At 33.1% G+C, this 134,659-nt stretch overlaps 11 protein-coding genes, 1 non-coding gene and 2 pseudogenes across 14 annotated transcripts in view; 6 read left to right on the forward strand and 8 right to left on the reverse strand.

Annotated features, from left to right (window-relative positions):
* Nucleotides 1–5,858, reverse strand: part of LOC118033877 (acyl-CoA--sterol O-acyltransferase 1) — a 12,826-nt gene extending 6,968 nt beyond the window's left edge. The window contains exons 1-2 of the mRNA XM_035039014.2: nucleotides 5,852–5,858; nucleotides 4,851–5,782 (exon numbers count right to left, since the gene is read on the reverse strand). Coding sequence (XP_034894905.2) covers nucleotides 4,851–5,782; nucleotides 5,852–5,858 — 939 coding nt within the window. The remainder of the gene's footprint in view (nucleotides 1–4,850; nucleotides 5,783–5,851) is intronic.
* Nucleotides 5,859–26,175: 20,317 nt separating this feature from the next.
* Nucleotides 26,176–26,259, reverse strand: TRNAL-CAA (transfer RNA leucine (anticodon CAA)). The gene has a single exon. It is a non-coding gene; the product is annotated as a tRNA-Leu (tRNA).
* A 6,815-nt stretch (nucleotides 26,260–33,074) lies between these two features.
* On the forward strand, nucleotides 33,075–35,078 carry LOC118033669 (remorin). The gene is made up of 5 exons (XM_035038742.2): nucleotides 33,075–33,324; nucleotides 33,530–33,583; nucleotides 33,662–33,749; nucleotides 34,423–34,504; nucleotides 34,662–35,078. Exons 1-5 carry the CDS (start codon nucleotides 33,138–33,140, stop codon nucleotides 34,863–34,865), a joined length of 615 nt encoding a protein of 204 aa, XP_034894633.1. The 5' UTR covers nucleotides 33,075–33,137; the 3' UTR covers nucleotides 34,866–35,078.
* Nucleotides 35,079–36,185: 1,107 nt separating this feature from the next.
* Nucleotides 36,186–37,708, forward strand: LOC118033876 (LIM domain-containing protein WLIM2b). 2 transcript variants are annotated; one of them, XM_073408418.1, is made up of 4 exons: nucleotides 36,186–36,320; nucleotides 36,458–36,574; nucleotides 36,838–37,008; nucleotides 37,212–37,708. In XM_073408418.1, the coding sequence occupies exons 1-4, from the start codon at nucleotides 36,186–36,188 to the stop codon at nucleotides 37,512–37,514; spliced, it is 726 nt and encodes a 241-aa protein (XP_073264519.1). In that variant the 3' UTR covers nucleotides 37,515–37,708. The 2 variants fall into 2 exon arrangements, with proteins under 2 accessions (XP_073264519.1, XP_073264520.1); XM_073408419.1 differs by having other exon boundaries at nucleotides 36,838–36,927.
* A 2,534-nt stretch (nucleotides 37,709–40,242) lies between these two features.
* LOC118033668 (tetraspanin-10) lies at nucleotides 40,243–44,198 on the forward strand. The gene is made up of 11 exons (XM_035038741.2): nucleotides 40,243–40,414; nucleotides 40,954–41,066; nucleotides 41,157–41,211; nucleotides 41,323–41,378; nucleotides 42,574–42,621; nucleotides 42,933–42,981; nucleotides 43,097–43,180; nucleotides 43,291–43,358; nucleotides 43,577–43,702; nucleotides 43,804–43,879; nucleotides 43,959–44,198. Exons 1-11 carry the CDS (start codon nucleotides 40,361–40,363, stop codon nucleotides 44,022–44,024), a joined length of 795 nt encoding a protein of 264 aa, XP_034894632.1. The 5' UTR covers nucleotides 40,243–40,360; the 3' UTR covers nucleotides 44,025–44,198.
* A 2,507-nt stretch (nucleotides 44,199–46,705) lies between these two features.
* On the forward strand, nucleotides 46,706–51,515 carry LOC118033667 (probable DEAD-box ATP-dependent RNA helicase 48). Its single transcript, XM_035038740.2, has 10 exons — nucleotides 46,706–47,801; nucleotides 48,049–48,155; nucleotides 48,524–48,579; nucleotides 48,667–48,891; nucleotides 49,053–49,259; nucleotides 49,353–49,433; nucleotides 49,748–49,843; nucleotides 49,927–50,142; nucleotides 50,307–50,489; nucleotides 50,941–51,515. Exons 1-10 carry the CDS (start codon nucleotides 46,777–46,779, stop codon nucleotides 51,169–51,171), a joined length of 2,427 nt encoding a protein of 808 aa, XP_034894631.1. The 5' UTR covers nucleotides 46,706–46,776; the 3' UTR covers nucleotides 51,172–51,515.
* An 11,344-nt stretch (nucleotides 51,516–62,859) lies between these two features.
* LOC118033666 (uncharacterized) lies at nucleotides 62,860–66,269 on the reverse strand. Its single transcript, XM_035038739.2, has 5 exons — nucleotides 66,115–66,269; nucleotides 65,564–65,830; nucleotides 64,287–64,418; nucleotides 64,026–64,142; nucleotides 62,860–63,469 (listed from the first exon to the last, which is right to left on the reverse strand). Exons 2-5 carry the CDS (start codon nucleotides 65,828–65,830, stop codon nucleotides 63,131–63,133), a joined length of 855 nt encoding a protein of 284 aa, XP_034894630.1. The 5' UTR covers nucleotides 66,115–66,269; the 3' UTR covers nucleotides 62,860–63,130.
* Nucleotides 66,270–68,458: 2,189 nt separating this feature from the next.
* Nucleotides 68,459–69,459, reverse strand: LOC118033665 (osmotin-like protein OSM34). Its single transcript, XM_035038738.2, has one exon. It carries the CDS (start codon nucleotides 69,411–69,413, stop codon nucleotides 68,670–68,672), a length of 744 nt encoding a protein of 247 aa, XP_034894629.1. The 5' UTR covers nucleotides 69,414–69,459; the 3' UTR covers nucleotides 68,459–68,669.
* Nucleotides 69,460–77,822: 8,363 nt separating this feature from the next.
* On the reverse strand, nucleotides 77,823–78,862 carry LOC118033664 (protein P21). The gene has a single exon (XM_035038737.2). The coding sequence runs from the start codon at nucleotides 78,794–78,796 to the stop codon at nucleotides 78,119–78,121; it is 678 nt and encodes a 225-aa protein (XP_034894628.1). The 5' UTR covers nucleotides 78,797–78,862; the 3' UTR covers nucleotides 77,823–78,118.
* A 6,475-nt stretch (nucleotides 78,863–85,337) lies between these two features.
* LOC118033874 (thaumatin-like protein) lies at nucleotides 85,338–86,479 on the reverse strand (annotated as a pseudogene).
* An 8,420-nt stretch (nucleotides 86,480–94,899) lies between these two features.
* LOC118033663 (thaumatin-like protein) lies at nucleotides 94,900–95,870 on the reverse strand. Its single transcript, XM_035038736.2, has one exon. It carries the CDS (start codon nucleotides 95,789–95,791, stop codon nucleotides 95,114–95,116), a length of 678 nt encoding a protein of 225 aa, XP_034894627.1. The 5' UTR covers nucleotides 95,792–95,870; the 3' UTR covers nucleotides 94,900–95,113.
* Nucleotides 95,871–105,168: 9,298 nt separating this feature from the next.
* Nucleotides 105,169–109,803, reverse strand: LOC140956012 (DEAD-box ATP-dependent RNA helicase 47, mitochondrial-like; annotated as a pseudogene).
* A 2,636-nt stretch (nucleotides 109,804–112,439) lies between these two features.
* On the forward strand, nucleotides 112,440–114,982 carry LOC118033661 (heat stress transcription factor B-2b). Of its 2 annotated transcripts, none has more exons than XM_035038735.2 (3): nucleotides 112,440–112,751; nucleotides 113,176–113,513; nucleotides 113,617–114,982. In XM_035038735.2, exons 2-3 carry the CDS (start codon nucleotides 113,214–113,216, stop codon nucleotides 114,352–114,354), a joined length of 1,038 nt encoding a protein of 345 aa, XP_034894626.1. In that variant the 5' UTR covers nucleotides 112,440–112,751; nucleotides 113,176–113,213; the 3' UTR covers nucleotides 114,355–114,982. The 2 variants fall into 2 exon arrangements, with proteins under 2 accessions (XP_034894626.1, XP_034894623.1); XM_035038732.2 differs by having other exon boundaries at nucleotides 112,442–112,821.
* An 8,978-nt stretch (nucleotides 114,983–123,960) lies between these two features.
* Nucleotides 123,961–124,938, forward strand: LOC118033660 (pectinesterase 3). The gene has a single exon (XM_035038731.2). It carries the CDS (start codon nucleotides 124,084–124,086, stop codon nucleotides 124,804–124,806), a length of 723 nt encoding a protein of 240 aa, XP_034894622.1. The 5' UTR covers nucleotides 123,961–124,083; the 3' UTR covers nucleotides 124,807–124,938.
* Nucleotides 124,939–134,659: the final 9,721 nt, after the last annotated feature.

Consider the following 134,659-nt stretch of genomic DNA (forward strand, 5'->3'; position numbering starts at 1 on the left):
TTTGGTAATTTTAGAGAACCTGATCTCAATACCACTTAGCCATGGAAATGGAACATTTAAGATTTGTAGTTGAATTGACATTCATTATTAAATATAACATTTAAGATTTGTAGTTGAATTGGCATTCATTAGTAAATAGATTTGTACGTAGTTGAATTGGCATTCATTATTAAATATAACATTTAAGATTTGTAGTTGAATTGGCGTTCATTATTAAATATAAAGGATATTTATTCAATTCACCGACAATGATATCAAAGTCACTGCATTTGTCTCTTTTGTTTTATTTATTAACATGAGTGTCCGAGTTATTTTGCGTGTACCTCGACTAATCCACATGCTCTAAACTAAATGATCATGTAAGTCTCTAATGACCCTGAAGTTTGTGAGACTTGAACTAGTGATCTCTAAAAAATAAACCTAAAACCTGACCAATAAAACTACACTCTTCGATGTTACTTTATTTATCACTTTTGTTTTTCTTTAACATGATAGAATCACACATAAAGTTGGTTTCTATAATCTAAAAAGAAAATGAAAAGTATTAATTACACTCGAGATTTCTATAGTTTTCTTTTTTTTTAATTTGCAAATCAAATGAAATATCCAAACTATTCTCGTATATATTACAAATGACATTAAACTAAATAACATATCTATCTCACAACATATAATAAACTCACAAATCCAAAGCTCAAACACAACAGCCACAACTTAAAACGCAGTAAGAACTAACAGAACAAAGTGTTAACAATTGTTGATTTATATTTGTTGGGTAACCAAGGAATCAAAATGATAAATATATTTACAAGGCATCTCTCGTGCTTTCAGTGATGGAGTTTTTGGTAGGTTCTGATTCTGATTTCGAATTAGAATCCAGGATGATTTCCAATCGAAGCATTAATTTCCAGGTGGATGCTGATTTCGATTGGTTAAGCAGGAGGATTTTGGTGGCTTTTGGTTTTGCACCTCTGTGCTTAATTTTCAAGTTTCAAGGCATGTCCAGAAGATGGAAACTTTTCCGCTATAAGCATTCGTGCCATCTATTCATAAACATCCAATTCACTTGAAAAGGAGAACTATCGGATAGTGCACGTTCATACGGGCAACACTTTCAGAAGGATTTGCTTTATGTTTGGTCGATTCAAGAAATTATTATACCTTCAATTATTTCCTATGAGCTCGCTAGAGATTGAAATGAAAAAAGAAGAAGAAGTTGGCCATGATAACGAAGGTTTTTTTAGTTATAATATTAATATTGTAAGGATTATTTAGTCATTAAATAAGATATAATAATAGTACTATAAATAATCTGATATTTTTTATCAATTTTTTTATGACGTGTCAATATATGATGATGTAAAATATTATAAAATTTTACTATGTAAAGTATAATTAAAAAACAAAAAACAGAGGTATTAATTAAAGCAAAAAATAAATAAACTATGCGAAGACAAATATAATTAACCCGTAATTTTCTAGATATGAAGATCACGACTGAAAAATCAAAACTAAGATGTATATTTAAAACCAGAAGAGATATGGAGATCACAAAAATTAAAAGTTAAAACTAAGATGTATATCTAAAACAAGAAGAGAAAGGGAGAAATAAATAATGAGAGAGCATTTGCGCAAACGTGAGAGGCAAGGGAAGGTGCTCACGTGAAGGCGGTCGACCCCATTAGAGAGACCTCACTAAATACAATCCAGGGTTCCTGAAGAGGTCACACCTCATGATGTTTTTTTGCCCCCTTTTAATTTCTCCCCTGGAGGCAGGTTTGAAAAGGGCAGGGCAAGAATAGATGCAAAGATATGTTGTGTACGTGTGCAAGCTAGCGCCATGAAAGAAAACATCGCGTGCAAAGACAACCTCGAAGCAGATCTCCCGTGATGAAAGAAATCGTTTGAAGAGAGTTTTTAATTAAACTCATGCAGAACTATTGTATGTATTAATTAATTAAATGTTTTTAAAACTATAATTGAAATAAAACATAGATTTTAACCATGCCGCAACACTTTACCAGACAAATTTTTAAAAAATATGTTTGGTTTGGAGATATAGTGGTTTTTTTTAAAAAATACAACACTATTTAAGTACAAACCAATACCTTCAAAAACTATAAAAAATATTGTTTTTACTAAAAAAAAAAATATAATCTACTCCTATTCAACCACACACACTAAATGAGGTGGAATATGAGTGTGAGGTGTTGATTAAGAGCAAAGTATTTTGCATCTAAATCGCCTATATCATTTTTTTCTACGAACTTGGTTCTGCATGCTTCCGGTGTAGATCGATCAAATAAATCCCAAATAAATCTACAGTTAGTTGTCGGCTCAATACAATTAATGCGGTCGGAATCACAATAAAGACAGCAGCAAGTACAAAAAAAACAAAAAAAACATAGTAAAGAACGAGATAGAGTTATCACAACAAAACCCTAAAATGTAATTTTATTTATGAAAACAAAGTCTAATAACGAAAACAAATATAAAATCAGTAAAAATCATAGAAAAAAACTCAAAATAAAATCTTTAAGGCCTGAAGATTTCTTATATTTCGATTAGTTATTTGTGTTGAGTATCCTATAAAAATGAACTTGTAGATTTAATTCAGATTAAAAATTAATTATGATTTTTATTGTTATTATGATGGTTTGACAACGTCAAATCATCTCTTAAACTTGTTTTTATTTTATTATTTCATAAAAATAAATGTATTCTATTTGTGATGGATCTCCTTCTAGCGGTGACAATTTTCTATCATTATTTAAAACCTCAATTTCTGCTTGACTAGCTACATCAATAACACTATTGATTGAAACGGGATTCATTGGTCTTGTTCGCTGCCCATAAAAATAGGTGAAGAGGATTCTTACATAACTGTGTTGGAGTTAAACTATAATTTGGGCCATAAGGCAAAAGATGTTTGGAAAAGCCTTGGGCTCAAGCCGGTGAAGTGATAGGCCCAAGATGCGTTACGGAGATAAATCTAGAGACGACCCATCTCTCTTCTCTTGCTGCTCAGGCCCATATAGCTCTCCACAGATCATCTTTTATATATAGAAAAATTACCTTACCTTAGCATCCTATAGTTTAATTTATGTTGTGGTTATTTGTTAAATCTTAAATTTTATATGTACACCAACACTTAACATTCTTGTAAAAAAAATCAGTAAAAAATATTTAATTATTTACAAGAGTTTTGCGATCCCACTTTAAAATATATCTAAGAGAATCTAATGCACTTGTTAAAATTATTGGATTTGGTATGATTAGTTGAGGTAGACGTGTGATTAGGGATCAAGGAAAGTGAAGATGGCGGTTAGGTTTGATGTCTAGGGGAAGAAAATGGGTGGAATAGCTAGAATTATTTTTTAATTCAATGAAAAAACCTATAATATTTAATGTAAAGGATTTTTAGTTATTAAAATCAATAAAAAATATTTAATTATTTACAAGAGTTTTACTTTGGCAATCCAAAATATATTTAAGAGAATCTAATGCACCTGTCATGTAAAGTACCCCAGCTAAGAAAAATTAAATAGAAGACCCTGAAAAAAATTAAATTAAAAAAATAATGAAGACTACCAATTCATTTTAAAACCTCAAATTAATGATTGACCGAATGATAATAGGGGGGGAATCAAAATTTTAGTTCTTCTCGTGAAAGTCGTCGCCGGTTAGGACAGAGAAGACAGAGGAGGAGAAAATAAAAAATAAAAAGATAGGTGGACCATCCTACACTATTCAACAAAGAAAATTGCATGTATCACATCGATCCCATCAGACTTTTAGGATTTTTTCGAAAATAGAATAAGTTATTTTTTTTACGATGAAATCTATGTATCTGATCAAATCTAACGTAACTATCCCTACATCTCTGAAAGTTGACCAAGGTAATAAAAAATTGGAAGAACAAAATGACCATTTTACACCCATATCTAAAATAAAGGTGATTTATTTCAGACATACTATAGTATTTTTTGTTGATTTTCCTTCAGACTCTCTAAAATAAAGTCTGGTATTTTTCAGACAAGTACTTGTGCAAAATATCTTATTTTTAGGCTTTTTTTATACTAGAATTTGAAACCAAAGCTGATGTAGAATTAATTTTACTAATTAATATAATTATCCCCACTATTTATTAGCTCTATTTACTTACAATAAAAAAATGATCCAACAATTTTTTTTTTTATCTTTATGGGCCTAAAAATTATTTTACAGTAAGTTTAAACACACTTAACATAGAATCTCTTTTATTTAAAAACTTTGATGCTCTAAAAGTTTAATTTTAACCTTTTGACTTTCTACTATATAACCTTTGTAATATTTTAATGCATGATATAGGATTTTTAGGTTTTTAAAACATGTTAACCACGGATCTTCAAGATAAATTAATATTTTATATTAAAGTATTTTTGGTAGAAAATAATTTCTAACAAAGTCTTAAATGAATGTACTTCAGTTTTAGTTTGATATCAAATATGTCTATTAATAGTGTTTTTAAAACAAATTTATAACATGACAATCACACCTAAAGATGTGTTTTGCCATATCTTTTCTCTCCTCGAGTCAGCTGATATCATCTCTATTAACATGATCGGAAAACATCATCGTGATTAAGAACAAAAAAAAATTCAATTTTAGTTAGAGTTCAAATTCTTCAAGGAGAGGATTAACTATCCACAAGAAGATTGCATTGCATCTGCTAATTTACTTATTTGCTTCAATCTGAAATAAAACATAAGTTTATAACTAAATCAAAAATACATATCCTAACCTTCTGTTACGGTGATGAACGATTTAAACCTCGAATCAGTGGTGATAATATCTTTTACAAAATTTACGAAAGCAATACATTCTCTACGTGTCATAACATCAAATTCAGCATATAAAACCGGCGGCATGAACAGCCACATGGCAGTAACCACCACAAATGCCAACGTCAACAGCCTTGACACCACCGTAGCCGGTTGCCATTTACCATTAAAGGCTTTCTTTATGACAATCTCAATAGCCAAAGAGATCCCGTGTAGGAAAAAGAAGCAGGTGAGCTCCCATGTGGGCTTCTTTCTTCCGATATTGTAGAAAATGATTTCATGCATTATTCCAGATACCAAGAATGATGCCAGAACTCCTGGGAGCGCAGCCCACTTTCTTCCAATCAAGCGGCTAGAAATGGACATCACTGGATTGTATACGGTTGGGTGTAGGATACTAGTGACCATAAGATTCCACCTTCTACCCCAGAAGTCCTGCAATGAGGTGGCTAGGTATGGCTCATGGAACTGTGGCTCAAGCTCTAAACGGAGACCGGCTCGAGCAAAGGCTGCAACCACTGCTAAGACAAGTTCTAGACCAATGTAAAGGTATACGCAATAGAGAAGCATTACCATTTTTGGATGAACATGGTCCTTTTGAAGATATATGGGTGCGGTTATGGCCAATACTACAATTTTCAGGCCATGATTTAGAGGGGATTTGTGGCCGCTTCCTTTGCTTACTTCTTTATCGACTGATTTTTGGGGGACTTGTTGAAATTTGATGGGAAGACAAGCCAAGGAGATGAAATATGGGAAAGAGAGGGGTACAGGGGAGGTTGATAGAGGGCCTTGACCAAAGGCAAACAGAAGGAGCTTGAAGTTTGCAAGCCAAGAGAGGAAGAAAGATGTTGGACCTCCAAGCCAGATGGTGAAGAGATTGAGAGGGAGGAAGAAAAGGAAGAGTATGACAGGGAGGATTGCAAAGAATCTGATTACTCCTTTGGAGATAATCTTACCTACAATATGACAGTACCAGAGCAACAACAAAGCTGATGCCCATACCATGATGAAGTTTTTTATCTCACCTTCCATTTTTTTCACTTTCCTAATTTCCCTATAATCCACCGGAAGGATTGATATTTAGACGCAGAGATGCTATTTCGAATTAGCGCCTATGAACATATAGGGCTCTGAAAGAAAAGTAAAACAATGAGAAATCAGGAAAAGATGTTTAGGGGCATAGCTTTGACTTGCTCCTCTCTCTCTCTCTATCATATTTGACCTTTTTTAATTTAGAAGTATTCATAAAGTACCAGTGGAAACGTTCGTTCAGAGAATCAGATCTGCGTGCTAATTCCAGTCAAATATTCAAGCGGCTCAGTCCTCACGCCACATGAATAATTATTGTCCAAATTGAAAATATATATTATAAAAAAAAGCTATATTTTTTGCGGGCCAGCTTGTGTGTACCACGACTAATCCCACGGCTCACTGAATATCCTACAAACCCAATTAGCATGTAAGGCATGGCGGGAGTAATAGATATGCATGGTGAGATTTGAATCTAGAATACAGAAGAAAGAAATAAATCCTTTCAATCACTAGGTCAAAACCTAAAATGCATAAAAAAAACTATATTAATAGCGAAAGTACTGGTTCACATGGCTGCCAGAAAGTTTTTACATCATTAACAGATCCAATTAAGTTAGCTTATTTTTTATATATATATTTTTTAATATTTTAAAAAAGTATAATATTAACCTTGGACGTTTCATGTACTACTATATATATAATTCTTGATTTAAATACTAGCCCTCCTTCAGCCGCCGCCGCCTAGTTTGTCATTTCCTACCACTTGTCAATTTTAGAAATAAATATTGTTTGTGCATGAAGAGGGGCTAATATACATATAGCGAGGGCAGAGAAAAAATAAAGCTGAAGCATAGTTTCCACGAGAGAAATTGCTTCAGTTTATACTTGACCAGGGAAAATTCTTTCAACTTTTATCATTCAAAGGACCACACATCTCATATGATAAAAAAAATTCCACATGTTTCTGTTATTAAATGAGATGGAAACTTCATGACATTCAAGAGCAAAGGATTTTTTAAATCTATTTCGTTTGCATGACATGATGACATTTAGTAATAACTAGAAATATGGCCCGCGCTATGTGTCACACCCCCTCAAAAAATTTATAAAGGCACGACATCGGTTGGCGATTTTCGTTGTGTTCTAAGGATTTGGTTCTTTGGAGTCGCCACCTAGTATTTGGTCACTAGGAACCCTAACTGGTCTTTCAGAGATTCTAAGGCAAGGGACTGGTTGCGCAAAGGGAAGGTACTAGCACCCCTAATACGCCCTACCTAAGGTAAGCTGCTTGGTGTTTGGTTTGCTCCATAGTCTATGGTGTTGGTGTCTTCTAAACCCGTCAATTTATTTTAGATAGAAATCTAAGGAAATTCCATGTGCTATGAAAGTTCGTTTTTTCCTTTAGTATTTCAAAAGTCGGTGACTCGTAAACCGTGGAGAAAAAAAAATTAAAATTTTGAAATGTTCTCGATCGCAACCAAAGCTTCTTTCAAACATGTGCGTTGATTTATTACTCCCGATAATATTTTGGATGTTCGTCCTTTTAAGGATTTCTTCATCCAAACATTAGCAGTGAACAATAACCACAACTTCTCCTCCCAAAATAAGATTTTTATAGTTTTTGGAATATTGGCCAATACCCTTTGGAGTTTTACAAACAGGTTGTAAAATCCACAAATGCAAGAAAATGATTTGTGTTTAAGAAATCCATGTGAAAACACATTTTCAAAACTTCCAATATTTTTTTTTTATATATAAAAAGAACATTCAAAACATGTTAGTGTATTGGCCGTATGCATGAAAACAAAACATTTTTTTTTAGTAAACATTTTTTTTGACGAAAACCGGGTATTTTAATACCGAATTTGTATCTTGACAATATAAAAATACAAACCAGTATTGACCCAAAATACAATAATAAAATTACAGAAAAATCACAAATTCTTTGAAATAATTTTTTTGAAGATTTTTTTTTTTTTTTTTTTTTTTTTTTTAGGGCTGACCCATCGGGGCCCACATGGCTGGGCTGAACCCAGCAGGCCTCATGTGAACAGTGAAATAAATATGATGTGAACAGTGAAATAGCATTGCACTGTTCACGTGAATTATATGTGATGTGAACAGTGAATTAACATTTCACTGTTCAAGTGAATTATATTTTCACTTCAACAGTGAAATGCAAGGAAATGGTGCATGCACAGCGACGAAGGGGGTGCAAACCTGGTGGCAGAAATGATGTTGAAGACGATGGCGAACACTCCCAGTGATGCTGGTGGCGGTGGACAGGAAGCCAATGGGGGCTCACGATGGTTCTGACGGTGGCAGTGGTTGGGAAGCGCAACTGTTTTCTGCAGTATTTCTTCTTCTTTATGTAGACGCACGTACCTCTGTCTTCCTCCTTTTTGCTTATGTCTGGTTCTTCTCCTCTTGATCCCGGGTGTTTCCTTCTGTCAGCTGTTCATCCTTCTCTGTGTACAATGGTCTCCCCTCTCGGTCGTCCCCTCACTGTCTCATTGCTTTTTTTTGTTTTGTTTCCTCCTCCCTCTCTTCTCTGTCCGTTCCTTCTCCGATTTCTTCTCTCTCTCTCTTCGGGTTCTCTCCTCCTCTCTCTCTTCGGTTTTCTTTGTTTTTTCTTTGGGTTCTTTTTTTTTCTTTTCTCTCTTCCTCCCTCTTCTTCTCTCTTTCGGTTCTCCATTTATAGAACCAGCGGGCGTGGCTTCACCGTGGAGCCAAGGAGCGGGTCGAGGAGCGGCTGTCGGGGAGCGGCTGTCCAGGCGGGCCTCCCTCGGCTTCGGCAGCGCGGCGGGTGGTCGGCCAGTGTCTTCTGTCGGTGGCCCACCGGCGTGGGGCCTCGGTCGGTGACAAGAGGGACCTGCAGAAAAATAAATAATGCAAACTTTTCCTTCTTCCCCGCTGTAATGTTCGGGGGAAGAAGAAAGTGAACAGTGCCGTTCAAAACGGCACCGTTCGGTCTCCTTTTTTTTTTTTGCATGAAACGGCGTCGTTTTGGATAAAACGCGCCGTTCCATTTTAAAATAAAGGCGCCAGAACATTTCTTGAATCAGTCCTTAATCATCTGTGTTCAATTCAATTTCGTCCCTTCCAATTTCGGTCCGTCCCCATAGTTGGCCGCGTTTTCCACTTTGATCCTTGGCCTCTGATTTATGCAATTTAGCCCTCAATTGATCAATAAACTTCTAATTTCTTCAATTAAGCCCCTGGATCAAATTCAAACAGCCCCCTCTATCTTTGCGCCTTCTCCAAATTGGTCCCTGGTTTCGGATTTTTACAATTAAGTCCCTAATTGGCCATTAAACTTCAATATTTATGCAATTAAGCCCCTGATTTGACTTAATAAATTCCTAAAAATCATAATTTGGCCCCAGAACTTTAATTTCTTCTAATTAAAGCCCAAATTGACTTAAAAATCAATTTTTTCTTGCAATCAAATCCTTTATAAATTCAATTAAAATCCAATTAAGTCCATAAACATCCAAATTTGGGCTTCTCCTCAAAATTTAAATTTTCCTTCTCAAAAGGGCTCTCATCCTTCAAGAAAATACTGTCAAAAATCCAATCTTTGTATCTTTATACTCCTTGACCAATTTTCTAACCATTTTCTGAGTGCTTCTGCCTTCCATTATTTTTCTAGCCTCTTTTGGCTATTTATATTATTTATTTTTTTGTGGGGACCCAAAAATGGGTTACAACAGATGCCCCCTCTTTATAAAGCTTACGGAGCATAGGTTTTGCGCAGTAAGATTTATAAAGATAAACCAAAACTGAACTCCTGAAACTGATCTGGTTGGAGCTTGATCGCTCTGAAACTTTGTCTTTACAACAATCCTCCTCAACCCAAAAACTATGATCAAAATTTAGTCATCTCGAGACCCCTTCTAGCGATCTCCTTTAACCCCAAAAAACTTGGAATCCCATCTGGCGATTCTTCTTAACCAAGGCTAAAATATGAAGTCCCTTCTGGCGACCTCCTTTGACCAATATCGAAATGCGAGATCCCTTCTGGCGATCTCAATCAATTTGGAATCTCATCTGGCGATTCCTTTACTCACAACCAAATACAAAAATGCGTAATGGTCTCATTGTATGGGTGACCTACCCAAGAAAAATGATGGTCTCATTGTATGGGTGACCTACCCAGAAAAAAAAATGAAGAATGGTCTCATTGTATGGGTGACCTACCCAGAAAAAATGCTGGTCTCATTGTATGGGTGACAAACCCAAGAAAAATGCTGGTCTCATTGTATGGGTGACCGACCCAAGAAAAATGCTGGTCTCATTGTACGGGTGACGAACCCTAGTGCTGGTCTCATTGTACGGGTGACGAACCCTAGAAAAATGATGGTCTCATTGTATGGGTGACCGACCCAAAAAAATAATGGTCTCATTGTATGGGTGACCTACCCAGGGGGAAGAATTCTTAGTAAACTCCAATGCTTTTCTAAGAAATGGTTCAATATGAGGTCCCTTCTAGGCGGACCTTCCTTGATGAATGTCGAAGTATGAGATCCCATCTGGCGATCTCCTTTAACTTGGAATCCCATCTGGCGATTCCTTTTATTCAAAGCTGAAATATGAGGTCCCTTCTGGCGACCTCCTTGAATGAATATCGAAATATGAGATCCCTTCTGGCGATCTCCTTTAAACCAACTTGGAATCCCATCTGGCGATTCCTTTTTTAAACCAACATGAAATACGAGGCCCCCATCTGGCGACCTCCAAATAGTGAAACACGAGATCCCTTCTGGCGATCTCCTTTAATCATCTTGGAATCCCATCTGGCGATTCCTTTTAACAAACACTGGAATATGAGGTCCCATCTGGCGACCCCCAAAATAGTGAAATACGAGATCCCTTCTGGCGATCTCCATCAACTTGGAATCCCCCTCTGGCGATTCCTTTTATTCAAAGCTGAAATATGAGGTCCCATCTGGCGACCTTCAAATAGTGAAATGCGAGATCCCTTCTGGCGATCTCCATCAACTTGGAAATCCCATCTGGCAATTCCTTTATTCAAACATGAAATATGAGGTCCCTTCTGGCAACCCTTCATCGAAATACGAGATCCTTCTGGCGATCTCAACCAACTTGGAATCCCATCTGGCGATTCCTTTTAACAAAAGCTGAAATTTGAGGTCCCTTCTGGCGACCTCCGTTGATGAATATCAAAATACGAGATCCCTTCTGGCGATTCTTAAACAACTTGGAATCCCATCTGGCGATTCCTTTTTACCGAATGCTATCGATGTCGTTTTTCCTGCTAGCAGGGTTTGAGAATCCTTATCTTCTCTTCTTGTTGTTCTAGAATCAACTCAATTGATTCTTTTCTTCGTCCATAATCTTGTTGGAATGCACTAAGATCTCCTCCTGTAACGATCCAAAAAAAACATACATGCAATGATTTATGATTAGATGCAATGCATGCATTCGTACCTGGTTTTGAAAACATTAGGCCCCACTCATCTTCTTGTTCGTGAGACTGCCTCTCAACATGAGCTTGCTTTTGAAATCGTATGCTGGATTCATCTCTCGTGTTGCCTCCTATCATTATCTTGGGGAAGAAGTCTTCGACTTTTTACAAGTAGCCCCTTTTTTCTCCAAATTTACGACTTGTCCTTGCCTCTTTGTCATGCTTTTGTTAAATGCTTTATCTTTTTCAAATCTACGGGCCCTCATCTCGTTTTGAAAACATGTAAAACCTTTTCAGGAAATAATCTTTTATTGCCCCCTAGTGTTGGAGTGCAACTATATGTCAAGAAGATCTGATTTGGTGCTCTCCAATTGATGGAGTCATCTCTTTAGTCAATGTGTAAAAAGTTCTTTTAAGTAAAAATTTCAAATGCTATGAGATCATATGTTTTATATATATATAAAAAAAAAGCTCTTTACAAAGAGGATTCATGGTCAGAACTTTAATTTTTGTTGATTGGGAAATTACGAAATACATCAAGCGTAAATATTTTCCTTACAGAGTCAGAATCGGGGCCTAAATAGATCTTCTCCATCCATTCTAGATAACAATTTAAAGCTTCTCCCAAAAACGCTTTCTTTACCACTAAAGGGCCCTCATGTTGGCGTCCATTTACTCTGACCTTCTCCTGGTAAAGACAAATTTTTCTTCAATATAAGATCTCCTTCGGTGAACCCTCAAGGTCGAATCCTCTTGTTGTATGATTTGGCCATCTTCTTTGATTAAAGTTGATGATGATAGATTGCGGGCTATCCTCTTTTTCACTTATCAGATTCAACCGTTCACATTTAACCTTCTCCCATTTCTAACTCTTCTAGCTCAAAGTCTATCAATACTCTCAATGATGGAGTTCACTTCTAAAGGCATCAACGCCTCCATTCCATATACCAACATGTACGGGGTGGCTCCTATTAAGGTTCTAACTGTAGTGTGATATACATAAGGGTAAATGACAACATCTCATGCCAATTCCTTATAGGTGAATACCATTTTCTAAATAATCTTCTTGATATCTTTGTTAGAAGCTTCTACCGCACTATTCATCTTTGGCTTGTATGGCGAGGAATTGGCATACTTGATTTTTTCATTTAGCGCAGAGTTATTATCATCTTGCTATTGAAGTTCTGGCATTATTTAATTTTTCTAGTGGACCATATCGATGGATCAAATATCTTTCCATAAATTTCTTCACCACTTTTTTCACGAGATCAAAACATCTCAACAAAGTTTCGTAAGATGATTTATACAAAGTTTCCCCATCAAGATAGAAATCCATTGCTAACCTCCTCAACGTCTTCTTGTTGATTTTTGGATGCCCCATGGGATATGTCTAGTTTTGGATGAAATTCTTGATATCATAGTGCCAAGGGTTTCCATCAATTTCTCTTTCAAACTGAGCAACAGTGAGCTAGTTATTTCTTATATCAATGTGTATTGGTTGTACCTTGTGCCAAAGTCTTATTCTAGCCATAGAAGTGGCCGTGAACAAAACATCAAAAGGGTTTCATTCCCTTTCTAGATGGTGTGAACTTTATTTCCTCAAATTCTCCTAGCCCATCTAGACAAGTATTCTTGGCAAGGTCTCAACTTCTCGTCCTTGGTTTGCCCTTTTTCCCTTCACTTGACAAATAATCAAAAATCGAGTCTCCAATACACATCTATCTTTTCTGATGTTTAGCTCTAATGCAAACCTTTAAAATCGAGAATGCAAGCTTCAAACTCAGTTGTGTTGTTAGCGTACCCAAATTGCGATTTAACTAAACCGGATACTGTTTCTTATTAGGAAAGATTAGCACTGCCCCCACTTTATTACCACAACAACCCTCAAGTACATAATCCAACAATCTTGATTTCCCTTACTCGACTGAAAGCATATTTTTATCCAAAAAATCAAATCTTAACAGCCCATAAACTTTCACAACATGGTCAGCTAGGTGATTGGCGATGACATTCATGGCTTTTTCTTGTCATATATACTATGTTGTACTCAGCTAGTAAGAACTTGCCATTTTTCAATTCAACTCGATAGATAGGGGTGGATTCAGTAGGTATTGCTTGATTTTCGTGAAAGCTTCTTCACATTCTTATTCCAATTTCCAAGATTCTTCCTCCTTAACAATTTGAAGATGAGGTCATAAGTCGTGGTTAATTGGGATATAAATTGAGCAATGTAATTCAAACTTCCCAAGAACCTCCTTACATCCTTCTTAGTCTTGGGAGTTGGCATAGGTTGAATAGCCTTTTACTTAATCAGGGTCCACTTTCTATCCCTTTGTCACTCATCATAAATTCCAACAACTTCCTAGATTTCACCCGAATGAACACCTTGCATGGTTAAGCCCTCAACTTGTACTTTCTTAGTCTTTCAACTAATCCTTCAATATTTGGTCATGATTCTCTCTCTCTAGGTCATGTCATCCACGTATACTTTAATCTCTTTTGCATATGTTGTGAAATAAAGTTACCCTGGCACTTTGGTAGGTGCCCCAACGTTCTTTAACCCAAACGGCATGACCTTGTAGCGGGTTTCCAAGCTTGTTCATGTTGTTCGTTTTTGTGAATCCCCTAATGTTATTTTCCTACCATTCTTCCTCTTCTACCCTAAGTCTGGCCATTCATTCTCAGTGTAAAGTGTAGGTGTAGTTATGGAAGATTCATTTGAAAAGAAAAATGATGTGTAAAAACACCAAGATGAACTTTTGAAAAGGCATTTGGAACCTCGATTTAAAAGTTGAAAAAGGAAACAACACAATATCATGATCAAACAAGCATTGTTGATTAAATCACCAAATGGAGCTTCTTGGGTCTCCCAATTCTAGAACATCTCTCCCTTTATGGATGCAAAAAGATATTATGGAGCATACATCCTAAGGATAGGCTCTAGTTTCCTTTATGTGAGACATTGGGTAGGTTTACTACTGGGTCTCTAAAAAGGGTCTCTTGCTGTTCCAGTGATCACCCTCGTAAAGGCGATATGGAGGTCCAGCAGATAGTGGGATGGCACGTGTACCAATCAACAATCAGTCTAAACACTCAGCAAAGAGTTGGGGTTTACACAAACTTAAACCTTGACTCAAGTCATAAGGCAAAGCTGCTAGTCCCCACTTAACCTTAAAGTTACAGGTGTTGTGCCCTCATAATATAATAACAATAATAAAGTGATGCATGACCATGCATGTACGATAGAATGTAAAGATGTATGCTAAAGCTTTTAAACAAAGCATCGTAAGAAAACAAAAACCAATAACACATAGCCTAAACAAACAAAAAATCAAGCTTAGTCCAAGGGTCCCAGTGGAGTCGCCATTCTGTCACACCCCCTCAAAAAATTTATAAAGGCACGACATCGGTTGGCGATTTTCGTTGTGTTCTAAGGATTTGGTTCTTTGGAGTCGCCACCTAGTATTTGGTCACTAGGAACCCTAACTGGTCTTTCAGAGATTCTAAGGCAAGGGACTGGTTGCGCAAAGGGAAGGTACTAGCACCCCTAATACGCCTACCTAAGGTAAGCTGCTTGGTGTTTGGTTTGCTCCATAGTCTATGGTGTTGGTGTCTTCTAAACCCGTCAATTTATTTTAGATAGAAATCTAAGGAAATTCCATGTGCTATGAAAGTTCGTTTTTTCCTTTAGTATTTCAAAAGTCGGTGACTCGTAAACCGTGGAGAAAAAAAAATTAAAATTTTTGAAATGTTCTCGATCGCAACCAAAGCTTCTTTCAAACATGTGCGTTGATTTATTACTCCCCGATAATATTTTGGATGTTCGTCTTTTAAGGATTTCTTCATCCAAAACATTAGCAGTGAACAATAACCACAACTTCTCCTCCAAAATAAGATTTTTATAGTTTTTGGAATATTGGCCAATACCCTTTTGGAGTTTTACAAACAGGTTTGTAAAATCCACAAATGCAAGAAAATGATTTGTGTTTAAAGAAATCCATGTGAAAACACATTTTCAAAACTTCCAATATTTTTTTTTATATATAAAAAGAACATTCAAAACATGTTAGTGTATTGGCCGTATGCATGAAAACAAAACATTTTTTTTTAGTAAACATTTTTTTTGACGAAAACCGGGTATTTTAATACCGAATTTGTATCTTGACAATATAAAAATACAAACCAGTATTGACCCAAAATACAATAATAAAATTACAGAAAAATCACAAATTCTTTGAAATAATTTTTTTGAAGATTTTTTATTTTTTATTTTTTTTTTTTAGGGCTGACCCATCGGGGCCCACATGGCTGGGCTGAACCCAGCAGGCCTCATGCGAACAGTGAAATAAATATGATGTGAACAGTGAAATAGCATTTCACTGTTCACGTGAATTATATGTGATGTGAACAGTGAATTAACATTTCACTGTTCAAGTGAATTATATTTCACTTCAACAGTGAAATGCAAGGAAATGGTGCATGCACAGCGACGAAGGGGGTGCAAACCAGGTGGCAGAAATGATGTTGAAGACGATGGCGAACACTCCCAGTGATGCTGGTGGCGGTGGACAGGAAGCCAATGGGGGCTCACGATGGTTCTGACGGTGGCAGTGGTTGGGAAGCGCAACTGTTTTCTGCAGTATTTCTTCTTCTTTATGTAGACGCACGTACCTCTGTCTTCCTCCTTTTTGCTTATGTCTGGTTCTTCTCCTCTTGATCCCGGGTGTTTCCTTCTGTCAGCTGTTCATCCTTCTCTGTGTACAATGGTCTCCCTCTCGGTCGTCCCCTCACTGTCTCATTGCTTTTTTTTTTGTTTTGTTTCCTCTCCCTCTCTTCTCTGTCCGTTCCTTCTCCGATTTCTTCTCTCTCTCTCTTCGGGTTCTCTCCTCCTCTCTCTCTTCGGTTTTCTTTGTTTTTTCTTTGGGTTCTTTTTTTTTCTTTTCTCTCTTCCTCCCTCTTCTTCTCTCTTTCGGTTCTCCATTTATAGAACCAGCGGGCGTGGCTTCACCGTGGAGCCAAGGAGCGGGTCGAGGAGCGGCTGTCGGGGAGCGGCTGTCCAGGCGGCCCTCCCTCGCTTCGGCAGCGCGGCGGGTGGTCGGCCAGTGTCTTCTGTCGGTGGCCCACCGGCGTGGGGCCTCGGTCGGTGACAAGAGGGACCTGCAAGAAAAATAAATAATGCAAACTTTTCCTTCTTCCCCGCTGTAATGTTCGGGGGAAGAAGAAAGTGAACAGTGCCGTTCAAAACGGCACCGTTCGGTCTCCTTTTTTTTTTTTTTGCATGAAAAACGGCGTCGTTTTGGATAAAACGCGCCGTTCCATTTTAAAATAAAGGCGCCAGAACATTTCTTGAATCAGTCCTTAATCATCTGTGTTCAATTCAATTTCGTCCTTCCAATTTCGGTCCGTCCCCATAGTTGGCCGCGTTTTCCACTTTGATCCTTGGCCTCTGATTTATGCAATTTAGCCTCAATTGATCAATAAACTTTAATTTCTTCAATTAAGCCCCTGGATCAAATTCAAACAGCCCCCTCTATCTTTGCGCCTTCTCCAAATTGGTCCCTGGTTTCGGATTTTTTACAATTAAGTCCCTAATTGGCCATTAAACTTCAATATTTATGCAATTAAGCCCCTGATTTGACTTAATAAATTCCTAAAAATCATAATTTGGCCCCAGAACTTTAATTTCTTCTAATTAAAGCCCAAATTGACTTAAAAATCAATTTTTTTTCTTGCAATCAAATCCTTTATAAATTCAATTAAAATCCAATTAAGTCCATAAACATCCAAATTTGGGCTTCTCCTCAAAATTTAAATTTTCCTTCTCAAAAGGGCTCTCATCCTTCAAGAAAATACTGTCAAAAATCCAATCTTTGTATCTTTATACTCCTTGACCAATTTTCTAACCATTTTCTGAGTGCTTCTGCCTTCCATTATTTTTCTAGCCTCTTTTGGCTATTTATATTATTTATTTTTTTGTGGGGACCAAAAATGGGTTACAACACTATGTCACATGTCATTTTTTTTTACATAAAAAATATATAAAAAAAATTAAAATTTAAGAGTGTTAGATCTTTCTATAAAATTATATCTAAGAGTATTGATATGTCTGTCACGCCTGATCTAAAAGTTATATTTATAATATTAACAATAATATTAAACTTGTATGATTCAGTTTAAGTGAGTTTGGTTGCAACATCAAAACCCGAAGTCTTGGAAATTGGTGGTGACTTCAAGATCGTGTTATAAAAGTGTGATAATTAAAACGGAAAAAAAATTAATATTATAGAATAAAATTAAAAAAAAATTAATTGAAAAAAAAAACAATAAAACAAAGTATTATTCTGATTAATAGTGCTTTGTAAATGAGGGGTACATTAAAATCCCCTTATGAGATCACAATAATCCAATAAACAATAAACAAAACAAAATCATAAAGTTTAATTCTTACTCAAATCGATATTAAAAGATGAAATTGAAAGAAAAAACTACTTAAGAAAAAAAATTCTAAATCAACTTGTTAAACCAAGTTAACCCGTCAAACTCGGGGTTCGTGTCATGAAATGAAAAGAAAAAGGTTGATGCCCTTTAGTTATAGTTAATTACAATATTTAAAGAAAAAAAAATCTAAATCAACTGGTTGTGTCGCACCCTCGTGGCGGAGCGCGGCGTCGTGGCGACTTTCGATTGATTTCAGGGTCTTTTGTTTTTTTGTGAAGGAGTCGCCACCTAGTATTTTGGTCACTAGGAACCCTAACTGGTCTTTCAGAGATTCTAAAGCAAGGGACTGGTTGCGTAAAGGGAAGGTATTAGCACCCCTAGTACGCCCTACCTAAGGTAAGCTGCTTGATGTTTGGTTTGCTCTATAATTGCTATGGTGTTGGTGTTTTCTAATCCCATCAATTTTCCTAGGTTTGATTCAAATAAAATTTATTTGGATAGAAATCCAAGGAGATTCCATGTGCTTTGAAAGCTCATTTTTCCCTTTAGTATTTCAAGAGTTTGCGACTCGTAAATCGCAAGGAAATGGGAAAAAAAATTTAGAAATCTAGGGCGCTACAAAAAAAAAACCTATATTTTTTTATATTTTATACTCTCACGGCTCGTAAACCGTGGAGTAAGAAAATTTTTGAAATGTTTTCGATTATAATCAAGGCTTCTTTCACGAATGTGTGCAGATTTATTACTCCCAATAATATTTTGGAAATTCATCCTTTAAGGATTTCTTTATCCAAACATTAGCGGTGAATAATAGATTAATTCCCCCCCAAAATAGGATTTTTATATTTTTTTTTGAAATATTGCCCAATACCTTTGGAGTTTTACAAACATGTTGTAAAATCCAGAAATGCAAGAAAATAATGTTTTTTTTGTTGTGTTTACGAAATCCATGCGAAAACACCTTTGTTGAAACTTTAAATATTTTTTTTATACATACATAAAAAAAGAATTCAAAACATGTTAGGGTATTGACCGTATGCAACACACAAGAAAAACATTTTTTTATATTTTTGTCGAAACGCAAACATCACAATTAGACGTAAACATCAAAATGGAAAAATAGCAAGCCATCATACATATTATAAGCATTACAAGAAGCTTGAAACAATTCGTAACAAAAACACAATCAAAGCCAAATCAACTTAAAATTTTTGTAACTGGAAAGGAATAAACCCGTATGTATGAGGGAGCCACAGTTTTAGAACTAAAATTTTGAAATCTAACCCCTATGTCCGTGCCTCACAAACCCCATTATTTCCTCACCTTAAAAACGAACTGCCTTATTCATTTCACCACGCCAACAGAGAGAAACAAAACAGAAACTGGGAAAGGCATGCTTTATTCGTATATAGGAAAAAAAACAAAACATGACCGGCTAATCTCTTAAGAAGCAGGAAAAAAAAAAACCGAACAGAGAAAGGAGCTGATGATGAAGAAACAACAGCCCCCTTCCCCGGTTCCTTAAATCTGAAACAGCTAAAGAAAGAAAAAAAACGAAACACCAAAAGCCAGCCCTCTTAACATAGTCACTCATCAAAAACTCAAAGCCACGGCAGGAACAAAACAAGGCAAGTGTTCATTGTGTACATAGTAAAAAAAAAAAACCGAATGTGCAAAGCAAAGCAAAGAGAAAAGAAAAAGGTGCAAACAAATTTAAAGGCAGCAAAGGAGAAGAAAGTTAAGACTTACCTGCAGGTCTCACTGTTTTCTTTTCTGCAGAGGATGAAATAAAACCAAGCAAAACGTTGTTGTCCAGCTTTAGCAGCAAAGCTCCCTCTCCGTCTTGTCTTTTCTTCTTTTCTTCCCTCACGGTGCTACCAGAACGCAAAACAAGAAACTCCCTTTATTCTGCGTTTTTTTTACTCTGCCTCTCTTGCGTTTTTTTTCTTTTATGTTTCTGCTCTCTTTCGGCTATGTTTTTGCTCTCTCTTTTCTTGCCCCCGTTAGGTCATTAGAGGGGCTTATATATAGTCTAAAATGTCTCCATTTAAGAAGGATTCAATGCATTAATCCTAGGACGTAAATCCCTACTGATTTGCAGTAAAAAAAAACGCAAAAGGAAGCTGCAATATTCTGACTTTATGTTGGTTCTTTACGTCTGATTTCTTTCTAGTTTTAGAGGAGGGTGTGGCTGTTTTCTTTCCTTCCATAGGACTAGCTGCTCCATTTGAAATGAGGCAAGAAAAAAACGTGGTTGCAGCTTCGAAATTCAGGCATGATGACAACGAAAAAAGGAAAGAAATCAGATGGAGGGTGCAGCTGCAAAGTCTCATTTTCCTTATTTTGGTGTGGAAAAAATCATGTCATTTATGATGATCCAGCCCCCTCTCCAGCTTTCAATATCCTTCTTCAATTAAATCCCTCATTTTAAAAATTTTTGATTCAGTCCTTGGTCCAAAAAAATCCTTCGAATCAGCCCCGCGAACTTGGGCTCTATCCTTCCCGCGGTAGAATTTTCTGCCTTCACGTTAGATATTCAAATGGAAATATCTTGAGCTTCTGATATCGGAATCAAGTGATTCAAAACCCAAAATTATTCTATGCATCTAGGACTACAACTTTGATGAAGGAGTCGAAGTCAGATAAAATCTTTTTACAGAACATAATCTAGCAGTAATGTGGTTGGTCAAAAGGGATCTCCGGGTCTAACTCAAAAACTGACGAATGCCGAGAATCCTGATATGACTGAGAGTTTGAACTAAGAACAAAAATCACAAAAACTAGGCCAAAAATAGAGTTTTGTTAGTGCAGACTCGGGTCAATATCCTTCACGCGGCAGAATTCTCTGCCTTCACGTTAGATATTCAAACGGGAACATCTTGAGCCTCTGATATCGAAATCAAGTGATTCAAAACCCAAAATTATTCTATGCATCTAGGACTACAACTTTGATGAAGGAGTCGAAGACAGATAAAATCTTTTTACAGAACAGGAACTGACAGTAATGTGGTTGGTCAAAAGGGATCTCCAGGTCTAACTCAAAAACTGACGAATGCCGAGAATCCTGATATGACTGAGAGTTTGAACTAAGAACAAAAATCACAAAAACTAGGCCAAAAATAGAGTTTTGTTAGTGCAGACTCGGGTCAATATCCTTCTCGCGGCAGAATTCTCTGCCTTCACGTTAGATATTCAAATGGGAACATATTGAGCCTTTGATATCGGAATCAAGTGATTCAAAACCCAAAATTATTCTATGCATCTAGGACTACAACTTTGATGAAGGAGTCGAAGTCAGATAAAATCTTTTTACAGAACAGGAACTGACAGTAATGTGGTTGGTCAAAAGGGATCTCCAGGTCTAACTCAAAAACTGACGAATGCCGAGAATCCTGATATGACTGAGAGTTTGAACTAAGAACAAAAATCACAAAAACTAGGCCAAAAATAGAGTTTTGTTAGTGCAGACTCGGGTCAATATCCTTCTCGCAGCAGAATTCTCTACCTTCACGTTAGATATTCAAACAGGAATATTTTGAGCTTCTGATATTGAAATCAAGCGATTCAAAAGCTCAAATTTATATACGCGTCCAGGACTACATCTTTGATGAAGGAGTCGAAGTGAGATAAAATCGTTTTAGAGAACAGAATCTGGCAGTAATCTAGTTGGTCAAAAGGGTTCTTGATCCGAAAATGTTGAGCATCCAAATCTGACTGAGAATCTGCTCTAAGAACAATGATCCCTAGGACCTATTAAAGGTGTACGTCAAAATTTTTTTAGCGAACATGAGCTAAACTCCTATACTCTGTTCAAGAGAGGTATATACCCTCTCCAACACGTGGGGGTCCGAAATTGGGTAACAACAGGGTGAATCCACCAAATCGGGTCCTGGGATTCGTGTCATGATAGTGTGATAACTAAATAGAAAAAAAATAAACATTAATGAACTAAATTAAACAAAAAAAAAGGATTAATTAAAAAGAAAAAAAACAAAGGAAAAAAAAACCTACAGGAAGAAAAAAAATATAATGAAGAAAAAGAAAAAGAAAAAGAAAATCTGAATTAACTGGGTTAACCCGTCAAACTTGAGATCCGTGTCATGAAAGTTTGATAACTAAATAGAAAAAAACTTAATATTAACAAACTAAATTAAAAAAAAATTAATTAAAAATAAAAAAGGAAAAAAAAATACTAAACAAAAAAAGATTAATTTAAAAGAAAAAAACAAAGAAAAAAAAAAGCCTAAATGAAGAGAAAAACTAATGAAGAAATAGAAAAAAAAATCTAAATTAATTGGGTTAACCTATCAAACCTGATATTCGTGTTATGAAAGTTTGATAACTGATTATAAAAAAAAATATTATGGGTTAACTCAAAATTAGCTAGGTTAACCCATCAAACCCAGAATTCATGTCGTGAAAGTTTGATAACTAAATAGAAAAAAATTTAATATTAATAAATTAAATTAAAAGAAAAATTAATTAAAAATAAAAACAAAAAAAAAAATATGATGAGTTAACCCGTCAAACCCGGAATCTGTGTTATGAAAGTTTGATAAATAAATAAAAAATTTAACATTAAACAAAAATAAATAAATAAAAAATATTCATTAAAAAAAACAAAGAAAAAAAAACAACTTAAAAAAAAACAAAGCAAAAGGAAAAAAAAAAAACAAAAAGAAAGAAAGAAAGAAAGACAACTCACCTTTTACTATAGACTGCACATTATTGTGGACTACACTGTGCAGTCCATAGTAAAAAACTGAGCAGTTTTAGTTTATTAGATAATAATGAATTTTAGCTATTAGTAGCTTTGTTACCATGTTTTGAATTGAATATTTTTTTATTTTTTTTATTACACACGCACGCTTTTATAATTTGGTTTTGTACATAAAAATCCCAATTAAAATTTAAAAATTTAATAGATACATCTAATTAAATAAATTAAAAATTATTTATGCAATAAAAAACTCATTAAACTTGATCCCTACCCAATCAAAGTTAATTAGCCAAACTCGTGACCCAGGTAATGAACTTAATTGGGTTAAACAATTTTTTTTTTATCTAAAATAAACACCTATAAAATTAAAAATCAATCAAATATCAAGATGATGGAAAAAAAATTCAATTTGGCCATCAATTTATAATAAATATAGGTGTTTTTAATAAATATGCTTTAATTGGACATCAATTTGGGCAGGTATTTAGAAAAGAGAGAGAGAAAGAGACTAAAAAAAAACTATATTATTTCAATCAAATATCAAGATGATGGAAAAAAAATTCAATTTGGCCATCAATTTATAATAAATATAGGTGTTTTAATAAATATGCTTTAATTGGACATCAATTTGGGCAGGTATTTAGAAAAAGAGAGAGAGAAAGAGACTAAAAAAAAACTATATTATTTCAATCAAATATCAAGATGATGGAAAAAAAATTCAATTTGGCCATCAATTTATAATAAATATAGGTGTTTTAATAAATATGCTTTAATTGGACATCAATTTGGGCAGGTATTTAGAAAAGAGAGAGAGAAAGAGACTAAAAAAAAACTATATTATTTCAATCAAATATCAAGATGATGGAAAAAAAAATTCAATTTGGCCATCAATTTATAATAAATATAGGTGTTTTAATAAATATGCTTTAATTGGACATCAATTTGGGCAGGTATTTAGAAAAGAGAGAGAGAAAGAGACTAAAAAAAAAACTATATTATTATAGCAATCTACAGTGATCTGTCTCTAACTAAATAGTGGTGAGAAAATAATATTTTCTCATGTCTTTTACAGTATTTATAATGTTTTCTTTTTATTTTGAGACTGTGAAACAGATTTTTTTTTTTTTTTTTAGAATGGAGATATAGTGTTGTGTTAAATCCAATCTTTAAAAAAAAAAAAAAAATCCAAAACATAGTAGGATTGCTTCGTCCTATAATCCAACGTTCAAGAAGCCTTGTGATGAAACAAAAGGAGTTTAGGCCAGGATCGCCAGGTGCCCAAGAAAGAAAAAGAAATCGGAAATACTATAACCCCGAATTGCACAATAAAAAATGAGAAACCTCTATTGTAAAGAAACAAGGAAAAAGGGCTAAAGATATTTGTACAAGGCCTGAGTTCAAGCAGAGTCTTACGAGGCAATGACCGGGCGAGGGAATTTATGAAAGTTTTTGACGAGTAAATAGGCTTGGAGGCTATTATTCTTCTTACATGAGACCCGAGGGCCTATTAAAACCAACACATTCATGCAAATTGAGTTATCAGCCCACGAATTGCATAGAAAACCAGGGGTGTGAATTTTTATCCAAATGGTTTGGTTTGGACTAAAAATTTAAAATTTAAGCATTAACTAAATTAAAATTTTTAGTATTAATGATAAATATATTCTTCATGTCATTTATTATAAGAAAGTTACACGTCTTTCTTGCAAACAATAGATGAAATCAAAGGAGTTTTTTCTACTAATTTGTTTTAATTAGAAAATTAAAACATTATTTTGACATTTTATTTTAAAATTAAAGTTAGCTTAAACTATATGATGAAAATATTAATAATCAAAATATAAATATGATATGTTAGGATTTCTTATATATAATAAGTATAATTACATATTTAAATATAAATATGATAATAAATAACTTAATACAACTCTTAAAGTCTGAGTTGTTTGCTTATTTTTAGTAAATATCTATTGTAGAAAAACCTTGTTATTTTAGAATTTCACATTTCAATTTCAAACTTTAATTTTTTTTACATTTTAGTCCTTAGATGTTAAGAGAATAGAGAGAAAACCATCAAAAATTAAAAAGAAGGAACAAATTTAACAAAAATAAGACCTAGTTTAGATTTTTGTCACATATAACTTATATTTGATCCATAAAGTTTCAATTTATCTATCAATTGGTCCCTGTTATTTTAGAACTTCACATTTCAATTTTAAACTTTATTTTTTTGACATTTTAGTCCTTAATTGAGAGAATAAAGAGAAAACCATAAAAAAATATTAAGGAGAGAAAAAACCCTTGAATGATAATATTCTATCACATCAAGTTTACTATTGGTTTCCGATAGATTTGACCTTTTTTTAGGGGAGTTCAATGAAAATGGTGTTTGTCCTTTAATGATGCTAAGGGGCGGAAGTAGGAGAGGCAAACAAGGCTCGGGCCCCTATAAAACATTTTAAATTTGTTATTATTTAGTATTTAAATATGAAATATATAATATTTTTTATTTTAAATAAATAGGTTTTTTAATAATATAACTTATTATATTAATTTTGGCCTCCCTTACCAATTATTGGCAGCTTCGCCCCTCTATGCTAAAAAAAAAATCAGGGTATTAAAGTTTTATTATTGGTTGTTTGGGTTTTTTTTACCTTTTTTTTTTTTTTGCTATAAAAAAATAATAAAAAAAATAAAGCTATGGTGAAACTGCAATAATCTACAACAAATAATAAATAAAGCTATGGTGATTCGTGAAACTCTCGCACCTTTTAACTTTTTTTTTAATGTCTTTATAAGGCTCAATACATAGGTACATAGCGAAATTAATTTGGAGTGGAGTAAAATAAAATACTACGTACGTACCCATTTAGCACTACTAAAGTACTACTTGTAATCTTTATATTGATATTTTGTGATTGTTTTATTAGTTATTGGGGGGTAACAAGTCCACGAGCAATAAGTCTAGAATGCAAGAAAATGGAAGAAAAATCTAAATATAACAATTAAATTATATTTGGATTGACTGTAGCCGGCCTAAGCAAGCTGGCCGGCCGGCCTGGACACCCATTTTTACTCATCCTTCTCTTGCAAGTTAGATTTAAATATTCTCTTCATGCAATCACACCAATCTTTAACTTCCTCTTCTCGGAAAATATATATATTCCCTGTAACTTCATACGCCTCTCTCACATTATTATCATTACCTCAACATAATCTAGAGTCGAAGCGCCCTAAGAACAATATGATCGCAAGCTGGGACATACTCAGGAATACTTTCTGGTGGTTTATCGGGAAAAACTGGGCCTCACTCATTGCCTTTGGCAAGAATCAAGAAGATCATGAAGAAATCCAGTGACGATGTGAAGATGATATCCGGCGAGGCACCGATTGTGTTCTCAAAAGCATGTGATCTCTTCATTGAGGATCTAACACAAAGGTCTTGGATCGATGATGACCATGCAAGGCAAGAGGAGGACGCTTCACAAGGAGTTATAGTAGATTAATATAAGTTAAAACATGTTAACCAAGATAAAAAATAAATTTCAGGTTAAAATTATTATTTTCAACCAAAATCCATCACACCGTATCAATAATAGTCAAACCATATTGATGGGGGATAAAAATTAAGTTTTAGGTGAACAGAAAATTATTAATAATAATGTTTAATTAACCTAATGGAGAATGGGTTAGGAGTCAAATCAGCTAGGATAAAAACTAGGTGCAAAACCTGTCAGAAGTGGGATTTGAACCCACGCCCTCTCACGAGGACCAGAACTTGAGTCTGGCGCCTTAGACCACTCGGCCATCCTGACACTGCTTGTTAGCTGTAACAATTTATTTATAATATTTATTTAAATATGATTAAAATAACCATGGGTCCTTCAAGAGATCACATATGGTCGAATCAGCCTCTTTTATTCTTCCATGTTTCAATTTACCAATGATGAAGTCCCAACATTCACCGATATGCTTGGATGTAGCAATGATTTTTCGGAAAACGGGTTGGATGAGGTGACTCAGCCCATTATAAAATGAAAGCAGCAGGCTCAATTTAGAAAAAAAAGATTATGATAAACGAGTTGATTTGACCAAATGCTAGAACTTCAAGGGTAACTTGTAATTTTCATGTCTATTCTGTTTTCACATCTTTTCTATTCTGGCTTGGAAATCGACAACAAAAATGTTAATGGCTATTTCTCAAGGAAATCCAAAATAATTTTAAAAAAAACTATAATTATTCCTTTTCATTATATATCAAGACACATGTTATTACTTTGGAATAATAAAATAATTACTTTATTATTCCAAAAAACATTAAACTTGTACTTCAGGGTGATATGGTTTTTTTTAATGACATATAAGTTATTTTCATATTAAATGAGAGCAAAAAAATCTTTTTACATTCTTCAACACAATCAAATGACAGAACTATTTTTAAAAACAAAAACTTTTAACTTGGCAACCAGAGCTCTTCTTCTTTTTTTTTTTTTTTAGTTTTTAAAGCACGGAAAAATAACTCATTTACTCTTGAAATTAAAATTTTTTTGAACTAGAACCATGGTTTTTTGGTGTTTTCATCATGGTATTTTAGTTTACAATCAAGTTGATTAAGATAAAATTTGATATTTTAATAAGTATGAAATATTATTTAAAAATAGAAGTTGTGCACGCTTGCGTCTTTTGAGCAGCCCCTCCATCCCTACGTTACAAGAGCGGAGACATGTGGTGACCGAACAATCACTTATTATTTAAAAATTTGAATTGTCATGGGAGCTTCTCCATTCCTATGCAATTTATGTGGCAAATGAACTTTTAATTTGGTGTCAACGGTCTTTTCTTCTATTTTTTTTCTTACTTAACTTTTTACTCCTTAATTTCCATGCTTGGACCTCTAATTTTTCAAATTAACCTTTTGATTTATTTTTCTTTCATATTTAATCTATTTTTTTAATTACTATTTATTTTATTTAAATAATTTATAAATTTGATTTTTTTTTAATTTCATTATTTTTTTAAAAAAAATTATTTGTCAGTTTGGCTCTCATGTTTTTTATTGCTATTTATTTTATTTGTTGTAGTTTTTAAAATTTATTTTTTGTGATTTCATCTTGCTTTTAGTTTTTTTTTTTATTTTCTTTGGATTGTTTTTTTTTTTTGATAAATATTTTAAATTGATATTTTTATTTCATCTTTCAACATTAAATATATTAGGAATGGAACTTATTGATTGAACATGCTAATAAATTTTTCATTAAAAAGATATTTAGGAGCTGGATTTGATTCACAGAAAAGTATCATTATTGTCATTAAACTAATAATGCTTGTTTAAAAGGAAAATTATGTACAGCAGAAACATCTATTCATGGATGATAGCAGCTGTGATGGTGTTATTCTGGACATCCCTACTATCAAAAAGTGCTTCAGAGAAACTGATCACCGATGAGTGCACCCACAAGCTACAGAGATTGATAGGAGCACACTTTCGTGATTCCAAGCACACCTTTATAATGACAGCCTCTGTCAAGCCAAGGAACATAAATGACCAATTGGGCATATATTATATATATATATATATATATAAAATGCACATGATTAATTTTAATATCTGACTTGATCAGGATATTTGCGAGCTGGAACCCATGCTCTAGCTTGCTGCTAGTTATTACTGCTTCTTTCACGCATTAAGAAACATAAAATTCATCCAAGTCTGGTTAATGATGATTTTTATTTTCTCATAAATAGAGTGGTAACAGGCTGAAGTTAGGTTATATCTAACCTATTACAGAGATTTGGTTACATAATTTACTCTGCAGTTACGTACACACGCTTCCATATGTGTTCTTCATCAAGACAGGGCATAATACTTCTAGGTGAAACCAACACCATAGAGACTGCTTAATTAAAACTACGTTACATAGCATGACAATGCCTATGCTGAGAACCAGCTGAAGATTACACTTTCACTTAGGCCATTAGCGACTAAAGACTCGTTCTCAAATCGAAACGATGATGGATTAGTTTTTTTCTCTTCAGCACTTCTTCTTCTTGATTCCTCTTGCCTTTTTCCAGCAATCGCAGCTCCCTTTTTCTCTTTTCTTCTCCGCATAACATACTCTTCAGGAATAAATACGTCCATTAAATGTACCAGAAGATGATAAAAAACTTAATGAGGTAGGTGATGCGAAGTGTTACACTTGAGCCTGAATGGGAAGAAAAGTCATGTATTTATAGGGAAAATGAAGAGGGGATACCATGGGCGTCGATGCCCATGTTTTTTCTTCAAACAAGCGAACACTTGTTAATTTTATGAAGTACAGTTACCTAGGTGAAAAGATACATGTTGGTTTCCGGGAAGTTTTTGACCTTATTGCATACCGTGTAAGGCATCGAGGGAGAAAGGGGAAAAGAGCACGTGAAAGGGTTAAAGTAGAGACAGGTGTAAGTGAAACTGAAGGTAATGCATCCTTTTGTTCTTGTTTCCAGTTCTGTTTTTATATTCAGTTCATGAGTTCTTTCGGTTAATTTGTCTTCCACGAGAACATTTGTTGCTCAAGTAAATTATTTGTTGGTCCCTAGGTTTTGGATGCAATTATATTTTAGTCTTTCATGTTCTAAAATCTATAAATTAGTGTCACGACAGTTGACTCTTATTGACTGTTTTCTTATTACTGTTTCTCTAAGCGTTCACTCTATTAATTTTTCTTTAATGTTAGGGTAGTGTTTGGTGCTGTATTTATATTGTGTTTGAAAGTGCCTTTCAAAGTATATTTGTGCCGTAAAAACGTAAATTCGATTTTTTAATAATTTTAATATACTATATTAAAAAAGTATTCAAATATATATTTTTTAAAAAACACCACCTCCAACACGTTACCAATTAAATTATCAAACAATACATAAAACAACAAATGTCTTGAATCTCACATTATCCTGCCAATGATCCTAGTTGGTGCACAATTTATCAAGATTAAGATTTGTAAAGTTGATCAATGAAATTTCATCTTGTTTGAACCGGCCAGGGGTGAAAAAAATAAGATTAAATTACTCTCTCCAGTCCCTAGTTTTTAAACTCAATTGCAATTTAGTATCTTATGTTTGAGAATATATATATTAAACATGAATATAATAAAATTTATGTGAATTGCACCTGAAGGCGATATATATATATATATATATATATATATATATATATATATATATATCGCCTTCAGGTGCAATTCACATAAATTTTAGGAGCATCGTTTATTATATTCATGTTTTCTCATAGACTCCAAAGAGGAAACGTAGTTCGGTATATATCGGTATATATGCCTTTGAAAATCAGTCTGGGAATACTGAGTTTGTTCATCCTCAAAATATTCATCACAGCAGAGCCTCTAAAATGGCGCCATATGTCAGAAGAGATCGAGTCATAAGAGTATTAACAGAAAAAAGGTGGTATTGTAGTGAAAATTCAATCAGCAACAGCAACCCACGTGTATGACAATTATTCTCTGTCTGATACCATTAATTCATCAATCATGCGTTAAGACAGTGATAAACATGTTCCCTGCAGCACACCGATTCATCAACTCACAACTCTACACATGAGTGCAAGAAAGACGTGAAAAAGAAGAAGAAGAAAGAAGATTATAAAAGGTGTCTTATAAGTCAAAAGCATTCGATGGTCGGTTGTATAAGATAATGTATTTAATTATCTTGAAACATCATAGAAGGTGGCTTGAAGAAAATATTTTCGGAGCAGTTTATAAAGGCATAAAAAGTGAAGGATTATATATACTTTTTGGGATATATTTGATATTTCAGAAGATTTGTTTCCTTCTTTAACTTTTTAAATTGGAGCTTTAAAATCAACATCCACTAAAATCTTACTGAATATACAAAATTGATTAACTACGAAAAATATATTTCCTCAATTAATACATAAATTGACATGATAATACACTTGACCATAAAAAAAAAACATGATTAATTAATTAATTTTATATATAATATAAATATAAATGAATCCATATTGTTTCTAATCCATCCTCATATCCTTAATTGAATCAATTTTATCCTTATAACATGAGTGAATTTTCAATATATCCTTCTACTAACTTTTTTCATCCATCTAAATTAACTAAATCAATAATCAAAATATTTAATATTATATTGAAAATGGCCTTTGAGTTCGATCTATGAACTTTCCAGACATGTTTTTTGGTCCGATAAATAAAGGTTGTTTTTCTTTTTTTATAAAAAAAATTCACACAAGACAATACCTTTGTTCCCCTTTGAAACCTCGTTCTCCCTTCTGTCTCTTCAGTGACCCCCTCATGCACTTGAGGTGTCATTTTTTATATAATATTAAGTCATGTGCATGACTAATTATATAAATTTAGGGGAAGAAGTTAAAAGAATGATAGATTGGAAATTTGGTTATTTTATAAGGATGAAAATAGGCTCAATTAAAATTATAATAATATAAAAATATATAGTAGATCTAGTGACTCTTAAAATATTTTATAACTCTCATTTTCTGCTACGCATTATAATTTTATATAACACAAGAAAAAAATAAAGTGACCTTAAGTTAAAAGAATGATAGACTAAAATTTTGGTTATTTTATAACGATAAAACAGGCTCAATTAAAATTATAATAATATAAAAATATATAGTAGATCTAGTGACTCTTAAAATATTCATAACTCTCATTTTCTGCTACGCATTATATTTTTATATAACACAAAGAAAAAAATAAAGTGACCTTAAAAATTTAACCATATGATTATGGGATCCATTGTTGGTTTTGACTAATCTAGTGGCTTGCATTTTTTTAATCCACTCTCATGGATGCACATTTATTTTTTTTTTCAAAGGAAAAAAAAAGCTTTGTCCACCAAAGAAGCTAACTCCCCTGCAACAAAAACAGGAACCTCATACCAAGTTTGTTAAATAATCAAAAGAAATAAACTTTGAATCCAACAAATATGAAATAATAAATATTGGGTCCATACTCAATCCAAAATAGGAGTTGTCCCTTGTAACCTTGAAATCCAAAGCAATAACATCGCCTTCAAGCCATTGAATAAGCTTAGGATAAGCCTAAATATAGCCTTATATAGGTTAAATATCGATATTGTTCTCCTTTTTAGTATTTTTAGTATGGCATAAGAAAAGAAAATTCAAGAAAGAAATAAAAAATAATAGTATCAGAAGAAGTGTAAGCTAATAGAAGCAGAGTTCATTATAGAAGTAATGTATCCTGAATGGCTAGAGAACACTATCATGGTTAACATATCCAATAAAAAAAATAAAGGATGTGTGTTGATTTCACATGCCTCAAGAAGGCATGTCCCAATGACAACTTCATCTTTTCTAAATTGACCTACTAGAGGATTAGACAACTAGCTATTCATTTCTAAACTATTTGAATGCTAATTCAGAATATTAATAGATCCTTATGCACCCAAACAATGAAGAAAATACTCATTTCATCATTAACAAAAGGATGTACTACTATAAGGCCATAATTTTCTAATGAAGGACACCATATCCAAATATTAAATAATGGTTGCCAAGATCTTAAGAACCAATTAAGAAGGAACATGGAAACGTATACAGTTGATATATTGGTAAAGAGCCCCACTTATTGATACAATATCCACTTATGTTTTTAAAAAGATTAAAATATTTTTACAAAGATATTATCAATTAGTTTATGAAAAATTATGTATTGATACAATATGCATAATTTTGATACGAACTTATTTATCAATATTGAACGATAATTATATATCTATATTTATTCTAATTCCTTTCAATTTTTTTTTATCAAATTACGAACCCATGATAAAAAAGATAAATTTTTTATTGGAAAAAATATATTAATAAGAAAAGGACAAAAAATATACTAGAAATGTTTTTTCAATTGAGTTTAAATTATTTTTCTCTAAAAAAAATAATTTTATTATTATATAATTAAATAAAAAAATTAAAAAGCTCCCCATGAAAAAAAAAAAATCTTAATATGTATCTTTATTTCAGCTTCTCGACTTAATCTATAATTTGAGTGAATAAATTTGTTATTATTTATTAAAAAAATATAATTCTTAATTTATTTATTTTAAAAAATAAATATTAACTTTTTAATTTACCATTAAATTTTTATGATAAAAAAAGTTAATAACATCTATATATGTTTTAATTGAAAAAAGTTTCGTTCAATTCATCATAAAAAATATAATTCTTAATTTATTTATTTTTTAAAAAATAAATATTAACTTTTTAATTTACAATTAAATTTTTATGATAAAAAAAGTTAATAACATCTATATATGTTTTAGCTGAAAAAAGTTTCGTTCAATTCATCATCGTAGGTGCACCGTCACTAGCATCCCCTAAATGACTTGCATTTAAATGAAGAACTCGATAGCCATGATGAGCGTCTAATTGACCGCTACATCTCTTATTCTTGAAGACTTTAATTCATAATAATAATAAGGATGCGAGAATATTATCTCTTTTATAACAATGTGTGTGTGTGTGTGTGTGTGTTTGTTTTTTTGTCCATACCCAACTTCCATATGTACCCACCACCATCTAGGACTCTGACTCTCCAGCTATATTTATAGCAGTCCTTTCTCTTTTAGATGGTGATCTTGATAGAATTTTACCTGAAGTATTTGGTGACAATTGTCTTCGTACATGGATTTCCGGGTGTTGGTGGCTAAAGTGAAAGACTTCGTTATGGGGGAGAAGGAGCCCAAGAAAGCTGAATCTGAGGGAGCCTCTCTGACTACACAAGCTCAAGAACATGGACCTGTTAAGGAAGAGAAAGAAGTCCCTTTAAATGATTCTGCTAATGAGAAGAGCTCGGTCCTAGTTACTGAAAGTATGTCCTCTCCTTATTCTTCTCCTTCTTTGCTTTCTGGTTCCTCCTGACATAGAGAGGATAAGGAAAGTTCGTAATTTGGTTTTTCATGAAAGTTGATGGCTTGCAATTTTGAATATCTCAAGCCCGACTTAACAATTGAATGTTTCTCTAAACATGTTATAACAAGGCCCTTAATTGTATGATTAAATCTTCGATGTGTCAGAGGTTGCAGATCCACCTGCTACAGCAAAAAACTCCAGGGGGTCAAATGACAGAGGTATGCGCAGGCTACTATCTTAATCAAAATTAATATCTTTCTTATCAACGGATAACAAGGACTTGAATCATTCATCAGATGCTGTGCTTGCGAGGGTTGAAGCGGAGAAAAGATGTGCTCTAGTTAAAGCATGGGAAGAAAATGAGAAAGCTAAAGCGGAGAACAAGTAGGAGACCATCTCTGATGCTCTGAATTGTCCATCTTTTAGTATTGGCATAATGGATTCCAAATCTAGCATAAAAGCATGCTTGAAATGATTCTGCTTCAATCTGTTTATCGAACAAGCTACTAGCTCTTAGTTTAACAAGATTGCAGTATTTACAACTTTGCTTGTTTCTGAAGTTCTCCTGAATTAGAATTTTACTGCATGGAAAGTAAATTCGAGCCAGGAATTGACCAGCTCTTTGGTCATCCAACATAAAATAATGTATTTGGAAGTCTCTGAGATTGAGTCTAGGCGTCCAAGCATTTTAGACTATAAAAATGTATACATTCAGAAGAAATTTTCTGAACCAAACCATACACTGTTAAGCTATTAAATTACCGAGGAAAGAAACTCCATTACAATTGCCATAGAAGTTAAGTTTATTGTCGGCTCATGCTGTGATACTAGATAGTTTTGGTTAGGTTTCCGTTTCCAAACGTTCGTATACAATCCTAAGTCCTAAGGTCCATCTTTGAAGACTTGCGCAATGTCCTCTTTAAACAAGGATTTGTGCATTGAATCAGTCTTACAAGTTAAAATGTTAAACTTGGTTTTATAAAGCTTTCAGTTCCTACTCGATGATGACCTTCAGAGCTTGTTTCTGAGCAAGTTATACACGTTGAATTTTAAATAGGGCTCACAAGAAACTCTCTGCCATTGGATCATGGGAGACAATCAAGAGAGAGTCTGTGGAGGCAAAAATAAAGAAGTACGAGGTAATGAACTTAATGAATTGAAGTATCAACTGCTTGTTATAGCATGACTAATCTTCCTTTCCACTTACAAAACCTGTACAGTTCAAAGTAATTATGTAGTATATATTCTTGCAAAAAACTATTTCAATAGTGTCTTGATTAACTTGTAATATGTTAGGAAAAAGTGGAAAAGAAGAAGGCTGAATATGCAGAGAAAATGAAGAACAAAGTAGCCGAACTCCACAAGGCAACCGAGGAGAAGAAAGCAATGATTGAAGCAAAAAAAGGTGAGGACCGTCTCAAGGTAGAGGAAACTGCAGCGAAATTCCGAGCAACTGGGTATACACCAAGGAAGTGTCTAAGATGTTTTGGCAAATTCTAATGAACAATAGTGGGGTAATCTGAAGAGAAAAGGCTGCTAGAATTGGATTTGCTTGATTTTTTGGCTTGTTATTTTATGCTGTGCTCAAATATTGTTGGTTCAGCTGTAAATGTCTTTTGATATTTGTAAAAAACAATAAATTGGAGTGCATGTGTTCCATTACCCAAGTTCTGACAAGACCCGAGTTTGAATTTGATATTGTCTTTTGTGTGAGCTGAATCTCAGTGCATGTGTTAAATCATTTGTGCATCTGTAGTTCTGAAGAATTTGGTGACACAACAATTCAAGGTCTTTATTTTTGTGTAGTGCCTGCATTTTTCACACAATATTTGTATATGAATGAGATGTCAAAGACTGAAACCTTTTCGAATTTCAAATTTTCAGATAAACTTTTCATGATCAATATTCGCTACATTTGTGAGCTGATAATAGATAATTCCATTCTACTTGTATTTTGTCAAGCATAATCAATTAAATGTGAGGCTAATATCATGTCAACAGGAGATATGAGGCTAATATTACGCCAATAATTTTCTTTATTCCATTTCCAAGTTAAATAAGAATAAGTTATGAAAAAAATTCCAAGAAGCAATACATGATGTCCCTAATGCCTTGAATCTTTTATATGATGCCCACGGGTGCAGAAGAAAATCTGTGCAATTACAACTTATCCGTTTATTTTGATAACTTTCAGCACTCAATATAATCCTAGTACAGACCACGTCTGTGCACATTGCTTGCAGCATTATATATATATAGAATGTAAGCAGAGACTCTTGAATTGTTGGCCTACAAATTTTGGAATCAAATTGCTGCTAACATAGTATTATGTTGTCATGTACACACACGATTTTTGACAGATAGGCTGCTAGATATAGTAAAAAATCTATTTGGAGACAGCTGAGTTGTCTACCACATAACAAGAGGATTGCAGTTGTATTTGTTACCTCCTGTCTGGACTATCTTTGAAAGACTTGGTCAGGAAATGTTTCAGATCTATCTGTAATAGCTCACTATTCTTAGAACGGTACCCTGCAAGTTCCAAGAGATATAGACTCTGGATCACATTAGCTTAAATAAGCGGTTCAAGTATTTTTGTCCATCCATTGAACATTCATTTTATTGACCTTTAATCTGCTAGTTATAATACAGGAAAAGTGAAAGGTAAGAACAGATTTTCTAAGTTCTGTTTATCTTAACTTCTGAGATTAAGAGCCGAACTTTCAGAATTTGTTCTTAAAACTTTCCCATTAAAGCTTTTCTAAGCAACCCTTCTGAAATCAGATTCTATACTGCTGATTTTAGATTCATCAGGAAAAAATGGGCTTCACTGGGACCTTAGAGAAATGCAAGGCCTGTGACAAGACTGTTTATTTCATCGAATTGGTGTCTGCTGATGGAGTTCCTTACCATAAGAAGTGCTTCAAATGCAGCCACTGCAATGGACTTCTTGTAGTATGAGTTCTATTCATTTATCCTCTTTTCTTTTTCATGTCTTTTCTTTTGTGGTTATTGCCTAAGTAAGAATTAATGAAAATACGGTCCTTTACCAGGATTATTGAAACTGACCCCCCATGAAATTTGTCTTATAGATGAGTAGCTATTCCTCGATTGATGGAGTTTTATACTGCAAACCTCATTACGACCAGCTCTTCAAGGAGACCGGTACTTTTACCAAGAAATTCCAACCCCGTGAGATCCGCTTCTCCGTTTTCCTTTCGTTTAAGTTTCTTTTACATATTTTTGGAATTAGAGTTCCATGGAGAAGGATGTAGTCCTCCCTATTTTACCTTTTTTTTTTTTTTTGCTAACAATGTGTTTCTGCAATTCTGACTGTTTAGATGAAGAGAAGAAAAACTGCCTGGTACCAAGATTCTTTACAATCGGTTCTTTTTCATTACCTTAATTTGTTTCTAATGGAAATTTCTAGTTTGTTTGCTGGAGTTTGATGCATGCTTTCACAATCATGCAGACAAAGGCCCCAAGCAAACTTTCCTCCATGTTCTGTGGCACCCAAGACAAATGTGCTTTCTGTAAAAAAACTGCATACCCATTAGAGAAGGTTTCTAATCCATCTCTCTCTCTCTCTCACACACACACACACACACACACAATTCTTATTTCCCCATTCATTAACATTCACTCCTCGTCCATCATATATATATTTGCGCAACTCGAATGGAAATGCAAAAGACAGAGTAACTCTCATTGATATCTATATTGTACCTTATTCTGGCACCAATATAATCTCATGCACCAAGATCAACTCCGGAAATAGATTGAGATCGATATTATATGATGGAGTGAGGATAAAGAAGCTTATTGCCGCAACCAAAATTTTGACAGGTGACTGTGGAGGGAGAATTCTATCACAAGTCATGCTTCAGGTGCTCTCATGGGGGTTGCTATATCACACCTTCATCTTATGCAGCTCTTGATGGTATCCTATACTGCAAGGCCCACTTTGCTCAATTGTTTAAGCAGAAGGGTAGCTACAGTTATCTCACCAAAACTGCCACAATGAAGAAAAACGCAGTAAATTTGCCAGCAGAAAAATCCGAAGCAGAAGAAAACAATGAAACAGTACCAGAAGCAAACGCAGATGCCAACTCTGATTTAGCCATTGACAAGAGACATCATAATTCATGAGAATGTGCAGAGCTACTTCTCAATGCTGTGTTGTTCCTTTCACATGCCTCTCTAGGGGACATTGAGGATACAAGAGTGGTTGCTCTCCTTGTTCCTACTCAGGCATGTGTCAACAGAGAATGGGAACCTGGAATTTTGTTTCGCCTTGGAATTCGGAAACTAAATGGAGACTTCTGTAGTATTTCTGTATTTGCAGGTGCAGTTGATGAACGAAAATAAAATTTCTCTTCTTTCTCTTTTGTCTTTAAATTTCTTCATCAATAAAAAAAATGGCCCTTGAAGAAAAACAAAACCATATTAGCACGGGAGAAATCTAGACATTGATAAAGAACGGTCGAAGACATGAGTTTCCTTTAGCTCTTCCACTTGCTACAAGAGTGACTTTAATTTTTCCATGTTCATTTGTCATTGGAATTACAAAAGTTGAAACTGCATTATTGCCAACCTTTTTTTTCAAGTAATGATACATGAAATATTGGGTGAATTGTAACCCCCTCTAAAAACCGCAGTCTAAAAGTCATTCCTCCAACTCTTCGTATGACCTTGCGAGCTAGGGCCATAAAATCTCAGATTAAGCTTGATATTTTTCCTAAGTGCTACACTCAATTGATTGTAAGCATGTGATTTCAAGCACACCAAATCTCCCACCTAAAACTCTCTTTCTATATATCCTGCCACTTGTTAATTTCATCATGTCCCTAGCCTTTTCCAGTTAAAATTGCAACCATTGATCCAATCTAGCCCTTAATTTATTGAATCGCCTTCTTAAATGTTGCTACTGGAGAATTAACCTCTACATTGGGTGAAGGATAACCATGCAATGATTGAAAATGGCTCATTTTAATGGATAAATGATAGCTAGAATTATACCATCATTGAGCTAAAGACAACCATTCATGTCATCTGCTTGGATTATGCATGATCATACACCTTAGATAGGTTTTAAAACATTGATTAACCTTTTCTGTTTATCTGTCATTTTAAGGATAGAAAGATGAGTTCACCCCTAATAACTTAAACAATTCTTTCCAAAATATACTAATGAAGATTTTATCCCTATCTATCACAATAGCCATAGATAAACCATGGAACTCATGGAACTTGTAGATGTAATCTAAAAACAGCTAAGCAATTTTCTAAGCTGTAAAAGGATGAGCTACAGCTAAGAAATATCTATATTTAGTGAATCTATCCACAATAACCGATATTGTGTTCTTTCCCTGATTTTGGCAAGCCTTCAACTAGATCCGTGGTTATATTTTTTCAAATACCTTTTGATAAAGGTAGTGGTTGAAGCAATCTAGGATGTAACACCCTTTTTTTTTTTGCTTGCTTACGCGCATCATATATTCTTCCATGAATTTTCTCACCAAGGCTTTCAAACAAGGCCAATAAAACATAGCCTTGAGACTCTTATAAGAAATATGCACCCCTGTATGTCATTTAACATGCGAGTCATATACAAGACTTATAATTCTATAAAGATTTTTTAATCCTTTGTAATTTTCACTTATAGCTTTAAACCTTAAAATTGCTTCAAATCCATCTCTCATGTTCTCGAATTAGATTATAATTCTATAAAAAAAAATTTAATTCTTTGTAATCTTCACTTACTCTTGTGATATTTATAATTATTATGAAAGTATAAGTGATTATTAATCACTTGAATAATCTTTTGTCATATGAGTCATTAAGTGAAATGTTTGATCTTGAACTTCAAAAAAAAATTGTGAAAATTTTGATTCTGACCCTTCAAAAAAATACCGTGTAAATTAAGTTTTATAATCTTAATCTAAAAAAATATTAGTATAATCAATAAAGTCTCATGTATTAAAATAATTATGAGTTAATAATGAATATTTGAATGAAAATTTAAAATAAATAAATCAAATACTTGTGGAGTTATTATAAAAATGATATACTTGTAGAATGAGGATTCAATAAGTTCTCGCATATCGTTAACACAATCCACCTTTAGTTAGATCACTTGAAAGAGGATTGGGATATTCTTAAAAAAGAAAAGAAAAGAAGGATCGTCTTGTTCATGAAAAAAAATGCTTATGTATTACTTGCTAATGATATTGTATAATTGACTCCATCAAAATTCATAAAGAAAAAAGGTGAGATAAATAAATTTTTTTTCTCGTAATTCTTAGATTGACTATGCTTATCAATTCATTTATAGAATGGGTTAATTAATAGATATAAGATTCATGGACAAAATAATGTATGAATTTCAAATAATTTTTGTACCTATTAATATAATTAATGAATTAAGTGGTACGCTGAATTCATTTAATAATTTTTCACATGATGCTTTTTAAAATAACCTATATAATTATCTGTAAAAAGGAAATCAAACATCAACATGCATAAATATAGATATTTTTAGAGTAAAATAGTAATTTCGTTTGAATTCTTACGTATTCTTAAAAATAGACGAAGCACATTAAGACTATATATATATATATATAAAGGATACAATGGTCAACGTGGTACATTGACCAGTAATCCTAGGGAGGATAGATAGATTGTCATGCCTTCTGTTTTAAGGGTGTCGTGTAGTGTCGTGTCGTGTCGTGTCCGGTCACAGACCATTTGAATGATGAATCATGTTCATCTCTCCCTTCATGGACCAAAATACCCCCACTCTCTTCACGATATTCCCTGACAACCCTCGACTTGTCCCTCTCTTTTTCACTTGCTTCTACTTCAAGTGCCACTAGCTCACAAGTCACAACTGCTACTCCTTTTTTTCAATCGAACCCCTCCCTTTCTTTTTTCTGCTGCTTTCTTCTTACATACTGAAAACTAAAAGAGAGAGGGAGGGAGGGAGGGAGGGAGAAATGGGTGTAGGCACCAGCAACTTTGTGATTAGATGGATCAACTTTCTCACCATGGTAAGCTTTGTTTCTTTTCCCCTTTCCCTTTTTGTTCATCTTTATTTTGATTTAAGCTTTCGAGTCAGATTCGATGCTACACTGTTAGCTGGCCCTTCTGTTTTTTATATCTTATTATTCTTCTGGCGTTGTTGATTATTTTGCAAAGGGTGGTTTTGTTTCTGGGAGATAATAAGTTGTTCATTTTTACGAGGGTTATAATTTTTTGAAGTTTGCTTCTTTTGGGGGGTCATTGTAATTGTTTGATTTTTGCAGTCATGTCTGCTACTTTGTTTAAGATCAGGGTGCTATTCTATCTGCTTTCTTTTTTACACTGATGATTATTGTTGCTCTTGGTTATGCTGGTAACTGGTTGTCCATGGTAATTGGTTTATAACAAGTGTACATGGTATCGTGTTAAAGTTTGTTCCAGAATAACGAGTTTGCTCTAGTTCAGTTTTTTCTATTTGGCTTAATTTACTTTCAATCGAAGTGAATACTTTTTTTTTTGTTTTGTTTATACTGTGAGTTTATGTGTGTTTCATCCTCTCATTTCGTAGCTTTTAGCTATAGCTGTCATAATTTTTGGGGTATGGATGAGCACACATCATGACAGTTGTCGAAGGTCTCTCACTCTCCCAGTGTTGGGCCTTGGTGCTGTCATCTTTGTAATGTAAGTTCAATTTTTCTATTGTCAGCCTTCTTATACCTCTTATGCATTTACCTTTAACAGCTACTGATACAACATTTTGTTGATGTTTAGATCAATAATTGGGTTCTTGGGCGCCTTGAAGAGCAACTCCATACTGTTGTGGATTGTATCCTTACTAAATGACCAATATTTTATATTTGTTTGTTGAATATTGGTCTGCGCTCTTCATTTTTTTCTTTTATTTGTTGGACATCCCTTAACTACTATTCACTTTCAGTATCTGGTTATGTTGTGTATCATTTTGGTGGCAATTCTGGTTTTCACAGTATTAGCGTAAGTGTGTTGTTTTTCTGGCTTAATTTTGATTATAGCGCACAAGCTCATGTATTTTCCCTTTTTTTGAGGTAGATAACAAACTATGCAGCAACATTTCAGGTTTGAACTTGACAATGTCTGTCAATAGTTTGTTGTCTTTTCTAGTTTTCCCATTGATTTGCTTATTAAACATGATTCTTGCTCATTTATCCTAGTACTTCTGTTGCTATTGTCTTCAAAGTTTTGTCTTCGAAATAAGGTCATTTTTTCTATGCATTATGCCATGAGGTTTAGGTATACATCAATTTCAAACAGATACCATAGATTGATTGATTGGGCCAAATTGACTAGAACTTATGCGCTCCCACCATGTTTAAGCTGCTTTTGTATTCTGCTAAGAACCAATATTAAGTGTGGTGAGCCACATTTGTTAGAAAAATGAGATTTTTTTTTTGGCTCTAGTGGATACTTAATTTTTAGGTTGAGGTCCAAGATCCTTGATTTAATTACATGCTATCTCAGCTCCAATGGTCTAACTTATTGAAATGGCCAGATTTTGAGTTGAGCTTGGAGATAATGTTCGGGTAAATGTGCTGGTATTTGGTGGAGTTAAATTTGCAGTTATCACATGGGATTAAGTCTAGCATACAATGCATCAGTAGGAAAGTGAAAAACTTAGGAATATTTAGCTAGAGAAGTGTTGGCCATACTAGTTAAAGATGCAAACAAGGATGGATTGAAAGAGAATGAGATAAAGGAAATCTCTTGTATTTGAACCTTTTCAAATAATCTCTGATTTTGGTGCAACCAGGCTGCTGTTTTATGTTAATTTAAAAGAAAAATATCTCTCTCTTAATTGGCATTTTGTCTCTCATTAAAAGTAAGTCTAATCCATCTCAGCTTGTCCTCTTCAATTAATTACCATGATCTCTACAATGCTAATAGATACACCTTCAACAAAAAATTAAAAAACAGAAGAAGAAGCGATGTGAAGGGTAACCGGTGGCCATATTGTAAACTCGTGACATAGCAAGAATGATGCTTCCAATTCTATCAACTAAGTAAATAGGAGTTTTCATCAATCTTTTCCACTTTTATGTTACCATATTGTTTCAAAACCTTCCAACTTTTTCTCTCAACATGTTTAGCATTTTTCTTTTGAGTTTGGAAATCATACTTATAATGCTCCTTGATTTTGTGATTTTTCCTGTAGGTTTATTATAACTAATAATGGATCTGGTCATAGTGTCCCTGGTTTGAGGTAAGAAACTTGTCATCTAGGAATCAAGTAACTATGCTTATATATTTTGTTCTGCTTTTGGGTATCTGTTCTTCAAATCCGTTGTTCTTCATCTTGACCCACCACTCCCTCAACCTCTCTCTCTCTTGCAGTTGGGTCAGATGTTAGTCTTTCAACAAAATGCTTCAGATGATTATTTTTGTGAAAAAAAGGCTTCACTCAATTTTTAGATGATAATTGAGCTATAATAGCCACTTTCTTTATTGATTCTCATATGCTTTGTTAGCTGGGGTTGTTATGGTGCAGCTACTAATACTTTCTTGTCTGGCTAGATACAAGGAGTATCAACTTCAGGATTACAGCTCATGGTTTCTTAAACAGGTAAAGACTTTGCCTTCTATGCTATTTGTTAAAAAAAGATGCTACTTTAAGATTCAGATTCTATACTAACTTGAAAGTTTCATGCAATTATGCCTAATCTTGGTCTTTGCTTCAGTTGAACAACACCAAGAACTGGAACCGATTGAAGAGTTGTCTTGTGAAAACTGATGACTGCAATAACCTAACAAAAAAATATAAGGTCCTGTTTTTTTACCTCAAAATCTTATTACTCATCCATTTTTTTTCATAACTCTGAATGTTTATTGATTTCTAGATTGATTTTGATGTTTTTAAACCTGTTGATTTTAGACTATTAAGCAGTTCAAGTCAGCCAAACTAACAGCCATTGAAGCTGGTTGCTGCCGACCACCATCCGTGTAGGTGTCTTTTTCTGACCTCACTCTCTGATCAAACATTCAAGTGAAGTTTTTCTATTCACTACAAGGAAATGTGAAGTCTATTATTACCTTACTACAAAGATATACATTCTGGCTCGGTGAAATGTTTGAGTAATGCATTTTCAGTCTACACATGACAGTTATGCATAATATTTGAACAATGTCACCAAGGTTACCCTTTTTAACATACTCTGTAGGTGCGGTTATCCTGCTGTCAATGCTTCATACTACGACTTGAGCTTTCATCCGATTAGCTCCAATAAGGACTGCAAACTTTACAAAAATTCCCGGGCTACCAAATGCTACAATTGTGATTCCTGCAAGTAAGCATCATTACTTTTTCAACGCTCCTTTTCTAGTTCTGTTAATACTTTCCTTTTTCTTCTGGTGTACTATTCTTGTGCAATCGGTTCTTACTTTTCAGGGCAGGAGTTGCACAATATATGAAAACTGAGTGGAGATTGGTTGCCATCTTTAATGTCATTCTGTTTGTTGTTCTGGTAAGCTTGTTGCTATTTCACTTGAATATTGTCATTCCTGGATGTTCTAACTGCTCTTCTTCTCTGTTGTGAATGCCAGTCAATGATCTATTTCGTCGGGTGTTGTGCCAGACGAAGTGCTTCCAGGAGTCACTCTAAAGCTTGAAAAAAAAAGATGAGAAAAAAACAGAACCGGTTTCTTTGGAATTTCCATTATATATCTCTCTATCATTTGTTTACCGCATGTGTATATCTCCGTTTGTCAGTTGATCTTTGAACATTTGTCGAATTAGCGATCATTTTTCTCAGTTTGAATGAGACTGATGGTTTTATTTCTCAAGTGAATGGATTCTTTCAATGAAAAAAGCAAGCCTAGGCCACGACCAAGAAGCTACTGGTCCCAGATATGAAATCAAATCAATCCCATGAAAGTGTAAATTAATGGATCCCTTTTTCAAAAACCTTAAGCCTATCGAAGCCTGATAAGTGAAACTGAATGTCTGAAGGGCAAAATCCTATAATAAGAATGGTCATGTTCAATCCAGCATTGCCCGAGGAATCCCTTAGAAGCACTGTTCACTCGATCCAATTCCAAATGCTTCCGGGAAGATTGATCACCCCGTTCTTTCAGTTAACTTATTATTCTATTCTACCCTTAGCCTATTTCCTTTCTCCTATGCGAAATGGAATTCATGAATTCTTTATATGATAATGATAGTTTTCCAATAATTACAACCACTTCAAAATATTCATTTTATTATTATATATTTAGTATAAATATGTTGAAACTTTTGAACTTCACTCAAGATAATCTTTGAGGTAACCATCTTAATTCTAAAACTTATTGATTTTGAACTTTTTCATATCTGTAACTTCAACTCTGAATATTTTGTCCAAAGCTTTTTAAGGTGTTTTTTTCGTACTTTTGATTAAATTATTAATATCATATTATGTATTGTCCAATATATTTAAGATGTAAGTATTGCTTGCAAAATCATTATGATTCTAGATGTTTAAAGCTACTATAATAATGGAATTGAATTCATTATTTGAAAATTTTAGCGTTTTTTCCAACTAGAATTTTCTCAAGTTCAAAGTGGTCAAATAATTTTTTTTTTTTTTTGTAATATATTAAGATCATCATAAATTTGTAATCATAACAAAAGACTAACATGCTTACTGCACAATTATATATAAAATTGCATAAAAAATTGAAATACAATCCAAACATGCATACTAATCATACATAGAATTATACATAAGAAAATAGAACTAACTCCTAACATAAATTCTTAGCATTTATGGAAAGTATACTTAAAACAAAATCAACAAAAGATATTAACTTAATGAAGAACTTACTATATAACCAATTTGAAATTTGTTGTCATTGTTAAGGATCAATCCCTTATACTAAAGACCTTATTGCTTTTCATTTGATGCAAAAAGACTACAATAAGCCTGTGGAATTTCAACAATATCACCTTATTTATGTGCATTCTTAAACAAGGTCCAATTAACACAAAGAAATATATACTCAAATATAAAATAAATAAATAAAATCAAAGTATAAAATAGAGTGAAACTAGAAATTCAAGTGAAGAAGAGTCACAAATTCTGTAAATTTTATGATGAAAAAATTAACCTAAAAAAACTCTTCTTCAACCTGTTATATAGATGATTTTGGAATCAAAACTAATATATGATTAATTATGGTAATTATCAAAATAAATTCCCTCCATTTATCAATTTCAATGTTTTTTGATCTAAAAAGACTGTTTAGGTCTAGATAAAACTCTTTAAGGAAAAAAAAAAAACTAATCAGATTCTATTATTAATAGGCTAGACTAGATAAAATAGTGGGCTGCTAAATTATTAATTTTTTATGAAATAAACAAATATAAATCTAAATCCAAGCTCAAAATAATTTGGTAAAAAAATATTTTTTTGTAGTCTGAAAAATTAATTTACAAAGAATTTAAATCTAACTTAGCAAAAACCGTGCAACGCCTGTGTTAATTTTCACTGGATTGTTAGGCTTAGCAAACTCCATCGATTGGGGAGGACATGTCTATAAACCTCCAAATAAACGAAGTCCGCCAATGGGCTCCGGCGAAAAAAACAAGTTTTAAAGACATGAATCTCGTTGCATTATGTGCAGATGTTATGGTTATGGCCATGCATTTCAACCTTATTATTGTATATTCTTTTTTGGAGGTCCAGGTGAGAATACAGGAAATTGATGTTTGTAGCATCTTGGATGAATATTCTACTTGAAAATATTTAGAAATGTAATTGTACCTGTATTTTTAAAAAAATTAATTTTTTTATTATAATTTATATTTTTTAGTATATTTTAGATCGTTTTTGATGTGTTGATTTTAAAAATAATTTTTTAAAAAATAAAAAAATTTATTTTGATATATTTCGATATAAAAAACACTTTGAAAAACAATCACAACCATACTCCTAAATAAACCTTTCAACTTCATATAATTAAATTTGATGAATAATAACTTTTTTCATTTGGGGTCACCTATTTCAAAACATTTGATGAATATTAACTCTCTCTCTCTCTCTCTCTCTCTCTCATTTTTATTAGAAGATTCTCCGTTCATCTTTACAAAAGAAAAGGTTCCGTTAATCAAAATTAGCAATCGAATCCACAATGAATTTTAAATTTATCTATAAAAAAATTGTTTCGAGTGGTCAACGTTGGTCAATAGAAAAAAAAAGGTTTTTGAAACAAGGGGACTAATTAATTGATTTTTGGAAACTATAGAGACCAATTTATAATTTACATTTGTCTTTGTGGGGGAAAAATCATGACTGTAAAAGCCAAAACCCATCTTCTCTTAAACCCTACAAATAAGTGTTCACCAAACCCTTTCAGTTGGCATTTCGACTTCCCTTTCGCCATCATGTACCAATCACTCATCCACCGCTCCAAACCCTTATCGGAACAGCTCCGGACCCGAATCTTCATTCGACTAATGGGTGGTGGACCACGAACCTTCCCTGGAGGTCTAAACAAATGGCAATGGAAACGCCTCCACGAGAAAAAAGCCAAAGAAAAAGAGAAACGTCTCCTTGACCAAGAAAAACAACTCTACCAAGCCCGGATGCGTTCCCACATCCGCTCCAAACTCGCCGGCCAACCCGACCCGGACCTGAACCCGGACCCAAGGGGGTTCAATCCCATGAGCCCCAAAGAGCACATCAAAGCCCTCGCTGATCGGTTCATGAAAGAAGGAGCTGAAGATTTGTGGAACGAAATGGATGGGCCATTGAAAGCCCCATCAGATGAACGGCCAGGATTTGTTGGGACTAATCAACGGCCAGGATCGATTAATTCGCCATTAGATTTGAGAAAATTAATGTCAGAAGGGCGCAATGTATCGCGGCATCGCGAAGAAAACGGGTTTCATTATGTGAAAAATAGAGATTATTCCACGCGTAGAGATTTAGATTTTGGGTCCAGTGGTGTTTCTGTTAAGCCTTTTGTGCGGAAAGAGAGGAAGTTTAGGAGAAATGAGAGTTCTTCGAGTGATGATGATGAAGATTATGGGTTTGTTAATGACAAAGTGATGAATTTTGGGAGAGATTCAGGGAATGAGCGAGGGGCCGTGAGTAATTCAAGGAATGTGAGTGAATTTATGAAGAATAAGGGTTTTGAAACACAAAAACAGAGGAGGTTTGGGAGAAATGAGAGTGATGATTTGGAGGGTGGGGGAGAGAGGAGAGGGAGGAGTGCGAAGGAGATTGGGAGTAGAGATGCTTTAGGGAAGTATGATGTGAAGAAGACAAGAAGGGTTCCATTAAAGAAGCTTGAGAATGATTTTGCGAGTGAAGTGGAGTTGATTAGGTATGAGCTAGCGAGGAAGAAGAAGTTGGCCGGAAATGACGGGGAGAACGAGGACGAGGATTCAATTCTTAGCGATAAACGGTAAGGTTTCTCTTGGTTTTAAATGGTGTCATATGGCAGTAACTACCAAGGTAATCTCAGCATTCATTGGAAAATGTGCATAATTTTTGTCTCGCTTGAAAAGAATGGGAAAAGTAAAGGGAAGAACTTTGCATGTTCTGGAGAGTCTAGGGTAGAGTAAAGGCTGAGGTTTTGGAGTAATGTGTAATGTAATGATCTTGTGTTTTATTTGTTAATTGGTGATTTTGTGCTGTATATATTTTTGCAGATTTGATGAATGTGGTCTGTCTCCATCGACTGTCAGAGCACTTACAGCAGCTGGTTATGTTCAAATGACCAGGGTACAGGAGGCTACTCTTTCTGTTTGCCTTGAGGGTATACCAACTGTGTTTTATGTTTCATCTTCAGTTATGAGTGCTTTTGGCAATTATTCAGTCTGCTAGCTCAAAATTCAGGATAGTTCACTACTGTTAGTGTGCGCATGCTTGTCAACTTTTTCATTTTTGGCGTGTGCGAGGCCACGAGTGTGTTTGGCTGCTTGTAGCATATCTCATGTTGTTATCCTGAAGAAATGCTCTCTTTGCTCCATTTTGATTATCCATAATTTTTTCTCAAACAAGTCAAGCCATGCTTCATTTATTACTATACCTTTAATATACATATTGAGAATAATTTCTGTTGAAAATGATCATACTTACACATTGTGAAGTTTGAATAATGGTTTTCACTTCAATTCGGAGCAGGTAAGGATGCTATGGTCAAAGCCAAAACTGGCAAAGGAAAAAGTGCAGCTTTTTTGGTAAACTACAAGTCTCTTGTCATTCCTGTAAATTAATTTATGCTATTTTAGCTTCTTTCCTTCAGTGCCATTGTAAAACACAAACAGCTACCTGCAATTGAAGCAGTTTTGAAGGCAAGAAGTAGCAATGCCAAGCTACGAGTTTCCCCGATATATGTTCTTATTCTCTGCCCCACAAGAGAGCTAGCAAGTCAGATAGCAGCAGAAGCAAATGCTATACTGAAGTACCATGATGGAATAGTTATGCAAACACTAGTTGGAGGAACACGTTTCAAAGATGATCAGAGATGCCTTGAATCTGATCCTTGTCAGGTTTGATCGTGTGCTATTGTGTTTTTTGCAAGTTTAACTTCGACTAATTTCATGGCATGTGCATGGAAAAGGAGAAAGGCAAAGAAATAAATATGTAGTTGCTATTCCTGTGTTTCAGGATTAAAACATGTAGATCACTTTCTGGTGCTAACCTTTTCCAGATACTTGTTGCCACTCCTGGTCGGCTGCTGGATCACATTGAGAATAAAAGTGGTTTATCCATGCATTTGAAGGGATTGAAGATGCTTATACTTGATGAGGCTGATCACCTTCTTGATCTTGGGTTCCGGAAGGATGTGGAGAAAATTGTAGACTGCTTGCCCCGTCAGAGACAGTCCTTGCTTTTCTCTGCAACAATTCCAAAAGAGGTTAGATTTTTCCTCATCTCTTTGTTGATGGGTCAAACAAGCAGCACTATTGTGTCACATGACTTCATTCTGATTTTAATCATGCTTATGCAGGTTCATCGAATTTCTCAGCTTGTATTGAAAAGGGAACATGATTTTGTTAATACTGTGGGTTGCATGGAAACTCCTGCTAAGGTATACCTTAAATCAAGAAACTGTTATGGTAAAATTACAAATCAGGGAATGACAGATGATGATTACCTGATGTTGTTACAAATTATCATGTTACCTATAAAACAATGCCCACAGTTACAAATTATCATATTACCTATAAAACAATGCCCACAGTTTGTCTTAGGCTGAACATTCTATCACTGGCTTAACGACTATGGATGTTTTAGATGTCTAATCACTATAAGTAAAATCATGCTGACTATTTGGCATTTGATTTCGTGATTGTTTCTAAATTGAGAAGCAAAAAGCATCAATCCTTGTTTCTGCTCCTACAGATCAAGCAGTCTTTTCTTGTCTCTCCACACGAATTGCATTTTCAGGTAGTGCATTATCTTCTGAAGGAGCATATCCAGAAGGCACCTGATTACAAGGTAAGATTCTGTAGTTTTTGGATTTTGTTTATTTGCAAAGTGGAATGTGTGTGGTTGAGTCCTGGACATTTAACTTGCTCCAGGTTATTGTTTTCTGTACAACTGGGATGGTAACATCACTCATGTATCTACTTCTCCGGGAAATGAAAATGAATGTAAGGGAGATGCATTCTAGAAAGCCTCAACTCTATCAAACTCGTGTCTCTGATGAATTCCAGGAATCAAATCGTTTGATTCTTGTTACATCTGATGTTTCTGCTCGTGGAATGAATTATCCTGATGTTACTTTGGTCATTCAGGTACCAAGAACTCTTGAGAAAGTTATATATTCATATTCTGCTTGTATAAATTGCTGATCATCAAATCATCTATGCCCCAAGAGACAGTATCTCTCCAACACCCAGTATTATGTATATGTTTTCCCAGTACTGTAAAATAATGCATCAATTTTAACAATAATCAGGTGGGGATTCCTTGTGATCGCGAACAATATATAGATCGGCTTGGAAGAATAGGACATGAAGGGAAAGATGGAGGAGGGATCTTATTGCTCGCACCATGGGAAGAATATTTCCTGGATGAGTTAAAAGACCTGCCACTTGATAAGTTTCCTTTACCAAAAATGGATTCAGAAACTAAGCTTAAGGCACTTCCCTAACTTATTACCTGCTCTAATTGCTTCTTTTGTGCTTGTTTTTATTCAGCATTCTAAGAGATTGTAGTTATGGTTTGATATTAAAAGAAATGAAACTGAACCTAGAGAATAAGTATGCAAAGGGCATGTGTGGAATTCACAATTAACATTCTGAAGCTCTAGGATTCTTTATGTTAAACAAGATTTTTAGTGATGAATTCTTTATGTTGCAGAACTGTGGAATTAGCATCATTTGATGATCCTTGATTGTATCAGAAAAGGCACAGCCGTGGTCCTGATATAGACAGTAACTAAAATGTAGTCAGCCTCAATTTGAAGTGCAAATATAATGCTTTCCACCCTGAAACATCAAAATGCATGCATTCTAGAGTTGTAGTCCCTCTTATCTATTTGTTATCAGGGCATGCAATTTTGCAGGTTTTATATGTGTAACTTTTTGCAGATGGAGGAGTCCATGTCAAAGATTGATAGTAGTGTCAAAGAAGGAGCATATCATGCTTGGCTAGACTATTATAACCCCGTCAGAGAAATTGGAAGGGACAAAACCTCGCTTGTTGATCTAGCCAACCGATTTTCCGAGTCAATAGGCTTACAAAAACCACCTTCCCTCTGCAGAAAAACAGCTTTAAAGATGGGTTTGAAAGACATCCCTGGTATCCGGATCCGAAGGTAGCACTCACTGGGAGCATTAATACGTGCAAGCTGCTGGTTAGTATTGCAGAGGTTAAAAAAGGATCATGAACTTGTGCTGAAAGACCAGGTTCAACTTTTATTCCACCTGAAAACTGGTATATGTGCTAGGTCTAGCTCCTGCCTTCAATCATCATGCTATCGCGTCTTCTAAGCTTTGTAATTGCGCTTTCGATGGGTTATTCTATTGCATCATCCAGTGCAGTGTACTCATGATCTGGATTTTGTTTGATAGTGGGCTGCGAACGACAATGCACTCAGATACACGCACCCCTGTTACTCTTTATATTGTTTTTTAGTAATATCATTATTGCTGTTATTAGTATTTGTCGAGGATCTTTAAGTTGCGTTTTTCTCAAGTACTTTTTTCTCTTTTTATTTTTTGGGGTTTCGGGGGGGATAAGCAATGGGCATGGGCCTCCCCCATCCTTTAATCCCTACCCTATCTATCTGTAAGCGTATAGGATTCCAAGTGAGAACTCGAAACCATAACAGTGGGGTGTCCTTGGAAACCCTTGGTTTCATTTTTAAACATGGATGCACATTGAGGGAGATGAGAATTACCACTGAACTTGTGATTTGATCTCAGGAAGATACGTTGGAGCTTCAAATGCAAATTGATCGCCTAAGAATGTATTCTAAGCAGAAATAGATATGTTTTAAAGAGTTGCAAAACGTGTTGGATCATTAAACGACTAAACCCGTATGTCTTGCGTCGTTGCTGTCGCCCCCCCTAAATACACGTGATGGTAAAGAAGGAAGGACAGTAGCAGCAGCAACTGCTAGACAGATTAAAGAGCAAAGTAGTTAAACACTGTTAGTAGTCAGTTGAGAATTAGTTAGAAGGCGGAAGAGTTAGTTCGTTAACTTGAAGTGTATAAATGATATAAAAGGGATTTCATGGTTCTCTAGTAATAAGAATACAATCATTTCTTCTCTGCTCTCCTCTTTCGTTCTTCATCTGAATTCTTTCCTTGTTAAGCTATGAGCTATTAGCTTAACAATTAGTACTAGAGCCCATCTTATAAAGTGAAAGACGATGAAAAACATTGCAGAAGGTTGAATGAAAGATTGCAAGGCCTTCACCAAGAATTTCAAGAATCAATGGTGAAGAGAAATTGGAGCCAACTCTAAAGGAATTAAAATCTCTTATGCATGCTTTGAACTCTTCGCTTCCTAAATCTTATTACATTTTTCATTTTTGTTTGTGGATTAAAGAAAGATAATATTAAACTTATGTTGAAGATACTTAAACTAATAGCACTAATGACAGCCTTTAAGCATGCCAAATGACAGGAATAATCAAATAATGTTGTAGCAAGGAAAAACAAGTTCATGCCAATAATTAATTTTAAAATTCACGCGGGGAGGCCAATATGTAATCTTATAGTTAAACCTCTAAATCAATACAAGAATGAAAGTCAATAAAAATAAAAAAATGTTTATGAGACCTTGTATGAACAAAGGCATAGAGTAGGGCCGTGTTTCAAATATAGAGATAAATGTGTACCTGGACATCGATATAGTGATAAAAGATTGCACATGATTAAAGGTAATGAGGATGAAGGTAAAGAATTTTGGGATGCTAAGATAGGGAATAACAATGAAAGTATAACAAAGAATAATAAGATTAAGGAGTTTGGTTTGTCATTGAATGTATTTGTTGACAATTATGCTCATAACACTATCAGAATTAGAGGAAACTGCCAAAGAAAGGAGTTGATTATTCTAATTGATAGTGAAATCATATATAGCTTTATTAATAAACTTTATTAATAAACAGGTTATTAAAAAGGTAAAAGCTTCAATTATTAAGTCTTTTATTAGTAGTGACAATAGCAAATGGTAGTATCATTTTGTATGACTCTTATACTCTTGGTTTTAAATGGCTTATGCAAAACTACAAAATTGTAACAAACCTGAGGATTCTAAAACTAGGAAGATGTGATATTGTGCTGAGGGTAGATTGATTGAGAGTGTATTCCCTAATTTTATTTGAATTTACTAAGATTAAGACATCTTTTAAAAAGGAAGGACAAATGATAGAGCTAAAAGAAATTATAGATAGAGGTGCAGTTAAGTATATTACAACAACAACAACAACAAAAAGTTAAGAAAAGTGAAAAATAATAATAATAGGGTTTATGAGATAGTTTTTCTTAGTAAAAGTAATGGAAGAACCAAAGAGTGTCATGGTCAGTTCTGAAATTGGAAGGCTTCTCAAAGATTACACAAGTATGTTCAAGGTAAGGGTGAGCAAAAAAATAAAAAAACCAATTAAACCAAGAAAACTGGAAAAAAATAACCGAAAAAACCGAACCGTGAAAAAAAACTGATTAAAATTTTGAAAAAACCGACTGGTTCGGTTTCGATTTTATAAGCCTAAAACCAAACCGAACCGAACCCAAACTAAAAAAACCCGAAAAAAACCAAGCTAAACCCAAAAAAACCGAGCTAAACCAGTTTGAACCAGTTTTTGTCCTAAAAAATCAAACCGAACTGAAACCGACTGGTTCGAACTGGTTTCGATTTTTTTTTAAAAAAAATTTCGGTTTGGTTACTTTTTTTGATAAAAACCAAACCGAACCGAAAATGATCACCCCTAGTTCAAGGAACCTAAATGTCTTTCACCAACTAGGAAGTTCGATTACAGAGTTCCCTTAAAACTAGAGTTTCAACTTGTCAATTATAGGCCTACAAAAGCTCTTTTGTTCAAAAAAGAGAAATTAAGAAACTAGTCAAAGAGATGTTGGAAAGTGGCATAATTCAGCAAAATATTAGTTCTTTGGCTTCACATATATTGTTGGTAAAGAAAAATGATATTACATGGTGTTTTTGTGTTATATAGACAGTTGAAAGAAGTAAAAATAAAAAAATAAGTTTCTAATTGCCTTGATAGATGATTTGTTGGATGAGTAGTAAGGTTAGATTTTTATAAGGATTAAGTACATGTGTATTTATTTTCTCATTTGAACTCATAATTTAAGACAAAACCCAACATCATAGTATATATACATCATTTATGCAAACATTAGACATGTAAAATTAAGCTGAAAGAATATGTATTAAAATCTAGATAGAAGCATGTAGTTGATTTATTCGGTTGGATATTATGAAATTTTTAGACCAACCAAGTGAGTTGAATTTTTTGAATTATAAAAAGAATCAACTAAATTAAATTAATATTTACATTAAAAAAATATATGGTTTAACCAATTTATAATTGTTAAGTTTAGACAATTATTTTGGATGTTGATTTAGATTAAAAAAAAACAAGTGTTTATAAGGTGTTAAAAGCTCATTAGACCTCTTAGAAAGTTAAAGCAAAATGAAAAATATATATGAAGTAATTTATGAACTATTTAGTTTTGTTTATATATATATATATATATATATATAATAATAATAATAATAATAATAATAATAATAATAATAATAATTTTCATTTGTAAATGTAATAGAATCTCCTTACAAAATAACCAAATCAAATTAATACTTACATTTTTTAATACAAAAACTTTGTTTTCTTCTAATATGTACACTTTTACTTCTTGGGAGAGCTAAAAAATTATCTTGTGGATCGCATTGCAACATGATTATTATCCTTGTTGATGATTATAGGTGATGAGGTTGTTGAAAACTTATCAAATATTATGATTTTCATAAGATTGTAATGGGTTGAAAGGCATAAGGAGGTTGAAATTGAGTAAATAGACACTTGCAAAACAAGTACTTTAGAAAGGATGAGGATATTTTATGTCTAAGTTAGTTTAGGTTCGAGTTGGGAGTCTTGTTAGATAATGTAAGTAAGAGTCTAATTACAAAGGATACTCATGTTAAAGATGATATTTTTCTTCTCTCATAAGATAACTTGTTTTGGAGTTTAAGGTGATTTATATAACTTTAAATCCATGTGAGTGTGTTTATGCAAGGTTAAGATAATCAATATGCTTGTCACCTATAGTTTTGAACTACTTTAAGACAAGGGTCTAGCTAGAGTGATAATGAATCACTGTAAAAGTTTTTCTAATTTTGGATTTTATGGCTTATGTATTATTAATGATAATAACAAGACCAATTGTTACAAAATAAGTGATCAAGAGACTTACATTTATTTATTGCATATATGTTTTGTCGGTTGGTGGTAAGTAAATTAAGTTTGACTAAGAATAGTGTATTTGGATATGACAATCAACTTTAAGTGCGTCAGTTCTATTATGGGTTTGGTTTTCATAAAATCTTAGTAAATTCCATATCATTGTCTTGTTGAGTTATGTGGATACCATAGATCTAATTTGCTTTAGATTTGTTAGGCTATTAAAGTTTCTAAGAGCCAAAATGATAACCCTTGTTTTAGGAGAGCATTTGGCCATATAATATGCCCGAACCCGAATAATGCAAACTTTATTTGAGATGGACTTCGTAGCCTATCATGACTTTATGCTCATGCCTCTCGTGGGTTTTATTTCAAACATTGGTGCATAATTCATGTGTGAGTATAAACTCAAGGCCATCACTTATTATATTGCTTGCTTTCTCGCTTGCAATATTCCCTTCTTGGCTGTTGTCTTTCAAAACCAAGAAGCTAAGACCATGTGTGAGCCTTTCTATTAAGTCAAAGATGACGGTTCAATTCTACGGTAATTATATTTCCATAGAAATAAGAAAGTCAAAAGAATGCGATATTTAAATAATAATATGATGGTAACTTGTGAACATCACCTGCAAAGTAATGTGATCGACACCATAAAACAAATACGATACAACAGTGGTCAAAGTCAACTTATTATTTGGGTTGAACTATATTCTAGCACTTGCAAATTCAACAATGTTCCACTTTGATCCCTATGTATTATATTTTTTTTAAATTAAACCTACAATTTCTGAGAAATTTTAACGTAGCATCTTACATACAGTAAGGCCAGTGACACAAAATGATCATTTTTTTTCCCAACTGTTTCTTTATAATTTTATTTTATTATCTTTTCCTCCCAAAACCTTATTATATGATAGTAATCCACAGAAAAACACTTACAATTCCAAATAAATAAATAAATAAAGGATCCCATTGTTTTTTTTTATTAATTATTTATATGGACTAAAGTATATATTATTTACACATTAATTTACTATAATAATTATGTTTCCAAATTCCAACCGCTTTATATAATCAAACAAACAAACAACTTGCATATATTCTGGGATGGCGACATTGAAAAGCCCTTTCACAAATTTGACACCATCAATTATTTGACTCTGGCTCCAGGGAAGTCTTCACTCTCCTTTCAGAATTCAAAGTATATAATGCATTGAAATAATGGCTAATTAACTCCAATTAAAAATAAATAAATAAAACAAACCTTATCTATCTCTGTGGCATCTTTTACATTAATCAAAGACAAGAAGAATGTGACTGTGTGGACCACTAGACTCTGAAAACACGAAGTTAGCATCTTCTTTCAAGAAATTCTGATATTAGCACTATAGTAAAGAGGCTTGCTTTTAATAAAGATGGTTAGCTGAATAAGCTTGGCCGAAGTCTATCTTTTTGCCCCTTTCTTCTTGTTCTACCAGGTATGGTTAAAAAAGCTACTGCATGCATGCATCACAAATCAAGCACGAAAATATTACACCACCGGAATATTGCATAACACGATTAAATATTTTATCGTATTTACAAAACTGATTTCTATTAAAAAAAAATATTGATGAAATCACAAATTAAAAGTTTTTTATCAAAACAATATATTTGTCATTGTTTTTATATGTTGTTGGTCATTTTTCAAGTAATATAATCACTGATGGAATTTACAAATAAAAAACACACGCCAAACAAAAAACTTACTAACATTCATTCATTTGATAAATTCATCAGTGGTTATTATACATATTACTGACAAAAAAAACTATTGATAATTTCATCGGTAATCATATGCATATTACTGATGGAATTAAGTCTTTAAAGAATTATATCTAACTTAATTTTTTTTTTTAACTCTCTAGAACATTTTGATGGATTTAGTTTGTTCGGCTATTCGATCTATAATAGTCGGTGGCAAAGTCCTGTAGTTTTTTTTTTCAACTCTCTAGAACTCTTTGAGGGACTTAGCCAGTCATTCAGTTGGTGATGTAAATTTCATCAATAATTCTCTGCAGTATATTCTTTTAATATTAAAAAAAGCTGGAGGAGGAGGAGGTGAATCTTCATTGAAACCAAGAGGACAATGAGGTTGACCATATGTACTAACAACGATTGACAACAATTGTTCAAGGACACTCACTTTATCTCTTAGTTCGTTCGCCTTGGATCTAAGTTTGGGTCCTCTCAATACTAATTAGTCAGGTCTTTTGAACTTCAACCTTTTCTTATACAATCGCCTAGATAACTAGAGATTGTTGGCTCGAACTCGATTGTGAGGAACCAATGAAATTACATTAGTTCATTGAAATTAATTATTCAAATATTATCCAATGTTTTTTATTTTTTTTATGGTGTAGAAAAAGAAAACAAACTTACATGTTGTGGTCGGGCTTTCACCAAGCAATATACTTTTTAGTGTATACATTCTACTTAGAACGGATATCCCCTTTGCAAGTTGGTCTCGCACTCGATGAACCTGCATTAGAGATCCTGTACCTAAAGTGTCTAGTCATGGCACCTAATGACTTATGGTCATTAGAAGCGCTCTCCTATATGTATTATTCTCTAATGACCTTCTATTCATCAAATGAACAATATATGAATGGTTATAACATTGTTATTATATCTTATTTTTAAAAAAAAAAATTAAGTAGCACCTCCTTATATGTGAGACTATTAAAATTTTATTACCATGTAAATACACATCAATAAATGAAGTCATAAATAAATAAATTTTAGTTATGACTATTATTTAATCTTAAAAAACATTTTAAAAATTCAATTAATATCTTAACTTCCTAATATATTTTACAATTATTCCACGTTATTGCTATCCATTAAGACAAAAAAAAAAAAAAAAAAGAAGACACATGTGTGATAGCATCCACGGAGAATAGATAAGGATGCAAGCTCATAATAAAAATAGCACATTTAAAGCATCCAAACATAATCAAACTTTGCATAAACAACTAATCTCCAACAATATTTCTCTCTAATTATTACAAAGCAAACTTTCTCCGTCCGAATCATAGAGTTCCCAACCATGGTATTTCATCTCAAGTAATAAACAAACACGTACACACTTCTCTTTCTTTTTTTTTTATGGTCATTGACTTTTTTGTCCCTGTCCCATATTATATGAGTGGAAAAAACAGTAATTGAAACTCTATAACATAATTTCATTAAATAGCAGACTGAGTGAGTGAAAAGGGGTTTTTCTTCTGAAACTAGGAATTTTGATTTTTTAATTGAGTTTCTTACTAACAAAATTACCAAAAAAAAAATTAAATATTTATTAATTTTTAAAATTCATTGTTAATTTCACGGGTAGCTGAAACGGGGATTTTTTTAATAAATCTCGAAACTTCCTAAAACCCCCTAAAATTCTCGAATGAAATTTTATTTCGTCAGTTTTGTGAATGTATTTTGATGTTGAACATTATTGACAGCAGCAAAGGAACTACCCTCGCCGCCCCGGTGCTACGAATTCCAGGGAAATGACATCCTTTTTTACACCATCGCACGTCATCCTCACCAATTTCAAACCCCCTTTTTTTCAGTCACATTTTTAATTATTTCATAAAGCCTTTTTAAATCATGTAAAAGGAAAATCCGTCTCTCCTTCGTGACTCATAAACAACTGAAATTATAACGAGGAAATCCTGTCAGCTGATGTGGCCTTTGACTTTTAGGCACAAAATATTTGGACTCCCCGAGCAAAAAAAGCTCTCTCTCTCTCTCTCTTTCTCTCAAGTGATGATCCCTTGATTTTATACATTTGGTCAAATCAAACCCCTTTCTCTGAATCAAACTAATTAACCCCTCAATTTCCAATTAAAGACAAATTGAGATCGTTTTACCTCTTTTTTTTAATGGAAATCATGTTTCCCATGAATCAACGCCGAAAATGTCATGCTCCTCTTGGCACTGTTGACTAGCTGGCTATATATCATCATTTTCTGCCTCCAGACATAACCAAAAGCTCCGCTCATCTCATCATTGTTTCTTGTCTACACGAGCTTGTCATTTGCTTCTCGTCACTGAAGCAGTCTTTGTTATATATTTCAAAATAAATCACTGGGTAGGAAGAGCTAGTTAGATTCATTATATCAATAGTTGATATAATTTTAAAAAAACTCAATGTTTGAAATTAATAGTAAGAGATGGGATAGCAGTGCTAAAGCAACAACAACATAATTAACATTGAGGTTTCTCTAAGAGGAAACAAAAGGTTCCCTTAAGGCAAAATCAATCGGTGTTGTCGCCAGAGAAGTGCATTAAACTCTTTGGTAAAATCCAGCCATATTGGCACTGCCCAACAAATGCCTCGGCGGAGGGAGAAAGGAAAAGGAAAAGAAAAAACCACAGGATCCCAGTGTTTGAGTGTGCCTACCAGATATTTAACAGGTTGCAATAAACCTGCCGGAAAATCCTAATTATGTAGCAGGCATCTTTTAATGTCGAATTATCAATAACTCAGAAGCAAGAACATGTGATGAAGCTAGGCACCGGAGTACAGAGAACGTGTGAGCCACTTGTCACGGTAGTCATGTGGCACGCGCACGTGTCTCTCAACCTACCTCAAGTCTTCACCAATAATGAATTGCAGGCACGGCTAAAGCTTCGCTTAATTATCAGAACATGAGAATAATAAGAGAGATCCCAACTCATGTAAAGTCAACGTTCTTCACCAGAACAGTGTTTCAAAGTAGCACTCAAAAGGGTTTCGAAGGACCAAACTAGCCTCTATAATTTCCTACTTCATGTAACCTGAGGCTGTAATGACAAAAGAAAAACGTTGCTATATATGTACAATTTGAATGACTTCAAAGGGTAAACAGCTTACCATTCTTGAGGTATTCGCAATGACTATGAACAAAAAGGGTTTAATTTAAAAGAGTGCATAGTTTATATGTTGTAATTAGTGCTTGTAAGTGGTCAGTGTTCCAAAAAAAACAAGAAATAAATATAGAAAGGATGAAGATGTTTTGGTTAAGATGGAAAATAAATTTGTTAATTTTTAAAATAGTTTTAGAATGAATTTGAATAATTTTAAAATAGAAAGTATAAAAATATTTTATCTGTCTTTACTCTTTTTATATTTATCTTGAGAAAATAAAGAACGTTATCGATAATATATATAGATATTTTGATTTTGATAAATAAAATTAATTTAAGATTATATGATTTTAAAAAAAAAAAAAAAACTATACTCACCAATAAACCGAGCAATGAGACAAGTTGTGGAATAGATATGTGCATGTAGATTAGATCCTAATATAAAGATAAAAATATTTCTATTGAATTTAATTAGTAGTAGTTGTTCTTCCAGTGATGTGACATTTAAAGCATTACCTAGTAAAGGGCATTCATGCCATTCGCAAGAAGATTAGTAGAGAGTTTTGGCTGCATCTTCACCACAGGTGCTTGATCCCATAAGACTTCACACCTCTCCCTCCCTCTCTGGCTATTTAGTACATAAGCTCTAATATTTCAACTGGCTGCTGCTAATTTTCTGCTATATATCACCTCTTCTGCTGTATTCTCTTCATCAAAACCATGAGGATTCCAAATCCAAGACTCTCATTTCTTTTCTTGATGATCATCCTTGCTATTAGCCAGCTCTCAAGTTGCCGCTACCTCCACATAAATATAGGAGATCAAACAAACCAAACAGTTGAAACAGATGTCTCTACTCAGTTTTCATGGCATTTCACTGCAAAAGCTCCTGAAGGATCCGACAAAGATGAGATCGATGACCCAGTTTTTGGAGCTTCGTATAGAACAGTTCCAGGTGGGCCAAACCCACTTCACAACTGATTAGAGTCTTGTGGTTAGTTAATTAGTCTTATTTTTGTATTCAGTCGTATAGATATCTTTTTTGCAGTTTATATTGCTCATCTTTGCTTCTTTTTTTCTCTCTTTGCTTCAAATATGTATAATTGAATACAGATGAAAAGGATTGAAAATCTGACACCAAGTGTTTTTCTATGCAGTTGTGATTTTACTTGATTGAATTGTAGAAATTATGATGAAGTATTTCGTACATGAAGAAATCTTCGGATAGTTTCATGTTAATTTCTCTGCTTTCTTTCGTGTTCTTCTACATCTACCAGTATCAAGCTACAGCAAAGTTTTAGGAGATGAGAAAGGTAAAAAAATAATAATTGTGAAATGGGGAGTGAATGCCTATAAACTATAGATAAAGTACAAGGAACGGCCTAGTAAGTTGGCTGTAGTCACCGACTATATGTGTGAAAACCTGCAAGATCCTGCGCTGGTTTACAGAAGAAGTCAAACCATAAGTAGCAGCTAATATAAAACAAAAATTGGCCAACTGATTTTGGATTCTATAACTATTACTTTATTGCTATTACAGCCTCGAGAGTGGGGAACTCTTTCCATACATGAATAAAAGAGAGCAAAGAATAACAAAGCAATATTTAGGGTTCATATGAGTGCGCATGCCAAGTGTTTTACGCTCAAGAAGTCAACCTTCCATTATATTTTGCAAGGATTCCGAGTTGTATCTTCCGTTACAAAAAATGAAGGATTTTAACGCATATGCAAACTGCCATCTGTGGAATTTATTTCTCTACTTTATATAAGAATAGATAAGAGGTAGCATAAGGCCAAAAGTTCGCGTTGGCAAGTAGTCGAGCAAAGCATGCAGAAGCGAAACCACTATGGAGACAGATCAGAATGATCGAACCACTTGCATGGGTCCCTGAAAATAAGAGAAGGATATATCCTAACGTATGGTACACCACTTTAATTTCCCGGTCATTAATATATCTTCGAGAATAGATTTATGAGATCGCGTTAATCATCAAGAAAAGTTGCTTCTGCTTTCTTACGAAAGGATTTTGCAGAAGAGATGCCAAATACAATATGACTCATTTTTTTGCTTAAGCAAGAAAGAGCTTTTTTTTTTTTTTTTGTGGGTGTTTAAGCAAAACATATAATGTGTTTGTGCTTGTAAACGTGAGAAACGGCAAGGACGAATCAGACAAGGCTTGATTACAATTTAAGTCATTTCCGATTAAATGCAATAATCTATAACTCACATATAGAATTCAAGCTTGTTTTAAATAGCCAAATAGCACGCCTGGGAACATCTGCATAGTGCTTGGTTGGTGTTCTTGTTTTTCAGCTTAAACACGGTTTATACGGTCCAACTTTAAAGACAGAAATTTCTTTGGCACACAGACCCACCATAGGTCCATAGTGGGTTACCAACGAAGGGCCTGGCACCAAGGCAAGTAGGCGACTTTGGACTATAAAGCACCAAGAGGTTGCCAATCACAAGCCTTTTTTTAGGCCCTGGCACAAGAAGGGCCAGGAGCTAAAGCACATCACCTAAATTCAGCTCGTCAATGGTCCATTTAGGCCCAATTTCTTATTCTAATCATAATATCCATGTCGACCTCTTTACGAATATTTCACCAAAAAAAAAAAAAAAATTTCTTGAGCATTTAGATTTTAGAGCACTTGTCCAAACAAGAAAGGAAAGATACCAGAATAACGAACTTTGCAAATTATCCTCCACTATATAATGGGTGTTGTGTCCAACGTGAACAACGCAACACTGTTTTATGGGCAAAATCACAATGGAATCAAAATATCAGACCATACAACTGGTATTTAGATGATGAACGTACATAAAATTCTGACGGGCACGACACACTGATATGAACTCCAGAGTACAAAGGCATCCGGCAACTTTGCATAAGATTATATTGCACCTCAGCTATAAATGATCTCAGAGACTCAACAACAGAACATTCTAGCCCCCAAAGTATCAAGAACCAAGGTTTTTAAAAAGTTCTGGAAGATGTGCATTGGTGAGCTTAGTTCTCTTGCTGATCTCATGCTTCTTCTTCTTGGCCTTTTGCTTAGTGGAAATGCCCTGCACCTGAGCTGCAGCCCTCCTCTTTGCAGTATTGGTCGCAGGTTTCATCCCATTCTTCTGGAGATCCTTCTCAATGTCAAGCATATCGCGAGGCAACTCAATCCCTCGAAAAAGCTGTTTAAGGTCATCATCCACCTTAATGACCATCCTAGGGTCATTTGGGTAGGCAATATCCTCCTGTGAATCGAAGTTCGATAGCAGCCAAATCTGGCCTACAGTTTTCAAAGCCTAGAATACAAGTACAATTTTGTTCAAAATTCTGCTTAGCACACCGAGTTACCATCAATATTCATCATACAGACAGACAAGAGAGGATGCGGTGCTCAAAGAACTAATCCAGGCTCTACTAATTTTCAAGAGGAAAAATTAAGCCAATCTGAGCCACTCCTTTAAGCTTGTTTGGGATCAGCTCAAAATCCTTATGGTCAGATCAAGTTCTTCTCTACTGGGCTTATTTATCAAACAAGCCCAACTAAATAACCATGTGAACTTTTTGAAGATTTTGCTACCAGCAAATTGAGGAAAAGAGCTCTCAATTGTTCCCTACTAGCCTCAGCAACAAGCAAGGACCACAAAAGGCAATACTGTATAACCCACCAATATTTCCAGTACAAGGTTACAGATTTCATTGAGTTTTCATTTATGCAGACAACCTTCAAAAGTTATGGAAAAGGCATTGCATATGTGCCTTCTCTACAACGGTCATGTAAATATAAGGATCATGTAAATATATGCATAAACCCACCAAAATAAAAAAAACAAATTGTTCAGCAAATAGAGATACCTGCAAGTCATCCATCACATTTGGGTATGCATCCTTGAGGTCAATGACAGCAATGCCCTCTGGAAATTTCCGTATCAAGACAAGGAGTTGACTCTTGTCCTTCAAATCATGCTTGGACTATAGACAATCAAAACCCAGAATGTCATCCTCCATTAGAGAGGAAAAGGAAGGCAGTTATTAAATCAGTGACAATGATTTAATTACTGATCCAAAAGTGTGCCAATCTATCAGGGTTTGCAGGTGCATAATACTGAGAGTCACCTTGTATGAGAAGCGTTTCCCATCATAGTGCACTTTCGGGTTGTTCCTCAAACTGTCAAACACGGCTTTGTTGGAATTCATATCAACATAACAGTGGTCATTTATTTGTTCTGGAGTAAAGGCTTGCCTTGTCTGCAAGCAAGCAAAAATAGAGAAGTCATAAGGAAGGCGATGCTTCACAACTCCTCTCAAAACAGGACTAAAATACCTTATCATGAGATTTGAGATTTAACAAGGAAGATCAGAAGGGAAAGAAAAATGAAAGCAGAGAAGTGAGAAACATAATTCCTGCCACTATGATGCGTGACGGGCAATTTTCCTTTCCTGGAGTATAATGCATGAAAATGAGCCAAAACAAAGGGGGTGGAACAACCTAACTCGTGGTGCAGGATAAGCTAAGAAGACATGATCCTCTAAAATCTAAAATACCAGTAATTTCAAAAGATTAATCAAAACTTAAAGCAGGGGAACTTCTCAAACAGTCCAAAAAGCTTCACATGCCTTTTCATGACATCTAAAATCCCACAAGAGAGCTGGAAAGAGAAAGTGCAAAATACAGCATGTCACGTGTTAATAAAATGGTGTTCTAAAAGTGCCTGAAAAATAGAGCAGCACAATCCTAGGACATGGTTAAAAAAAAAAGCACCAACATGAATAGGAAAATAAAACATTCACCCCCTCTCATCAAGTAATGCAACTTTTAACACCTATTCTTTATCTTAGCTTTCTTTCTTAGGCAGCCAACATCAGCCCAGGAGCTTAACCTTTCACTCCCAGACATAATCCACTCAGCAGTGAAGACCATCAACTATATCCCCCCCAACAACCAAACATTGTAGAAGTAAATGACCAATTAAATCCCCATGTCTCATTTAAATCATCTATCATCCAGGTCATGAAAGTAAATACCAGAAAACATTATTTTAAAGTTTTGCAAAGTTATTCCAATACTCTGCACTATTTTTTTAACCAATTTCTTCCACAAAAGCACCATAGTTCACATTAACAGAATTCATTCGCAACTAATATTTGCATACATTCCATTTTTGCAATGATCATAGGCAATCACATACTCAAAAATTCGAAAATACCAAACACCCCCAGCTTTTTTTTTTAATACAAGGCAGATGATTCATTATCTTGATTGACCCAATAACTTACATTCACCTAATCCTTATCTTAAATTTTGCTATGCAAACAATGTTCAATAAGACCACACGAACGTCATGCAGGAAGCTGAAAGGAAATCAAAACAACAGTTAAGAATTCAAGATTACCTCTAGAAGCAGGTCTATGACACGCTTGATTTGAGCCCCGGCAGGGGCTTTTCGAATGCTATTAATATGCTGAAGCCTCTCCGTGTCATTAGAAAATTTGACAGCAGGAGCAGGAGTCCTCGCACTGGTAGATGGCGATGGAGCTACGGCAACCGTTTTTTGAGTCAGACTGGATTTAGACGGCCTTGATTTCGCAATACTTGTAAGCGTAGACTGACACTTCTCTTGCTGCTTCTTGAATCGATCTAATTGTTCTTGCAGCGCCATCTAAACATAAAAAAAATTTTAAAAAAAAAAATGCTTCGATATCAGAATTTCTATGAATTAGTCTTATAATAAAATCTCTTTTATGCAGTTTTCTTAATATACGAATCTGATTAAACACAGTCGATTGGAGAAAAAAGCCAAACGCAAACCCTAACTCCTTTTATTTTGAATCAATTGGGATGGATTCATCTTTAGATTTACAGGAAATCGAAGATGGTTTTGGAATTTAGAAGTAAGCGCGTGTTTGGATTGCAATACAAGGGAGAGGGAGGTAGATAGAGAACCTTTGCGTTTTGCAGTGCTAAACTCGGCGTTTCGAGATGATTTTCTCTCTCCCTCTACCTGCTGCAGCTTCTTGGAAAAAAGAATCAAATTGGAAAACGAGTGCTGCTAAAAGTCGGAGAGAGAAACTTCATGTATATATATACCCAATTGCTACTCTGAATTCCCAAAATGCCCCTCTCTCGTGTAAAAATTACAACTACTACTTGACCATGGAAGGGTGGCCCAGTAAACTATATGTTTCTCTTGACTGGATGGGTGCATTTTATGGAACCCAGAAGAAATATGATATATTTATTGGGCTGCTCTCCGGCCACTTGGGAGTGGGCTTCTGTCTATAGTTTTAGCATGGATTCAATGTGCTTTCAACCGTATTAACACTAGTTTTTATTATTATTATTATTTACAACCAAATTATAAATTCACGGTTCTCTTTTTCATCTTTCCCTAAACTAGTGTTGAGATTATGTGATTCTTAAGCAATAACAGAAGAATTCATTCCCAACTTCTCCTCTTTTCTTCTTCTGCTACTTCTTCTCCTCTTCTTCTTCTATCTCCCTAGGCACTTGCTAAGCTACACCTTCACAATTGGTATCAGATCCAGATTCAAGGCCATTAACTAGCAGCAATCACTCAAAATCTTACAATAATGGTAGAAAATAACAAGTTAAAGGCTGTTGAGGAACCCTACAGGAAGCTGGATGAAAAGCTACAGTACAACCACTAAGAATGGCAAGAATTTGTGGTTAAAAACAAAGAACAATGGTTAGAGAAAGATAGAAATAGTGATCAGATGAATCTGCAAATTGAAGCTTTGACCACTCAATTTCAAACATTATTGGCTGGTCACATGGTAGGAATAGAAGTAGGTGCTAACTCAAAAGGTATTTTGGCGACTCCAAACATAAGAAAGGATGCAGTAACTACTAATACATCTCACGAAGAAATTGTATCTAGATTTGGATCTCAGAATCATGGTGATAGTTTGATAGGTCAGGAGTAAAGTAAGATGTGGAACATTCCAACACTGTCAATGGTTGATCTACCAAAGTTACGGGGAGATAATCCTTGGAGCTAGTTAACAAAATACATGAAATATTTCAAGTTCAATCTAGTTCATGCACAACAATGGATATAATTAGCTTTATATTATCTCGATGGCAAGTCAAAAGTGTGGTATAAAGGGTTTGTGCATGGAAATAAGCACTTGGTTAATTGGGATAAACTCTCCCAAGTCATTTATAAAAGATTTGGTAGTAAAGATAACATAGTATAAGAGTTCAATTAGCTTGGGCAACAAAGAAGCGTGAAAGAATATGTGGAAAAGTTTGAGAAACTAAAGTATTTTATGAATGTTTTGATCCTTTCATTGCTTGATATATATTATATTTCAAGTTTCATAAGTAGATTGAATGATGATACGAAGTTTATGTAAAAATCCCAAAACTTATTAATTTGTTGGCTTCTATCAATGTTGGTCACAGCATAGCTAGATAAAGTAAAATTATGTATAAATTATTAGTTTGAATTTTATTAATTTTAAAGTTATTAAAAATTTATATAATTATTAATTTTAAAGTTTATAAAATTAATAAAAATATATACTGGTTCGAATACTCATATTAATAATAATAAATAAATAAAGCATCCATGGATTTAATCCTTCCTTCAATAGTGAAAGACCCGCAGGTAATTATGTTAAAAAAATAATAAAATTACATCACCCACAGCATGGCACAACATAAATGAATTATATATCCAGTGCTTTATTCTAAATTAAGTTGGGGGGGTACTGTTCTTGGAGTGACCCATTCTTGTAAGATATTTATTTAGCTTTTCTAGATGCAGAAAGTCGTGAAGATAATCTGTGCTTTATATATGTTTTAGCTTGGACCCTTAGACTGATAAATATTAAAGAAATTAACCAATGCTGATGTTTGATGATACCTCTGATACGATAGCATATTCAAGAAGATATTTTAGCGATTGAAATTGAGGACTTCTGCGTGGAATAGTATTTACCCATAGACATATGTTTTTTTAATATATTTTTTATTTGAAAATATATTAAAATAATATTTTTTTTTATTTTTTAAAAATTATTTTTATATTAACACGTTAATATAATATCACTAAAAAAATATTAATTTAAAATTAAAAAATAAAAAGATTAGACCATCCATGGTTAAACAATTAATATGGTGATCTTACTGGAGCTGGTGAGGAAATTGGAAAAAAAAAAAACTGGAATAAGAAAATTTTGTTTTACTTGTCAATAGTAACGAATTCAGTCACTGAAAAATATGCGGCAAAACGGTCATCAAATTAAAGTTAACTCATAAGCCATGTTACTAAACATCTCTTTATTCCACTCTTATTTTTATTACAGTAACAGGCAGGAACGAAACACACAGACTCGTGTGTTTTGTCCTTTTAGGAGGAAAACCAAAAAAAACACACTCCGCATTGCGTAATACACGGACCTCATTTCACCAGATTTTAGAGGCACCACATAGTATTATACATCAAGTCGACAACTATGTTCTTAGCTTCTTACTTACTCTGCGCTCTTTTCTTCAACCATCTCCAAGGGGAAATGAGGAGACCCCCGAGGGCAAAAGATAACCCTATAGTTGGTCCCGCCAGGGCATGTAAATGTGCTTGAAGGGTCATCCTGGGGATAGCTGTAAGAAGTAGGGCACCTATCCTTAAAAAACCTTGAGAAATTGGTAGGGCCACAGCTCCCCTGCCCATTAGTGCAGCAATATTCGTTAGTTTTGAACACGGAACATGGGTTATTACACCCACCAGGAGCCCTCAATTCATTAGGACATTGCCCATTAATATCTGCTGTGCAAAGAAGCGCCTGACACTTCCCTGAGCCACCGCCTGATGTTGGACTAAATTCTATAGGGATATTAAATCCATCAACAAGCGATATATCATAAAAATCCAAGTTACCAAACTGATTTAATGCATATTCAGCTAGAGTGTTGGGAGGGACACCCCAGCCTTTGCACTGTAGGCCACCGGTACAATCCCCAGTTTGGCAACGACCCTGACCACCACCATCAAAGTTACAATTTGTCCGGCCCCAAATACGAGCCATGGACGTGCCAGCAGGAACATTAAGATTCCAAGTTTGGCCACGTTCTAGACGGCGTCCACCACCAGGTGAGGCTGCGGCCCACACAGTGTAAGGACAACTATTTCGGATTTCAAAGGTGGCTGCATTAGTAGAGATGAAGACAAGGCTAAAGATCAGGAGGGAGGAGGTGAGAAATTTGGTTAGGTGGCTCATGGTTGATTACAGTATACTAGCTTATGTGAATCTGTGCTTGATTCATGGTGTCATTTATGGTCTTTATATAGGGGAGGGGCGGCTTTTGGATTCCTATACATTATGTCAAGTGCACAGTATTAAATTTAGAAATAGAGGCGGCTGTGAGCCTGCCTTCCTAGCTATATATTTTATTGATAAAAAAAATAACATATTTAAAAGAATACGTTTGTTTCTCTGATTTCTTGTATTTAAATTATAAAACTAATATTAAAATAAATTTATTCGAATATAGTTAACTGACATGCAGGTATATCTTTAAAATCATTTTAAAAACGATTTAATATCGGTTGATATGAAAATTGAATAGAGAATATTAATTATAATAGAATAAACAAAGAAAAAAAATCTAATTATAAAGATTAAAAATAAAGAGATGAAGATGGGGTGAACTCGACTGAGACTCACTCTTAATTTCCTTTGCCAAAGATAAATCACTTGATTGACTTCACTGTTGGTTTTGAGTGCTTGAGTTTATTGGATGTAAATTCAGGATATCATCAAATTTTCATGCATCCTAATGACGAGAAGAAGACATCATTCATCAATGACTAAGAAACATCTTGCGACAAAGCCATGCCACTTAGTCTTAAGAATGATGAAGCTACATATCAACATATAATAAACAAAGTTTTCAAGAATTAAATAAGCAAGAACATGGAAGCCTGTGTTGATGATATGTTGGTTAAAAGTATGACTTTTGAACAACATCTCTAAGATCTACAATAAATCTTCTTTGTATCCTTCAAAGTATGTCTTTGCCATAAAAAAAGGAAAGCTTTTAGGATTCTTGGTTAGAAGTAGGGGTATTGAGCTTAATCCTTAGAAAATCTAGACAACACTAAATATAACTCCTCCTCGGACAATGAACGATGTACAAAGACTAATTGGAAGAGTTGCCGCTCTCAACAGGTTCATCTCTCGCTTAGGTGAACATTTCATGAGAAAGCTAGGATATATGGGTTGGGAACTACATCTTTTCTTACTCCTCATATGTAAAGCATATATATTCCCAGCTATTTTAATGTCAATATTAGTGTTCGTTTCACCACTCTCTTGTTAAGTTCCACTTATTACCTCTACTTTAGATAATTCTTAAGCAATCTCTTCCTCCTAAGCTTTCTCCTTTTGAGATTCTTCCTTCTTCTCCTATGTAGAGGACGATGAGGGTTTTAAACCTTATTTCTTCTTGATCTTTAACTGTTTTAAAGAGTAGGGCTTGCTTATAAACAACATGGATAAATATCAGTATAACAACTATACATGTTGTACAAAATGAAAAGAAAATGACAAATTATCTCTCATGCCATATATATTTTCATCTATAGAATACCATTAAACTAACTAAAAGAGGTAGTATTTGATAATTATTAGCAAGATTTCTAAACACACTAGTCAAAAAAACAATATTATTTGCAATAGACAAACTACTTCTAAATTAGAGAACATTCATATTTTTTTTTTATTAGAGGATATATAAAACCATAATAATACACTGTGATCCAATCACTCCTTTAAATTTTTATTGCTAATGACCTGCCTTGAAAGATATCTTTCAAAGAATTTTATGTTCTTCTCTTGTAAAAGTCTAAAAGCATGCCATGCTTTTCTTTTCTTTTTTAGCTTTAAGAGGAACTAGACGGACTATAATAATATTTCATAGCGTATCTATATACACTAGGAAATCATTAATGTAGATGAAGTTAAAATCTTATCTTCTAAAGAGTGGTTTGTGCATTAAAGAACCAATCATGTTCCATATGGAGATTTCGGATAAATTGCAACTTTTAACCCAAATACATAGCACCAATAGAATGTGTGCTGCTTTTACTCTTTTTGAACGTGGTTAGTTCCATCACGTAGACTTTTCTCAGCGTATCCCACGTTAGTTCTTATCTTCTTATAAAATCAAGTGGCCAAAGGAATATATCAATAAAATATAAATTTCCACTTGCGAACTGCTCCCTTTGACTGCGTATTTTCCACTATCAAAATTCAAAATATTCAAATTTAAGATAAAATGATATAATTGTGATTATTTTTTGAAGTATTTTTTATTCAAAAATATATTAAAATAATAATTTTTATTTTTAAAAAATTATTTTTAATATTAGTTTATCAAAATGATCTGAAAACACAAAAAAAATATTAATTTAAAATAAATAAAAAAATAAAATAAAATATATATTTTTAAAACATAAAAATATACATATCTTTTCTTTTTGAACGCCTGATCATGGGTAACGAGTTTAATTTTTTCTTTTTTAATTATTACTATGATATAATGTTCTCCTCTCTAATTTTGAAATTTTCATTTCGTTGAAATTATTCTTATACACATACATGATCCTCATCCAGCTTTACATTTCACGGACCCATGAAATAAAAAAGCTGGATGGTGATCATGATCCTACAAGATGGATATAAATGGCATATGCTAAATGCTAAAGCTGTGTTTGTATTTGCTTTTTCATATCGTGTTATAAAAATATATTTATTTTTTTATTTTTTATTTTTTTATATTTTTAAATTATTTGAATGTATTGATTTTAAAATAATTTTTAAAAAATAAAAAAAAATACTATTTTAATATATTTTTAAATAAAAAATATTTTAAAAAACAATCCTTATTAAACTCTAACAACCCGTAATATTAGAAATATACGGCGAGCAATTCTAAAAGTGTAGCTTAATTAGTTAGGCTTTAAATTATTAATTCAAATAATATAAAATTATTAAAAATTTATATAATTATTAATTTTAAAAATTTAAAAAATAAATCGCGATGTATATAAACTCACCCGCACATAGTTAAAAAAAAAAAAAAAAAAAAAAAAAAAAACACATAGGACGAGCAAGTGGAATGATTTGACTGCAAATCGAAAATAGCTACTCCGTCAATTCTGGCTTTTTGAAATTTTCAACTTGACTATTTACAACTACAATAGTGACTCGGTGAGCTACATTAATAAAGAACCTCCCCACCCTACCCCCACCCCATATGGTGGCTGGTAAGGTTGGGGGTTCTGCACTTCCCCCACAAAAATATGATTTATTTTAATTAATAATTGATGGCGTACTTGATAACATGACAAAAGTTTTTTTTTAAGTGTTTTTTAGAAATATATTAAAATAATTATTATTTTTTTAATTTTATTTTAAATATTATTATATTAAAATAATTTAAAAATAAAAATAAAAAAACTAAAACTTTTTAAAGAACGGTTTGACCGCACTCCATAACACATTTTTAGTTTCATCTGTCCTCCATCTTTGTCCCTCTTCATTATTTCCCTACCTTGTGCTATGCGGCATAACAAAATTTATTAAGGATCTCAGTTCTTGAAATACCTCCCTTAATTGCATGGTTTTGAAACCTGGTTTTGCCTGGCATGTTGAATTGAAACCTGGCTAATTTAGTATTGAAACCGAACTGAGTTTTAAAAAGATAAAAAAGGCAAAATCCAGGGTGACTTAGCGAGTTGACCCGGTAAGATCTGGTAAAAAACTGGTTGCAACCCGTTGACTTTTGTTTTTTTACTAAAGCAACGTCGTTTTGATTTTTTTTTAAAAAAAAACCATACGAGCGACCTGGTCAAACCCAGAACCCGGGCTTTAGACCAGGCTGGCCACCAAGGTAGGTTTAAAAACTATACTGAATTGAGTTTGGGGATTTTTTATCAATTAAAATCATCAACAATGATATATCCTGCCTTTCTTTTCCTACACCAAGTAAAGCTGGGTGTCATAACCCAAATTTTGAATAAATAATGAAAAATGAATTGATAAAAATATATTTGAGAATGAGGTTAAAACAACATAAATTCAAAATTCAGAGATGAAATTATCAAATTTGAGAGTAAATTAATAAAAATTGAAGAATTAATAAATTTGAAAATTTAATTAAAATTGAGACTAATTTAATTAATGAAATCAGAAGAATTAATAAGTTTGCGGACTTAATTAAACTTTGATTTAATTAATTAAATAAATTCAGGGATTTAATTGAAATTAACCCAAGGGCACAATTAGAAATCAATTATTACTGATTAGGATCCCAATTGTTAAGTTTAAATTGTTTAGGGACCAAAGTGAAAAACAGATGCCCAGGGACACAACGACGCCGTTTTGGAAGCATTGTTCATTGTCTCCTTCATTTCGCACGGAGGAAGCTGGTTTAACAGGGAAATTCAGCAGATCATAGCCAGGGGAAGATTCAGCAGATCATAGACACTTATGCTCACGATGCCATTCCTGAAGCCACGATCTCTCGCCTCCACGATGCCCGCCATTTCTGGAGGCCGGGACACAAGAACTTCTCTGGCTTTATAAAAGCCAGAGAAAGGCCTCAGCAGGGGGGAGAAAAAAAAATAGAGACGAAAAGGGGGGAAAACAAAGGAAAGGAACGGACCAAGAGAGAGGGGACAGACACAGACGAACGAGCAGGAGGACATACAGAGAGAGAGAGAGACCGATAAAGACAGGGGACTGGACCGAGAGAGGAGGAACGAGAGGAGAAAAAGAACGGACGGTGAGAGAGTCAAGAGAACAAAGAAAAAAAATAGACAGAGAGACTATACAGAGAAGATAATAAAAAAGCAAGAACAGAGAGACTATACAGAAGGCCACAGGAGAACGAAACACACACAGAACAGGGGACAGACAGGAAGAAACCAAGCATGGAAAAGCAAGAACAAAGGAGAAGGGAAGAGAAAGGAGCTTAGCCGACGAATCTTCCATCACGTTTTCATCTTCAGAGCTACCAGGTAAGTAAGCTTCTATTGCCCTCCTTTTCATTTTAATTCAGCGGTTGCTGTTTACTTTGAATTTTAATTGACTTCCTACTATACATTCACTTAATTTCTTTATCTGCTAATGCACGCGTGAACTATTGCCCAGCCCGGTCACTACTTGGACCAGTAACCGGGCTGGTTGGGTCGGGACTGAGTTGGGCCCAACAAAAAAAATATAAAATATATGTACATAATAAATAAAAATATATAAAAATATATTGATTTATTCACTGACGTCAGAGTCGTAAACAAAAATATCAATTTAAAATTATTTTATTTTATTGTATTTCATTTAAATAAAAGATAAAAAAACACATGTGTATACACAGAAAATAATTTTTTTTATTTGTTTATTCACCAACGTTAGAGTTAGGACTAAAATAAATTATTTAAACTTATTTTGTTATTATAGCTATGTAATATTTACCAATGCCAGAGTTGGAAATATTTGTAGTTGAATACTTACTAGCGTCAGAGTTAGAAATATTACAAGTAAACCATCATAGCACAAACCAAATAAATGCTAGCAATTTATGACAAAACCAGCAATGCAGCCTGTCTCAGGCAGGATGTTTAAGGGGTGTTAATATCTTTCCTTTTGTTTAACCAGTCTCGTACTATAGAATCTCTGCTGACCAGTTGGGATTCCTAGTGACCATAATACTAAGTGGTAACTCCTTAAACAATATCATTCCCCATTAAAGAACAATATGCTAAAAATCTATTCTTTCCAAAGATTTAATTTTAAGAGCGCTGCGATGTTGGGTGCGACATTAGGTTTGTCTAATGATAACTGCTGTGGTTGTGGTTTGAAAAAAAATGTTTTTATAAAAAAAATACTTTTAGTTGAGGTTGGTTTAAAAAAATATTTGTTTAGTTAAAACTGTGGGTTAAATTGAGGTTGAACAAAAAGTAGTTTAATGTGTTTGATTAAAAAAATGCTTTTCAAATTGAGTTATATATATATATATATTGATGATTTTTAATTAAAATATTATAAATTTAACTAGTGTTATTATATCATGAAATAAATAATATTGATATCAAATATTTTTTATTATTCCATTAAAATATGTGCAATTTTATAAGGTATGAAATCTATCAAACAAGGACAATATTTTCCATGGTTTCTTAAGCGCGCAACAACATCAGGTAAAAATATTATCAAGAACAAATACAAAAATACAATTAAAAATAAAAATAAAAACTAATTTTTTTTAACTAGGTCAGACCCGGCAAGAACAAAATTGGGATTGCGATCAAATTCTGCAAATGCTACATCATCAAATGATCTCCTTTTAATTTTTCAAATAAAACACGATTAAAAATAAAAATAAAAACTGATTTTTTTTTAAACTAGGTCAAACCCGGTAGGAACAAAATTGGGATTGTGATCAAATTCTGCAAATGCTATATCATCAAACAATCTCCTTCTAATTTTTTGAATAAAACACAATTAAAAATAAAAATAAAATAAAAATAGATTTTTTTTTTATTTGGATCGGACCCAACAAGAACAAAATTGGGATTGTGATCAAATTCTGTAAATGCTACATCATCAACCGATCTCCTTTTAATATTTTGATTAAAACACAATTAAAAAAATAAAAACTGAATTTTTTTTAACCAGATCAAACACAATTCAATGCATTTAGCTTTGGACCGAACCCGGTTCAGCTAGAATAGTTGTTGTAATAGTGGAGAGGGACTCCACTGTTCACGTGAACAGTGGAGTTCACTCTCCACTGCGTCTGCAGGTTTGCGGAAAGCAGCAGAGAACTGCTTTCCGCAAACCTGCGGTTTTAACTAATTTTAATGTCACACATGAATAGTATATTGTGGTTCTTTCGTTAGTGGTTACGGTTTGCTTTAAAAGCAACCACAACCGCGTAAACCAACAACCACATGTCTTTTCTCTGCTAGTGCATAAGCTTTAATATCCAACACAAACCATTATAAATTTTGTCAAATTGAGGTGCCTTGTTATTTAGACCCGAACATGATTGCAATAATTTTTTTTAAATACTTTTTTAAAAATATATTTATTTTTAAAAAATATTAAATTAATTTTTTTAATATTTATGGATGATTTTAATTTATTTATGTTAAAAATAAAATATAAATTTTTAAAAAATTATTTTGAATTATTTTCAAATAATTTTTTTTATTGAAGGGTGAAATTTAAAAGAAAAATCAATTTAAAAAAAAAAAAAAAGAATGAGGATCGAATTAAAGAAAAAAAAATACTACACATTGGGATTGAAGGGTGAAACTGAATACAAATAAAACTTTCATAAAAAGTCAAGAATAAAAATTAAAAATAAAAATAATAAGAACTTAAGTTGAAATAACAGTAACAAACAGGACCGAACTGTAATTTTAAAGGAAAAAGAGAAAAAAAAGAAGCTCAATCGGTGACAAACCACCTCATCACTATCTACATGCACCACATCAACAAAAAAATGACACAACTACGTTTCTAATGATATAATTGAAGGGGAGTTTTGGTAATTGGGAGGCCCCAACAATGTTTTTGTTTTTGTTTTTGTTTTTTTATATATTCAAATACTAAATTGCTCTTTAACTAACCTAATAATAGGAAAAGACAAAAAAGCTCCCTTGAAGTCAATTTTAATTTATTAGGTTTCAATGATATTTTTGTTAGTTTTATCATGCATTTTAATTTTTATTTATTTTTAATATTTAATCAAATACTAAATTATCATTTAGCCAATAAAATAATAACAATAAAACCATTATGAAAATACCAAAAAGCAAAAAGAATGTATAAGAAGCTAATTTATTCTGTCCAACAGGCTGCGGCACACATTTATTTTTCTAGTGTTTACCTTTGGAATGTAACCATATCCATATGGATTGCTGGACCAAGAACTAACGCAGTTGCAGAAAATCTTTTGTGGTATATAGACTTCTGGTCTCTTCTGCAAATCCTGGTCTTCCTGCATTTGTACTTCCAAGTTAACTAAACCCCTTTGATAATCAAATCATGGCCTTTTGATGAAGCCATGCCGGGCCAAGTGGATATATGGCCCTAACAGGATTATAGCTGAAATAAGGACAAATTCAGACATAATAACACCACTCGTACGTAAGGCTACTGTTTGTAGTATGAGCACAAAGTTGGAGCTCAAAGCTTGGGAAATTCTTTTGGTATCAAATAAAACCCTTTTTCATAGCATCTTATGAACTGTCTTGTGTGAACTCCTCTCTTAATTAAATTGGAATAATCGTTGGTACGAATTTCATGTCACTAATATAGTAAATACTGCAAATTTGTGGTAATTGTGAAGCTGTTTCAAATTTCATTGGAGACCACGAGAGTCAAGGGAGGGTAGGGGTGGTGCAAGGTGGAGTTGGCAATCAAATGAGAAGTTATAGATGCTTCACCTTGTTACGTTTACTGAGATTTGTTTCTTTGGAAACCTGGGTTTTCTGTGCTTGCATTTTCTTGCTACGCTAAAAAAAATATATAATTTCCAGATTGATTGTAACAAATATTTTCTGGGTTCTGTATTGTTCGATCTGAAAAGGTTCTCTCTGTGTTCAGCGAAGTGAATGGACAAATGAGAAAAATATTTATGAGAGATGGAATCATGGGCGAAAAGAAACGGGATTTTAAAATTTTCTGCATCCATGAATAGAGCATTTATTGAAATTCATGTGATAGATTAGAACATATATATTGAGCACATCCCTACATGTGCTCATGTGCTCAGAGGCCTTTAATATTAGCTCTCTTATTCCACACCGCTATATATATATATATATATATATATATATATATTGGTGTGCAATACCTTAGTTTGTGACACTTAATATTATCACCGACTAGCTAGTAGCTACTAGCTAGGTTCATGGGCAGAATATGACCTTATAGTTGGTTCCAGTGGGGCAAGTAAACAAACTTGTAGGATCATCCTTGGGATAACTATAAGCATCTGGGCACCTCTCCTTGAAATACCTTGAGAAAGGAGTAGGACCACAGGTGCCTGAATTGCAACAATACTGGTCAGTTTTGAACACAGGGCATGGTCCATTGCACCCTCCTTGGACCTTCAAGTCCTTGGGGCACTGTCCAACGATATCTGCTGTGCATTTGATCACGCGGGTGCAACCTGCAGAGGCCGAGCTGAATTCCATAGGAACATTAAATCCATCAATGTTAGAGATATCAATGTAATCTTGGTTTGCATATTGGCCGATTGCGTATTCGGCTAGGGTGTTAGGGGGTGAACCATAGCCTTGGCATGCTAGGAGCCCATTGCAGTCACCAGTCTGGCAGCTGCCCCTTCCAGCACCATCAAATTTGCAATTGGTTCGAGCCCAAATGCGTGCATGTGTGGTGCCAGGGGCAGCACTAATGGTCCATTTCTGACCATTGTTGAGTTGCCTGCCACCCCCAGGCACAGCTGCAGCCCAAACCGTGTAGGGACATTTGTTTGTTATATCAAATGTGGCTGCATGGACAGAGGGGAAATGAAGGGCAGCAAAAAGGAAGGAAAAGATTGAGAGGGCTTTAAGGGAGCTCATTCTGGACTTCGACTGAAGGCAAGTTCTATAGGTTTTTTTGTTTTTGTGGCAGTGTGGGTGAGGAGATGCAGATGCAGATGCAGGGGGGAGTTTATATAGCAATTGGGTTGGCTATGGCTGCTTTCCACACTTCAATGTGATTGGGTGATTAATTTTAGTTTGCTGGAAAAATGAAGGGATGGTATTGATGGGCCTGCTTTGGCTTGAATTTATTACAATACAAGCAACGAGGTTGCATATACATGCCATGTGTCTCAACCCATCAACCAAGATATTTGAGGGTGATGAATTTTTAAAATTTTGAAAGCAAAATTAATACAAAATTCTATTTAATAATAATATTGATACTACTTGCTTATATAATTCGGTGATATTTTTAGATGTTGTCCTGCATTTTACAATATTAAGGACTAGCTAGAATTATACTATAACATGTCGAGTTCAAAACTACACCAAATATTGATAATTTCTTTACCTATATTGTCATGAATAAATCAATACATGCTTGTTTGCAAACTATTGTGGTATTTATAATATCGATGTTAAGTCTAATCATATTGTTGAACTACTTTGATTTAATAAAATTCATCTCAAACTCCACTAATAACAATAATCCTAGCTAGTTAATTTTGAAGTATTGATCTCTTGGCTAAGGAGGTATGTTTTCTTTTTATATTTTCTAGGTTAAAATCTTAAGATTAACATATTAAATAATTTATCAGGAAGGAGTTTAGTCTTCGTTAAATGCACAATCTAACCCGAATATACCTTTAATAATGAATAAGAAAACAACAATCCCAATTTGAGGATGGGTTGTGAATCGGATTCTTTGGAAAAGTGTCAATTTCAATTCTTAAAAAAAAAAAGATTTATTGCATTGGTATGCATCAATAGTCCAAAATTGGGTGAGTAAACTATCACCTAAAAGATTTTGTAAGGATAAAATGAATTAAAAGAAATGATTAATTAGCTTCTTATTTATTATATATATATATATATATATAACGTGGTTTGGTGCTTGTACTCTTTCTCTTTTTTATTGGAGCATACTACTCTTTTTTTCTTCGTATTAATTGAATCCATTGACTTCGCCAATAGTTCACACACGTGCCCCTACACATAGGCGGAGGCATGATAAAGGTAGGGTGGGGCTTTAGCCTAGGTTAAAATATTATAATATCTTTTAACTAGTTTTATGTAAAAAAAATTATTTTAATTGAAAGTGTTTTCTGTTAACTAAAAAGTGTTTTTTATTGACCAACTTTTTTAATGACAAACAAATACAAAAAAATTTAAAAAATAGTTTCATAAAAACTACTTTCCAGAAAATAAACGCAACTCTCATTTGGTTCTTGTACTTTTTCTCCTTTTTTTTATTGGGGCATACTATTTTTTTTTTTTTTTTTTCATATTAATTGAATTCAATATTTGCTCTTGGCATCTTTTATTAGAGAATGACTTTTTTTATTTTTAAAATAAAAACAATTAAAGAAATAAGATAATAAAATATAAACACATGAAAACCAATTTATTTTAACTTAAATAAGATCATTGATTTATTTCTCTTAATTAATTAAAATTTTTTAATCTGAAACAGAAAAGTTTTAAAAATAGAAGAGTTACTGTGGATTGAAAAAAAAGGGCGGTCGAGCCGTCTCGGCTTCTTATGCGTAGAAAATTCTTCAAAGGCTGCGACGATAATACGTGGGTACCAATAAAGGTGAAGGGTGCCTAATCAATGAGTGTTGAAGGAAAGCAATTTTCTGTCAGTGCTGCCAAATCTCGACGACTTGAGACTGGGAAGAAAAGTCTACAGAAATATCAGCAAGGGTAATTCTGGCATCAACAATTACTTATTGCCATCTACAATTAATTTAAGCATCCATATAACTAGTTTAATATCCTCCACTGCGTTTTGCGTGAAAGGCATGCACCTTTTAGACCAAAATAACTTCGACGTGAATTTCATATCGGTCGTGCGGTCTCCCCATTTCTTAAATTTTGATAATCTCTTTTAGAATTTTGTTTTTCTTTTATGAATTTCACCTATTAGTCATTAAATGGAAAACAAAAGTACCCAATCGAAAAAGGTAAGGACACAAATGAAAAAGAAAAAGAAAAAGAGTTAAGGTGGCTCATTATTCATTCGAACAAAATTTACATCTCGTTTTAGTTATATACTAGATAGATAGCTCGTGTTATGCCCGTCAATATAAATTTTTACTAGCACATAAATTTTTTTTTAGGTTATGGTAGTATTCTCAAAGAAGCAATACAAACTTAAGACATAGTTCATTTACTTAATTGAATTTAATAAGCCCAATTAATTTAATAATATAATTAAAAAAATATTTATAATAAATAGAGTGCACAAAAAAACAACAACAATTAATTAGAGAAAATAACCTTTCAATATCATACTAAAAAGAGAAGAAAGAAAAGTTCATTAAAAACTCACTATTGCTTTATGGGGAACACTGCTCCACTGCTAAAAAAACGCTTATTGAGATGGTTTTAACGCCATGCAGACCAAATGAGATCACCAGTGTTATTACATCAACAACTCGGAAAGCAAACTAAACAAAATATCTTGAAATGAACATCTCTTTTTATATTTAATAAATTAATTTAATTTAATTCAAAAATAAAATAAAGTTTTTTTTTTAAAAAAACTAAATTTAACAAAGAATGATAAATTAAAAGATCTGAAATAACCTGGTTCATTTCAAAAATTAGTAAAAAAATCTTATAGAAATCAAATAAAAAAAATAACAAAGCTCAATCTACAATTAAATAATTATTGAAAAGATGAAAATGAAAATTTTTGTAAACTTGTATACTACACCTAGTGCCAAACCCAGAAAGCCTCTGCTGAAATGTATTTGTATTGATGCATGTAAACTCAATTTACTTGAGAATTCAAATAAATTATACTTATATATTTTTTTCATCCAATATTTCTTAATAAAAATATACTAATAAAATCCTATTTCACATATCTGAATCCTGAATTTGTGTGGGCGTGTAGAAGGGAAGTTTTAGTGCTTAAAAAAATTTCCAATAATCGAGGGAAGAAGAAAAAATGCACTGAGAATTGTCTTGGAGACATCAAATTAATGTAGCTCAAGGAAAATTCTTCCGAGCAAGAACAAAACGGAAACCCACAGACTTTTTTAATAGACAGGACGGCCTTGAATATGCAAATTAATGTAGAAAGTCGCTCTTCACCTCCATCGTAGTTTTTGCCTAGCAAATGCAAATACGAATGCCAAACTGGGCATTTTCGTTTTGGAGCTTGACGGGGCAAATATTCCAGGAAGGGATTGTTTGTTATTGTGGCATAACTATATTTTTAATTAATTTTTTTAATGTTTTTTTTTATCATTTTATGTTAAAAATAAATATAAAAAATATTGTTTTGATATATTTTTAAATAAAAAATACTCTAAAAAAACAATATTTACTATATTATTAAATAGACTCTAAGTATCATATAGCGCATGACACACTTGATTCCACACCTTATTATTCAACCAATAAAAGAAATAGAGTAATTTTTTGGGATAAATTTATAGCTCGGCTAACAGTCATATACTTCTCGCCCAGGTATTTATCAAATTCAAACCTCTTATTTATAACAAAAAAATATATAAATATATTTTCACTATATATATATATATATAACGGTGTTGCTGATGATTTGTTATTCTTACTCATATTAGATAGGATAAGACCTTTTGTTGTTTTTGATTTTTTTTTGAAACGTTGGTTATCCGTGTTTCTAAATGGTTTCAAATGTGTCTGATATTACGTATGATTGTATTTGATTTAAAAATAATATTAAATTGATGGTTTTTAGTATTTTTATTAACAAAAATAAATAAAAATTGATTTTAATATATTTTCAAAAAAATATATTTTTTAAAAAGACCTGCACTATAATACTAAATTTCAATTTAAAAATTATAAATCCTCATAAGTAATGAACATTTGATCACTTTGGATGGGTTTTGCTTCTTTCTCCTTTTAAAGCAGACATGCTCTATCTATTCTTCTAACTTCAATTTTGGATTTGAGATTGTAGATCCTCAAAATTTCATCCTAGCTAAAAAAATCTATATTTACCCTCAATTCTTATATTCACAAATTTGTATTTCAAAAAGAAAAGTTTCCACAAATCTGTTGAATCTTTTATATTAAAATAGTGTCCCTATCTGTTTTTTTATATATAGTAATTGCAAAAATCAAAAGCTGTGATACATCCATTTCCATGTGTTCTATGCATTTCTGCATTCATTAGTAAAGAAGAAAAATAAATAAATCTCAAATTAAAAGGGAGATCTTTGGCCCTTGAGTTTGCAGAGTGTGTCATAGAAGAGTAAAACTTGCAAATGTTTTCCCTTTTGTTTTGAGAATCACCAACGAAATCTGGAAGTGAATGCTGGGGGATGCAGAGTAATGAAAGGGAAACTTTGTATCCTGTGTTAATAGATGTTTTTTGTTTTCACGTTTAACAAGCTGTGTACCTGTGCTAACATGTGCGCCGTTTTTTTTTTTTTCATGAAAAAAATATTTAGATGTTGTAAACACGTTTTTTTTTTTTAAAAAATATGTGATTTAAGTTATATACATGATTAAATTAAATAAATTGATTTTTATTTTAATTAAACATTAAAAAATAAATAATGACAACAAATGAATCAAATTAAAAAAAATGATTAAGATAATCTGGATAAAAAAAAATTATTTCAAAAGGGAACAACAATATATCTTATTTACAGCTCATTAAATATAAAAAGAGTAAAATTGAGTAAAATAGAAACTAAAAAAATCAATCCAAGGCAATACTAGTTAACATGACAAACTTGCAACCCCAATAATGAAAATTGAGCTAACCCGAGTTATCCTGTCAAATGTGAGGCTTAGATAATGAGATTGGAATAACCTAATAGAAAAACAAAAACAAAAAAAACCACTAAGCTCACTTAAAAAAAAGCAAATATCAACCCGCATTAACTTTTTAAACTCGTGACTTGGTTCATCAAACCAGAAGCATCCTATTTAGAAAAACTATGAAATTCAATTCTCAATTAATCAAATATTGAATGATGATATTGAAAAAATAATTTTGATAATACAATTTTTTTTTAAATAGCAACTAAAAGAATGAGGATCAAAATTCAAATACAAATAAATTTTATCTATCCAAGACCAAGGACCATATTGAAAAAGTTTAATGATCAATTAAAGGTTAAATTGCATAAATCCAAGACTAAAAAGCAAATTAAAAAAGAAGTTAAAATTAGGGGCTGATTTTGAAATTCAATAGGGGCAAAATTGAATTAAATCAAAAGTTTGAAATCAATTAGGAGTAAATTAAAGTAAATCAAAAGTTAAAGAATCAAATTAAATTTTGGTCAAAATCCCTAATTCAAGGTCGAAACCACAATGTTTTGTAATAGTAAAAAAATGGAACTACACGACATGTTGTTTGGTTATTATTTATTTTTCTTTTCTTTTGATTTGAAAAAAATTATTTGAGTGGCTATTTTTTATGAACATTTAATGCTAAATACTAAGACAGTGTTAGGAATTACGTTTTAAATAATATATCATGATATGTCAACTTGACTATATACAACTACAATAGTGACTTTGGTGAACTCCATTAATAAAGAACCTCCCCACCCCGATGAGGGTGGGGGTTCTGCACCCCCCCCCCCCTACATAAATATGATTTATTTTAATTAATAACCTTCGATTTTAATATTTTAATTTGTTTTCATGAAGAACATAGTAAAAAGTTTTTTTTAATTTTTTTGAAAATATATTAAAATAACATATATTTTTTATTTTTTAAAAAAAATATTTTTAAAATTAACATATCAATTCAAAAATATATAAAAATTAATTTAAAATAAAAAAATTAAAACGCCTTTAATTTCATCTCTCCTCCATCTTTTTCCCACTTCATTATTTCCCTATGTTGTGCTATGCGGCATAATAAAATTTATTAAGGATCTCAGTTCTTGCAATACCTCCCTTAATTTGGGGATTTCATCGATTGAAACCGTCGGCAATGATATATCCTGCCTTTCTATTCCCCCACCAGGTAAAATTGGGTTTGTCTGATGCTTATTTAGATTCGGTCTTTTCTCTACCAGTGCATAAGCTTTAATATCCAACGCAAACCATTACGAATTTTGCCAAATTGAGGTGCCTTGTTATTTAGACGTCTTAGAGGGCAATAATTTCTGTTTTTACATATTTTTAAAAATATTTTTAATTAATTTTTTTAATATTTATAGATGATTTTGATGTATTTATATTAAAAATAAAAAAAAATTATTTAAAATTATTTTCAAATGAATTGTTTTTTAAAAAAACCACCATGCATTGCAATAACAAAATATACACTAATTATAACAGGAAAGAAGCAAAAAATCAGTAATAATCGGTCTATTCTGTGTAGATATCAGATTACAACCAAGAACAATAGCATGATGTGAAGAGTATATTATGCTATGAGTTCTATATTTGCTTATTCATCGATGGAACTTAACATGGGAATAACCATACAAGATGCGGTACCACCAGGGCAAGTGAAAGTGCTGGTTTGGTCATCTTGCGGATAGCTATAAGCATCAGGACACCTATCTTTGAAGAACCTGGAGAAATTATTTGAGCCACAACTACCAGGCCCATTAGTGCAGCAATATTCATTGGTCTTATAAGCCATACATGGGTTGTTGCACTTGCACCCTCACGTAGCCCGCAACTCATTAGGGCACTCACTATTAACATTGGCGGCACACCGGATTCCTCGGCAGGCACCGGAGGTTAGGCTAAAGTCCATTGGGATGTTACAAGTGAGATATCAAGAAAGTTCAAGTTGTTGGGCTGGTTTAGTGCAAATCCGGCCTAGGTATTCGGTGGAGAGCCGTAGCCTTGGCATCCTAGCGTTCTATTGCGAGCCATGGTGGTGCCAGGTGCGACATCAAGGTTCCATGTCGGCCGCCACCGGGTGAAGCGGCAGCCCAGTTAAGGTAGGTGCATTGGTTTACAATATCAAAGGTGGCTGCATGAGCTAAGGCGAATAACAGGCCAAGGAAGAGAATTGGAAGGGAATTGATGTGGGCTCATTCTGGGTTTAAGTAGCCTTACGAGCACTTTGTATTGGCTTGAATTTCTATGTTCCTAGTGCATATTGTGTGCAGTATTTATTTATGGAGCCTGATGAAATGCCCATTTGGCATTGAGGTTGAACCTGCTTTTCAAAAAAATTTCATTTTTTTTTTTTTGCTAAAATTGAGTGCAGTTTATATTTTTTGGATCGTTTTGATGTGCTGATATCAAAAATAATTTTTAAAAAATAAAAAAACATTATTGGCATGCTTTTCGGCACGAAAAGCTATTTGAAAAGCAACCACTACCACACTCCCAAACACCCTAGAAGTCCCAAACAAGTAGCCTACCAACAAGGTTTTTAGTAGTTGTTTCATAATAGGAATCCAATTACATATAGGAAACAAATCAATCTTGTATATTAATATAGGAAAGAATATATTCCGTCTCTTAGGAGGAGATTGTTGCCTATTTGAATTGTAACAGTGCCTATATATATATTTCCTCCTTGGCAGAAAAGAATAATACGAATGAAAGATTACATTCTGCAGAGACCATTGTCTTTCTACATGGTATCAGAGCGAAAGTTGTAGAATTGCAGAATTGCTCAAAACACGAATCTCATACTCTGTTAGTTTTTTTTTTCTCTTTGTTATTCGTTAAAAGCCAAATACTCATAAAATAATACATGGCTAATCCCACCAGTATTATTCCAGTTCCACCAAATAACACACCAATTATCATCCACCAAGACAACTCTGCATTCCCTACAGGTATCATCTTGAATGAAACTAATTATCCATTATGGTCTCAACTTATGGAGATGCGCATTGGCACTCGTAACAAAACCGGATATCTTACTGGCGAAACGAAGAAACCCAACCACGAAGATCCCACGTTTACAACATGGATCACTGAAAATCAGAAAGTGAAAAGCTGGCTTATTGATTCAATGAGTCCTTTACTCATGCAACGGTTTATTCGTCTCCCTACAGCCAAGGAAATATGGGAGGCTGTATCGAAAACCTTTTATGATGGATCAGACGAGACCTGCCTCTTTGAATTAAATCAAAAGTCCTTCTCTATTAAGCAAGATGGTAGATCATTGTCAGCATACTACAATGACCTTATTGCTCTCTTTCAAGAAATTGATCACAGAACTGCTTCTCAAGAAGAAACAGTTGAAGGAGTAGTCCAACTACATTCAACAATAACTCGACTACGAGTTCATATATTTCTAAGTGGACTTGATTCTGATTTTGACCAAGTTCGTGGAGAAATATTGCGAAAATACCCAAAGTTGGACTTGGAAAGTTCATACGCATATATGAGGAGAGAACTTCAACAAAGACAGACTATGGGGAGTTCTCGCTCAATTCCTGAGCACTTTGCCATGATAGCAAATCAAACTCGACAAGGGCTGTCATTTGGAAAGAATCGCAATAATCAAACCGCTGGAAGGCGTACAAATTTTATATATGGACATTGTGGTGAATCAGGCCACTCAAAACAAAGATGTTACGAGATCATTGGCTATCCGGAGTGGTGGGATTTTTCAAAAAAACCAAGAAAGAAGTTTGCAGGGAAAGCTATGGTGACAACAGCTACCAATGAAGTTCAACCTACGGTTGAAGACAAATCACAACCTACAGCTAATGTAGCTCACCCAGGTATAGGTGGTAAGGCAAATGTATTCTCTGCTACTTCTAAGGATAATACTTGGATTATTGATACAGGTGCATCGGATCATATGATTAGAGACACCAGTCAGTTACAATCCCTTAATTCGTCTACACACTCCTTTATCTCTACAGCTAATGGCAGTACCTCTCCTACTGCTGGAGAAGGATATGTCATCCTGTCCAAAACTCTTACATTAAAATCAGTCCTCGTTGTCCCCTCTCTTGAATATAACCTTTTGTCAGTCGGCCAAATTACTTCTGCACTTAATTGTACTGTAACTTTTTGGCCTTCATTTTGTGTTTTTCAGGACATTCTGACCCGGAAGATTCTTGGTTATGGTGTTAAAAGAGGCAAACTCTATTACTTGGAACTTACAGAGACTAGAGGACATAAATTTAGTCATGCATATCAGGCTAGGAGTTTGGATACAGATCGCGAAACTATATGGTTATGGCATCGCCGATTGGGACATTTGTCTTTTGGATATCTTAGAAAATTACAGCCACATCTTTTCAAAGTAGTCAATGATTCAGAATTTGATTGCAATGTTTGTGAAATGGCCAAAAGCCACCGTATTTCATATTTACCAAGTTTGAATAAAAGTTCAGAACCTTTTGTTGTTGTACATTCTGATGTATGGGGCTCTGCAAAAATCCTTTCCATTTTTAAAGCCAGTTACTTTGTCACGTTTATAGACGAATGTACGAGAATGACTTGGATATCATTACTGCAGAGAAAGAGTGATGTTTTTACAGCTTTTCAGGAATTTCATAGCATGGTGGGAACTCAGTATCAGAAACAGGTTCGTAGTTGGCAAACTGATAATGCCATGGAATTTCTAGATACTTCTGTTCAAAAGTATCTACACCACTATGGCATTCGCCATCAAACTTCTTGCACTTATACTCCACAGCAGAATGGATTGGCGGAAAGAAAGAATAGACAAATACTAGAGGTGGTTCGGGCTTCTCTCTTTGGCATGCACATGCCCCGGTTCTATTGGGGAGAAGCTGTGAAATCAGCAATTTATCTACTCAATAGGACACCCTCCAGAGTGATAGATTTTCAGACACCTCTACAACGACTGCAGTCCATACTGTCCATTCCACATCTCCCGAATCTTGAACCCAGAATTTTTGGTTGCACAACTTATGTCCACATTCCAAAAGTTTTGCGAACTAAACTTGATCCATGTGCCAAACGGTGTGTGTTTGTTGGCTATTCAGATTTACAGAAAGGCTACAGATGTTATGATCCGAAAAATAAAAAGCTACACGTAACCATGGATGTATCCTTCCGTGAATCTAAACCATATTACTCTACAGGACTTCCAACCACTACTCTTCAGGGGGAGAAGTTTAGTCAGGAAAATGTGTTACCAGAGGGTGGCAATGATGCAGGCAATAATGAGTTCTTAGAACTAGAAGAAATCACTGAGAGGCTTAGCAACAGTAGTACACATGAGGAGTTACCAGAGGGGACAGATGATGTTTCAGAACTAGAAGCAGTAACTGAAACGCTTGGAAGAAGCTACACTCGTGAGGAGTCATAGATAAATATTGAGTTGCCTTTGTTAACACTATTACCTGATGAATCCACTCAGAATGTTGAACCTCAAGTACTCTTAAATCCCATATCTAATGAGTCCAATGTTATTTCTGATAAAACTCTTGTCCCTCTTGAAAGTTTAGTTCCAAGATATTCACAAAGAGCAAATAAAGGTATCCCAAAGAAACAATATGAACCTGATCCTAGCGTCACTGTTAAATATCCAATCAATAATTATGTCTCTACCCATAGGCTATCTGAATCATATGCACTTACCCTGAATCAATTATCCAATGTCTCCATTCCTAGTAGCATGCAGGAAGCTTTGACAGAACCTAATTGGGCCACGACTATAAATGAAAGCTTTGTAAAGGAATTCTACGTGGGAACTTGTCTCACTACCTGAAGGAAAGAGAACAATTGGTTGTCGATGGGTATTCACTGTGAAACTCAAAGCAGATGGCAGCATTGACAGATATAAAGCACGGTTGGTTGCGAAGGGGTATACACATAAATATGAGGTGGATTACCAAGAGACTTTTGCACCCGTGGCTAAGCTTGACACAATACGCATTCTTCTATCCTTAGCAGTAAATCGGGAGTGGCCATTGAAACAGTTTGACGTGAAGAATGCGTTCCTCAACGGAGACTTAGATGAAGAAGTGTACATGGATTTACCACCAGGTGTAAAGTGCAGTGTTTTAAATCAAGACAAAGTGTGTAAATTAAAGAAATCGTTATACGGCCTGAAACAATCTCCTAGAGCCTGGTTTGGGAGGTTCTTCTATGCAATGCAGACATTCAGTTATAAGCAAAGTGATGTTGATCATACTTTGTTTATAAAACACAAATGAGGGAAGGTGACAGTTTTAATTGTGTATGTTGATGATATAGTATTGACAGGTGACGATCTTGGTGAAATGCAGCTGTTACAGGAATATTTAGCTACTAAATTCGAAATGAAGAGCCTTGGACAACTTAAGTATTTTTTAGGAATTGAAGTAGCAAGATCAGCTCAAGGAATTTCGTTGTCATAATGAAAATATGTGATAGATCTATTGACAGAAACTGGAATGCTTGCTTGCAAACCCGCATCAACACCTATGGAAATTAATCACAAGCTCGGAATTTTTCCCTAACAAGTTCCAACAGATATTGGCCGCTATCAACGATTAGCTGACAGGTTAATTTATTTAACACATACAAGACCAGATATCGCTTATGCTGTCAGCGTTGTAAGTCAATTTATGCACGCTCCCAGTAAAGAACATATGGATGCGGTGAACCGCATCTTGCGATATTTGAAGGGTGCTCCAGGAAAAAGATTATTATTCTAAAAAACCGGTGTTTCTAGCATTATGGGATATACAGATGTTGATTGGGCAGGAGATCAAACAACTCAAAAATCTACGTCTGGGTATTTCACCTTCGTGGAGGGTAACCTCGTTACCTGGCGAAGTAAGAAGCAAAAAGTTGTTGCAAGATCAAGTGCAGAAGCTGAATTTCGAGGCATAGCTCATGGTGTATGCAAATTATTATGGATCAAACGTGTCCTAACAGATTTGGGGGCACAATACACATATCCTATGAGTCTACATTGTGATAATAAGGCAGCTATCGCAATTGCACAAAATCCTGTCCAACATGATCGCACAAAACATGTTGAAATTGATCGTCACTTCATCAAGGAAAAGTTAGATCAGAACCTCATCAAATTTCCATTTGTTCGATCAGAACATCAGTTAGCCGATATACTTACAAAAGCAGTTTCAGAAAAGGCATTTCATGGAATAATTGACAAGTTGGGCATGATCGATATTTATGCCCCAACTTGAGGGGGAGTGTTGGCATGAGAAGTCTATTACGAATATAGTAGTTGTTTCATAATAGGAATCCAATTACATATAGGAAACAAATCAATCTTGTATATTAATATATGAAAGAATATATTCCGTCTCTTAGGAGGAGATTGTTGCCTATTTGAATTGTAACAGTGCCTATATATATATTTCCTCCTTGGCAGAGAAGAATAATACGAATGAAAGATTGCATTCTGCAGAGACCATTGTCTTTCTACAAAAAGCAACCACTACCACACTCCCAAACACCCTAGAAGTCCCAAACAAGTAGCCTACCAACAAGGTTTTTAATTAATTAGTTGAAGCAATTTTATTTATTTTTTCTAGCCTAGATAGTTTATACTTAGTACTTGCTAAATTAATATGGTTTGTGATTAGTACTTGTAAAAGATCTTTTTTGATAGAAATAGAAAATCCCCAATACTTAAATAATTATTAGAACCTGCAAAAGATTTTTTTTTTGATAGAAATAGAGAATCTCCAATACTTAAATAATTATCTTTTTAGAGAAATAAAATACAATAATATTCTAGAAAGAGATGCTCTGAAAAATATATATATATATATATATATATAAAATAAAGAATGAAAATTATGAATTTTTTGTTCTAAATGTCTCATAGTATATTTATAACTCATGTGTCTTATCTTTTTATGGAGGTGAGTGACTGAAGTGTAATTTTACTATTGTGATATTTTGAGTTGTATTGTGAGCTATATTCCACTCATTTTATTCAGTTAAAAGATAAAGACATGACAGATCATGAAGGGCTTTAATACATCTAATGGTGTTTGCAAAATATAGACTTGTTTAATTAAATCTATTTGTTAAGACATAAATCATCTAAGATTTTATGTAAAAATCTATAAAATTGATAGCGTTATAGTTGGGTATCATGTTTGAATCTATAGGTGTAACACATCTAGTCATGTTTGGGTTGTGATGACAAAAATCTTTAGACTCGAGACTTTCAAGAAACACATGTGAGACCCACCATGTTAGCTTGACAGTACATCAGGCTAAGCTATTGGGTTTGACAACACCTGCCAGACCCAGATGATGCCACGGTTTGGATGGCGCCACACCCAGGTGAACCTGGGTTTGGAGTACTGCAGGCCCAAGCGTTGTGTCTAGCACCATTTGCTAAATCCAAACATATGGTGTGGCAGCATCAGTCCACAACATTGGGTCTGGTAGTGCCAAACCCAAGTGTTGTCTTAGTCTGGTGGTGGCCAGACTCATCATGCTTGGGCATGATGCATTATCCAGTCTAATTGTGGCCAGGTCTGGCTAATGCCTGGACTTCGTGTGCTGTCATGCCCAATCATGATTGGTAGCGCTTAACTCAGCGCCCCTCTATTAAGGTGTGTTTGTGTTGATGCATGTCAGCTCAACATAATTGAAAATTCAAAAGGATTATACCTTTATATTTTTTTTAATCCAATATTTTTAAATAAAAATATACTAATAAAATCCTATTTCACATTTCTGAATCCTAAATCTACGTGGGTGTGTAGAAGGGAAGTTTTATTGGAACGACTTAAACAAATGTCCAAAGTTTTATGGACGAAAGTAAACGAGGGAAGAAGAAAAAATGCACTGAGAAATGACTATGAGACATCAAATTAATATGGCCCAAGGAAAATTCTTCTGAACAAGAACAAAACGGAAACCCACACAGATTTTTTTAATAGACAGGACGTCGTTGAATATCCAAATTAATGTAGACAATGAATATGAGATAACTACATACAATAGAAAGTCACTCTTCACCTCTATCGTAGTTTTTGCGCAGCAAATGCAAATACGAATACAAAACTAGGCATTGATCATTTTCGTTTTGGAGATTGATGGGGGCAAATATTTAAGGAGGAAGGGACTGTTTGGAATTAATTTTTTTTTTTAGTTTTTTTTTTTATTTTGACGTGTTAATATAAAAAAATAAATAAAAATATATTATTTTAATATATTTTCAAATGAAAAAAACTAAAAACCAATCTTTACTGTACTCCTAATCAGGCTAGAAGTATCACACTAGCATGTGCACACACTTGTTTACACATCATAATATTCAACCAATAAAAGGAATGTGGTATTTATTTTGGATAAATTTATAGCTAAGCTAACATTATGTACTTCCTTCTCCGCGCCCAAGTATATATCAAATTCCAACCTCTTATTTATTAAAAAAAATTAAATTATAAAACTAAAATTAGTAACTCAAGTAAAAAGCACTCAAAAAAATAATCTCCATAACACTCTTAAAAAGGCTTGAAATATCATACATGAGAGGACACACACTTATTTACATTCCATAATATTAAACCAATAAAAGGAATATGATAAAGAAAAATGAGGATAAATAATGAAATAAGAAATACAGATAAATTAATTTTTTTATTAAAGAATGAAATTTAAAAATAATTTGGATGTTTCACTGTTTATAAAATGTAAACAGACCTTTTTTGCCCTCAAAAAATTTTTTGGTAATGATTAATAAGTTTTATAAAAACATCTAATGCTCCAGTAACAAGTATTTTTCATTACAATTATGATTCTGCTATCAACCTTTTACTATATATCGGGAATTCTAGGTTTAAGTTTTTAAATATTAGCCACGATTCATCTTAATAGGGAGAAGGTAAAAAGGAGAAGATAATACAGAAGATAGCAAACAGCATATTTATTTCGAGTTGATTTGGAGATTGATATAGTTAAACTTAAGATTTTTTTTTTTTTTAAGTTCTTATCCATTCATAAAAAAATAAGATTTTTTTTCCCTCCTCTCGTAAAATGACCATCTCAGGTCTTTAACTTGCGTATAGAATGTATAAGATGCTATTTTATTCTGTCGAACAGGCTGCGGCACACATTTATTTTTCTAGCGTTTACCTTTGAAATGTAACCATATCCATATGGATTGCTGGGTCAAGAACTAACGCAGTTGCAGAAAGTCTTTTGTATAGACTCCCGGTCTCTTCTGCAAATCCTGGTCTTCCTACATTTGTACTTACAAGTTAACTAAACCCCTTTGATAATCAAATCATGGCCTTTTGATGAAGCTATGCCGGGCCAAGTGGATATATGGCCCTAACAGGATTATAGATGAAACAAGGACTAATTCAGACTTAATAACACTGCTGTGCGCAAGGCTACTATTTTATTTTTATGTTTTAAAAATATTTTTAAAAAATATATATATTTTTATTTTTTATTAGTTTTAAATTAATATATTTTTAGTGTTTTCAAATAATTTTAATATGCTAATATCAAAAATAATTTTTTAAAAATAAAAAAACATTATTAATATCTATTTAAACACAAAAATTCATTTAAAAAGCAATTACAAACATATTACCAAACAAATATGTAGTCTGTCTTAAAATGAGCACAAAGTTGGAGCTCAAAGCTTGGGAAATTCTTATGGTATCAAATAAAACCCTTTTTCAAAGCATCTTATGAACTGTCTTGTGTGAAGTCCTCTCTTAATTAAATTGGAATAATCGGTGGTACGAATTTCATGTCACTAATATATTAAATACTGCAAATTAGTGGTAATTGTGAAGCTGTTTCAAATTTCATTGGAGACCATGAGAGTCAAGGGAGAGTATGGGTGGTGCAATGTGGAGTTGGCAATCAAATGAGAAGTTATAGATGCTTCACGTCGTTCCGTTTACTGAGATTTGTTTCTTTGGAAACTTGGGTTTCTCTGCTTGCATTTTCATGCTACGCTAAAAAAAAATAAATATAATTTCCAGATTGATTGTAACAAATATTTTCTGGGTTCCTGTATTGTTCGATCTGAAAAGCTTCTCTCTGTGTTCAGTGAATGGACAAATGAGAAAAAAATTTATGAGAGATGGAATCATGGGCGAAAAGAAACGATATTTTAAAACTTTCTGCTTCCATGAATAGAGCATTTATTGAAATTCATGTGATAGAACATATATATTGAGCACATCACTACATGTGCTTATGTGCTCAGAGGCCTTTAATATTAGCTCTCTTATTCCACACCGCTATATATATATATATATAGGTGTGCAATACCTTAGTTTGTGACACTTTATATTATCACTGACTAGCTAGTAGCTACTAGGTTCATGGGCAGAATATGACCTTATAGTTGGTCCCTGTGGGGCAAGTAAACAAACTTGTAGGATCATCCTTAGGATAACTATAAGCATCTGGGCACCTCTCCTTGAAATACCTTGAGAAAGGAGTAGGACCACAGGTGCCTGAATTGCAGCAATACTCGTCTGTTTTGAACACAGGACATGGTCCATTGCACCCTCCAGGGACCTTCAACTCATTGGGGCACTGTCCAACGATATCTGCTGTGCATTTGATCACGCGGGTGCAACCTGCAGAGGCCGAGCTGAATTCCATAGGAACATTAAATCCATCAATGTTAGAGATATCAATGAAATCTTGGTTTGCAAATTGGCCGATTGCGTATTCGGCTAGGGTGTTAGGGGGTGAACCATAGCCTTGGCATGCTAGGAGCCCATTGCAGTCACCAGTCTGGCAGCTGCCCCTTCCAGCACCATCAAACTGGCAATTGGTTCGAGCCCAAATGCGTGCTTGTGTGGTGCCAGGGGCAGCACTAATGGTCCATGTCTCACCATTGTTGAGTTGCCTGCCACCCCCAGGCACAGCTGCAGCCCAAACCGTGTAGGGACATTTGTTTGTTATATCAAACGTGGCTGCATGGACAGAGGGGAAATGAAGGGCGGCAAAAAGGAAGGAAAAGATTGAGAGGGCTTTAAGGGAGCTCATTCTGGACTTCGAGTGAAGGCAAGTTCTATAGGTTTTTTTTTGTTTTTGTGGTAGTGTGGGTGAGGAGATGCAGATGCAGGGGGGAGTTTATATAGCAATTGGGTTGGCTATGGCTGCTTTCCACGCTTCAATGTGATTGGGTGATTAATTTTAGTTTGCTGGAAAAATGAAGGGATGGTATTGATGGGTCTGCTTTGGCTTGACTTTAATACAAGACAAGCAATGAGGTTGCATATACATGCCATGTGTCTCAACCCATCAACCAAGATACTTGAGGGCGATGAATTTTTAAAATTTTGAAAGCAAAATCAATACAAAATTCTATTTAATAATAATATTGATACTACTTGCTTATATAATTCGGTGATATTTTTAAATGTTGTCCTGCATTTTACAATATTAAGGACTAGCTAGAATTATACCATAACATGTCGAGTTCAAAACTACACAAAATGTTGATAATTTCTTTACGTATGTATTGTCATGAATAAATTAATACATGCTTGTTTGCAAACTATTGTGGTATTTATAATATTGATGTTAAGTCTAATCATATTGTTGAACTACTTTGATTTAATAAAATTCATCTCAAACTCCACTAATAACAATAATCCTAGCTAGTTAATTTTGAAGTATTGATCTCTTGGCTAAGGAGGTATGTTTTCTTTTTATATTTTCTAGGTTAAAATCTTAAGATTAACATATTAAACAATTTATCAGGAAGGAGTTTAGTCTTCGTTAATGCATAATCTAACCCGAATATACCTTTAATATTGAATAAAAAAACAGCAATCCCAATTTGAGGATGGGTTGTGAATCGGATTCTTTGAAAAGGTGTCAATTTCAATTCTTTAAAAAAGAAAAAGAAAAAAAGGAGTTATTGCATTGGTATGCATCAATAGTCTAAAATTGGGTGAGTAAACTATCACCTAAAAGATTTTGTAAGGACAAAATGAATTAAAAGAAATGATTAATTAGCTTCTTCTTTTTAATATATATATATATAATATATATATATATATATATATATATATATATATATGACGTCGTTTGGTGCTTGTACTCTTTCTCCTTTTTACTGGAGCATACTACTCTTTTTTCTTTTTTCTTCATATTAATTGAATCCATTGACTTCGTCAATAGTTCACACACGTGCCCCTACATAACATCTTGTATTAGAGAATAACTTCTTTTTTTTTAAAAAAATTATACAATTAAAGAAATAAGATAATAAAATATAAATTCGTGAAAAACAATTTATTTTAACTAAATAAGATCATTCATCTATTTCTATTAATTAATTAAATTTTTTTAATCATTTATTTTTCATCTCAAACAGAAAAGTTTTAAAAATAGAAGAGTTGTTTTGGATTAAAAAAAAAACAGGCGGCAAACATGCTTTCAACTTCATGTAGGTTATCAACTAATGGCGTTATGATGAAGAGACAAAGGGACTCAAATAATATATATAAAAAATAAGAGGATCTAATAAAAAAATAGAAGAATACAGGGACCAAATCCCAATTAAAACCTGAGATTTTTCTATCGACACACAGCTACGTGGAAAATCTTGTAAATGTGGTCGAGCCGTCCCGGCTTCTTAATGCGTAGAAAATTCTTATGCGTATAAAAATAGAAGTTCTTATGCGTAGAAAATTCTTCAAAGGCTGCGACGATAATACGCGGCAGTCGGCACCGATAAAATAGAGTCCCTCATCAATGAGTGTTAGGAAAGCAATTTTCTGTCAGTGCTGCCAAATCTCAACGACTAGAGACTGGGAAGAAAAGTCTACAGAAATATCAGCAAGGGTAATTCTGGCATCAACAATTACTAGTAATTCCCCTTCATCACTTTCTGGCGTTTCATTGATCCTGAATGCTAATGCAACTTTTGCATCAAAGTTTGAGGAGACGTGATTTGTATCGGGTTTTAAAATACATCTAATTAAATAATAATAAAAAAAAAAACAGATTAAGGTGGCTCATTATTAACAAAGTTTCCATCTCATTTTAGTTATATACTAGATAGATATCTAGCGCTATGATGTTCAATCTAAATTTTTTCTAGCATAAAAAATATATTTTGGTTATAATAACATTTTCAAAAAAACAAGAAAAACTTAAGAAACGGGCCATTAACTTGATTAAATTTAATAAACTTAGTTAATTTAATAACATGATTTTTAAAGAAAAAGACATTGATAGTAAATGAACAAAAAAATAGCATAAGTGAATTAGAGAAAATGAGCTTTTAATATCATACTCGGGAGGAAAAGAAGAAGAAATCCGTAGAAGACTCATTATTGCTCTATCATAGATACTATCCCACCACTAAAAAGAGTTTATTGAAATGATTTTAATGTCATTATGAAACGTTGCATGACACACCAAAAGAGTCTACACGTGCCATTAGATCAACAACTCATAAAGCAAACTAAATAAGATATCTTGAAGTGAGTATCTCATGCTTATATTTAATAATTTAATAAAGAAAGATAAATAAAAAGATTTGAGATAACTTGGTTTGTTTTAAAAATTAATGAAAAATCTTATAGAAAGTAAATAAAAAAATAACGTATCCAAATCTTCAATTAAATAATTATTAAAGGATTAAAATAAAAAACTTTAATACACATAATGATATTGACGGAGTGTAAACTTGTTTAATACACTTAATACTAGATCTAATAAGTTTCTACTGGGATGTGTTTGTGCTGGTGTATGTCAACCTAATTTACTATAGAATTCAAAAAAATATATGTTTGTATATTTTTCTTTATCCAATATTTTTTAATAAAAATATACTAATCAAACCCTATTTCACATATCTGAATCCGTGTGTAGAAGGGAAGTTTTAGGGCAACGACTTCAACAAATTTCCATAGTTTATTAATAGACAGGACGTCCTTGAATATGCCAATTAATGAAGACGATGAACATGAGATTATCACATACAATAGTGGAACGACTTGAACAAATTCCCTAAGTTTTTATGGACGAAAGTAATCGAGGGAAGAAGAAAAAATGCACTGACAAATGACTCGGAGACATCAAATTAATGTGGCCCAAGGAAAATTCTTCTGAACAAGAACAAAACGGAAACCCACACAGATTTTTTTAATAGACAGGACGTCCTCGAATATGCAAATTAATATTCGAATATTTTTTTAAAATTTAAATTAATATTTTTTTATCATTTTAATATATTAATATAATAAATAAATAAAAATATACTTTCAGCATTTCACATTTTACGCCAGGATAGGACTGCCTCATGTCCTTAACTTGCGTAATATACAAGAACGCGACTTTCTATCCATGAGGCTGCGTCGTCTTTTATTTTCCCAGTGTTTGCCTTTGACATGTAACTATTTTTGAACGCTACACCAGCAATAATGAACTTCCAGAAGATTTTTTTTTTTTTTTGGGTTTCAAGAGAAATATGATTTTATTAAGAATGATTATTTTCAATTTGATGTAGTTTTTATTAAAAAATATAATTAAATCAGTTTTTTTTTTTAACTAAAACCGGTTTAAATAGACTGATTCTAGTTTAACTTGGTTTTTTTTTCTGGTTTGACTCAGTTTTTTTTTCGGTTTGACTTGTTTTTCGGTTCGGGTTCGGTTCGATTTTTTCAGTTTCAGGTTTATAAAACAGAAACTGAATCGAACCGGTTGATTTTTTAAAAATTCTAATTAATTTAATTTTTTTTCTACGGTTCAAGTTTTTTAATTTTCTCATTTTAATTAATTTTTTAATTTTTTTCTCACCTCTAATTTCCATAGACTTTAACTCAAACTCGACAAATTGGTTTTTCTCCCGCAAATCATGGTCTTACAACATTCCTAGTCTTTAAAAAAAAAATAAAAAAATCTGGCTACATCATTACCTATCCGATTATTTAGATGGTAAGGAAAGGACAAAAATGAGAGCAAATGCATTCAGATGGAAAGTATTAAAAATTATAAAAATAAAAATAAAAGAGTAGAAGTAAATCAATTCAAATAGAAAAGATTCAAAATTGTAAATAAGGAAGAATTTGAGAGACTCCTCGAGTTCCTTTTCAAATCCTTATCTTTATCTTCAAATCAAAGATATAGTCAATCTCTCCTCCTCTTATTCATCTACCCCTCGTGATTATCATAGAATATTAAGGACTTGTACTCTCAAGTTTGGCTTTAAGAGGATGGTGACTTCCACTTGGTCAATGCTTCAATCTCCACGCACTCCCCCTAGGTAATAATAATAATAATAATAATCAACCTATGGTGTATATATATATATATATATATATATATATATATATATATATATATATATATAACTAAGTCATATCAAGTTTTATTTAATATGCACAAGTTTTAGCATTTTGTTAAAAAAATTAAGAAAATGAAGATCAAAACTGATATTATTTCATTCATGTTTTTTATGCTATTGGTCTTAAACTTTAATTTTTTCACATTTTAATCTTTTAACGTTGAGAGAGGAGAGAGAAATTTATTGAAAATTTTAAGGAGAGAAAAAGTTCTCATATAGTTGGATTCTAGTCACCAAAACTTTGATTTTAATATTTATGAATTCGACTTTAAAAAAGAAACTCAATGAAGGTGGTTTTTACTTTCAATTATATTAGAAAAGTAGATTGGGCCTGAAAAAGAGACTTGATATCATTCTAAGTTTTTAGAGCGATTAAAATATGTTTTGTTATTGTAAATGGGTTAGTAGAGACCATAAGATTTTTTTTTCACCTTTTTAGGTGAAAAATGGTTAAAATATTGGTTTTTTGGAAATTCAAAAACTTGGACCTTAATTTTTCGGTCACTAGATCAACCTTCGATGATCGAAAAAAGTTGTAGAAGAACAATGCAACATCCATTAAATTAAAAATAAGAAAAAAAAAATTAAGTGTGGGGGCCTAGGTTTGTATTTGTAGGCCAAGTGTGTAGAAAAATTATTTTAGCCTAGGCACGCAAACCTATCATTATCATAAAATTATCAAATACAAACAAAATACCGATGAAAAAATATTGTCATAAAATTTCGGTGCCATTTACCAATGGAATATAATGTCATCGTTTTCGCTGGTATTCACATAGGGAATTACCAATAGAGTTCAAGGAATGCAAAAAATGGGCAAGTATTCCTTTAATATTTTCATCGACAAATCTGACGTGTCAATATTGCTGATGAATCTATTAATGAAAAATAAACATCACTATTTTCTATCGAGGAATCTATCGATAATATTTAAGTTATAATCTGCTGCCCGACCTCCTTCTCTCCCTCTCTCATATCTTCTTCTTCTTCTTTCTATGGATAATAACACCCCTTTTACCTTTTTATTTTGTCATAAGAGTCTATGTTTTCCTAATGGATATGCTTTGAACATATCTAAATTGGTGAATTTGAAGGATGAAAGATTGTATGGAATAAAGAGTATGAATGCCATATATTTATGCAAGTACTCATTCCACTTGCTTATCAAACTTTATTGCCAATAAGGATATGAGATGCACTTACAAAGATCAATAACTTTTTTAGAGATATATCCTCAAACAAGTTGTATAGCCAATAGATAAAGAAGCTTGAAATGAATATCGTTTAGACAATCTGCAAACTTGAGATAATATTCCCTTCATCCTTCTTTGACTTTATAGAGCGCCTACATATATATTTATTGTTTGAGGCAAAATTAGTGGTCTTGTCCAGTATCAATGGATGTATTCATTCAAGAGGTTAGAGATTACATATGCTTCCTAAATAAATTTTTATTGTCTTTAAAAAAAAAATTAAAACATCCATTCATTTGAGATGTTGAGGCTTCGATATGAAAGACTTATATTGTTGAAGAGATCTTAACACTTATCTTATATTATTTTGAACCTCGTTTGAGAACAAAAATTAATTGCGTTCCAAGACATGATGATGATAAAGAAATGTCTTCGAGTGAGAATTTATCAATGTTTTATCATCTTGGATAACCTTTAATTAAAAATACAGTAAAGGGAAGATATTTGAAAAAAATTGAATTCAAACATGCACATAATAATGTGTTATTTAATTGCGATGAATTAAGACCTTTTATTTATTAAGTACAATATTAACATATTGCTATTTTAAACAATTTCTTTCTTATATTCTCATATAAATTGATAGATTAAATAATTTCTTATAGATAATATCATCAATTTTGACTATCTTAAAATTTACATTTGATTGAATCTTAAATTTTTCAATTACAAGATAAATAATTTATCACGTAATTTAGAACACATGTAAGTAGTACTTAATAATTCTTAACTCTCGTAATACTTAATTTTATTACACCTTTTCTTTAACTATTAATGGTTGTAATCATATACCAGGTTTATCAAATGAGAGGCAATGCTATGATAGTTTGGATTTACTATGTTTAGATTTTGAAAAAAAGGTCAGATGATATAATAAGTATTTCATCAATAAATATATTTTTTATAATGAAGAGTATGGTTAGGGTCAAAAGACCTATAATAATGAAATTTGTGTTGATGTTTCAACTTTTAATGAATTTAAAATTGATTATTATATGAAGTTAGAAGATGTAATTGAATTGCAATATCATAACAAGCAGAATAAAGTTTTTTTATTCAAATATTATTGGTATGATACCACCAATTAAGGAATCAAAATAGATACACACCTTTATTTGGTTGAAATTAATACGAAGGCTAGACTTCGTAACATCAATGATGTCTTTGTTTTGTCAAACAATGCCAACAAATTTATCACATATACAATCTTTCATTTAGAAAGGATTGTTCTAGATTTAAATGGTTATTCGTTGTGAAAACCAAACCTAGAGGTCATGTCTAAGTTGTTTAGGACGGTAACGATGAAGTAACTACAGGAGGCGATATCTTTCAACTTGATGAGTTGGTTAATCCATATCGAGTTGCTCCATCTACCGACTTAGAAAAAAATTTAATTTAATTTTTGTGTTGTTGAGAATATTTTTATTGATGTTGATGCTGACGAGTTAAATGATATATTGAGAACCAATGAACATACAGAAGTTAATGAAGATAGTGAGATCAACAAGCTTCAATTCAATGAAAAAAATTACGATGGATATGGTGATGAGGAAATTGAAGAAGAAAAGGACAATTCTGATTACAAAGATTTTGAGCTGATTTAATATATAAAACATCAATATGTAATGAAACTGATATTAATGCAATTTTTTTATATGTTGTTGCTTTTCAATGAACTACATGATTGGAATGTTTATTGTTGTGATTTTATTATTATGTTATTGAATAAAATTGATGTTATTATGTGATTTTATTATTATGTTATTGTTATGATTTTATTATTGTATTCCAATGCATGAACTACATGATTGGAAGTTCATGCATTGGAATATAATAATATCACGTGTAACTAACTGATTGATTATAGGACATATTAAACTAACAATCCTCCACTTGCACTAAAGCTAATCGATCATGTACTTAATACCATAGTTCTCTATGTAGCATTAATGCTTCTGCATGGATAATGACTCAGTAAGAGGATCTTTTAAATTCTTTTCGGTGGATACTCACTCTATCTTTATACATCTTTCATTTCATTAATTTATAAAACCACATAGAATTGTTAAAGTATTTATTTTGATCATTGATGAGACCTTTATTCCTATGTTTATGGAATGGCTTTATTTTTATCACAGAACAGGACAATTGGATCAAAAATACTTGGAACCAACCTAGTTTATTGATGAACTTCTTGATCCAAACAAACTTTTTGTTTCCTTAAATGTTGAGGTGTACTTTTATTCAGTTGTAGAATCAATTGTGCCCTCTTATTTGGAACTCTTCCAACTCAGAGTACTACCATTTAGAGTAAAACATGTATTGATGAAAATATAGTAGGCTATTTTGTGACTTTTAAGCACCTAGAGATTTAGGAAGACGATAATTCTTGTCTTTTAATATAAAATGTTAAAAGACATAAGAATAAAAAAATAAATTCATGTGACCCAATATGGGGCCTAAAAAGATTATCATCTCTATATGTATTGTTCCAAACCCAAAGGTGAAGGATCTGACACCTTACCATACCTATATGTATATAGGCTCAGCGCATGGCTGAACCCAAGGTAGATGAGTCTTACATCTTACCAGACTCACATACATCTGGGCTTAACACATTGTTAAACCAGAAGCAATTGAGTTTGCTTTCTTGCTAAATTCATATGTCCTAGGTTCAGCGTATAGCTAAACCCAGGATATTTACGTCTGGCACCTTGACATATCCACGTGTACTCGAGCTTAGCACGTAATTGACCCAAAGATGTTTGGGTTTAGTGCCTTACTAGACCTACATGCACTTGGGCTCAGCATATAACTAAACCCAGAGATGTTTGGGTTTGGCGTCTTGCTAGATCCATATGAATTTGGACTCAATGCATTGCTAAACCCAAGGATGTTGGGCCTGAAAGCAATACCAAACCCATCTCACCTAAGCTTGGTGTCTAGCCAAACCTAAATACATTTGGTAATTACCCTGTTTTTCACCCTTTTAATCATAAACTTTTAAGCAAAGATATATTGATACATCAATATGGTATATTTGTCAACAATTAATAACCTGATTACTCTACTTCTGTATGTAGGAACTGCTTCATTGCATCTGTTTCAGTGTTAATTTATTCTGCTTTCCAACTCTTCAAAGTTGTTTGTGACAGCAAAGACAGAGGCATCCTCATCCCAGACATGTACTCGGACTACATGAGCTTCATCCTTGATATATTGCAGTTTCAGCGAAAGCTTAAAACAACACTTGTAGTTCCTCTCTCAATGTTTTTTTCCTTTTCTCCATCCGGAAAATATATTTCCTCGATGGCTAATATTTTTGTAAGCATTTAAAGGTGGCAGGCTATCTTCTGATTTCTTCTAGTTGGGTAGCAATATTGGCCATCCAACAGATTGATAAAACTGCATCTATCTGGAAGGCGGTCATCATTTTCACGACCGCGTCGATTGTCACTTTCCTCGTCATTGTGATATGCACTCTGTTATCAGCTTGAAGCTATGTAAGAGAATCATCTGGTGACGTAGCTCGTGCCTGCTTAAAATCCTAGCATTCTTTCTTATCACAACAAAACATCTCCGATTTGCATGTAGAAAAGGAATCCCCTTCACCGGCATGCCTGGTGTAATATCACGCTCTGCTGCTTCTTCAATCGTATGAAATACGATTATTTTCCTTCCTTTTTTTTTCCAGGTTAAACATGAATGGGTGTTAGGTTGTGTAGGTTGTTACTACTGGATTAATGCCCGGTAAATGAGTTGCTTTTGAGCTGTTTTATTTGAAGGTCATAATCATAGGCTTCATATGTGGTAACTATTGCTTTAAGCTCTTATTAAAAACAGAATATCTCATAATAAGCTTCGAATTCAACATAATCTAGCTGCAACAAGCTGCCTAAGAAAACACTAGGGATTGACTATGCCCTAAAATATACCCGTTATCTTGATGGAAACAAGTGAAACCAAAAGATATAATGAGTACCCTATCCATCACCTCAAGGCCTCCGCATGTTTCTCCGCTTTTCAGTGACAACAAGCTTGCCCTCTGTAAACTCGCATCAGGAATAGAGACCCCAAGCAGCTTCTGCAGTTTCTTCACCACAAACACTTCTGGCTCCTCGCAAATTGTCAGCACAGGGCCTTTCCTACCAAGTCGGACAGTCCTGCCAGCTCGATGTGCATAATGAATTGAGTCCGTAGGCAAGTCAAGATTGACAACAAGATCACACTCTGGAACATCCGAACCCCTTGCTGCAAGTTCATTCGTTACAAGGACTCTCACCTGCCCACTTCTAAATTTCTTTAGAATTGTTGACCTACCAAGCTTGCCAAGATCCCCATGGAGCCCTGCAGCATTCATCCCACGAGCCTCTAGTTTGAAGACAGCATCTCTTAGTTGCCTTGTATGGTTCATGAAGGCTATCACAGACTGCGCCTCCAGTGCATGAACACATCTTCTCAAAGTATCAACCTTATGCTGCAACCATGTGGTGTTTCAATGCTGGAGGAAGGCTCTGCACCGTTGCCTGAGGCTGCAAATTTGAGTCTGAGCTTGAATTAGAAGCACGCCTGGACAGATTATCAGTTCCATGAGCAAGAGACTCAAGTGGAAAGACACTTTTTGCCTGGACAAAAAAGTGGGTCACATGCTCAGTTCCTGGCAACCCTCACGACAGAAAATGGCACTGTTTCTGATACCATTAAAGTCTGACGATCAGCCCGTCTCGCAAGCGGACTTTTTTGTCCTCGAGGGTCTGCACCTGATCTACTCCCTACATGTTCCCATATCCAGTGCATGTCCTCCTGGAAGTGAAACGAAAGAAGCTCGTCAATTTCATCTAAGACCAAATAACGACAACCATGGGTATGGGGTTTGCCAGCTGCACTAATCTTTGCAATCCTGCGTGTAACCACAACAATCAATGGCTTGTTTTTCTTTAAAGCTTCTTCCTGTCTTGACCGGTTTGCACCACCTACAAGCTGCTGAATCACTCTCTTGTTATCAGGTCCTAACAGCTTCTCAATCTCTCTCACTATTTGCATACCTAGATCTCTAGACGAAGCCACAATCACTGCTTCTATCTCTGTTTTTTTCCGAGTTTCTTTATCGCCACTAGAAGATTTTTTCTTCAGAGTTCCAACTTCAGACAGAATAGGAAAAGACATTTTTGTATTTTCAATTTTTTACAATAGTATTCGACACAAAAATAGTGAAGTCACCCAAGGGTATTTTTTTTATCATTTTACTTTGTTTTTGTAGTAATTTTTAAAGGTATTCAAGTGTATTGTTGTATACTAAATATAATTATTAAAAACATTATTGGCGTGCGCTTTATAGATAGCCCTGCACTGTTCAGGTGACGCGTAAAAGTCCGTCTAGATGCTAAATACCACATTTCATGGCGTTGGTTGAAAGATCTTAATACTCTTTACATGGTGGTACGATGTGTTTTTCAAAATTCATAGTGGTTTGTTGCCAACAAACATTTGTGTTTTTTCTTTCTTCTGCTCTTTCTCCTCCTCAAGTTTTGTGTCAATTGCAGCAAAATTTTGAAGCAACCCCTTCAATTTTTTTCTCCCTCGACATTTGGTCCCTATACTTTTAATTACTATTTTTTTTATTTTAGAATAAGGTATAAAATTATAAATGTTTTTGGTTTTCATTCATTTAATTGCAAGTTTATTTTATTATGATTTTTTTAAAAAAATTGCAACCTCCTTGAATTTTTCTATCAAATCTTATTCTCATTATTTTAATTGTTTTTGTAGTTTTTTTTTTTAATATTTTTTTACTTATCTCATCTTTCAAAATTAAAGTAGTTGAGAATTAAACTTTTTGATTGATTCTGAATTAATTTTTTCCCGGGTTGTGATTTTTAAATATTAAACCTAAAAGGTTCACTAGGTTTGCTTTTTTTTTTTTTTCTAAACTGATGTTTTTTTTTTTACCTTTTTTTATTATTATTTTTTACGGTTTAATTATATTGGGTTAGCCTTTAACAATATCTTTCTATTTCACCTACTGCCATTTTTTAATTTATAAATAATTTATCAAATAAAATATGTTTTTCAATTTTACCTCCTACAATTTTTTTTATCTTTCAAATTTGATCATTTCTTTTATAATTGCAACTTGTTTTGTTTGGGGTTATTTTTATTTAAAAAAAAAAAACCATCATCTTCGGGTTTTTTTGTCAAATTTTATCCTCATTTTTTATTTTATTTTTTTTCTTGCAACTTTTTCTGATTAATATTTTTCACAACGATTTCATCCTTTAAAATTAAATTTATTGAGAGTTAAGTTTCTTGATCGAACCCAGGTCTAGGATTTTACAAGTTACAAGTTTTAAATATTAGACTAAGTTTAGGAAGTTTGCCCGAGATTACCTGGTTTTTTTCTTTTTTTTTTTGTTTCCTTATTTTCTTAGGTTTGATTCTATTAGGTTAGCCTCTTACAATTGTTTTTCAATTTCACCCCAATCATTTTTTAATTTATAAACAATCTATCAAATTATATATTTTTTTTCAATCTCATCCCCTATGACTTTTTAATCTTTCAAATTTGATAGTAATTCTTTTAATTGCTATTTATCTTGTTTGAGATTATTTTAATTTTTTTTTTCAAATTTCATCCTCCTTAGGTGTTTTCTCTCAAACTTTATCATCATTTTTTTTGTTGTTTTCTTTTGTTTTTACAAGTTTTTTTAATAATATTTTTTCAATTATTTTATCTTTTAAAACTAAATTGGCTGACAATTAAGCTTCTTAATTGAATTCAAGTTTAAGATTTAACGAATTGCAAGTTTTTAAAATTAGACCAGATTTAGGAGATTTACTTGAATTTTTTTCGTTTTCACTCTTTTTTTAAATTGATGTTTTTTTTTTTAATTTTACTTTTTTATTTTCTTGCTGTCTTCCTTTTATTAAATTAGCAAGTTCTTTGATAATCCAAATATGCTCAAATATAGTTCTTTTTTTCTTTGTTAATTTTTTTTTTATATTATGCATGAAGGGCAAAAGATAAATATCAACAGGCATACAAATGCTGAAAGGGAATGCATGTCCTAAAGCCATATTAAGGAATGACATGAACAAAGTGTCAATTGCAAGTCCTGGAACTTACTTTAGTGAAATTGTTACCTCATAGAGGATATGATAACAGGGAAAAGGAAAAAATTAGGAACAGAAAAATGTATCACAAAGCAAGAAACTATACAAAACAAAGGAGGTAAAGCATCAAATATGGTAAGAGTGAAAGCCAAGGTCAAAGCCATGTTGATGTTATAAAAGTGAAGAAAAGAGGAAGAAGAAGCAACCTACAAAACAGATGGCGGAACTGAAATGGAGGCAGAGAATAGCAAACCTTGTCAATTGTTGGAGAAAAGATGCATGAGCGGTCCTAAACCAGGAAGCGCCACCGAGAGAGCATAGAAAATGGCTAAACAAACATCACGAAAGGCAACAACGTAGAAAGCCATACAAAGTTGAAAAGGAAAGATACGAGAACTTGGACAGAGCAAGCACAGAGCGAAGATAGCTTAATGTGGGATCAAAAAACAAAGGGAAAAGAGAGCGATCAAACGAAAGCGACGTATAGAAGAGGGAACCTCACCAGCTATTAGAAAAAAGGGCATGCAAAGTTGCGAGAGATTTCCTAAAACAGTAAGCACACCTGAGGGCGAACATAATCAAAAAGAAAACTAAAAGGTAAGAGCCTAAAGGCATGAACAACGAAGCAGCAGAACATACAAACTAAAGGAATCAAACCATCCAAATTAGGATAGCAAAAGCCACCAAGCAAAGTCAGCGGCTCAAATGGTGGCAAGACCACCCGTTTGAAGATCCTATAGACAATGAATCGAAATTAATTATTCCACTAAACAAACAGAGTACAACAACATCCACCAATAATATCGATAATTAACTTCAATTTGTACCTTCCACTACAACTATTATCTGCAGTATCTATCTAAATCTGATAATGTCTCTTTTCTGAACTGTTTTGTAGATAAGAAGGGAGCTCAACGGGAAAATGCCAAGCATCAAGCCCCGATGCAGTGAGGACTTCAAGAAAACTATAAAGATTTCTATCGCAGTTCATAAGCATGCACTTTCTTTTTGCAGGTGCTAAGATTTTATGGAAGTTTCAACGCGACATTCACAGGCACAACAATTCAAAACAGCCCACAATGCGACCTGAAGTTTGACAACAACCCAGTAGGAGTCGCGGTGCATGCTCCTCCTCCTCCCGAAGACAGTCCAAAACACAGATGGAAACCACCAAAAGAACTATAAAGGTGTAATTTCGTTGATTGGGAAATATCCTATTTAATTAGACAGACAACGTAGGCTGCAGGGTGAGCTTGACAAACTAACATAAGAGCAGAACAGTCAAATAGTTAAGAGGTTCAGGCACTCCAGAAATAATTTCCTAACACCTCATGTTGCTGTTTAAATCAGACACAAAAGCATAATTTAGATTCATGGCATAGGATTCTCATACAGACATTCAACAGCCACAGTTTATTTGACACGTGGCAACCTCCAGCCACCACACTTTGAGTAGTTGGGCTGCTACCTGACACATATCATAAGATTAGGTTTGCGAACAAATTCCCCCATTTATTTTAGTTTGCCCTGAAAAAACACAGAATTCATTACAGGTCCATATTCAAAACCCAAAAAAATAAATAAAAGATGCAGCAATCAAACTCATCTTTCTATAGCTTTCCCAGATTCGCCTTCTTTTCTTCTTCAAATTGGCCTGGATATCAACCTTTTGTATAAAACAAACATCGCAGCAGCAGCAGCAGCATTTACCAAGCATCTCAACAGTTTTAGATTATTTAATTTCAAAGTTAAATGAGTAATTTTACTGTATATTAAAAAATAAAATTACCAAACTGATCATGTACAGTTAGCAAAAAAAATAAAAAATTATATCATAATGAAAAAAACTATATTACTTTCAATATCTAGTTGAAGTTTTAAGGATCAAATATCAATATAGTAATGATTAGGGCATATTAGGGCATATTAAATATCAAATATCAAATATCAATATAGTTTTAATATATGCATATTAGGGCAGAGTAACTTTCCTTACATTTGTATTTTTTTTTTTAATGAAATTACTCCACTAATATCCTTACGTGTATGGTTGAGAGCTTTCATAAGCAAACATTTCTTTTTTCTAAAGCACGCATGACATAATAGAGTATTAGTATATTTGCCTGTGACATAATAGAGTACTAGTATATTTGCTGCGGAACATTGTGATTTGAATTATTATTTTTAAATAAAAAAAATATAAATAGCATAAAGAATTTTTTTTAACAATATCATTAAATCCAATCAAGTAATTTAATTTTAAAATATGTTAACTTAACTCCTTATCTAACTTAAATTTCAAATTAAACTGCATGGAAACTGATCTAAAGTAAATCATTCAATTTAATAAGTTAAAAAACAATTTGGATAACCGATAAAAACATGACATAACTTTTTAAAAAAAAACTTTAAGATAATATTTTTTTAATATTGAGATTATGCCAAATTAAATTGATATCAATCACCCTATGACCTAGGTCATAGACTTAAATGGGTTTAATAACTTTGTTGTTTTTTTAAATTATTTTTATTTCATTTTACGATAAAATTAGATGTTTGCAAAATTGAGTATCAACTCTAAAAAATATGTTTTATTTGAGATCATGATAACACTATATAAAGTAGAAAAAAATAAACTATAAATTCAATTTCCTAACCAATCTAATACTAAAGAAGAATGAAATAAAAAAAAATTAAAAATTAAAAATTAAAAAAACTAAAAAATAAATATATTAGGTTTAAAGTATAAACTAACTAAGCTTATGAATCATGTAACCCGAGTTAATGCATCAAACCCACAAACTAGACAATGGACTCCATTGAGGTTAGTAACTTATTTTACTAAATTATTTTCTATTTAACTATATAATAACAAAAATAAACTATTGTAAAATTAAGCGTCAAATCAATACTGAGACTTTATTTAAGACTATAATAACCTTATAAAAAGCAAAACAAAACAAATTATGAAACTGAATTCTCAATTATCCTACTATCAAATGATAAAATTAAAAAAAAAAAAAAGAGAAAAGTTAAACTCACTAAACCTGTCAACAAGCCCATTAATTTTCTAAAATTTAATAACATGTTTTTTAAAACACATTTTTTAACTATATGATAAAGAGAAAAATAGATGAACATATAATCGAATTCAATTAGTAAAAAGAAAAATCATTGATAAACCTATGAACCGAAACAACTAGAATTACCTTGTTAAACTAGTAAACCGGGTCATTGACTCCATAAAGTTAATAACCTAGTTTTTTTAAATCATTTTTTATTTAGATGAACTTTTTAAAAATATAAACCATATCATAATGCTATGATATTTTTCTAATACTAATTTGATATTGGGATATTTTTTTGATACCGCGATAACCATATAAAAAACAAATCAAAATAAATTATCAACTCTAAATTCCTATAAATTAAAAAAATAATCAAATGAAAAAAAATATAGATTATTATTTTAATCCATATTTAATAATTAATGATAATACTTAATAATTAATTATCAAGATTATAAGAAAATAAAAAAATAAATCCTTGATTGTTAAAGGAATGTTTGACTTAAAGATGTGATTTTTTTCTAGAATTCATATAAAAATATATATATATTTTTTATTTTTAATATGATTTATACTTTAAAAAATTTAAATCTTTAAAAAAGCCAACCAAATTTCCAAACAAAATACAAACTAAAGTAGGCTTTTAGGACATGAAAGGACTGCACTTCCTTGATAACCGAGCCTATGTGATGGAGAAACATGGGCTGGTATTGGGTTTGTCCATTATCAATAATATCCTACCACGATTCTTTCCCAAACCCAATCAGTAAACAAAATTTGTGAGTTTAAAAAAACGATGACGTGTTGCTATTTAAGAGAAACTTCTGGAAATGACCTAAAAAGAAGCCACCACGCACAACCTTCTGGCGCCTTCCTATCCGCTCCAATCCATCTAAATTATCTAATCTATGTGTGTACGTGGGGGCCCTTACCCTCTTTTTCCCTTTTAATTCCCTTTCCTTCTCGAACCCCCGATCTTCTCTTTCCTCTCCTTATCATTTACTCCACCCAGAAACTTCTAGAAACAACAAAAACCTAACCCCACCGTCTCCCCCCCCCTCTCTCTCTATCTCGCAATCTCAAATTCCAACGTCAATCTTCGCTGCCTCCTATCGGTCGGCGGTTCTTCCTTCCATGCCGTTTCATTAAAGCCCTAGCTAGGCTACCGTCGAGTTCGATAAACGTAGCTTCGTGTATTTTCTGTTTCTTTGGTGAGAGAATTTCACCACCTCTGGAATATATAAGGAAAGATGAATCTGACATTTTTTTCACTTTCTTCGGGTATGAATGACAAGATTCTTACTGATTTAGTTCCTTGTTCTAGTACTTCTATATCGTTACCGGAAAAACAAGGAGAAACTGCAGGATGTATCGATATCTTAAAAATTAAAACCTCTTATGTTGTTGTTTCAGTTTTCATTATTAAGGATGAGGAGGAGTAACTCATGTTATGGTAGTTTTTAGCAGTTAAATTTAGCTTCGTCAAATTTTATAACAATTGATTTCCTCGCTTTTCTTTATTGGTTTTACTATCCTACACTTTCTAGAAAAACCAAACAGAGGATTGATACTGTTATTCTCTTTTCTGTATGTATCGTTCTTCCTTTTTCTGAAATATATTTCCTTTGCTTCCAGTCTCTTATTAGGGTTCGGGATCTAATATCGAACCTTCCATGCCGCCATTGCCTGTGGAGCAAACCGGCGAATCACCCGCCGCCACCGCATGTGGCGGCGGAGCAGCAGCTGGCGGACCACCATCAGGATCGGGAGATTCACAAAGATCTCTCCCAACTCCATTTTTAACCAAAACCTATCAGCTAGTCGATGACCCGTCGGTTGATGACTTGATTTCATGGAACGACGATGGCTCAACCTTCATAGTGTGGCGTCCTGCAGAGTTCGCTAGAGACTTGTTGCCTAAATATTTCAAGCACAACAACTTCTCTAGCTTCGTTCGCCAACTCAACACATACGTAAGCATTTAATTTTACTCGAATTAAATCATTAAGTCGTCCTGTCTTGTTTGTTTAATTCTGCTTAAAGTTTTAGTTATTATTTTTTTGCTATTTTTTATAGGGATTTAGAAAGGTGGTACCCGATCGATGGGAATTCGCGAATGACTGTTTCCGGCGAGGCGAGAAAGCACTTCTCCGCGATATTCAGCGCAGGAAAATATCTCCGATGGCGGCATCAGCTGTAACGTCCGCTTCCGTTACGGTCGCCGCCATCCCCACGGTGGCGAGAGCGGTTTCTCCTGCTAACTCTGGTGATGACCAGGGAATATCGTCCACGTCGTCTCCTGGCGGGGCAGGGACGGCGGGAGGAGCAAACTCGTTTCTCCGGACGACGAGCTGCACGACGACGCTGGAGATTCTGGAGGAGAACGAGAGGTTGCGGAAGGAGAACTCGGCCCTGAGCCTCGAGTTGACTCAGTTGAGAGGTCTGTGTAATAATATAATGGTGTTGATGAATAATTACGCGTCCCCTCAGTTAGAGGGTAATAGTGGAAATAATAGCAATAATAATTTGGCGGAAGTCAAGGCCGCTTTGGAATTGTTGCCGGTGGCGGATGAAGTGGCGGTTAGTGGTAGACCCAGGGGCGGAGCGGCGGCTACGGAGTCGGAGGTGAGCCCGAGACTGTTTGGGGTTTCTATTGGATTCAAGCGCGTGAGGATAGACGAGGAGGAGGAGGAGGGTAATCGGCAACAAACGGAAGGGAAAGAGCACGGATCTGACGTTAAAGCGGAGCCGCTGGATGGTAGTTCAGGGAATTCAGATCACCAAGATCAACGGTGGTTAGATCTTGGGAAATGATAATAATGATGGTTGAGAGCTGATGGTGTGATCAGAGTGGAGCACGATGGGCACCACAGGAATTGGATCAGGAGATGGGTAGACGACACGTGTCTTAAAAGATGGGTCGCTTCTGGAAGGTGCATCTGTCTTTACGGAAAGGGAAAAGTCACCATCTTTTGGTTTGTTGGGAACTGAAGAGTCGGTTTTTTTAGGATGCGATGATGGTGGTGGAAGCATCAAAAGAAGTGGTTGGAGTGCCAAAACGGCGCCTCATGGAAACAAGATGGATAGATTCTCCAGAGCACGGTGATTGGTTGCTGCTGGAGAGGATCTGTCCCGTGGTAAACAATGATTTCCAAAGCTTAAAGTAAGTTCTCGATTTAGTGGCTCCAGATTTAGATTTGTAAGTAGAGCAGGTTAAGAAGCTAGTCTTAAGAAAGCTAGTTTGTTTTGTTTCTTCTGTGTTGTGCTGGATGATTGTGTACTTGCTGCTGATGCAAGTTATACATGGTACATGTGCTCTGCTGACTTCCGACTTCAATGGTTGGTTGCTTCGCATGTCTTCTTGTAATATTCTACCGGCCATCTGCTGTACTCAATTGTGTATTATTATTATTATTATTATTACTCCTACTTTGGTTCTGAATTTTTGAATTTAGGATCTGAAGATCACTTCTAGTATAAGCTATTGGTCAGCTGTTAAACTGTAATGTATAGACGTGCTTCTAGAACATGAGCTCTGTTACCACTTGCGATTGCAATCTCGGATCACGTGTTACTTTGCAAACTCTGTGGAAGCTTCTTCTTTTTTGTTCTTTTTTTAATGAATGAAAGCATCTTGTCAAACAAGAAAGGAACTCAAGTAGGGTTGGTTGGGTGTTTTCAAAACTACCTGGAAAAAACCTAATTTTGGAGACCTTAGAGCCACCGAGCTGGGTTGATTGTTTTAACTATGGTATCATGAAAGCCTTGCTCCGTGCTCATGCTTTCATTCGTGTGGATTCAATTATCTCGCTCCACCCATACACCATAGATAGTTGAGCACCAAGCAAGTCTAAGCAGAACTGACGTAAAAACACTTTATACAAATTTAGCCGGGATTTGTCATCAGCAGTGGAACAAGAAGGATGAATGATGGCACAGATCTCACCTTGAACCTTCACCAAGTCCTCTGATCTAGCTGCAGGTTATTACCAGTCACCATCTTTGATAACATCGGCCACAAAGAGCAGCAGCATTTATGAATTAAGTTAGCACCTTGTAAACTAGGATGAATGTTTCTGCCATTGCCCACTGTGTGGTATAAGTTCCCAAGCAATGCCTCTCAAATGAAGTGTTGTCGCAATCCTTTTTTTCCTTCACAATAGACAGATAGCCCCCCATTAATAACAACTCATAAACTAGGAGATGTAATGCATGCCTGTAACCAGCTAAGAAAAGACCTTGGAAAACTCATAGCAAGAAGTATGTTGAATAGAAATTTCCAATTCACAAAGTCAAAAGGCTTTCTTCAAATCAATCTTCAGAGTACAACAAGCAACCATATCATTTCTATGACATCCCCTGATAATCTCCTGGGCCAGCATCACCTTATCAACTATTTTCCGCTCTCGAACAAAAGCTGTCTGGTTAAGGCTAATTAGAGAAGGCAAACACACCTTCTATTAGCTAAAATCTTCGAGATGCATTTGTATGAAGTGGAGAAGCAAGAAATGGGTCTCAAATCAATGACCTTATTAGCATATGCAATTTTAGGGATCAAAGTAATGGCTGTGACATTCACAGATTTTAGAAGATTGCCGGAGTGGAAAAAATTAAGAATTGTAGCAATAACATCCTGCCCAACTATATCCCATGTCTTCTTGAAAAAATCAGCCGGATGCCCATCTGGCCCTGGGGCCTTTTTTCTTTTCAGAGAAAACATTGCTTCTTTAATTTCAGAAGAGGTAATTGGAGCAATCAAAGCACTTTGCTGATCAGAAGATAACTGATCAGTAATTAACATTTCCTCCGGCGACATTCACAACCACTTTTCACAAAAGATTTTGATAAAACCCCACAATCTCCCTTTTAATATCCGCAACATTAGTCGGCTGAGTCCCATCATCCTTATAAGGAGATTGAATTTCTGGCTTTTCTAGCTCTGAAAATTCTATGAAAGTACCCTATATTCTTATCACCTTCCTGAATCCAAGTGATCCTATTTTTTTTTTTTGGCTTTAAGAAATTCTCCTCGGCAATTCATTAGTAAGATGATTTGAAGGATTGCTTAGCAAAGCAGTCTGCACAGCGACTAAGTCGGCCCTTGCTTTCTCTACTCTTTCTGTTATGTCACCATAATATATTGAATGTAACTGCTTAAGAGGGCCATTCAAAGCTTTAAGATTTTGCCAAACCTTAAACATAGGCCACCCAACAACATTTTCCCTTCAAACAGAAGAGACCACATCACCAAAGTCTGCGTGACTAGCCCAGAAATTGAATTATTTAAATGGTTTAGGCATTGAATGCAGTTCAATGCTAGTTTGTAGTAAGCTGAGAGAAGTGAACAGAAAACGCCGGTACAAGAAACCAACTCCACTGGCATGTGACTTTTGGATTTCTCAAAACACATACATCCAACGGAAAAATAAAAACAATACATTAAAATTTTTCAGGAGTTTTAAGGATTTTATTAGATAGATTTAGGATTGTTTAGAGTTTATACAAAGATTATGGATCAAATATTCCTTTTAACTTTGAATAATTGTTTTAAGATTACGTTGTCGTAAATCATAAGTCGTTCAAGTATTTTGTTTAGAGATTATTATACCTTTGAGTGCTAACTCTTTTTGTATTGTACTGTTTTATTGTACTGTCATGTGCATACAATAAAAGGTATATCATTTTATTTATAAATAAATTTAAAAATCATATAAATGATAAAATATTAATTTGCCCCTTAAATCATATCACATATATTATTTTAGAATAATTTTATAAATTTATTCAATTAAGTTTGTACTTAATTTTTCTAGGTCTATAATTGTAATCCCCTATATTAATTACATTATAGTCTTTAATTTCTAAAATTTATTTACAATCAAGTCATACTTGATTAATCATCCCATTTTAATTTCTAATCAATTGTTTTTATGTGTGTGTCCTATTAGATTCCCTAATAAGTTCATCCAAATATAAATTACAATCCTAAATAAAATAAGATTAAATAAATAAAATAATTTAATGTACTATCAACTCAACAATTAATTTATTTATATTTGAAGATCAAGTATAATGTCTAGCAACCTATCATGATCTTACAAATATTAAGATATTTATAAAGTGGTTTGACTTAACTATTTAGTGACTAGTTTCTCAGTATAATTATCATCCCTTCATCAAGAATGTTTTGATTTAAATATTATAGCATAAAGTGTATTTGTTTTGTTAAAACATTTTAGTTATTAATATTATTGTCATTGATTCTTTGAATAAGATTTAAAACTCTTTTCAAATTTCATTCCACATTAGCCAAAGATTTAATAATTAATACTATTTAAGAATAAAGAGAATTTTTTTTTCTAATTCATCATAGGTGATAAATCATTTCTTAGTTACTCAAATATCTTCATATAGTTTATATTATACCTAATATATGCTCATTTGTTACCATTGATCAGGAAAATATGTAGTCAAGATCAAAGCATAATACTCCTCATATAAAATAACTTAATGGTCCAAGTCTAATGATAATTTACATAACTCTCATGTGAGTCTTTTTATAAACATAGGTGATTTCTCCATATAAAATTCTCATATATATCAGTTCCATATACATGTCATCTGACAAGTACTCACATATTAGTTTGAGACATCTCTCATACATTAGTTTATAAAAACAATTGTTTCTTTTCATAAAAAAAATAATATAATATGTATCGGTCTCAATAACTCTAATTAATGTCTAATCTTAATATAACATTCCGAAGCAATGTTTTAATGCAATAAAAATTTCATAATTATAACAACTTTATAATTTCATTTGCAAAATATTTTTTGTTCCATGAACTCTATCTTTACTCTAGATTTATTAATTAAATATTAAATTTAATAATCAAATACAAATTAACATTAAAGATAAAAAACTATTTATTAATAATAAATATATTTTACATAAATAAAATTAATACTATATATATATATATATATATAATTAACCAATTGACTACATGATATGTTGACTATCATAAACTTCACTTGCCATCCATCATTCACCAATACTCTTGTCAAGTTTTTTAATGACCAGATTATTTACTTGTCTATTAGATCAAGTAAATAAAGGGCCATTAAAAGCGTGATCAAACAAATCAGCTATATTTAAACAATTAGCAAAGTATTCTACGTCTAATTTAGCATAATCAGAAATAGAAGTAGATTCCTTAAGGTCTGTAATGATGTTGAAATAATCCCCAACCAAAATCCAAGGATTGTCTTTCAAGACATGCCATTTAACCTTGATATGCTCCGAAAGATCTTTTCTAGCATTAGCATGAAATGAACCATATACAAGGGAGACATGGCATACATAATTCCCCAGTCTATCACTAACTGACGATAAATAAATGGAGAATTTTTCACAAAGGATCAAACCCGATGAAGTCACGAAATTAAAAAACCTCCAGACAAAACATTGACTTTTCATGGTTGTGTCCTGGCTAGGCTTGCACAGTAACTAAGTTGGCATCTAGTTAATGGTCACATGAAAAACCAAGTCTTATGTTGTAACAAGTGACTCTTCAATGTTTAAGTTGACAGGTATAAAAGAATTTTAATGTGTAAAAAAAGATGCACGAAGAAAAAGAGTACATGGCCGACACCTATAATGGCATGCTAGCTTTATGGTGTAGAATAACTTAGCTTTTATTACCTTGAGTGACGTGACTATTTTTTATAGCATGGTTTTAAGTGGAGCTTTAGCTAAGAATTAAATTTGTATTTTGCTTCCTAACTAAGTGTATTTATATATTAACTTTTTTATATATAAAAAAAAGATATTATTAATAAAGAAATTAGTGTGTTGCGATTGACTAACCATGATAGCTTTATTGATTATTATATCATGTCACAGTTATTATGTCACAGTTATTATGATATTTGTGTTAATTATGTCATATCATAGTTATTGTGATATTTGTGTGATTGGTAAAATTATTAGTGATATTCATGTCATTAGCACAAAAAAAAAAAGATGCATACTTTGCACACAAAAAAAAGAATGCAATGCAAACCGTGTTCCTTTAAATTTTGAATTTTTTTTATTTAAAATAAAAAAATATATATTTTTTAGATTATTTTAATGTACTAATGTTAAAAATAATTTTTAAAAAAATAATTTATTTTAATATATTTTTAAATAAAAAACATTTTAAATCCTTATCAATACAATGTTAAATATATCCATAAAATGAATATATAGAATGATTTGCTGAGGCAGATTGGATAGAATGTATTGGTGTTAGTGTTGGGCTCAAAATTCTGGCCCTTGGAGGCTGGCCTAAATGGCTAAAAAAATTCCGTGTATTATCAAAACCTATATCATTTCTCCAAAAGTTTTGGCTGGTATTGATCAACATAAGATGAAAAAACAATGACCTAGTTTTTTTTACTTAATGGGTATGCTATACAGATACAGATATAACAATCAGAACTTTAATTTGCAGTTTCATTCCAAAAAGCAAAGAAGCTGCCTTTCGAAACACTTGGCTCGTAATACGAACTCATGTTTATGATTTATTTGGAGGAAATTTTTTATTATTCGATGTTGGTGTTCCAGCGTATGAATGTTGGTAAAAGAGAAGGAAAATAAACAAATCGAGGAAGTAAGCACACTACTCATTCTTCGGTTTATAGAAAGCACTAGCTCACCGAGAAATCATTACAATTCTGATGATTTAAATAAATATATAAAAAATAAAATAATTTAAATTAAGTAAGAAAAAAGGCATTTCTTTAATTAAAGCTTCATTTTTTTTATTTGCTAATTTCTTTTTTAATTTCAGAGAGTACATAATTCTTTTATGAAAATGCCAATTATCTAGCTATTATAAAAAACTTGTTTGTATTAAGGATGCATTTTCGAGTATCATGAATTTTTCTAATTGATAAAAAAAAAATATGTTGTTTATACTTAATAGAAAAATTTTTATAAATAAATGGAATGATTAACCCAACAAAAGGTGTTAAGGCTAACTAAATAATAAAGGAGGAATTTAATCCTATTAGTAAAAGGAAAAGATAGATGTAAATATATATATATTTTTAAAAACAGTAAATGAATAGTGATCTAGATAGGGGGTAGGCGTCATATTAGTGATTAGTAAGAAATGTAAGTTTATGAGCTAATAATTGTTCACATTTACTGACAAAGTAGAACAATGGGTGGCTAGGGCAATACAACAAATGGACTTGAAAATATTTTTTTTAAGCATGAAAGTATTTTTTTTTCCTCTCATCTATTTGGTTCCATCGGGCTGCCCTTAGGGCCAATCAGGCCATTTTATCTCTTTCTTTTCCTTTCTCTCTACCTAGTTGATTCTTTATTAGGCTCGGTTCGAATGCAATATGAGACTAAATTCAAGAATTATCAAAGAATCAAAGATTGAATTGAAAGAAGAGCAAAAAAAATTTGGTATGGGTTTTTTTTTTTGATAGCATGTGGAGATAATATAGTTCTGGTGTGGCTTTGATGACTCATTCTTTTTTTCTTTTTTCTTTTTTTTCTTTTTGTTCTCTTCTCTTCTTGGTTTTCATGTTTGATTTCTTCTTTTGTTCCCTTTTAAGGCTTCATTTTTTTTTTACGTTAAAGTTAATCCTCATTCATGTATTGATATTTTTAACCACAACTATAGTTTGATTTCACAAAAATATTCATTCAATCATAAAAGTGATGTCGTGAACATGTGAGATAATACAAAATAAAAGAAATATTAAAAAAAACTAATGAAAATTTAATTTAGAATGATGAAATTAAAAATATCAAAATAAAACCCAAAAAAATAGTAAATGAATAGCAAATTGAGTATGAGTGATCATGAAATGAATAGGAAATATGTATGATATTTTAGTTTTTTTTATATAGATAGAGTTTTGTATATAGAATTAAAGCATATGGAAGTCAAGCAAACTAAATATGCTCTTCAATAAAATTTTGTAACTATAAATATACATGGATTTTTTTTTTTTGGTAATCATGGATGTTTAAACCAGCTTATATATATCTCGATTAATCCTCTGAGACTCTGAATTTAATAATCAGATAAGCCTTCAATAATCTTAAAATTTGTAACATTCGAACTAGTAATCTTTGGAAAACAAACCCAGGATCTAACCAATTAAAATACACCCCTCAGAATTAATATACATGACCTTTAGAATCATAGGTTGTTGTTACTGCATAAGCTCTATATACGTATGGTAAGGGAACTTTCTTCATTATTCTCAGTATAATTATTTTTATTGCATTACTTTCTTAATTGGCAAGATTTTCTAGATTTTAGGAGTTATGAAATTGTCCAAACAATATTATGTAAAAATAACCATAACTTTTTGATGTAACTTTTAACTCGAGTTGTATATTTGATAGGTTAATCGAGTCGATTCAATATATTATTGTCTTAGTATTTGAAAAACAAAATACAATCCAATATATCACCGTATCAATATTTTAAAAAGATTTCGATCAATATGATTGGAGATTGAGGTTCCTAATTTTTCTTTAATTTAATTTTTATGGGATTATCCTGATCTAAATTACTTCGGATTACGAGTTTGGAAAGTTAACCCGGGTTGATATAGGTAGTTTTTTTTAATTACATCATTCAACACTGAGTTAGTTAGATTTTGACATTCATAATTTATTTTGATTTATTTTTTATAGAGTTATCACGATATCATAATCCACGGTTGCAGATCTAACAAGTTAGCTTCTGATAAATTTAATATATTGTTGTTTTAATATTTGAAAAAAATATATCATGCAATATGTTATTGTATTGATATTTTTTTAAAAAAAAATATCATCTAAAATATATTATATTTTGAGTTAATAATAATTATTTTTTTTATAAAATATGTTAACAATATTTATATAAAAAATTTAATCTTACTCTTTATTTAGCGTTGACTGTAATATAATTACTAACTATTTAGAAGAATTAAAAGAGAAGAGCTTGCTTGTGATTGTCGTATATACCCTTACCCTTGAACTGCTGTGGCAGCTAAATGAGAGGTGCAGAAAAGATTAATGTATTTATTAAAGATGAGGACGGTGCCAGGGAATATAAATTTGACGTGTAAATAAACTGCAATGAAGGTCTGCCGTGATGCCAACAACCCGGTGGATGCAATGTAAAATATTTTGCAAACCAGGGACGCCGTAACCTGTTTTTTATTTTTGAAATTTTATTTTAATATTAAAATATTTATTTTAAAATAAAAATTTAAATTAAAAAAAAAGAGTTGAATTTCAACGTGAAACAAATAATAATAATAATAAATTGTAGTTGATCTCCGCGCTGCTAGTATTAAAGCCTAGGTTTCGATCCAGGACCCGTGGGCTACGGAGCCAGCACGCCTGGTCCTGTAAAGAAAAGGGGAGTTAAAAAAGAAGAAGAAAGGAGCTCACATTTACTCCTAGTGCATTATCCTAATATTTTTTAATTTTATCTTTTTTTTTAAAGTGCATGGGATAGACAATATATAACCTCTCAATATAGTTATAATTACATATTCACCCTACTGTTCATTAAATGTTTTCATCTAAAACATCGAAATAAACCTCGATATATTTTAAGAGATAATTTTAATATCAAATCATAGTGAATTTCTTCTTGTTTTCTCTGCTTCACTAAATTATATAAAAGAAAAATTATTATGATTTGATGTTAATATTATTCTATTTTGACACTTTTAATTAGGAATGACCATGGTTAGCCATGATTACAACTTTAAATATAACCACAACCTTAACATTAATCATCAACTTTCGACTATCCATTAACCGTCCATTTTACTTTTAAAGTAAGTCTAAGGTAACAAATAAATTTAATAAATTCAAATAATCACATTGTTAATAACATTATGTCATTAATAATAAAAAAAATATTATTTATTATTTTGATTTCAGTGGTCATAAAAATTATAAGCATAATTATAACCAAAACCAGTCATTTAATTTTAACAATAATCATAGCCAAACCATAATTATTTTTTTAATAAAAAAGCTTAACCATTCATTTCGGGTCAATTGGTTAACCATTGCATTTTAAATGGTGTTTTTTAAAAAATAATTTTTTATATATTTTAAATTTTTTTGATGGGTTAATGTTAAAAATTAAAAATTAAAAATATATATTATTTTAATAAATTTATAAGTAAAAATCACTTAAAAGCAACATTTACCACGTTCGAAAGGCATCTTTCTTAGCTGCTACTGTAGCTATTGATCTATCCATTACGTTTGGGATAAAATTGATAAAGACAGAAAAGACTTGGGACTCAATTGATAATTAGATATTTGTAAGGGATAGATTGAGATTTTAGAGAGATAGGAGTAAAGGAGATGGCTTAGACTTGGTCGGCGTACACAGGTATCGTATTGGACAACTATTTAACCATTTCCCTTTCCGAACCCCCAGACAGTAAAAACAAAAACATCGACAATCTCAAACCTCTTGCCAATTTCCAAAACCAAAAACCTAAGTTTTCATGGAATCCATTAAATTGTTCGGAGGCTATGGAAAAGTGAATCCGCACCTTGAAGATCAAAGCCCTCACCAACAACAAAGTGCTTCAAAACGCCGAATCCTCATCCTCAGCGTTGCATCCATCCTCCTTTTGACTCTAATCATCGGTATAGCGCTTGCATCATTGATCCATGAGTCAAATAGTGAGCCAGATGAATCCCCGTATCTCTCCTCATCAAACCCAGCTGAGTCGATCAAAACGGTCTGTGACGTGACTCTGTATCCATCCTCCTGCTTCACAAGCATATCCTCTCTTAACATCTCAACTAAACCTGACCCAGAAGTCATCTTCAAGCTCTCTCTCCAAGTCTCCATTGCAGAACTCAAGAACCTCTCTTCTTTATTGAGTAGTTTCAATGATGTTAACTCTCAGGCTGCTTTGAAAGATTGTGTGAGTCAGTTTGATGATTCCCTGAGTAAACTCAACGATTCTTTGTCGGCGATGGAGGTTGGACCTGGAGAGAAGATGTTGAATTTGGAAAAGGTCAACGACATCCAGACATGGATCAGTGCTGCCATGACAGATCAAGATACTTGCATAGACGGTTTGGAGGAGATGGGATCGAAGTTTCTTGATGAGATCAAGGCCAAGATAGAGAGGTCTAAGGAGTTCTTGAGTATTAGCTTGGCTATCATTGCCAAGATGCAAGCTCTTCTTGAAAAATTTGATCAAAAAATGCATTGACATTTTTTGTTCTTCTGCAGGTTCTCATTTTTGTTTGATGCTAAATCTGCCGTTTGAAATATGTAATTGAAAGATGATATGTGTGTGTAAATAAATGATCAATAAATGCAAAATATTTTTGTGATCTGATAACTCTGCTCGGGTCATCCAAATTCAATGTTCATGACAAGAAGAAACGTTTAACAACTCAGAGACTAGTGATTAGTTAAAAAGTTCATCATATGCTGTGTGAATGGGAGGTAGACATCACACATGTAATGACTGGCAAGCTAATTTGTTGTTCAAACAAAATCTGTACACTTCTCTGCTCCTACTTCCTTTATAGCATATATACTTGAATCACTGCTATTGCTAGAGAAAGGCAATTTAATCGAAGAGAAATCTTAAAGGTTGTTCTTGTGAGGGTGAGTCGGATTCATCATGAACGTAGGTTTTGGAGCAAAACTTCTGCAGCCATTTATTCCCACCAAACTTTTGTTTGATCATATTCATTGGCGTAGGAACATCCTTATCCGGTAGAGTTTAATCTGTGGTTCGGCAGGGTTCAAAATGGTGCCAAAATCGGACCACCAAGCGATTTCTGGGTAGAAGCATGAGCACTTGCTGTGGTATTTTTATAATTCCTGCAAGTTTGCGAAACATGAACACTGAATATGGATTTTTGTAGGTTAAAATAAAATGGTCGAAAACATGTTTTGTTCCCTGGTCTTTAAGGGTAATCTCAAGCAACTTCTCTCATGCAAATCTTGCTATCATTTTTAGCTGCAGCGACTGTCCTGCAAGGACGAATAGCTCTAAGATAATCACAGCATCTTTGCTTGTATGATCATTTTCTTTTAGCTCAAAGCATTGTCCTTTGAGTTGGGGCTTTGGGGGTGGAGATTTATCAAGAAAAGAAAATATGAGAAATGACTTTGAACATTCTCAAGATATAATTCTTAATTTCAGGCCTTCCTTTCTGTTTTATAATCCATAAAGAAAGGGATTGGATATTGCTTGCACATTCCTTGCATATCCTGGCTAAGCAATTATCAGATTTGCATTTTCTTCAAGGAAATTGCATGAATAGTGAACTTAATTATAAAATTACTTAAGGTAGAAGAGTCACTTAACGGAACAACATTTATGAAATTGTCAAATTTTTTAGTTATTTTACAATCTAGTTGTTCCGCCCTTCGTTGCAAGTTAAATAGAATTTTTTAAGAAAATAAAACGATGTTGTCAATATTTTTTAACACCAAGAAAAATTTTAATTGTAAATTAAAAATGTGATTCATGTGTTTAATAAAAAAAAATCATATGTGTCAATAAATATTTAAAAAGAGTTTTTAACATAAACTAAAAACTAAATCAAGAAATTGTGAGATGGATATATATATATCTAATTTCATTCCATAAGAGCTCTTCAAAAAAAAATTATATAGTAATATTTTTTTAAGAATAGCAATAATTTAAATTCCATTGAAACAAAATAACCTACTAATATGATTCCCCTTTTCTTATTAATATTTTTTCTATAAAAAATATAAAATTTTTTTTTGTTAATTAGTTAGCAAAATATTAAAACAATTTGGAATATTTCAAATAAGGATACAAAAAGGTCTCTCTAACTAAAACCCTTTGATTTTATTAAGGCACTTATTTTTTTTATATATACCAAAATCATTTTTTTTCAAACAATATCTTATCATAATTTTAAAAGCAAGTTTTAATTAAAAACTAATTTTTAGATAATTTTAATATGCACATGTTAAAAATATAAAAATAATATATTGCTAGCGTGTAGTTACGGTAAACATTTTAGCAATGTTATTAAACTCGGTCTTGCTTGTCAACATGGAGACCCTTTAACCGGACAACCCCTTGCCTAACATATGTTTAATATCAAATCAAGCGAAAGTTACCCAATGTAACTTGATCAACCAGGAATACCCAAAGTCAACTCAATCAAAATCAAGTTTGACTTCAAAACATTTTCAATATGGTGTTGTTTTTCAATTTTATTTAAAAAATTAAGATGATGTTTTGAATTGACCCAAGTGAACTCGTTAAATTTTTTATTTAGGTCCTAGATCTGATTGGATTTAGTAATTTTTTTTTATGAAATCTATTTTTTTTTTAATTTTACAATAATAAAAATAGACTAGAATAGGAAAGTCATTAGATAAGATTTAAAAAAAAAAATCATGAAGGGTTATATATAAAAAAAACATTTGCTGATGGTATAAAAAGAATGTCATAATCTTATTTTAAAAAACTAAGCAAAAATTAAATGATATTTAATAAAACAACATCCTTAATATATTTTTTATTAATTAATTTTTATAAAATTTAATTAAAATAGAAGGAAAAAAAATCATATAGGCTTCAACAAAAAGAGGCCAGTCATATTGGCCAGGGTGGGCCGCTTATAACAAAGAAAGCTAGGCATGTATGGGCTTCGCAAGGCCAGTCTTGTGAGCCTAGCCATTTTTTTTTGTTTTATTTTAAAAAAACAAATAACTTTTTTAAAAAATAAAGCAAATAATGCGTTACCTACTAGAATGATCTTCAACCACCTCAAATGGCTAAAAAGTCAAGTTCCACCTTCTTCAACCAACAAAACCTTTTTTTAACCTTAAAACATTGAAGAAAATCTCTTACAAATCTGGATAAACCTATACCTACTCTCAACTCAACTTTTAATTGGTCAAAAAACTAAAAAATAACCTCGATTAAAAATAATAATAATAAGATTCGGTCTACATTTTTATGGCAAGATACAAGATCAAAAACACATTCGCAGAACTCCTCACATAAAATAGAATTCAATGACACCAAACCTAGGGACTAAACCGTGACCATTTTCTCTCTTTTTAACTGTTTCTTGATGACATTCTCTCTCTTTCATTATTTTGCAGTGACATCCTCTATTAAACTCAGGGACTCAAACATGGATAAAATGAGATCTTGGGTCAAAAAATAAAATTCTAAAACTAAAGGGACAATAATGGAAAAACAAAAAAATTTGGGCACTAAATTTTTAAAATCCACGACTCTTGTACAAATCAAAAAATAAAAAGAGGTTGCCTTATCTCGGTGTTTAATTTGGCCTTTGAAGTTTTAATTATTTATTTAGCAATAAAATAACATTTTATTCTATCAAATTAAGCATCAACTTAATGTCATATTGATTTTTTAGAGTATGAGAAACTAAAGCAAGCTAATCAAAATAAATTATTACCTTTAAATCCTAATAAATGCAATGTTTAAGAATAAATTTTTTAAAAAATAATGATTAAAATAAAAGATGCTCCAAGAAAAAAAAAAAAGAGAGAAAACATTGATCCGTATCACAAAATTTTCTCTCGTAATCTACTGTGTAATTAGCATCTCATTTAGTCTTCTTTTCTTTTTTGTAATGCTCTCTTTGGATAATTTCACAATACCTTCCATAAGTCTGGTGATTGATTTTATAATTCTTTCAACATATTTTGTAGTATCCTTTTCCATTATATAACTTATTTATTTATTTAGAATTACAAGTTTGTAATATCTCCATTTTTTGTAGTTCTTTCAATTCAATCCTTATTTCTTCCGTCTATATTGTTTTTATTAGTTAATATATATTTCAGGATAATTTTTAACATAAATAAATTAAAATAATTTTTTTATGTTATAAAATTATAGAAATAATTCAAAAACTAAATTAAATTTTTTTTTAAAAAATAAGAAAGCAGGTATTAAATTAAAAAATACAAAAAAAAAAAATTATCCAAATATTGTTGAGCCTCATAAGTCGCGCCCGCACCCCTGACCTATAAGGACAACCCCATACACAAACAAGCATAGCATGATAGGCTCTTTTTTTACGAGCGGATAACGTGTCTTCTATTTTACTAATTTTTCTTAATTTTAATGGAAGACATGTTATTTGGTAGGAAGACATGCCATTCTTTTCTATATGTTTCGATTATCAGGGTTTAAAAATCTAGATTTCAAAAACTCATTTTCAGCTTGTTTTTGCCTAAAATTATCTTAAAAACATTCTAGAAATCTTTATAAGCATATTTTAAAGCCTAAAACACCTTTTAAATGTTTAAAAACTCAAAACTAAAAGGAATAAAATAAACTAAGGAGTCTTGATCTATGTTTCCCAACACGTTTAAAGGTTGAAATGATCTTCATTAAATCTTTTTTTCTAAGATGAAATCATTGACACCAAGTTTTTTTTATTTTGGTGGCTCAAATATAATTCGATTGATAACTTTCTCTATCTTAGCATTTTTTTAGTGACCTTCTCTATTTTTTTCAAAATCAAGGGACTAAAAATATGACAAAACTGAAACGTAAAATTCTCAAAATAATATTGACCAAGCAAGTATAGTTCAAACCTTTAGGGATGAATTTGGATTTCTTCCTCTCTTTTTTGTGAAAACAACTCTGTTTTTATCATTGTTAATTTTGATCCTTATTTTTTTAATTTTTTACAAAAAATTTAAATTATATTTTGTGAAATAAATTTTTATTTTAACAGCTGGGTGAACAATCTGAGTTGAGTGTATGAATAGTAACACGACAGTGAAATGCCATTTTCATGTTTAGATTGTAGTGTTAATAAGCCCCAAATAACGGGCTTGACTTTAGCAACGGATGTTCATTTCGCAATTCGTAAGCCGATTCTGCATAAATTTCGTTTTATAGTTGGCCATGTGGATTTTTCTTTGGGTACAAACAAGGCCCAGTCTATAAAAAGTTCACTAAATCCTGGGGTAATCGTTGGCTATCAAAGGTTTTCTAGGGCCCAGATCAAACTGAACTAACAAGCCTTTTTTTTTTTTTTTTTTTTTGTAACTTAAGTTATCCACTTCATTAAACTAATTAATTAGTCCTCATAGAATACTACAGAAAATAATATTCCATTGAACAGGCTGACCATCTTCAAATTTCTTCATGTTACTTAATTCTCTTTTCTTTTTTATATTTATTAGAAAAGGTAAAATAAATAAATTTAGAAAGAATAGAATTGACAAAGAGACTACATATGAACAAACTTAGGAGCTAAAGGGACTAAATTATAATTATTTTTGCTTTTTTCTTGCTGCGCTTTGCTAATTGACTGAAACTAAAGCCATCTACCCGCTCTGTTTTTCAACTTGTAGTGATTCTCACTCTGAATCAAGGCTTAAATTGATGTCAAATGTTAAATTCAACCTCAAATTGAAATCCTTCCGGGCCCTGCAAATAATAAAATTTACATGGCTCTCTGCACGGAGGAAATCCCCTGGCGTTTCGTCCTTAATTGAAGGTCAACCGCCTTGGCAGCACCGGCACGGAATTATGGTCTCATGGTGCGAGTCACCATGCGGAAAAGCAGAGGTAACTGCAGAAAAAAGAAGAAGAAGGTTCTTGCTCTCGTCCCACTAGCCAGGTCACATGATGAATCGAATGAAAAATCTTGCTGACCGTTCCAAGTAATTATCGAGCCCCTTCGGTTCAAGTGGGATGGGGCTTTAGCAAGTTGCAACTAATGATCTGACTTTTCTCAAAACGCATAAAATTAAGATGAGTAAATACATGCACAAGGTAAACTATGCAGCGTCACGTTGGTTTTGAACGCATAAAAAATCTCAGCAATCAAGTTAAATTCTTTTATATTTTATGATCGAGCGATATCTGACTCAAACTGGATCAGTTGTTATTGAATCTAGTTTGACATGAATTTGAATAAATATGTAAAAGGACTGAGATTTTGATCAAACTAGAATTTAGGAATTGTAGAAGGTTGCCTAAATCGTGCTCCAGCTGTCCAGAACACTTGACCTGGAAGAACATTGAATTTGAATATGGCTACAGGAAAACATTTTCGACATTATAAATCATAGAGAAAATAAAAAAGAGAGTTTGGAAAAAGGAGAAATTATTACATCTAAGATCATAAATCGAACCAATACAAACTCCAAGAAAACTGGAGTTCATTATGGACCTTCACTGCTTATATGAACAGTGAAGGTGCGCAGGAACTCTGTTTGGGCTGTGGTCGGAAAAGTTAGGTAAGCAGACTGGGGCAGTGCCAATGGATTCAAATTACAAAGCTGATGTAGGCAGCTTGCCCCAGAGGCAAGCCGTATTTAACCAAAAAAATACGAGATCCCTGCCATTCAATATTTTATTATTTCCTGCCTGTGGTCCTCTTGCAAATTCTACCGCCTTGCGAGTGTGGCGGAGCCAGTTTTATAAATAAATGGATAAATTATTAATAAATATCATATTATATAAACATGTATTAAAAAATGTACTAACTCATATATAAAGTAAAATTAATTTAAAAATATTTTTAAAATAAAAAAAATTTGTATTATAATTGTTCTCTTTAGATTTTTATAATAACGAAATTCAGTTGAGTTACATAATAATTATAAAATTTTCATATGAAATTTATAGTAAAATATACATTAATTCATCAAAATTCATTTTACACTCCATTACCATTACCATTACCATGCAGCATGCTATATATAATGGATGAATATGGATCAAGATTGATAGTCTAAATTTATGATGAAAAATTATCTTTAAAAACAAAAAAAAATTGTTTTTTTTTCTTTCCTTTTTAAGAAAAAACCAACACGTGAATCTTTTTAAGTAAACTAACTAGTTACAATCAATTAAATTTATCAAATCATGTGAATCTTTTCATGTTTAATAGCAAAGTCATTATTATTTAAATATAAATATTTTCATGTTATTTAATAATAGATTCTCAATTGCGGAATAAAGTAATTACTAATAAATCTATTATAAAATGGAGTAAAAAACATTAATGATTTAATTCATAGTTTTAGGTTTCGTAAAATAATTTACGAGGAAGGATGCATATAAAAATAATTGGGCTGCCCCTCCGTGATTAACAAAAGGGAATTAAGTTTAATGATGAAGTCGGCAATGGAGCAACCTCCGAAGTTAGGAAGAAGACAAAAGGTCTCCAACAGGCGCCGAATGATGTGCTGGAAATCGACGGGATATAGTGGAAAAACCATGCACTACAACCTCTAATCGACGGGATATAGTCACGGACAGAGAAGCCGAAAAGGAAAGGACTATAATTTATTGAGAGGAAGAGGAAAAGAGAGGCTCGACACTGACATTTTTTGTAAACATTCAATTGGGAAGGAACGCAGCGTAGGCTCATTGCTTTTCCACCGCAACCCCTCCAAAAAAAAAAAAAGAGTACAGAAAGTAAAATAAAATAAAATAAAACAATTCTTTTATAGACAAGGGACGACAAAATTCCAAGCCCTGACGAGGCTGATCCAGCAATGCCTTGCCGTCCCAAACGAATTACTTGCGGGTAAGGGAAGAGGATATGTTTCAATTTTAGGAAAAGAAACATTATCTCCATAATGACCTTGACTCCTCGAGTGCGTATTATAATTTATCAAGAAGTATTACTTATTGTATCCCTTTGGGATCATCCCCAAAAAAAAGTAACGCTCATATTCTTTTTTATAAATTAATTGATTTCTCTACATGTACCCCTCAATTATTTCCGCGTAGTTATCAGACTCTTTTTTTTTTTTAGTTTTGCCATATATATATTAAACTGTGTATCGAGCTGCAATTTTATAAAAATTTAGGTGAATCAAAATATTAAAATATATTATTTTAAAAAACTGTATTATACTCTATAACTAGTTAAAAAAAAATTATCTTTAAAATAAATTTGTTATTTCACTGTTTCAAATAACTAACATTGAATATTATTATTTTTTTTTTAATTTATTCGAGCAAGAAAGAGCCTTCTCTTTTCTTAGCTATAATCCCCCGTTGACTCGACAGCCGCGAGAACTTGCGTTTTTCTTTTAATTCCTCTCTGTACTTACAAAGAAGTACCCCCCGTTTAAATTTCTATCACCATTTAGTCCACAACGAAACTGCACTGTAAGAAGCACTTGAAGCTCCCGAGAACTCTCCCTTTTTATTAGTCGCATCACACTCTCAACACACAGACTCATGTATGTTCCCTTTCCATATCGCATTTCTCTCTTAACACCAAAACACGATGGAGATCACAGTCATGTCAGCCCAAGGACTCAAGAAAACATCATCAGGCCCTTTCTCTCACCGTCTAAGACCCTTCATCACCATCACCGCACACCCACCAAACCCACACAACAGTAATGAGAAGTGTCAAATGTACAGAACAAGAGTCGATGATCAAGGAGGAGTAAATCCTACATGGGGTGATAAGTTTCATGTCCCTTTAGACACTGCCTTCTTTCAGAATCGGTATTCTTGTATTTATGTCCATCTCTACACAAAAAGGCTCATCACGGGCCAAGTCCAACTGGGTTGGTGCCAGGTTCCAGTTACTGATATTGGGTTTCTGCCTGAGGGTTCAGTAAAGTACCTGAGTTACCGGATACTGGCTAGAGATGGTACAAGGACTCCTGGAGTTGTCAATCTTGCTATAAGGTTAACAAGTTTTCAACAGGTTGCCGTTCTTCCAGATTCAAGAGCTTCCGACGAGTGCAAAACCGTGATCGGCATACCGGTGACAATGTTTTCGCACACCAGCATTTGTCAATGAAAGTTAGGTGTTCCTTGATTATATGATAGTTGGGTGCGTTTTTCTCGTTCAAGAGAGATACACGAAGCGTAGTTCGGTAACCTCTTCAATGAAGTAAATTGAAGTCAAGTATTTCGATCCGGTTTTTTCAGCTATGTGAGGAGAGGGAGTTGTCCTATATATTTTGTAGCTCAAGATTCTTTAAGCCTTTCGATGAAGAAAAAGAACAGCAAAACCAACAAACAAACAGTGGTTTAAAAGTCGGGAGCTACGCTCTAGGAAGTTGTTCTCTCTTCCATAAAACCCATCCCACTCTTCGTAGAGTTTGGGTTTTTGCTTGTTTGTTTGTATCGTTGTGAATTGGATTAGCTTTTACTTTTCGAATCCCATGTCCAAATACGGACAAGAACTTAACCTTTTTTTGTGAGGATCAGAATAGGCAAATGGACAATCAGTGTTTTTTTTTGCATCTTTCATTTTGTGTGATTGTTGTTATAAACGAGTGATTTTTCCTGGAATTTGTCCAGTTGACTTGGTTTTCTAGTCTTGCTGATTCATTTTTACACTACCGTCCATTTCAATTTCCTTCTTTCACAGCGTTTTTGGTGATATACATCTGTTAAAAATAAATTTTAAAAATAAAAATACTTAAAAAAAAACAAACCAGTGTAAGAAAGTCATGGAATCGGTGCCAATGCGGCGCCGCGATGCCCTATTCTAACACCTGCACCATTAATCTGTAAATGCTAAAAAACCAACGATTAGAAAAAGTCAAGACAGATAATGATATTTAAATTTCTAACCAAGAGATCTCTTATAAAATACTTGTGCTCCATAATTACTGTTGTTTTTTAAAGTATTTTTCACTTAAAAAAATATGTTCAATAATATTTTTTTATTTTTTAAAAATTATTTTTGAATTAAATACATCAAAATAATTTAAAAATATCAAAAATATATTAACTTTAAGCAAAAACAAAAAAAAATATTTGAATTTTTTTTTAAAAATATTTTTCCACCACCACCACGATGACAGCTTTTTAATACACACTGGATCAGCTTGAATCACTTCATCTTTCGCACACGAAAATGGAAGCTGGAAGCTGGTGGGACCGTTCGCTATGATATCTGAGTCATCACCCACTCAGGAAGCGCTTGCCAATCAATTATCAATCAACCAGCTGGCCTACCCTTTTTACAATAATTGCACCTCAATGTTTCGTTCAGTTCAATCCAGACCAAGCCTTAAATCTAGTTTATTCAAGTATATTCACCAGGACGGCCAGTTTTAAAAACTATGGATAT

The sequence above is a fragment of the Populus alba genome, chromosome 1 (genome assembly GCF_005239225.2).
Source record: "Populus alba chromosome 1, ASM523922v2, whole genome shotgun sequence".
NCBI classification, from domain to species: Eukaryota; Viridiplantae; Streptophyta; class Magnoliopsida; order Malpighiales; family Salicaceae; genus Populus; species Populus alba.

Excerpts from the sequence above, each read along its gene's own strand:
- LOC118033666 (XM_035038739.2), bottom strand. The coding sequence starts at position 65,830 with ATGGCGCTGCAAGAACAATTAGATCGATTCAAGAAGCAGCAAGAGAAG. Across the intron at positions 64,419-65,563 it reads TCATAGACCTGCTTCTAGAG|ACAAGGCAAGCCTTTACTCC; the intron begins GTAATCTTGAAT and ends GCTTGCTTGCAG. Across the intron at positions 64,143-64,286 it reads GGAAACGCTTCTCATACAAG|TCCAAGCATGATTTGAAGGA; the intron begins GTGACTCTCAGT and ends GATTGTCTATAG.
- LOC118033667 (XM_035038740.2), top strand. The coding sequence starts at position 46,777 with ATGTACCAATCACTCATCCACCGCTCCAAACCCTTATCGGAACAGCTC. Across the intron at positions 48,892-49,052 it reads TTGAATCTGATCCTTGTCAG|ATACTTGTTGCCACTCCTGG; the intron begins GTTTGATCGTGT and ends AACCTTTTCCAG. Across the intron at positions 50,490-50,940 it reads ATTCAGAAACTAAGCTTAAG|ATGGAGGAGTCCATGTCAAA; the intron begins GCACTTCCCTAA and ends AACTTTTTGCAG.
- LOC118033664 (XM_035038737.2), bottom strand. The coding sequence starts at position 78,796 with ATGAGCTCCCTTAAAGCCCTCTCAATCTTTTCCTTCCTTTTTGCTGCC.
- LOC118033669 (XM_035038742.2), top strand. The coding sequence starts at position 33,138 with ATGGATTTCCGGGTGTTGGTGGCTAAAGTGAAAGACTTCGTTATGGGG. Across the intron at positions 33,584-33,661 it reads CAGGGGGTCAAATGACAGAG|ATGCTGTGCTTGCGAGGGTT; the intron begins GTATGCGCAGGC and ends ATCATTCATCAG. Across the intron at positions 33,750-34,422 it reads AAAGCTAAAGCGGAGAACAA|GGCTCACAAGAAACTCTCTG; the intron begins GTAGGAGACCAT and ends AATTTTAAATAG.
- LOC118033665 (XM_035038738.2), bottom strand. The coding sequence starts at position 69,413 with ATGAGCCACCTAACCAAATTTCTCACCTCCTCCCTCCTGATCTTTAGC.
- LOC118033668 (XM_035038741.2), top strand. The coding sequence starts at position 40,361 with ATGGGTGTAGGCACCAGCAACTTTGTGATTAGATGGATCAACTTTCTC. Across the intron at positions 41,067-41,156 it reads GGTGCTGTCATCTTTGTAAT|ATCAATAATTGGGTTCTTGG; the intron begins GTAAGTTCAATT and ends GTTGATGTTTAG. Across the intron at positions 42,622-42,932 it reads CATAGTGTCCCTGGTTTGAG|ATACAAGGAGTATCAACTTC; the intron begins GTAAGAAACTTG and ends TTGTCTGGCTAG.
- LOC118033661 (XM_035038735.2), top strand. The coding sequence starts at position 113,214 with ATGCCGCCATTGCCTGTGGAGCAAACCGGCGAATCACCCGCCGCCACC. Across the intron at positions 113,514-113,616 it reads TTCGCCAACTCAACACATAC|GGATTTAGAAAGGTGGTACC; the intron begins GTAAGCATTTAA and ends TATTTTTTATAG.
- LOC118033660 (XM_035038731.2), top strand. The coding sequence starts at position 124,084 with ATGGAATCCATTAAATTGTTCGGAGGCTATGGAAAAGTGAATCCGCAC.
- LOC118033876 (XM_073408418.1), top strand. The coding sequence starts at position 36,186 with ATGGGCTTCACTGGGACCTTAGAGAAATGCAAGGCCTGTGACAAGACT. Across the intron at positions 36,321-36,457 it reads ACTGCAATGGACTTCTTGTA|ATGAGTAGCTATTCCTCGAT; the intron begins GTATGAGTTCTA and ends TTTGTCTTATAG. Across the intron at positions 36,575-36,837 it reads CCCGTGAGATCCGCTTCTCC|ACAAAGGCCCCAAGCAAACT; the intron begins GTTTTCCTTTCG and ends ACAATCATGCAG.
- LOC118033663 (XM_035038736.2), bottom strand. The coding sequence starts at position 95,791 with ATGAGCTCCCTTAAAGCCCTCTCAATCTTTTCCTTCCTTTTTGCCGCC.